The sequence below is a fragment of the Pollachius pollachius genome (genome assembly GCF_949987615.1).
Source record: "Pollachius pollachius genome assembly, chromosome: 16".
Taxonomy (NCBI): Eukaryota; Metazoa; Chordata; class Actinopteri; order Gadiformes; family Gadidae; genus Pollachius; species Pollachius pollachius.
Window position 1 is genome coordinate 15,349,367 of NC_136949.1, and position 137,500 is coordinate 15,486,866.

Below are 137,500 nucleotides of genomic sequence, written 5' to 3' on the forward strand. Positions count from 1 at the left end.
GACAGCTGGGCTCTGCCTCACTGGACTTTGTGTGCTTTTTGTGTGCTGCACACGCAATCACACACATGTAGATTGTGTGCATTTATGCACACCATAGAGAAGCAGTGTGGTTTCAGTCCAGCCCCTCTGTCTCCCGAAACAACAGGATGCCGCCACACAGCCGTGCTGTTCAGACTGGCCTCACACGGAAAGGTTCACATTAAGTATAGGGAAGTTCACACACAAATAAGCATCCCACAAAACCCTGCCCAAAACACACAATAAACCTCACAGAAATGTGACGGTGAAATAAAATGGTAAAATATCCTCTTTTAATCCAATATTATATTTATCATATGTATTATATTATATACATTTATGTTATTATGTTTATCTATATATCACATATGTTATTACATGCTATAAAAATAGCATGTTATTATGCCTTGCTACATTCAATGTACACCGCCACTGTAAATGAAAGTGTCCGATTGTGTTTGTCCCTTTCACACCAAGAAACTATTGGAGCGCAAGCTGGCTTGTTAATCTCAAATTCCTTGCCATTGTGTCTGCATGAATGTTGTGTGTGTATGTTTTTGTTTGTGTATGTTGTAATTTGGAAACAGCAATGTCCTCTCGCTGTCAGGGTTCAGGCAGTCGGAGTACTAGCCAGGAAGGTCAATGATAAATGATTACACTTTGATAACAATAGGTGAGTGTAGGCTTGAAACTAATTTGGTTTACTGTAAATACTTCTTTGGGTGAGTGCATTCAATGTTGGAGGTAATGCTGATAATGGCGGTTGGTCATCATACATTGTGGCTTTCAAGAAAACCTTTTGTCAACACGGATTCATTTGGTTTTGTGGAACTTGAGTTGTGGTTGTCGGAATGGATGAAGATTTGGCCTATTCCTCGCGTTTTTTGTCAGACTACTGAGTATATACCCCATAGGTTATGTCACCTTCTATTCTGAAGGGACATACAGTACTTCAACTGTTATGTGTGCCGCAATTTTGATTGTATTTGGTGGCAGCGATTCATAATTTCAGAAACAGGACAGAGTTTGGTAGCAATGATATCCAATATCTTTTCCTTTCCTTATTGTCATATTCATCATGACGTTTTCATTTTTCAGTTTTTCTGTCTGACTCATATTTTCTGATTCACACCGTTAAATGTTCACTCGAATGCAGAAGTCTGTGCAACAGATTTTTTGGTTTTGTTTTGACATTAGGGCTCCGTTCAGTACTTTAGTCACTTTCAGTTGAGTTAATGCACCTATGTCGATTGGCTCATTCAGTTCACCTGTGTATATTTAAGTTACCTGGTTTGTTTGTTTGCCGATGGATTAATGTCATGTATATAATGGACATTGACACACAGACAAAGACATGTGGACATAGACGCCAACTTGGCCTTTTGATCGCCACCATATCTGAGAGCCAGCGACTGGCATTATCTGTGGTTCTTCTGTATTAAAAGCATTGACATAGCCATCTCTTTACCAATTTCAATGAGTCCTGTTTATTCAAGGGTTATGTTCTTTATTATCTTTGTGTTTTTCGGTTGAGATATGTAAACATTGTGCATTTTATCCAGAGAAATCGCAGATGGCTCTGCTGATAGATTATCGGTCATGGAACCTCGATGGGCAGTGTTCAGCTTTTGAACAGCGATGTGGGTGTTAGAAAGTCAATCCCCATCAAAGATTGTCAGCCAAGGACAATTCTGGTTGATCAAATAAAAAATGTTTGTAATTTAAGGAGCAAACAATGATGCCAACGTGAACAAATTTGTGGCATTTTTTTTTTTGTGCTGCTGTTCCCTCTAGATCCAAAGGAGAAGGACTTTAATCTCTCCAGCTATGCCAGTTAGGGAAAATATGAAACAGGGAATAGAGAAAAGAGAGAAAAATCCTGGTCTTGACACATTTTCTATTGGAATTGACAGGGTCACCTGATGAATTGATCAAACTTACCAAAATCACAGTAAGCCACAATACCGGACAAAATGAAACATTGCAGAGAATTTGTGATTTTTTGCATTGTGCTATGAGAATGAGTCACAGCAAATACAGAGCAACACAGCCACAAAGGGAAGCCTTTCAATTTCCCTCTAACGTGAACTGTTCAAATGTAATATTGATTGCAACATGAGCCCTAACAGTTTTGTCTCCTTATATCGACAGAGGGGCTGTGCTTTGTTGTATAACGAAGCACAGCAAACCAAATATGGGAGATTCAGAAGAAATTGTGTTAAGATGAATAGATGTTTTTGCAGAGCCTGCTGATGTTGTCCTCCACAGCTCCTTGGCGGCAGGCTTTATCAATCTAAGTGTGTGCATTCAATCTCCCATTCGTTGTATATTTTGAGCTGTAACTCAAAAAGTTCAGTCATTCAAATCCTCATCAGTAATCACTTGAGTGTTATGTCTGACCATCCAGTTTTTCAGAGCCTTTTCCTTGTCCTTTTGAGTGTTCTGAGTACATGAATCTAATCTAATACAAACATGGGCATGTGATACTTTGTGATACAGGGTTATATAATCTTGTCTTTTTTTAAATCACTCCTAAAAGTAACTTATTATATGTTCAATATGGCAGAAAATTGATAAAAGGTATTGCATGAACATTTCCTACATCCAAACAACAGTAGGCCTATGAATCTAAATCTGTGAGGTGAACATTCAAATATGTATATTAACAAGAATGTTATATTTATACACTGTGTATACCATGTTTTTTAATATGTAGGCTAATAGTTTCCTGAATTAATTATTAGGGATGTCATAGATGAACTATACAATGGGGTTAGAGCCTACTAAAAGTGTCTGAGAAGCTCAACCCTTGCGGACCACCAACTAAATTGCTGCCCAACAGGAAATCAACACATCCACACACCTCACAGCCTGTGTGCCCTGGTCGTGACGTCCAAACACCTCCGAACATGCACTTTTTGTCAGGCGGACCGGTAAAATAAATAAAAGATAAATCTAGCAAGTTATTCACGTTTTTGGGGGAGTGGCTTATGTTTTGGTTTGACACTTTCAAAATGTCTGTCTGGTTTCCCCAAAATGCCTACCCCACTTTAAATTTCCTGAGAATCCTACTATAAGGGCGAGTCGCCTAAGGATACCCATTCGCTAGTTGACTTTTAAGGAATTTAAGAGTTTATTTATTTTATTTGTTGTATTAGGGTAAAACCGTTCATACAGTGGTAGGGAAAACAGGTTTAAATAGAGAATAGGAAGGGGATAAACCTCACCCTGAGTAAACCTTCTTCAACACCTGAATAAGATAGCCACATAAATACTTAGGTGCAAATATTAAGCTTCAATCTATATTGTTGATAAACAGATCAACTTACATAGAAATTATATCTAAACGTTGAAAAAAAATTGAAAAGCTGGAAAAGCTAACGGGGGATAAAAAGCACTATCAAATTTACATTTACCACCCATTTAAATTAGTCGTTTTTATAATCATTTAAATTAAATCTATATATTTTATATAACATATATGGTTTATTGTGGTTATACTTTGTGTTATCTATACTGAAGTTCAACCTTGGAAAAATAAAATGCCTTTATTCCTGTAGCATCCAGTAGATGCCGCCACCGACAAGGCTATAACCAGGCTGATTCTTTCTCAGATCCAAACAATTGAGTGTCTTATTCATCATTCCCTGCATAACACCAGAATAAATATTTTAATCTGACATTGATAGGCCCATCAATACCAATTATTTTCATCAACATAATACACTTTTTTTAGGCTTTGTTTTTGTCTTGGCAATTTCTGTGTTTTGGATATATTATCTTGAATCTGGTGTGAAAGTAACATTGTGTGTGTGAACACCACCAGGGCCCAATATCAATCAATCATTCAATCCAAGGCTGATCCATGATCTTAATTGAGGATAAATGGAACCCCATGCACGTCCATGCGACCGGTACGTATCTGTCCGCGGACGCAGAACACTTAAAAGTACGTCCGAGCCTTAAACCAAGAGCAAACGTCCCTTTCACAGAACGCACCACTACTCGACTCAATCAGAAGGCCTGCCATGCAGCAACCGCACCGTGTCACATTGATCCAATGGTCCCGTATGATCAATGGTTTGCTGCTACAACTTCAAGTCGGAAGAATCTTTGCTTTCAAATTTACGGTCAAATATCAGAAGGTATGAATCAATCACTATCACAATCCACGCCAGAGTATCTCGAAGGGCTCTGAATACACAAACAGCAGTAATGTGCAGCCAACCCATGTCCCATGTGTCGCCATTTCAAGCTCTTTATAGGCAGTCTATTCAATGATCTCCAGTGTAAAAGCATGCTAGTGTATGCAACCACCAAATCTTAGTCATTTGAAGTTTTAAAAGGTCAGGCCCTATTTGAGGTGCATTTACCGATGCACATAGAGAACATGAGTTAATGCTATAAAAGGAGCATCCTGGGTGACACGGGAATTATAGAACAGCCTCCGCAGGTCATGGCGCTAGCCGTGGTGCTGATCTGTCGGTTGATTCTATTTAGCAAAAGGTTTATGATAATCTCACATCAGCGGCTCAAACACACTGAAAGACATTCAGTCAGATGTATTCATTCATTGTGTTGATTGTTCCGATAATCCCCCGCTCACTGCCTGAGAAAACGCTTTACAGGAGAAAGCTCACTCACGCTGGGGGACACAGGATATCCCGTTTAAGTAATGGGATGACCCCCAAGGTGTCCCCAAACTACAGAAGAGAGACAAGAGAACCTTTGCGTCGTTTAAGATCCAAGACTTAGTAAAGAGTTGCATTTCAAAGATGGAGACCATTTAGAGCCCAGAAGGATTTCAAGACGGATGTCACATGAGCCGGTTTATAGTTTGCAACATTGAATCAATTACAACTATCAGCCAGTGCTAATGGTTTATTCAACAACTATGAGAACCAAATAAACCAATAAATCAACTTTCAAATTGAAAAGTGCAGCAATGAAAAGCCATCAACCAATCAGGCTCAGTCTTCCACAGGTCTGGTGAGGTCTGTCTTGACGGCGGGCTGTTCGTGGCGGCCGCGGAGCCGGGTCATGTGCACCAGGGGCTTGGGGACGTTGGTCTCGCTGTCCCTGGTGGTCTGGCAGGCGGTGTCTCTGGGGGGGAACGTCTGGGAGTCGTTGTCTCGTCTCATGTGGCTCAGGTGGGTCTGCGTGGAGTGGGTCACCCTGCTCTGCAGGTTGGCCTAGTGGAAGGGGGTTGGGGGGATACAGTGGGTTCCTGAAGCATTACATTTGTGAATAAAGGTTGAATAAGACACTAAAGGTACTCCAGTGTCAACACGGTTTTTACCTGCGTATTAAATTCAGAGGCAGCCGACTTTGTGCTGGACGGTGTAATTTAGCCTTTTCTTTTGCACTCCAACCCTACATCAAACCTTTAATACTTTGCAGATGTTATTACTACCAACAAACAGCCGATTTAGAAAAAGGGTTGGCGAGCGGCAAGTGAAAAGGGGATCTGCTCAGCAAGAGCACGGCAAAACAGCCCCTAAAAGTATGCTTTTATGAACGCTATTGTGACGCTATTGCTGCTGCAAGTGTGCAAAAACCAGAGGAGATAATGTTGAAAAAGAGCAAGGAGGTGGTTTTCGAAGCAGTGTTTTTTTGTAGCTATTTTGTAGTTATTTTCCGTTCACTTGGGATTTGTATGTGTTATAAAGACAGACGAACAGACGGACCAGTCGGAGGGCCAGCCGGCGCAGCTCCCACTCGTTCCACTGGTACGTGGTCGCCAGGTTGGCCTCCAGGAGGTGGGTGTCCGTCTGGGTGCCGCTGTCGCACCGGCAGACCGCCTTCACCTGCAGGGTGCCCCCTGGACCCTGGACCCGACCACACACACACACATGCACGCACGCACGCACGCACGCACGCACACACACACACAAGCACGTTGTGTTTATACAATAGCCTAAGTAGGCACAGACAAAAATACTGGTCCATCCATTTGATTCAAATTGCTCAATAAGGCAACAAAATCTTGCAAGTTATAGGGATATTGATTATAGGGGGCCATGGACACCCAGATATATGGCCCTGCTGGGACTTCTGGGTGCATGACGACCAGTCTCCACTACGCACGCCAAAATAACGTACTGCAGCAATCAGGGAACCTAACTGCCATGTAAACACAGAAGCCCGGTAACTGAGGACTAACCTCGGAGTAGGGCGTGGCTCACCTTGGTCTGGGGCGTGGCTAACCTCAGAGTAGGGCGTGGCTTACCTTAGTCTGGGGCCTGGCTAACCTCAGAGCAGGGCGTGGCTAACCTCAGAGCAAGGTGTGGCTAACCTCAGAGTAGGGCGTGGTTTACCATTGACTGGGGCGGGGCTAACCTCAGAGTAGGGCGTGGTTTACCTTAGTCTGGGGCATGGCTAACCTTAGAGTAGGACGTGGCTTACCTTAGTCTGGGGCGTGGCTAACCTTAGAGCAGGGTGTGGCTAACCTCAGAGCAGGGCGTAGCTAACCTCAGAGCAGGGCGTGGCTAACCTCAGAGCAGGGCGTGGCTAACCTCAGAGCAGGGCTGGGCTAACCTCAGAGCAGGGCGTGGCTAACCTCAGAGCAGGGCGTGGCTAACCTCAGAGCAGGGCGTGGCTAACCTCAGAGCAGGGCGTGGCTAACCTCAGAGCACGGCTGGGCTAACCTCAGAGTAGGGCGTGGCTAACCTCAGAGCAGGGCGGGGCTCACCTTGCTCAGGGCGGGGGCTAACCTCAAAGAAGGGCGTGGCTAACCTCAGAGTAGGGCGTGGCTAACCTCAGAGAAGGGCGTGGCTAACCTCAGAGCAGGGCGTGGCTCACCTCAGAGTAGGGTGTGGCTCACCTCAGAGTAGGGTGTGGCTCACCTCAGAGCAGGGCGTGGCTCACCTCAGAGCAGGGCGTGGCTCACCTCAGAGTAGGGTGTGGCTCACCTCCGAGTAGGGCGTGGTCCCGGTGAACTGCTGGTGCAGCTCGAGCAGCTGGATGAGCTCGGGGCACCTCCGCGCCTGCTCAGCCACGCGGGAGGTGAAGTCGTCTGGGCAGCTGGAGAACTGCTCCGCGGCCTCCCGGGAGCTGAACACGTAGTACTTGTCCTGGAGCCTCAGGACGCCGATGCTGGGATTACCTTTAATTAACATGTGTTGCATTGTTGTTTCTTATACAAACGGACGCACCAATATTTTAGTAATTATTATTGGATTCTCAACCATAATCCAATGCAATAGTACAATTGAGAACACATGGATTTGTGAATGCGTGAAGTCATTAAGGAGCAGGTAGGGGTTAAGGGGCATCTTGTGCATGGATGCCTACAGGGAGGCTGAGAAAATTGGGGTACAGCATAACCTGGGCTCCTGAGCCCAGCCCCCCTCTCAGTAGAGGGGTATGACCAGAGGGGTCTGGGCTCACCCGGGAGCAGCAAGCCGTCCCTGGCGGCCAGGCTGTAGCCACACATCCCTCGGTACTGCAGCGGCAGCTTGGAGAAGTCCCCAGTGGTCCCCGGGAACAGCCACTGCCGGCCCCGGACCTCCTTTACGTTAACACGCTCCTCTAAAGACAAGGAAGGTGGTCAATGGATAGCCCCCTTCCCAAAGTTCCTGCCTGCCATTGATAAAGGATCATCTTATCTTATAACAGGAACACGCTTGTAGAAATCATACCAACATAGGAACTTTAATATAACTTTGGATGAGCCTAACGGCCATCTAGAGAACGTTTTTGACATGATCGCCAACGAAAAAACCTCTGACAACCAAGAACTCATCAGGTATGACACACTGGTGCTGCTTTTACTTATTGTAAGCGCAAAATGTACATTGTGCGCTAAAAATGTTGTACACCATGACCGCAATTCTTTGTGCACACCACGAACAAACAGAAAATGTGAATGTTGAGTTCACAAGGATATACATGCCACAGCTCGGTGTGATGTACAGCGTGGGAAACCTACGGATCCAAGTGACCAGACGGACCGAACAACCTCTATCCCGGACTGAACCCTAGCTCGTATGACGCCCTGCTCTGCGTCCCACTCACCCGCCGACTCGGCCATCCGCTGCTCGTCGCTCCTGACCTCCGACCCCTCCAGCAGGAGGTCCAGCTGTGCGGGGGGGAACAGCTGGCCCTGGGCCAGCAGGAAGGGCTGCAGGCCCAGGGCCACCGCCTCCTGCACGTTGAGGAGCACCATCTCGTCCTGGAGCCCCGCCCACAGCTGGGACAGCACTGTGAAGTGGGGCTGGAGCACCGCACTCTAGGTTAGCTTCATGCACAGCTTATGGGAGTTGTGTGCTACACATTCGGCCATTTCAAGGCACCCATCAGCAACACTGTGAACTCCCACAAGCAGCGGATCGAGCGCGTTGCCTCGGGTTATCGGGTTAAGGAGTCGGGGAAACTAGCGTGAATATAGATGTTGTTGATCTTGTCGATGCAGGAAGGGGATCTTTACTATTGTTAAAGGGCCCTCTCGCGCCTTGACCTTTCCATGCAGTGAAGCAACCATTCAACCATAACAATAAAATAAGTTGTTATTGTAATAGCTTTATATACCACCTTCCCAACTTGTGTATAACACTTATGGTTTTGGTAATTTATTTCCCCCTTATTAAATATTATTAATCTTAATTAATTTGGCTGCTTTCTTTTCAAAATAATGAAGGAAGAAGGCAAGCTGGGAAATGCTCATTTGTCCAATGAATTTGTGATAACATGTGTGGTGGACGTCAATTTGTACCATTTAGGAGAGGAATTTCTCTGCTTTGAAATTTTCTAGAGTGGTTGTGTGTGTCCGTGCGTGTGTGTGAACACAGAAGCATGCATTTGTGTTTGTGGCGAGCCCCAAGAAAAGATATTTGCACCAAGGACCACACAGGAGGGAAGATCTCTGGTTTGTAGTCACGGTAACAGTGAGAGTAGAAGGAGGAGGAGGGGGTGGGGGGGGGGGGGGGGGAGATACGTACAAACACCACCGCGGTGGACACGGCCATCCTGGTCTGAACCGCTTCCTTCAGGTTCAGGAGGCGGGACTCCAGGTCGTTCTGCAGGATCTCCACCTGCCTGGCACACAGAGCCACGTCAGCCTGCAAGACAGACAGACAGAGCCACATCAGCCTGAAAGACAGACAGACAGAGCCACATCAGCCTGCAAGACAGACAGACAGACAGAGCCACGTCAGCCTGCAAGACAGACAGACAGAGTCACATCAGCCTGCAAGACAGACACACTGACTCACATCAGCCTGCAAGACAGACAGACAGTCAGGCATAAGACTGCAAGACCAAAAGACCAACATCAGCCTGCAAGACCAACAGCCAGTCAGACATCAGCCTGCATGACAGATACACAGACCCCCATCAGTCTGTAAGACTGACAGACAGACCGACAGACCAACATCAGCCTGCAAGACAGACCGACAGACCAACATCAGCCTGCAAGACCAATATACCTGTATCAGCATGCAAGAGAATACCTAACTTCCCTTGTAACTTAAGTATAAGTAACAAGGTCTCCCTCTCCTCTCCTCCGCCGCTAGACCCACCAGTATTACTTTGAGGAGGGCTTCGTGCTGTCGGACGTTGTACAGGGCCTGTCTGAGCAGGACGGGGGAACGGTCAGACTCCTCGGCCGGCTCCTGGCCGCCCGCCAGCATCTCCAGCAGCGCGGTGTACCTCCAGGCCAGGCCCTGCGTCTGGAGCAGTGAGGCCTCTATGGCTCCGCTGAGCTCAGGCAGCGCCTCGTTCAGGAGCATGGGCACTGTGGTGCACCAGGGGACAGGGTCAACAGCCTGCAGTTAGACACACTGGAACCAACCTGATTGGTCCATTCACACAAGGGTGCCAAAGTAGATATTTCTGCTGATTATTATTTACCATGATGCATTGCGCCGCCTGCACAAGATTCTTACACTGATTTACCCATGAATTGTAACCATTTTGAACCGTAGACCAAGGCTTAACTTAAAGTTCTGTTTCGTCCTCTATGGCGACACCTATGGCAATAAACGGTAATGGCGGGTGTGTTTTTCGACCAAACCACACCCAAGTGAGTTGAAGAGGGAGAATGTTGCATTAACTACCCATACCCTCTCTGATTGAAAAACCACGGCTGGGTGATGGAAAACTCTGGGATTTTGGGACACAACCGACCGTCCAACATCGAGTTCCTAACATTCCTAAAAACGTCCCAAGGGGGCCATAGGCTCCTTTGGGTTTGGAGTCCAATCCCTAACCCTTAGACCCTCATCCTCCATCTGAAATCTTTCTCATCTGATATCGGCGGTAACGATGAGTGAACTCACAGTCGTCAATGCCCTCCCCTCCCTTGTTCAGGAACTTGTTGAAGATTCGTATCCCCGTGACGACGGCGGTCAACTCGGCCAGCTGCTGCTCCTTGTCCTGACTGGAGAGGGACAGGAAGGACACCAGCTCCTCTTGAGGAAACACACTCTGCAGCGCCGCTGGGACAGGAAGTAGACACAGGAAGTACAGAGGTTTAGGGTGGAAGTAGACACAGACAGGAAGTAGCCACAGACAGGAAGAAGGGAGGTTTAGAGAGGAAGTAAGACAGATACAGACAGGAAGTAAAGAGGTTTAGAGAGGAAGTAGCCACAGACAGGAAGTGTGGGGGTTTAGAGTGGAAGTAGATCGATACAGACACACAGGTCCCCAGGTCATGCTGAGGTAACGTATTCTGCAGTGCTGCTTGGACAGGAAGTAGACACAGACAGGAAGTATGGGGGTTTCGAGAGGAAGTGGTCAGACACACTCTGAAAGATCCTGAGATCCTGGTGAGGAAACACATTCTCCAGCGCTGCTGAGACAGGAAGTAGACCTACAGACAGGAAGTAGATACATAGACAGGTAGTAGAGAGATACAGGCAGGAAGATCGCCACCTCCTGCTGAGGAAACGCATTCGGCAGCGCCGCTGGAACAGGAAGTGGACGGACACAGACTTCCTGTCGGTGTCTTCGGACGGTGTCCTTCCCAGGTGCATCCCGTTCCTTCAGAGACCCCTACCTGCGACCTCCCGGACGGTGTTGACATCGTTGGGCGAGCCCACCCCGGAGCTCAGCAGCAGGTAGCTGATGATCCTGCGGTAGCGCTCCTCCAGGTCCTCCTGCGTCCCGGCCTGCATGTCCATGATGTCCCGAAACACCGGGCCCAGCCGCGCGGCCAGCAGTCGCTGGTGCTCCTGGATGAACTCACCTGCCGGTCCGAAGGATTTGGTCGATTACCAGTACAACAGCCAAGGATTGGTTTACCAGGCCAATATGAGTATTGGTCAATCATCCAAAGACCCAACTGAAGAAAACACCATGTTTGTATGTGGAGGATAAACATTTAACAATTTGTAAACGTACAAATAAAGTTTGATTTAAACTAAATTGGACGCTCCTGTTACTATTTCTAGGACAAAATGATGCAGAATGTTGAATACACAAATACAGACTGAAACAGTGTGTGAATCGATCATGGGTTATAAATGTGATTTAATGAGAACAAGGCCCAACTCACGTCGAGATGTGTAGTTCATGTCAAAGTAAACCTGCATCTTTAATGTCTCGAGGGCTGGACTGCCTTCCTCGGTCAGTTTACCCACACACAACTGTGAAGAAAAAACATTTAAAATGGTCACATTAGAAAAATATGAAATTAATGGTAATTATTAAGTCGAAGTGTTGTTAAAGAGTGTTTACTGTTACTTTACCTCTACCAGCTGTCTCACGTCCTCTCTGGTGAGAGTCCGGTCGACGTTGAACCCGTTTTCCGGGTCCAGAACCACAGCCTTCACCTGCGGACAATTTATTCTCTACATTTATTCACAGGCAACTTACACCTGTAACGCATTACACAGTATAAACTCAGTATAAACTCACCATGAAGGCCACCAGCGTCTCGGACGCGGCCTGGCCCTTTGCGGCGCATTCCTCGCCGATCTCTCGGATGATGTTTTTAATCACGCTTTCTGCCTGAGCTCTGGACATCTCTATACTAATTAATTACACTATGGGCTGTCAATCATGAACGGGTCGATACTGAGGAGGTTTGAAACCAAGACAAACATCGACTTGTTGAGGGTTGTCAGGGTAACTGACCGCCTCCTGTCCACTAGATGGCGTCCTTGTCCACAATACAATACACAATACGGCTTAACAACCGTTCGTCAATCATAATACTTGTACATTGGATTGGACCCTGCACATTATGTATATTTTTGTTGGTCTATAATTTAGTTAGAAATACGTTGTAAAACTATATAGCCTATTCATCTTTGGAAAAACAAAACTAGAAAGGACATGTCAATATGTTGCCCAATTCAACTATACATGGTGAAAAATAAACTTTAAAAGTTAGGGTATCCTTCGCTGGTTTATAGGCTATTTATGTGCCTGTTAAAGAGCCAAAGCGTTTTAATATCCACTTCAACTCAAAGCATTTACAAAGTACATTTCCAGTTGGCACGAGTTCCACCAGTGGTTATTAGAGTGCATATTTGGGACGCCAGAGACTTCCACCAGGGTGTATGCGGGAATTGAAACCAGCTGCGGAGTCGGGGGCCATGCCCCCGACTGTGGTCAGACTATTGTAGCCAAGCTTCCCATACCCCCACTTCTCATATGAATACAATCATAAATGCAACACACATTTTAAAAGACAAAATATTTATTCTTAAAAAACAGACATGTGACTTGGTGCAAAACATCCATAGGCTCGTCACACATCATACGTTCAACAGAGTAGTAAGTTTATTCTCCGACCCTACGAGGTCAACCCGTCCCACCGATACAGTCCTCGTCTCCCCCACCCGACCTGAGCCGCAGAACCACATGACCGCCCTGCACATTTAAACAAGGGCAGTACACAATATCAAAACACACTTCAGACACAGAACCATCAAACATATATGTAAGCCGAAACCAAGCAGTACACACAAAGTTATAATGCTTATAAGCTTAGTTATAAGCTGAAATAAAATACTTACATAGTAAAACACACAAAAAGTTTAAAAACACAAAGCTGTAGTAAAACACTTGTAAATCAGCTGGTGTTTCTAATAGTTAAGGTAGTTTAGTTTTAGGCAAAGAATTTTCTAGTTTCAAGTAAAGTAAAAATGCATGCATTTTTGGCACAGAGGGAAAGGCTTTCACAAATGTAGAAAGAATACTGCTGAACAAGATGGAGGTAAAAGCTCAAAAGCAACATCACACAATTATAACAAAATACACAAAAGACACACATTGATCTCAAACCATGCAGTTAAAAACATCAAACAAGTCATTAAAAACACCTGGAACAAGTTGGCAGTTAATCTAAAAAATAAATCAGCGTTTCCCATCATATACTGTAATTCTCTGCATTTCACAAACTCGCTCGAAAAGACTTTGCATTTACATTGGCTCAGGTAGATGAACAACACGAGGAAAGTATAAAAGACGAGAAGTGTATTGCATCGTCAAGTCAGAGTGAAGTTTATAGTTCATTCAGTTATGTGCCGCCACGCGCAAGTCATGAGTCACCGATTAGTAGGGTTGACGTCTAACTACAAGATGTTTCATTGGATACCGGTCGTTATGACAATCAACCTCTTCATCACGGCCCATGTACTCATTTGTCTCATTCACCAACGTACACCAAATAAACATGCATCAAAAGAAATCGTTAATTTATTTAAATACGAATTTTGAATTAATTTAGTCTTAGAATATTATTTAATTTGACGTTAGTTAGTCTCTTAAAAGGCTTAGAGGATGGTGTGAGGCTGAATGGGGCCACCGTTAATCATTGAACGATATTCACCCAATAATCCCTGAAATGGATTTTAAAACCATGGCAGTCAAGGCTTGTTTGGTAGTAAAAGACAAGAGAAAAACATATTTGTCTAAATTCTACCGTGGGTTAGGGTTAACCGTTGGACATTACCCGCTTCTGAGAGATGTGGAATCATTCCTGAAGTAAGAGACTCATAAACACGCGTTACAACAAGTTATTGATGGACAAATTCCTCGGAATACTTCATCCAGAATAGGACACTCATTTATAAATAGATTCCCAGAGCAGAGGAGAGCACCATGGCACCAGAGTAGAAGAGGCTACAAATATAAAATAGATTTGTATATTAAATATTGTTTTTACAAACACATATTGCACGTGACGCGGGAGACACCTGAGGCCGGCTCAGAAGCACTTCCTGAAGACAATCTGGGGGCCGTGCTCCTCGTACTCCTCCCGGCTGATCCAGGCGCAGCCCCCCGGCGCCGGCATGCTAGCCAGCGCCGCGCCCCCACGCCATACCGAGGAGCCTCGGCCCGCCGGGCTGGAGACCCGCACCTGGCCCCCCGGCTCCATGCGGCCCAGCTCGTGCTGCAGCCGCTCGGGCAGGCCCGCCAGGAGCGTGTTCCCGCCTGCGGGGACGGACAGACAGACGGACGGACGCTGTGATTGGACAACGGATCGGATCTCCTGACACGCAGAGCCGTCATTTCAAATCACGGAATTGCGTTCCGTGGTGAACGAAGCGGGAAGAATGACGCTTTAACCGAGGTTGGATTCTGTGGACGGAGGCCACGCTTGTTTCAGGGCGGCAGCAAGCGCCACTGCTCAAACCGTACGAAGAACCTTTAGGCACTCATTCGAGGACCCCCAACAGGGATGTTAAATGAGGCCAATTCCCGGTTAAGATAACACGCTGCCAGCACGTTTGCGAGAGCGCCTGCAGGTTGAACTGGTGACCACGGCAGACTGGTGAAAAATGACCCAGGGCTGTACCTGATAGGACGATGTTTCCCAACAGTTCTCTCCGCAGGTCCACGTCCGTGCTGAGGACCGACTTGTAAAGGCTCTCGTGCATCCCATAATGATCCCGGCCAATCAGCTCAGGTCTGAAGAGAATCTCAGGTGCCCTGAAAGAACCACATGGGAGCAGGTGAGCTACAACCGGTTTAAGTAAAAGGTTTAAATAAAGTTAGGATACGTTGAATGAGAGAATTTGGCTGTTACAAATATCGTGATAATAGAAGATTTGCTTCCTATTATTAAGTCATTTGGCAGGTATTATTATTCATAGTGAATGGCAGCGGATTTAAGTTCCTAGGTGCTGGTAAGGGTTAGGCACATCTTGCTCAAGAAAGGCGACAGGAATGGATTGGGGATCAAACCAAGAACAATCCGGCTTGGAATGTTCCGTGTTCCGTAACCGTTACACTATCCCTTTGTTGACCACACAGCAGATATTTTGCAACATTTCAATATTGCAAATTAAAAAACAAACAAATCTACACCAACACGTTGCCACTCAGGAACTAAATGAAAACAATGAAATCGCTCAAGTAGCCAGTAGCGGATGATAGCGTAGAAATGTTTCAAACACCACAGAATAAAATGTATTCACAAACATTGAGGGCATGATGTCCCTTTAGTTGCCTCCCCCCCCCCCCACCTCACCTGAACCTCTCGGTGTCCAGACACACCACCTGTCCGTCGGGCAAGGTGTAGCTCATCTCCCGCCCTGCAGAGGGGCCCCCGGGGGCCAACTCCACCTCATAGTCCAGGGCCACGCGGCAGCACCGCTCCTTCATCTCTCTGACGATCTCCAACTCGGCGCTGGTCCGCATGCACACGCCCTGCTCCTGGAGGAGCTGGACACACACACACACACACACACACACACACACACACACTAAACGTCTACAGTCCTGGGACCTCATTATCAACCGTGTGTAGTAAAGGCTCTACATTCTCTCTTACTAATGAAATTTTGTATGTGCTTAAGTACAAAGAAATCTGTATTCATCAATCTTGAGAAATCGGATCAATCTGATGATAAATCGGTGCATAGGTATGGTTGATAAACGAGGCGCCTGGTCCTTCAAGGCCATACAACCAACCGATAAAACCGCCGTAAAACAATATCATGCTGCCGTCAACAATGTGTCCACTGCAGGAATGTGCTCCACACGTTGAGGATTTCATAACGCTCAATTTCACGTCAGACAGCCTTTGTTCATCGTGGCCGGAAAATCCCTTCCCCTAATGCTGATTGGTCGGATAATTTATTAATTCTTGGAAAGGGCCTTCAATAAGATCGAGGAAACAAACTGGTCTGCAGAGAGAAACAGAGTGAACTCTCAAGAGCAGGACACTCTCGTGGAGGCCAGCCGTCCCCAGCCAGATACAAAGGGCTGAGGAAGGGCTGTTCGAACGCAACGTTCAATGGCTCTGGCCGAGCTGCACGGATCAGAGGCCTCAGTCAGACTCACAGCCATCTCATGGCGGAAGAGGTACATATTCAGGGTGGACTGTGCAGATAACAACAGCTTCAGGCCGTATCCTCTCCCCCGGTTGTAACCGAAGAGGGGGGCTGTGTAATATTCATGAGCCTTCTGGCGGAGACTAGGCAGGGGGGTTAATGCTCTACCGGTAGCGGACCAATAACCCACTTGCAACTCAACCAAATAGGCCACACTTTGAAATACCTCACAACCACAGCAAGGAAACTTTTACGTTTTAGACTAATATAGAATGGACACAGACGATATAAGAATGGCCAGTGTTGAAAGGTTCCTTCACCAACTGGTGAATCAGGACGTTTAGCATCTTGTGCTTTCAAGGATCTCAAACACAGCTATAGACACAATGGCAACAACATAAATGATCATCACTATGTAGATCATATGGAGTTATCGTTTATACAGCTCCTGTTTGATTGAAGTAAGGGGAGTTGCCTAGCAACCATTCATCTTCTTCCCTGTATAAATACATTTTAATTACACCTAATTAAATAGACCAGCGATAATGACCACTGGGATAATTCAATGGCTAGCTCAACAATTTCCATATGAATATTGCCATAGATCTCAATGGCAAACAATACATAAATCTAAACCAAGAGGAACATTATCTGGACAGATACAGACCGAATACTCTGAGATTAAAATGTCAAAGCTGCAATAAATCTCTTAGGATCTGACCGCCAGATTGGATGTTATTTTTGAATCCCAGATGGGTAATAAAGACCACACAGCAGAGCTACAGGACAGTTAAAGTCCAAATAATAAAATAATGGATGGAAAAGTGGAATGAAAACTAGCAAAGAATCAACAGGTAAAATGGCCTCTATATACACAATGAGTAGTAGAAATAAAACACGAACGCCGACCCCAATGAGCAGACACCCGAGGCCAGCATGGGGGGGGTACCTTGGTGAGGTGCAGGGTGACGTCGAGTCCGGCCAGGGGGAAGCGCTGGACGGCGTGCGGGAGGCTGTAGCCCTCATACACTGGCACACTGTGGCTGGCGCCGTCCCCAGAGTCCAAAACCACGCCTGGGGAACCACAGGGCGCGTTACTGGAGCCCCTGATGCAGAGGTACCCCGGTCCTCAACCACCTAGTGGTAGCTTGGTCTCAAGCTATACGTTATAGTCTAATGTTTTAGGAAATATTAGACTCAATTAAACGGTTTATTGAAACATTCTATCTCAATGAAATATAACTCAAAGTAAACTCTTATGAAAATTTTTTTTTGTCTCATGCGTGCAATTGTTGGTTTGGCTTAGAATTGTTGGTTAACTCTTATTGTTCAGATAATTGAAACACAAACCTATTAATAACATTAGACAGTACTTTAGGTGATAACTAACAGAGTTAGTTAGAGTTAGAGAGAGTTAGTTAGTCAAATATTAGCTTTGGAATGTGTTGAAATATAATGTCTCCTAATGCACACTTGCTCAGGTGTAGCACAAAGGAGTGTGCGTTTTTGCTTGCGTGTATCTTCCTTTTCCTTTTAGGGAGGGAGTTTAAAGAGATGCCCCCACCTTGCACTTTAAAAGGCATTTTGGGGTTGAAACTTAGATGCCCCGCTCTCAAAAGGAGGACCCCCTTTTAGTCTGAACTGTTCCTAAGCGCTGTGTCGATAAAGTCCTCTGGCCGGCCGTACCTGTGCAGCGGCCGGCAGCGTACAGCGCCAGCACGGCCTGCATGGCCACGTAGACGTAGGGCACGCAGAAGCGGTCGAACATGACCTCCACCGCGCGCTGCCGGTTGTGCAGGGGGCTCATGGGGGCTTCTGTCAGCATCACTGGGTGGTCCTCCGGGTCGGCACACAGCTGCTGGAAGGCGTGGTGCCAGATCTGGAAACATATTACAAATGTTGGCCTGTTGTAGTGCACTTCAACCATTTGAACTCAATTAAAAATATGTTTTTTGTATGAGAATACTATTGCAAAATGTATTAAAAAATCCCTGTGCAAAAAACGTGTATATTTCTATATGCATTATTTATTAGCATACAAACATACACAAGACATCATCAATACAACATAATATTGACATAGCATACACAGCTGTAAGTGGCTCAGAGATTCTGAATTTACTCTTTAAGTATTGGGGAAGATTTAATCTTTCCTTCCATAACGTACATTTCTATTCTGATTCCTAGGGTTACTTTACACTAGGTGCAGATTTTTTCAAAACCAGATCACACAGCACTTTTTTTGTGATTGCTTCAATTTTGATCATATGCTTTGACTATCCACCTTAGACACAAGAGTCTGTTAAATTACACTTTAGGGTGCGTTAGGTACAGTAGCCCTAACTCACAGACCCACATTCACATCGGTGGTTTTTCGAGTAGCACCGGAAATTCGAGTGAGGCTAAACGCAACAGATTACATGTAATTGTTTCATTGTTTGGCAGGCAAAATTGCTCATACCTACAGCCTACTTAAAAAGTGAACAGGCATTTGACACACACACACACACACACACACACACACACACACACAGTTGAACCCACCAGTACCGTCCCAGTTCTACACACTGGTACCCGTCTCACTTTAACAAGCTGGTCCCGTCCCTGTTAAATACACACTAGTACCGTCCCAGTTCAACCCACTGGGATGGGTGCTACCCGTACCTTCTCCATGTCGTCCCAGTTGTGGATGACCCCGTTCTTCATAGGGTACCTCAGGGCCAGGACCCCCCTCATGTGCTGGGCGTCATGGCCGATGAAGCTCTCTCGCTCCGAGCTGCCGTTCATCATCTCCTGCAGAAGAACCAGAGAGCGCTGAACAACTGTAGACCTTCAACATCTGTAGCATGAACATCTGTTTAAGCCTTTTATGATCTGACCACGATGACCTGATCTGCTGACATTACCTCATACTTTGGCAGGCCAATGACGGTGGGGAAAATAATCGCCGGAAGTTCCTCATCGGCAAACCCGGCTTTCATCACCCCAGACCCTGTGTCCAGGACGATGGGGGTCTTAAAGTCTGAGATCTGAGGCGAAAACGCAGATACATCAATTTATGTAAGCGTCATGAGGAGTTGGACATCACCTTGTTTGACTCAACCTCAACATTTATCCCTCCATCAACTGGCTTCAGTTGATGGAGTTTGAAACAGACGTGCAATCGTTAACCAAAAAGCATTTGAAAACATTTAAGGGAACCCCAGCAGGTGGGAGAGCTGGGCTTCATAGAAAGCAATTAATCTATCCATGTGTGACATCACAAGTGGGAGTAATGGACTGATGAAGCTTAGCACTTGGAACAATCCACTTTGGAGGTGACACGGCCATCATCCAGACATCTCACTGGAAACTTGTGATGTAACCAGTGGATTGTTTTGGAACAGTTTTCAAATCACCCTCACAACTAAGGCGCCACACTGCCAGTACCTCGGAGTAATCCTCTTGCTTCACGGTCGGCTGGTGAGCCGGTAAGAAGGTTCTGCTGATCCTGGTGGACGCCGAGCGCTGAAACCCGTCTGCTACGTCCTCACAATCATCCGACCTCCCGCAAGGGTCGCACGCCATCAGCTCCCCTGGGGTCTCCTGAGGGGGAGAGGGGGGGTCGGAGGAGCAGAGACCCATGGGGGTCTGGTTCCCAAGGAGGGATTGTGAATTCTTCTGTGATGTTCCGTTGCATGCCGGCGCCATTGCAGCGTTGTCCATGTCTGTCGCGTCCTCCATGAAGAACCCTGGGAACTCACGGTCCCCTTGCGACCCCGGAGACTCCTCAGTGAGGGGGTTGTTGTTGTTGTGGTTGTTGTTGCTGTGGCCGCTGACGGCTGAACCAAGGAGGCCATCGCCCCCGGATAAGGGTCTGCGCTTCCGCTCTTTGGGTTTGGGTGGAGGTTTGGGTGGAGCTTCAGGTGGTGGATCACATGGCAATGGATCACATGGGGGTGGATCGCATAGGGGTGGATTAATCAAAGTTGGATCACATGGGGGTGGATCACACAGTGGTGGTGTTGGAGAAGGCTCTGATGTGGGCTCCACAGAACAGGGCCTCTCCTGTATCTCCATGGAGAATGCTGTGGCCTCCAGGGAGATTGCCCGGGGCTTAGGCACAGGAGGCAGCGTTGGCTCACCGCCGGGGTCAAACGCTCCATCCTCTGGTCCCATCTCGGGGATTAAGGAAGCTTCTGGTTTGCAGGTGAGGTCACTTCCTCCTGGTTCCATGTCCGTTTCCATCTCAGCCATCGCGCTCTGAGGCTCTAACCCCTCATCTGGAGGAAGTTCCTCACGATTATATTGGGAATTGCGGATGGTTGTAAGGTTTAGTGTTGGTAGCGGCTCTGAAGTTCCATCAACATCAGCAGTGAGAGGGTAGAGATCACAGTTCAAGGATTCTTCATCATGTTGTTCATCCGAATCTCCATGACACTGCTGTCCTGGAGTGTCATGAAGAGGCTCTTCTAAGTTCTGCTGAAGTGCCCTCTGGGAACGCCGCCGGCTCCCTGATAGAAGCTCATCGCAGAGATCCTGATCGTCCGGATCCAACGTTCCAAACGTCACGAGAGCCGAGCACTTGACCACCTTCCTGGTCCTGCTGCTCCCAGAGGCCAGCTCCTGTTTCAAACTCTTCTCCATCCTCTCCACCTCCATAGTCTCCTTCTGCAGCTTGTGACGAAAGGCCTGCCGCTCCTCACTCTTACCCAACGACCCGCTCCCCGCCGAGGGTTGCTGCTTCCCCCGGAGAGCCCCCCTCCTCTCCTCCTCCAGGGTCTCCACCTGCCGTCGGAGCTTGTGGATCTCCAAGTTCTCCTCCAGGATCAGCTCGTCCAGGATGTGGATGTTCCTGAGCTCGGGGAGCAGGTTCACCCGGTCTCCTGGCAAATCAAACCCTGAAGGAGTCCGGTCTTCAACACGGTAGCAGCTGTCCAGCAGAGACTCGGATCCAGAGGAAGGGGTCGGCGTTGGGCACCAGTCACGGGTCTCGCAGTCGGGGTAATCGAGGTCCTCATCCAGGCCGAGTACACCAGCTTCAGCCAGCTCACTAGCGCACATCTGAAAGTGCAAAAAGGGCAATGCATCCGACAATTCTCAAGTCAAATAATGAAATGCTAATTTTTCGATTTTTTTGCCGTATGAAAACAGTCAAAATACAGTTAAAACCATTAGAAAACATATTGATATGTTGATTGATAGATTATAGTTATATTTCAGATTTGGTCCATTTGTGTTTATGAACATACCGGACCATGCTGATCCTCATTTTCCCATAATTCCCAGTGGTGAGTCTCGGACCTCACGAGGTCCTCAAACATGGCTTCCTGTGAGAGGACATCCTCTTCTTCCTGTACATCAACACAGCATGCCAATCAAAAACACTTTTTTTTTAATATTAGTATAAGTTTTTTCTAGTTACTCTTGACAAAGCAAATGTCAAACCAACAGCCTTTGCAAAGTATGAAAAATGTGCCTAATTAAAGCTTGGGTAGTGCACAGGCTGACTATCTCAGGTATCCGGTAGGTAGGTAGGTAAGTAGGTAGGTAGGTCGATAGACCGGTTGGCTTACAACAGATCTGGGAGAGTAGATAATTATTATTTTTTGTCAGGGCATTTGATTTATTGATTGCTACCGGGATGTAAAGAAAATTAAAATAAACAAACAAAAAATAATGGCTTACCCTTTCCTGAACTAACCATCAAGGAAAAATGTTGGTTGACTTTTGAGCAAAGAATTATTATATCTGATTTTGTCCCGAGTTTTCTGCCGTCTAGTGGCCAGGGAGAAAGTATTGCCACTTTCAACAAACGAGGGATACGTTTTCATGATACGAGGGATAAATCGTACCGCCAGGATCCCATCAGCCCGCCCCAGGATCTCCTCCACGTTCCTCAGGTCCTGCTGAACCGTCACGTCCCAATCGATCATGGAGACGTCCTGGACAATGCCACTGGGCCTGGACCAACAAAACCAACCGCACGCAATGATTTCCTTGATTTCCATCAATTAAAGGTCAACTATACTATACTAGGTCATCTCATACACATCATGTATGACAGAATTCAATAGGTTTCCAACTCAAGAAGGAGTGGTGGTGGTGTACCCCTCATGAGCGTGGTTCTGGTCGTGGAGGTCGTACGAGTCCCAGATCAGCGTGGGGTTCCCCTCCGTTGTGCATTCAGACTTGTCCTTCCCATCCGTGATGGTGCTGGACAGGAGATGACGGATTGGGCTAAGTCCCGGATCCCGGTTGCCTGCTGCTGGTGGCCCGACGTCAGGCAGAGGACTGGCAGGTACCTCTGTCTGTGTGGGCTGGTCTCGGGAACCACTGGAATGATTTCTGCTGAGATCTGGAGCCTTCTGCTGTCCCGGGGGATTCTGGGTAATGGTGACGGTGTAGGAGTTCTCCAGATCGTCCACTGGTAGGCTGAGCCAAGGGTTCTGCGGCGGTGTGGCCGACCTTTGAACCTTTATCTGAAAGTTCAGAGAGTCGAGTTTGATTTTAGGGACGACCTGGATGCTAGCCCTTGATGAATTCCCCACGGAACCAAAGTCAAAGGCCTCCTTCAGGTCCTCTGCATCCAAAGCGGTAGACAAGTTCCCCGTGTGGGTCTGGGGCGGCACTCCAGAGGGTCTGAACGACTCCCTCATTCCGGTTCCACTGGAGAGGCCTTGCCACGCCTCCCTTCCGCCGCCACAACCAGCTGCTTCGAGGGGGCCGCAGCCGGCGCCATCGAAGCCAGAGTCAAAGGAGCTCAGGGAGGAGGGCTTCCCCTCAGTCTGAGGGGGCATGGCCAAAAGGACCTGCTGCTGGTGTCCAGAATCCTTCCCAATTCTCCAGGGGCCGGGACTGTTGGGGGTGCACCGGCAGTGAGAACTACTCACAACGGGATCGGATCGTGAACAAGGGGACAGAGAAGGGTTTCTTTCCGTTTGTTCCGGAGTTTTGTCGGGTTTCGCGGTATCAGGCGGTAGAGCATGAGGGGGGCTGACATGGCTGCTGCTCAGAAGGTCGTACTGCCATTGGATCGCTATCTGGAGGTCACTGAAGGCCAAGGTGTCCTGCGAGATGAGGAGCTTCCTGAGAGTCATGCACCTAGAGAGGTCGACAAAGCATAAAACCTTTCAGTTGAAAACATTGAGAAAGTTGGTCAGTGACACATAGTCGATCTAGTTCAAAATATGCAATAATTCAATTGTACTTTTATAGCCCTTCATCACATGTACCGTCTCCTAGGGCTTGACAGGCAATAAAACTGCACCCTGTGGATGCACTAGTAAGTATGTGACTCACACTTTAAACGACTGATCTGAATTTACCAGCCACATGCAACAACACTAGACCCCAAAGAATGAAGCCAGATTTCCCAACCACCAACTGCTCAAGTCCCTCATACTCATCATTATGGTCAACATCATCCCATCTGTGACGTAGGGGGCCAGACGACTCACCGCTGGGCCACCTGGCGGCCGGCCCTCTGGAGCCGGGGCTGGGGCAGGGTGTGAGCCAGCTGGGCCAGCACCAGCAGCTCCTGCAGAGCCGGGGGGGGGTTCCTCCGGAGGAAAGCAGCCAGCGCCTTCCTCCGGGGGTCCGGCACACGGCCTTGACGTTGGCCGGACAGGCAGGAAGAGGACTCCTCCTTCAGCCCCAGCAACAGCCCCTGGAGGAAGTTCTCCCGCAGGACCAGACCGTACCACCTGTTAGCCTGGAGGGAGGGGGGAAAGGGGGTTTAATGCTCCACTTCATAGCAAGGTAAAACATGGAAGACTGGTTCCAGACCAAGCTGCGATGACCCTGACCTGCTTCAGCTCCATTGCTAGCAGCGGCTAAATGCGTTTGGTTTCATTCCCAAGAGGCCTTCAACACCACAGTACAGGGGATCACCAGGGTGTTGGAGCCCAGCTGCAGATGTCTCCCCGAGCCTACCTTGCTGTAGCAGTGGTGGAAGTCGCACTGAGCGCCGAGCGTCTGGCGGAGGGACCCCACCGCGGAGAGCAGCTTGTCCTTCAGCGCCTCCATCTCCCCCGCCCAGGGCTCCCTGACCGGACCCCCCCCTCCGGGGACTGTCTCCTCCAGGGTGTGGAGGACGTCTTCTGAGCAGCGGACCAGGGCCTGCACAGGGAACAAAATATTTTAAAAAAAAATCTGAATTTGTAATTCACTGCATACTCTTTCATCTAAAGCGATTCATGAGGAGGTAGGGGTAAGGCCTCCTGGTCAGGGATAATATGGAGTAATAATAACAACAATACATCATATATATATATCATTTATCTAGAACCTAAAATAAAAGTTACAAAAGTAAATAGAAAGTAGTCCAAGTAGTCAAATCTAAAATAAAAAAAACAGTAAAACATACAGCTTGCAAGTAGCAAGTTCCTGGACGTGGGAATCGAGGGCTCAAACCCAGACACCCTAACGACCAGCCTGTTTTGACTCAGACACTAAGGTCCTCTCACCGGATTAAGTCCTAACTTCCCCAAACCAAGGCACTGCTAGCAGTAGATTCCCTCACCATGGCCGGAGTGTAGACAGACGCCTCAAACTCTGCCGCCGTCGCACGGGCCCTATCCTCGTCTTCAGCGACCTCCACCCTGTAGGGCTGAACCCTCTCCGTCAGGAGGACCTCCATCCGATCTCTAATCTGAGGACAGCCACATTGCACAAACAAGGATTTGTTTTTCTGGTAGGTTGCCGCAGTGGGGTATGAAAAGTCCAAAATACAAAACAGTAAACTGTAAATTAACAGTTTCTTTATTTAATATTATTAACAGTCGTGTTTTTTGCAGACTCGCTTGGTATCGGCTGTTATTCACCAAGCAGCCATCTTGGTTCTAAACGCTGGCTGAGCGACGAATACCACCTTCAGTTCCCCCACCCAATAATCTGAAACAATCTTTGTCTGTCAAGAGACACGAGTTTGTGATATGAACACTGTTCTTATTTTCATCTTCCCATTCGCAAACATCCGTACAGAATGGGTGAGGGAGCAAAACCAATATGCCAGAACAAATAAAACATGAGCTCAGACCTCCAGTCTGATGTCTTGCAGAACTGGAATTGTTACTCTCGATTTGATTCTATGCTTTGATTGTTCACATTGTACCCTCTGGATTAAAAAAAAAAAGCGTCTTCCGTTTGACTAGATGCAAGATCTTGAAGGTTTAGCAGCCGGCAGTGACAAAAGAGAGCAGACTGAGCGGTGGAGCACCCAGGTCAAAAGGCAGGTTGTAAAAAAAAAACACAAGGATCAACAGGAATGTGATCCCTCTGTACACAGTCCTGGTTAACTGGTTGATACTCGTAGTGGACTAGCGCGCTAGACAACAGTTTGGTCAACAGTTCAAATTGAGAACAGAAGAACCACTTATTATTAGCCGTACCCTCAGTGCTTCCTTGTGGAGCTGGAGGAGCCTGAGCTGGACATGGGCCTTGTAGAAGGCCTGTTGCCATAGCAACTCAATTTTGGCCACGGCGGAAGTTATTCTGTGAGCATGAGGGAAAAACTGTTAAAATCAAGAATTAAGAAACTTTAAAACTATATGATGAAAGTCCCCATTACATAGATGCATACATGATGAAATGAACATGACTGAATTAAATTGATCCAAATTAAATAACCCATTCAAATCGAGAATTTCATTTTGGGAAGTCAAATCAGCAGATTTACAGGGAGGTGAATATGCCACATTAACCAAACATATAAAATATCTACAGGCCTACATGTAACATGAGGAGCAAAATGTAATTTAGAGAGCAGCTTGTAAAGGTATTAGATATCCTACATCATTGAAGGTGGTAAAGTGTCCGCTACCTGCTGTAGTGGTGGAGCATGTCCTTGGCCGTGTCTGTGAACAGGGGGGTCCCGGCCATGGCCAGGTAGCAGGGATCCTGCTCAGGGAACCTCAGCTTGCTCCCCATCTGTTCGCAGTGGTTCTGGAGCTCGTCCAGACCCAACTCCCTTCAAAACCAATCAGAGACCAGAAACCAGTCACCCAAGGACCAGGGCAGGGGCGTGTCGAGATACGTTTAGGATTGGGGGGCCCAAGGGGGGCAAACAATGACACAGTGAGGGGGCATGGGCCCCAAAAGCCACAAAGCACATGATCATAGCGACCTAATGTTTGTTGGAAATGCAGAATAAAAACAGGACTGGTAACTCTGCAATATAAACATGACTGTGCTCCAGGCAGTGAACCAAGACGATGTTATCCCCACAAAGAATACAGAACCTGTGACCACAGTCTGGTTGCATATTGTCGGAATCAGGAAAACGGATAGCAGGCTAGCGGGTTTATCTGTATAATGCAATTTATTCCCAAGATAGCATCTTTATTTTACCGAGGCATTTGGGCCCCTTGCTACAAAACCACAGCATAAGATATGTTACACAACTGGATTGTGAGGATTTCACGTGATGCGCAATTTATACTTCAGCCATTCGTGGGGCATGGAAGCAAGCAGCAAAATCGCTAGCATCAACAATAAACATCCCTGATCCCTCCTACGATGGTTGAATCCCAAATATCCTGTAAATACCAAATACCCAAAATAACCATGAGTCACTTCATGCTAGCAATAATATGGTTCACTTTTTCCTTATCCACTCAAAGGCTAAAATAACAATCAACCGAATACCTTAAACATCTCTTACCCAACTCCTTATTGAAACCATCGTAACCAGCCAATAAAATAAGCATCAGCACATCAAACACATAGGTAGTGAAAACAACTGCAAGAGTGAATTGCTGCACCCTGACCTTCTGAGACGGAGGAACAGGTTCTGGTTGGTGGAGCAGAAGTCTGTGAGCAGGTGGAGGTCCTCTGGGATGGGGAGCCTGGAGATGGACTGGAGGGTGGAGATACAGGTGGGAAGACGCTGCACCACAGAGAGGAACTCCTGCAGGAACAGGTCTATCTCCTGTCACAAGAGAGAACGGCAGCCATTTAACGCTCAAGAGAACCAGAAGGTACCAGAAGGTGGGGTTATAGACTGGACAACGAGTGGACGCGCTACTGCCATCCAAGTTCTGTAACTCCCTAGACCTCGCTCTATAATACTTCCAGATGTTCTCCTAGGTGGGCATTGTACCCCACTTAACCAATATGTTGTAAGTAAGAGAAGCAGCTTAAAGTGGCCGAGGAAGCACTAGCACTAGGAAGAGCTTGAGATTTTTGTGATAGATGTGGGACTACAAATTCAAAGTTAACTTGCATGAAACTTCTCAATAGTTGGTTCAATTGCTTTATTGAAATAACCATTGTCTTTCTACATATTTTTCTCTGATAGACAGGATCTGTAAACTCTATTTACTACAGTGCTTAAATCTGGATAAACAGTTGCATCCTTGTGGTCGCTGCTTGTGGTAATGTATGATAATGTAATAGCTGTATCGTTTATGATGGCCCACTCCTCGTCTCCACGTCTTTAGAGCAGTATGCCCCCGCCACCACACTGAGTAATAGTTTATGGGTCCCCTTGCCACACAATCTATTCATTCAAGCTGTTGGACAAATTGTTATGTCAGAGAGAACAATGAGTCTTCACAGCCAGTAGCTCATGTTTAAAAGAGGCTCTGGGGGTTGCCTAACCTCCAGAACTAGAACGGCCTAGTGTGAGGCCGCCCAGCGTTGCATCAACCACGAGCCCTTCTGACTATGGACTCTTGGCAGGGCGACGCTATTGGGCGACGCTAGCGACGATAGTGGGCCAACATGGCCGTCCGCCCCCTGTTGAACATGACCAAATATAATCTAATGACCCCGTGAACACAGAAGCCCCTTTCACTTGCTAATGAGGTCAGCTGATTGCACGGCGCTCTTGCGCAAGCAGCGCCATGGTAACAGACAATGAAGGAGAGGTGCTCTGACGTGAATGTGTGTGCGAGTGTGAGAGCGTTTGTGTATGTGTATGATCATAAGATCTGGTGACTCTCTAAATATGAACATAGCTGCTCTTGCCAGGGGCCTGCACACTAAACCTGAACCTAGCGGGGGGAGCCTCCGCATCCCTTGGTTTGATTCACCTCATACATCCCAAACACTGCTAATACCCAGAGATAGAGAATAGAATGGAGGGTGGGCAGTTGTTTTATAGTGCTGGACGCACCTTGATGAAGGCCACCCAGCTCGGGTGATGGTACATGAAGTAGCCTCCTAAACAGGGCGGCAGCTGGCTCCGGTCGATGTAGTTGGAGAGTTCAGCAACGTCCTTCAGCAGAACTTTCTGAAAGCAAACAGAGGAAATCCACTGGGTCACAGCCAAGAGAAGGGGCGTCTGGATACGCAAAGAGTTTCTCTTCTTCTCTGGGCTTTGACTTTACCTTGAAGGCGGTGTTGTGGGGTTTTGAGGGAGCGATGCTTTTCTGCAACGTCTTCAAGACGTCTTTCTTAATCGGTAGGACGAGGTAGGCCGTGTTGACCGTGCTGGCAGTCTGGTGAACAGACAGACAAATTAACATTCCAGGAAAATTCCTCTGCGAGTGTGTGCGGGGAAATGTGGCCGTAGCAAACCCAGCGATCCTAGACATGTGCTGCTGGGCAGGCGCTGGGGAATGTGTGCACTTCAGAAACCAACACAATATAAGATCTGGTTTCTTATGGAGGGTTGTGTTTGGTAAAAAGCTCAACCACAATCATTTCCAACAGCTGTTATTTTTCTAATTAAACATAATTAAACGGTTTATGTACTTTCACAGTGGTTCTTGAATGCCACGAAAAATGTGACCCGACTCATGTGACATCATCACCCAGTTCACTACCCATTCTCCTGTTCGCCTAGGAAGGAATTCCAGTATGACCACAAACCCAGCAGAAAACTGCTTTCCCAGGGTGCTTTGCACTGCGGATCACCTAGCGCAGGTCATCAATCTGCATTAAAACGTTGCATAATATTCAGCATCACTCAGAATTGAGTGAGCTAGCCTTTCTCCTCCCTCCCTTCCTCCTCCCGTCGTTTTTCTTTGGCTTAGTGTGTATGGTTGTGTAAGGCAGGGCTGGAATCAGAAGCTTTGCATGTTCTGCCCTTTGCAATCAACACTGAAACCCTGCTGCCTGCCTATGGATGTTCAGGGAGGACCGCCCGGCCTAAGTCTGGAGATCTCGCTCCTGATTGGATAAAGTGGGACCGGGATACAACAATTTCCTTCTTGTTTATTGTACGGCGAAGGGACTTGGAGATCCAGGTTACTGACCCAACAACTCAATATAAGAGATGGTTGTTGGTATATAGAGCCATTTAACACCTTTTTGAAATATATATATCGCTTACAGTGCCTTTAACTGTTGGAACTGGATTGTATTTGCAGCAGATATGTTAACCCCATCACTTCACTCACTGGTTTACAGTAAGATCGATAGACAGATAACAACTTTATTAATCCCTCTTAGGAGAAATTTGTTTGTAACACAGAAATCCTTGGAAGTACTAACTTTAAAAACAGTGAAACTCGTCTCATTTTGTATATTATACATTTACACGCGTATCCTTTGTGAGAATAAAACATGTTCCAAATCATGACCAATCCTGCAACCAATCTACCAGATGGATTGTGGTCGTTTCCCATTATTCCTCTGTCCTTTCCATCTTAACTAGACCTAAAGCACATGACGGTGTTTGTACCTGAAGGAGGAGCAGTGTTTCCGCTACGAATCTTGCGGCAGAGAGAGGTGCCTGCCTCAAATCCGCCACGACGGAGACCAGGCTGTCTCGGTCCTGTTTTTTACTGTTGACAGAAGAGTTATTATAAATCACCCATGCATGGACATTGGTATGAAAATATTTGAACCACGCCCCCACCCTCCCTCTCTCCGCAGACAGAGACTTCTTTGTCTTGGACTTACTTATGCAGAATCAGAAAGTAGTTGATGAAGTCGACCACCTCGGCTTTATTGAGCTCCGTGGCGAGTTTGTCGTGACCGTCCGCTGGGAACACGACCAGGGGACAGCCATGTTGATCGAAAGCGCCTGTAAGTCGGACAGGGTGCACAACGAAAGAAGTTGCACCTGGTTTCATTTTACAAGCAGGAAACAACACAATAAACGGCACGTTAAAGTGAGCATCGTACCGGGGAAGAGCACTGCTCCCGAGTTTAGGACGTTTTCCGCGGGGAGAGGCGGGGACGGGACGGGGCCGAGGCGCTCTGCAGGGTTTCAGTGGGGGAATTAAGTGTTGATGTTGACAATATGCCACTCAAGAAACCATATGCAGCACATTCCTGCAAACATCCCATCAATGGCTGACGTTTTAACCGCTTTAGCACACGGCATTGCCTCGGACAAAGACAAGATGAGCAATGCATGTAAATAATACACATCAGACGCGGAGTACAAACACGCTGCACCTGACTCGATGATAAAAGTGTGTCCTACCTGTTGACCGTCGGCTCATCTTAAAGCTCCTTCACAGCCTTTTTGTGTGGATTGTTGCGGGGTTTGCACGGTGGGACGGTGTACTTTAACATAGTCCCGGCATACGGCGAGAGGTGGCGTTGCTTTGGCCCGGGGAACAGACGTGTTGGACCGCCTGACTTTCCTCCGCCATGTTGCTGAGCTCCCAGTGATACGCTCGCTCTGCGAGCAGGAGATGCTGAGCATGAATGTATAACCTCAGAGGGCGGGGAGACGCGCACACGCCGCGCGGGCACACACACACACACACACACACACACACACACACACACACACACACACACACACACACACACACACACACACTAGCGAGTGTTCTGGTTTGGGCACATAGCAGAGTGCTGTGTAAACCACTCGACTTGAGGAGCTTGAGGAGAGGAATTGTGAGATAATGCTATGTTATTAGCCTACTTTGTTTGTTGTTCCCTATTTTCTTCTCATTTGGATATTACATTTTCGGTTGTTACTTTTAAATGAGTCATCAATCAACTTAATGACTAATTCTACCGCTTGATTGAATCTAGCGATATAGCATTAATGCCATTTGTTAGATATTGCATTTCAATTAATTTGAAGTTTAATAAAAAAAAAACGTTGCATTTTACCACTTTACTGTCTTTATTAAAATCCCTCCCTATGGCTCTGTTTATTTGTATCTATGATTTTGATATAATCTATTGATCAACGGATTCACCAGTGGGGGTGTCGATACATCAGCGGCCTCTGGTGGGGAACCTGTGTACACCGACTTACGGAGTGTCCACTGGCAGTCAGCTAGGATCCACCTCTCTCTATGAAGTGACCATCTCAGTTTACTAGAAATTATTCCAGATCCGATCGCTTATTCTTTCATTCTCCAAGACATCAACGGCCATTGACATACATATTAAAACATTTCAATTTAACATATGCATGCCATAAATACCGCAAGCCTAACTATATTGGAGTGTTGGTCTACTAACATGCTGCTTTAATATAGATTACATATCACTGTATCACCCTGCAATTTATTTGAATATAGACAAAGCAGCTTAATCAAAGCAGCTGTGTGCAGTTCTCTTTCTAAAGACACATGTGTGACCGGTGGTTTACATTCATTACAGCAACAGCACAATATACAATCAAACATAATACTTTATTTTCATCAACATAATACAGATAGAGGTCAAGGGTGCAGGATGCGGACAGTGGGGGATCGAACCCAAGACCTTGTCTAACATAAATTCCACTTTTGTTTTCTTGTTAATAAGTATTTGTATAATGAGTCATATTTTGTAGGCTCTTATTTCAGAGGAAAAACATTCAAAGTTCATGAAAAGTTACCAAAAGAATTGACAATAATTTGAAAGCAATGTGTTAGCTTGTTGTCTGAACTTTGTAGTCGGCATTTTACAAAAACACAAAAGAAAAGTTCCCATTTTAATCCTGAAGTATTGGCTACAGTAGACCTCACTGGTCCCATTCGTACATTTAAATAATAGGCCTAAATTACAGACAAAGCATTGATGATACAATAAAACATTGTGTCCTATCATCAGTCCCATTTGGAGGTTTTCCTCCTCATGTACTTGTCCCCCTCGCTGTCTGTGGCCTCGTACAGTGTCTGGTCGTTGTCCTTCATGGCGTGCAGGTACCCCAGGTAACCCACACACAGGCTGATGCTCAGCAGGCCAAACACCATCACCGGTTTGTTCTGCAACACACATGGCACAACACACGTTAACACAAGATAGGCTGCATGTTGTGAGATATACAGGTTTTGATGGCAAATAAACTTTATGACAGAAAACAAATACACATTATTAGACACAGGTTATAATGAAAAATACACTTACATGTCAAGTCACATTTTACAATAACCTGTATTTGTTGTATGAGTGTAGTATGTTAGACATGGATCCCAACCAGTATGTGCCCTTTTCAGGATTTTAAATATAATCTTGAAAATGACTGTCTTATGTCTTATTTTGATCAACCAAATTCATTCCCTACAACTTTAAGATTGTGCATTTCTGTTTGGTATTGGTGTTAGCCCGAATACATGTTGAGAACCACTTGATGTTTCAGTGGGTCACTGGTCTCACTGGTTTGATGAAGAGTTCAGGGTTGAAGGCTCTGAAGAAGGTGGTGGTCCTGGCGGCTCTCAGCCCCGGACCCCGGAACCCTTCTTTCTTAGGGCCTTCAGACCCCCCACCGGAGTCCGCGGACGACATGTCCAAATGACGCTGATCTATCGATCAATCGATCTGGATTACCGATCAGTCATAGACGCGTTAAAAGCTTGGACATTGCATATGTATCTCCCATTACTTTGGTGCAGCCATGTTTCACGTTTCAAAGTCATCACAACCAACAACAGTGTTGCCAGATTGGGCCAAATTTCATGACTGAACTGTACCAAATCAACGACCACAGCAGCCACAGTGGCTGGAGTGGGGATTACAACAAGTACAACTTCACCGTCAAGTTAGATCCATCCTCAGGTTATATATATTTTTAATTGATGGGAAGATGACTGTGAGGTTTATTAATTTAAACGTTTTAACATCTGATATTGTCGTCCTTAAGGGGCAGATGACCAGAAAGAAATCTCTCCATTATTTATTACTGTTGTAACTAAGTAACTGCACTCATCAAACTTGAATGATTCTGCTCATTCGGTTACAACTCCACGACAAAACACAGTCGTGTTATCTCCTTCGACATCCTCGCCTATACACAGCGGTTGTTCTCGATCATTGTTCAGCTTGTGGAAAAGAGTACTTTGCATTAGGGTGACCATGGCGATGGTGTCACACCAGGTGTGACCTGACTTGTGTGGACGCAAACCTACCTACCCTCAACATTTGACAACACAATTAGCTGTAGGCGTCCACATACCAGCTTTCATACCAACAGAAAATACAAATCTCAAGTACACTTTGTAGCTTGTTTGTTATATTTCTTTAGTGCACTCGTGCACATCCCTTTAAAACCGTCGCTCTTGGATCTATTCAAATACCGTGTTGGGTTACAAAAGGCGTGGCGTGCCACTTCACCCAGCAGGTGAGACGACAGACGGACGGGATCTCCCGGGAGACGCGCACTTTATACGGTAAGTTAATAATACATTTTCTTTATATAGCACTTTTCTAAGACGCTTTACAGAGTGAACACAACAATAAAATCCTTTAATAAGAACGTATATTAGTAAAAAAAAAAATATATTAGAAAAGGGCGAAGGGGAGAGAAGGGAAGGAGGTCATGCATGGAAAGTTAACGTTAAGAGACTAGATGCTGTTATTGATGATAGTTTATATTCATTGGTAGGAAGACGGATCGTTTCGTCCCAACTTGGAGTGGTTTTAATGCGGTAGTCAAGCGCAAACACAAATGACTGTTGAGGGATGAAATGGAAATTTAAAACAAATATTGAAAAACAAATGTGTAGTTTTCCCCCTCTTCTAACTCCTGTTGACTGTTGCTTTCACGTAGTAACAATAATTGGTGTACCTACCAATAAGAGTAGATCCACTTATTGTTATTTCAAACTACAAAGGCCTGTATTGAATAATAAATGTAGGCCTAATTCATGCATACTACTTTGTTCATCTTTAGTCTTAAAGAGGGACGAGGAGCAGCGCAAACATGAACTGGGGCTTCCTGGAGAACGTTCTGAGCGGCGTGAACAAGTACTCCACCGTCATCGGTCGCATCTGGCTCTCCATCCTCTTCATCTTCCGCATCCTGGTGTACGTGGCGGCCGCCGAGCAGGTGTGGAAGGACGAGCAGAAGGACTTCACCTGCAACACCCGGCAGCCGGGCTGCGAGAACGTCTGCTACGACCACCTGTTCCCCATCTCCCAGACGCGCCTGTGGGCCCTGCAGCTCATCATGGTGTCTACTCCGTCCCTCCTGGTGGCCCTGCACGTCGCATACCGGGAGCACAAGGAGTCCAAGTGCGGTCACACGCTCTACGAGGACCGGGGCAGGATCGACGGGGGGCTGTTGGGCACCTACATCGCCAGCATCGTCCTCAAGACCTTCTTCGAGGTGGCCTCGCTGCTCGCCTTCTACTTCCTGTACAGCGGGTTTGAGGTGCCCCTGTTGTACCGCTGCGAGGAGAGCCCCTGCCCCAACATAGTGGATTGTTACATCGCCAGGGCCACGGAGAAAAAGATCTTCCTGTACATCATGGGATGTACGTCAGTCCTTTGCATTGTGCTGAATGTGGTCGAGCTTTTCTATATTCTATGGAAGCAGTGCTCCAAGTACTTTAACAAGCGGTATGTCTCCGTGGAGGAGAGGCAACACAGACGCCACCGCTTTATGGTTTCTAATTACAATCTGCCCGTTTCTAATGTCAGCAAACCCGCATCCCCGCAGGCTCCACCCGGGCCCAACAAGGGCCTCAGGCGATCAGAGCCGTCCTGTACACAAAGCCTCCCACATCTGATGAGACATTAAACTAAGTGTCCCACGATGTTGGATCCTAATCGTCAGCAAGCTGAAAGGACTGACCATGTGGGATCTAACAACATGCCATGTCACACAGTTGGCCTAAGCTAGGCACAACAGCCTTTTTCTGTATGAAATGCGAAATCATATTCTTGTATTTTAAACAAAGATTTCCTTGTGCCTGTAGGAAGTACATTACAACTAATATTACTATAGCTAATATATATGTAAACAGATATAAGGGAAGAGGAAAGTGTTCATAACAAAAAAGGTTTATTGTTATATTCAGACTGCTGGTGGCAACACAATCAAATAATTCAAGTTCAAACAATGTAAGATATAAGTAACATATTAAATCATCTGTGTGTTTTATTACTAGATCTATATTTATATTTTCCCATTGGGACAGTTTTAAACCAAACAGCTGATCAATCTTCTAAAGAGTTCATAAATACAAACATGCTATACAGTTGCCTTAAAAAAGAGAAAAAAGGAAAAGGACATTTTACATAAATACAAATCTTTTCAAGGTCTCCCACTCACTACATGTCAATAAAAAAAAAGGTTTTGTAGGGCACCAGTGCGCAGCAGTTTAAAATGTTTTTTCTACACCTGAGATTGTATTGTCAATAAAATAAATAAAAATATAAAAATCACAGAAAATTAGTCACTTTTTTCCAACATCACCGTGGGTCTCATATCTTGCAGCTGTTTCAACAGAAGGGCGGCCACAACAGAATATGCCCCGTCGACGACTATCCTGACCTTACCGAGTGCCTCAAAGTTCTGCCGGTTACTGAACACCACACAGGTGTCTTTGGTTTGCAAACTGGACTTCTTCCCGGGGGGCCGACCTCGGGGCCTTATGGAGTTCTGTTCTGGTGGTGTAGAGTGTTCCAGGAACTTCAGGAAGGACACCTCAAAACCCATGGGTTTAAAGGAGGGCAGAGTATCGCCGAGCTGCGTGCCGTCGTCTGGCGTCAGGGCAAGGTAAGCTGAGGAGTCGCAGGAATCAGTTTCTTCATCGGCGGCGCTGTGCACAATGCGATTCCTCCTCGTGGACCTCGATGTTGCTTTGGGTTTCACTGCGTTTCCGACCAGCTTGCGAGGTCGCCCCCTTTTGCGCTTGACCACGATAGGCTCTTCGGACACGGCCACCGAGTCGCTGTCCTCGTCGGACGGGCCGCCATCAAAGAATCCTCCTGACCTTTCTGCAGCCGCCCTTTTCCGCAAGCCGGGCTTGGCCGACAGGTATTCGCTGCCTCCCATGCCGGTGTCCGCCATGAGGTCATCGTCGGACAGGTCCGAGCTGTTGTCGGACTTGGAGTCGTCACTCCGGCTGGAGTGGTGTTTGAGTCGGGAGAACTTCTTGCAGAAGATGTAGTGGCTTCTCTGCTCCTCCAGGTAGCGCTCAGAAAGCCCGTGGCCCATGTAGTGCTTCATGATGCTGCGCTCCGACCTCATGACCGATTCGCAGCCTGCTAGCATGCATGGGTACTGCAAGGTGAACTTCTTGGTGCACAGCGCAGAGGCCTCGCCTTTGCTCTTTAAAGATGGCTTGCCATATTTAGTCCAGTTGTTCTTCTGCGTCTTCTCCGGTCGTTTTTTCTCACTTACTTTCTGAAGCTTCTTATTGCTCTGGATGTTCTCCTTCCCATTAATGGCTTTGACAATTGGGTAATGGGAATTATGGGAATTCTTGGAATTCTGTTTTGCACACTCTTCCGGTATCGTTTGATTCAGCACTTTCAATTGGTAGGTCTCGGGGTGCTTCTTCATCGTGTGTCGAAGCAGGTTATATTTTGTGGCATATGTTCGGTTGCAATCTTCCACATCACAACTGAACCCATTTAATGTTTCTTGTCTGGACAGCGTCACACCTCCGTGTAGTTCCTTGATGTGTCCGACGTACTTCCAGAAGGAGGTGAACATCGCCACACACCTCTGCTGGTCGCAGGCGAACTGGCCGAGGTTGATACGAGATAGGATCGCACCAGCCTTGTCCAGGCTGAACTCGTGGAGCTGGAGGTAGTGCTGCAGCAAGCTGGGAACCTCCTGGAAAACCCGACAACAGTCCTTCTCCTGGCATCGGAATTCAGGAACAAATTCGTTCTCAGAATCGGCCACCTCCTCATCATCTTCTTCTTCTTCAGAATCCCTTGACTCGTCCGCTGCTTCAGTTCCATCCTGCTCTTTTTTGACCACCAGCACAGAGAGAGCAGACTGGTGGATAGCCCGGTAATGGAGGATGAGATTGTGTTGAACTGTAAAAGCTGCGGCACATCCCTCGTGAACACAGCAATATGGTCGGTACGGATTAAAGACTGCATTCGATTTCTTCCCTTTTATCTTCTTTGCTACCTCTGGAATCGGCCTCTCGACTCTGCTGGCTGAAGTTGTTTTGGTAATTAGTGGTATATCCAAAGGTATAGTTATGCTAGCTTTAGGTGGTGATGGGGGCAATGGGGCCGGAGGAGTTGGTCCAGATCGCAAAAAAAGTCGGCCATAACGATCAGCAGAGTATCGAGTAGGTGTCGCGGGGACATGTTTGCGTCGTCCATCCGACAAATCAGAACCAGAAACAGTTTGGGCTGGCAACAGGCTGCTCCCTGTAGATGCCTGGGTGGCAGGATTTCTGTGGACTTGAGTGAAACGATTGTCATTGCTGGAGTTCTGCTGTATAACATTTTTGCCGCTACACTCTCGAAACAATGGTGATTGGCCTTGGAAGGGTTCTTTGGGGGTTATGCTTTCATTTTCAATGGCATTCTGGTCTGCTTTAGTTTGGGTCTGGTTTTGGGTACCGGGGAATTGAACGACAGTGGCTAAAGTGGGCTTTACGTGTAATTTGGAGATTTCATCGATCGACATCCGGTGAGCAGTCTGGTAGTGAACCCGGCGGTTGGAGTTACGTGTAAATGCTTTACTGCATTTATGACAGCCGAATGGTGCTAATTTAGCATTCCTTTGCTTTGCATTGTTAATCATCTCTAGCGTGTATTTGTGGACTCTAAACATGTGTTTCCAAAGCACATCAGAAGACATAGCCCTAAATGTGCAGTCTTCACTATGACAAGCAAATGGCTTGACGAATCCTGTATCAGGATCAACGTTTGTTAGCCCAGTCTCTTCCTCCTGATTCACAGAGGTTTGTATATTTCCATTCACCTCTCCGACCGTTTCGGGTCCCCCACATGCACTATGACCATCTATTCCCCATGGCCTACAAACTCCAGATAACCGCACTGTTTCGCTCTGTTCCACCATGTGGTTGAGGGTCGGGGAGCCAGTTTGCTGGGGTGAAGACCCTCTCAAACCAGTAAAACCCACACTACCTCTGGGACATCCACTGGGGACTGAAGAGGAAGTTCTAGATTTCTTTGGAGCGACCCGTCTTGATTCTGAAGAAGAGTGAAGAACACTAATGTTTGAAGGTCTCGAATTAGAACTAACACTAGCTCTATGGTTGACTGAATGAAATACGTTGCTTCTATGTGTGAAATCACCAGATAATATCTGCTCTCTTAATCGTTTCTTGACATCTTGTTCACTTTGCCACTTTGTCTCGCCATGATTAACACTGGATGGCGCCAAACTATGAAGCCCCATTGAGGTTTGCTGCTTCGCTTCAATTGAAATTATATCTGTTTGCTGATTAGTTGCCACATGATCAACAGGAAGACTTTGAGGATTAGGCCTGGCATTTTGGTTTTCTGACAGGATCTGCGAGAGTATGGGGTCGGGGTAAATGGGACTGCTATACTGAGGGAGGTTTGACTGAAGGTAAGGGCCAGGGTAAAACTGCTCCTCCTTAATGTGCACATCTCCTGTGTGCTGTATAACAGAGTTTTGTGGCATCCGCTCAACAGCGCCATAGGTACCTTGGAAGAAAGGCTGGGAAACTGATGGCTGGTCAAATAGATCAGCCATGTTTGCTTCAGCCATGATCTGTTTCAGAATATCATCCTCAGATCCCATCTCAGTTGAATCAGCATGGGTGAAGCCCGAAGCAGGGAAAGCATTTGGGTGTACTGTAGTGTTTTCCACAGATTGTGATAGCCCCTCCTGATGGAGTGCAGACTGATCGGGTAGCGGCTGTGAATTAAATGCATTCTCTGTTGTCTCAGAGTTGAGAAAATCCAAGAATGATGTAGGCAGATCTGCTGCTGGTTGAGCCTCAGGAAGTGGCTTGCACGTTAGACGCTTGGACAAGTGGCCACCTAAGGATTTGGAACAGTTAAATTGTCTACTGCACCTCGGACAACTGTATTTTCCAGCACCAACAATGGATGGCCATTTTGGCCTTTTTCTGGGTTTATTTTGAGTGTCTGCAAGGCTTTCAGAGGTTTCATCATTTAGATATTGGTTATTGCTACTGCATGAAGATGAGAATTTGTCCTGCATTTGCCTGTCATGCATTTCTTTTGCCTTTGTTATAGTCGGGGCTATATAATTTGAGACAGAACAATTATCGTTTAGTGATGTGAATGATTGAAGGGAATTCCCCACGTCACTACTATCAATGTACGATGCTGAAACTGAATGAGGGCGTTTCTGGATAAGAGGCGGGTCCATTGAGTGCCCCAATTGAAGCCCTCCACTGGTGAGATCCACCTGTGGTATCCTTTGCATAATTGATGGATAAACGTGGGCGGGAATCTGACCTTGTCCTTGATTCCTGTGCCATTGAGGGGTAGGTGCAACTTGAGACTGCATAGGTGTGCCTGTATCCCCTTGACTTGCCAACTGAGAAACAACAATAGGATTAAGGATATTCCTCATATTCAAGGGAGCATCATGATTTTGAACAGAGGTGAGTTGACTAGTGTAACATGAGCTTGGATCCATAGTAGGATAAGGCAGAGGTTGGTGGACAACTTGTTTCTGGATGGCACACATTTGGACAGCTTCAGTCTCTGAGGTTTGTGATGGAGGAACCAGTCTGGTACTCCCTACAGACCCATTGGCAAGCAGCATGCCCTGGGGATTCTTGACATTTTTCCTCGCAATTTTCCATTGATCATAAAACTCTGGGTGCGCAGCACGCATGTGCTTTGTGACACTTCTGTAGGAGCTGTAGTTCCTTGTACAGTTTCCAAATGCACAATGGTGTCGCTCTTGTGCTGAGGGAGTGGCTTGGTTTACAGGATAGGGTGCAGCATTTCCTGACCTGATTCCAGATGGTGGAAGAGGGGTCATTGATGGAGGAAGGGTTTGACACATTCCTAAAGGTATGCCATTGTCAGATGGATGCATGTTGGTGCATGTGGGCGGGAACTGTTGCGGATAGGTTACGTTGCAGTTGGAAGAGTACATCATCGACCCAGGGCTTTCATTAGGGGAGAACATCGGTGTCTGGTCTTCAAACTCATTTGCATGCCCACTGTGGAGTCCTGCATTCTGAGCTTCAAATGAAGGAGTATCTCGACTCTGCAGGGCGGCTCTCAAATGATCGAAAGATTGAGTTTCTGGACTTGCCATGGGTTTATTTGGATGGGAATTGAATTTGGAATTCACAGAGGACCGAATAGCAGAAATATCTAAATCCTGTGTTTGACAGATGGAGGAAGAAGGCATATCTTGGCATTCACTTTTGACCACGTATTGTCCAAAGTCCTGCAATGGCCTGCGAGGAGAGGCCAGTAGGCTTTCTATTGAGTTTAACGGTGGTGGCTGCCTACTACTGACATTAGCACAACTTAAGTCCTTTGATTCATGAGAAATCTCCAGTGAAGAGGAAGTCGAGTCGGACAGCATTCGCTCGATTAGCGAAGGGCCAGAATTTTGTGAATTTTGTTGTGAATTCTGTTCTGGGTTCTGCAGTAAATTCTGTTCTGGGTTCTGAAGTAAATTCTTTTGTGAATTCTGTTGTGTAATCTGCTGGTCCTCTTGCATTTTTTCAGTGGTGTGTTCTTCCTGGTGTAGCTCTAACTGGTTTTGAGAATGGAATAATTTTCGACAGTCTGGGACTTTACACGTGAAGGTTTTATAGTGCTGGGCCTCGTGGTCATAGAGCTTAAAGGCTTCGTTGAAGATTTTTCCACAGTTCGGAAACATGCATCTTGCCTTGAACACAACGTGGCTTTTCCTGTGAACGAGGAGTTCAGGGTTGGACTGAAAACTAGCTTTGCAGTTCAACTGGATGCAAATGTAGGGGTCGACGCCACAATGCACCTGCAAGTGGTCGTTGAGGTGGGCGACGTTGACAAACTGCCGGAGGCAGTACTGGCAAACGACCTTGTTGCTCTGCATCTCAAGGTAACGCTTGGCCTCCTCATTGTCCCCATGGGCCTTTACATGAGCAAACAGATTTTTTAGAAACTTGAAGCTCTTTTTGCAGCTTGACACAGGGCAGACATTTTCTTCATGGCTTTTCAGCTGAAATCCAGAGACATCGGTCCTGGCGGTGTGTGATGCTCCTCCGCTTGGTCCTTGCGAATCTCCATTTGTGTGAAGGTAATTTTCAGACTTGGCTTTTAATGCTGCTATCACTGGGGCTGCCGTTCTAGGATTAGCCAATTGTTTGTTGTTTTTCATCGCAGTTAGCCTCTCCTTAGAAGACTGCTTTACATGTGAAGCCACATGGGGAACCAAAGTGTCTTTTGAGGTAAACGTTTCAGCACATATCGGGCAGCTGTAGACGCCAGCTTTAAAATGAGTCTGTGCATGACGCACTATCCGGTGGCCCAGAAACTCCTTATCGCACAGCACGCAGTACTGCATGTATGCCTGAAAGTTCCGGAACCTGGCAGACACGAAGCCCTTCTGCCTCAGCTTTTTAATTTCTCTGTTTTTCTGCCGCCGGTCCGTGATTTCGTCCAGCTCATTGGTGGTGTCCACAAAGCAGGTGGTGAGGTCTCGGCGGTCCTCCTGACCTCGGTGCTCTTGCCCAACCCCCTCATCGGGACCCTCTGGGTCCTCGTTGTCGTTGAGCAGGTCGATGGAGGACACGATGGAGGCCTCCTCGCCCATCAGGGCCAGGCACTGTCGCTTCAGGGCTCGCCAGTCCCAGAACTCTGGGTCGAAGGGCCACTGGGTCTTGAAGACCAGTAGGAGCTCACAGCGCAAGGAGTTGGGAACGGGCATGTTCTCCTCCTCGAGCTTCTGGTCGGGCTCGTTGTACAAGCTCTCCACGGCGTAGTAGGCGTCCACGGTGGGCTCCAGGAGGAACTCGGTGAGCTGGCAGGCGCGCTTCACCTCCAGGTCGTTGGAAAGCAAACAGGAAAGGGTTTTGCAGATGGTGGCCTTGGAGTTTCCGTCACTCGACTTCAACTGCAGAGCCATGATGCACATTTCAATGCAGGTCGGCAGTCCAGCGCTGTCCATCTACGAGATAGAAGATACTAGTGTCAGTTCAATTGCCAAGATATTTCGTAAATAACAGAATATTACAGTTCCTTTCACTAAAAGCCCAGCCAAAATGACAAACTTTTCACAAAGCAAAGCCAACACATTTTACATAAAAATGTGCTTTAAAAGATATTGTAAACACTTAATTTTAACTATTAATTTATAACCGCAAATATTGGTGCAAACAAGGATTTTTTTTTACAGAACGTCCATTAAATCAGAAAAACGAATTAAAAGTATTGATCATAAAACATTGTTATTTACATCAGGGGTTTTCAAAGTATGAGAGAGTGAGCCCCCCCTCAGAGAACAAATATCAGCTGAGCCCCACCCCCTCCAATTTTTTTTTCTAAATCCCTGTGTTTTGAAAGATCTTTTAATTATTATACACATTTTAAACATCTCTGATCATATTTAAAACATCTCTGATCATATTTTACACATTTTAAACATCTCTGATCATGTTTTATTTAAACATTTTAAACATATTTTTGAAACATTCTAAACATCTTTGTGTGTTTTTAAACACATTTCTTAACACATTTTAACATCTTAATCTGTAAACTGCCAGTTTTGCCTCCTTTTTAGCTTACCTCAACTTTAGTGGGAGCAATGAGTTTGCATAGCTGTGTTCGAAATCGTTCCCTATCACGGATATAGTGCACTATATAGGGTGCTCGCCATTTTGTAGTGGTGTTTGAATTCTCAGTGGTAAATTTCACGCACTATAAAGTGGACTTAAAATACCCAAAATTTGGGTGAACATACGATGTTCCCTACATCTTACTCCCATATACCACAATGCAATGCGGTCGTGTTTTTCCGGAGGAGAAGAAGAAGCTGAATAATAACGAAAACGAATACATTTAATGATGGAGGTTCCGGCTTTCGTTTAGAAATGTCAACAATTTATTTGGGATTTAACATAGAAAATGTAACATTCAAAATCAATGAAAAAAACCTTGATCAAGGAAATGTAACATTCAACATCAATACAACCTCCAGCTTTCCTCGTGAGCGCCCGGTTTGTTTACATGATGTGGGCACATCTGTCTGCGTCAGACAAATACCCGGAGCATTAACTGACGCAAATGACGTTTAGAAATGTTCAGCGTAGTGTCCAAATTCTCGTTTGTTCGTTCCCTATATAGTGCACTATATCATGAACACTATATAGGGAATAGTGAGTGAGTGAATAGGGAACGATTCCGAACACAGCGCGGCTTCGTCTTTGTGTTTTTTCTGTTTCTGTTCTCACGTCGCGCCCCCACTGAAGAACTCTGGCGCCCCCCAGGGGAGGTGCGCCTGACAGTTTGAAAACCACTGGTTTACATCATTATTACTAAAGATGGAGACCATTTCAGGCCGCACTTTAGTAAATCGCCACCAGAGAGCATCATCACTCTCCCTTTTGATCCACACACATAAACGAATGCTGACCTCGGATTGGACCACTTTGATGAGGAATAGGATGTGGAACACTGTTTGGGAGAGCATGGACATCTTGCGGCATCTTTCCAGGAAGTCCTTCTCAGAGGACTCCATCCTCTTCAGCAACTTGCTCCAGAACAAGGTGAGCTCCCTGGTGGAGACAAAAACACTTCAGACAGCGAAACCCTTCTCAATGAGGAGGCCGGGTGGTGTGGTGGTCTGTAGGGCGGGGTATCGCCAGGTACCTCACAATTCAATTCAATTTGATTCTTTAGGTCTTGATTCGATGTCGATTCGATATTGATCCAATTGCTTCGATATCGATTCAATAATACGTGCAGATGACAAAAATACCTAAATATTATTTAGAATTAACCATTTCAAAATGAATTAACCATTTCATTGTGCTTTAACTAGCAAAAAGGGAATACACCATTGTATAGTATTGTTCCTGAGCTAAACTTGCAGCATAAAAGTAATAATCATAACATGGACTAATGTAAAAGGGCATGTACATTTAGGCATACTCGCTTCTAGATTATAATGACTGGGTATGCTTTTTTTTGGGGGAAATAATCGATTTAAAAAGAAAATCTGAATCTAAATTGAATCGAGGTCAAATAAATTGCAGTGCATTGATGAATCGATATTTTTACCTAGCACTAGTGGTCTGTGTGTTGGACCCCAAGTCGAAAAGTACTTGGTTGAACCCGAATTTCCACAGTGAGTGTACCTGTACCTGTAGACATCTTTGAGCAGGATGCCCTAAGCACTTCCTCTCAGGATTAGCTATTAAGTAGCCAGTTTTGCATAAGCATCTGCTAAATTAGTCAATAGTACATTGGTAAATAGAGAATTAGTATCAACAGACGTACTTTTAGTAGCAAGCATTGGATAGAAAAGCTAATGTAATTTAATAGGGTCTTCCCAGTGTTTCCAAATCTTGGGTTCGGGCCCCAGTTGGGGTCACCTGATTTCATATTAGAGCATATGAGCTAGACATATGTGATAGACAGGTGAAGATACCTTTCTGTATCCTATTTTTCTGTTTAGCGGCTTAAACAAAAGTATGTTTGTCTATATACAAAATACACTGCCTAATGAGTCGTAGCCAGCAGCAAACACTTGTGTGATGTGATGCCCATACTTTCACTGGGACATTGATATAACAGGCAGAGGTTTATTGGGTTAGAACAATGTGTGTAGAGCTAAGAATTATACAAAAAACGCAAAACGCTAAAATCTCGGGAGCAACTACATTTGCTATGCGGAGGCAGTAGCAGAGGAGGTTCTTACCAGGCGCAGTAGGTGTCTGCTTGGAGGAGCTGATGGGTGAGGAAGGCGGAGCAGAGGCTAAATGCTACCCTTTCGTCACCGTCCGACTCCAGGTTACAGATCATCTCCAGCGCATCCCGACAGTCCACCTTAGACAGCTGGGAACAAAACCAGCACAGCACCGGTGCGTCGTTAGCACAGGGAACTTGACTGTTAATTCCTGTGGTAATTTCTATTAAGGAACCTTGATTTGCAAGAAGTTGCTTCCTAGGTCTAAAGGTCATATCCTTTTTAAATCAATAGGGTGGATGCTGGATGAAATTATGGTAAAGCCTATTGTTGCTTTAGAATAACTGATACCTTCCTTATTTCGTCAATGAAAATTAGGAACTGTAGAATTAAAACTGACGGTCTTTGTTCTAAAAACAAAATCCTGGTTAAGTCACCAGTCATTGGTTTCCATTTTCATTATGTAGACTGTTCAACTGTTGAGATAGCCTGGCAACCGAGATTCTTATGGACATGTAAACAAAGAGTCCATGTCCTCAAACGCTTCCTCAAAGAAACTCCTCAGCAGAGTCAATAAGGTTGAATGGACATGGACACTAACAGGTAACTAAATCTCAGCCAAGGCTATCATTAGAGGATGTGAACCTGCCTCCGCCATGAGCTGGTGGTGCTCTGCAGTGGAGCACAGGCAGATGAGGTGCGTTTGTTTAAAGTGCCCCCTGCCCTCGAAGGCCGGGTGCTCCGCGCAGGCCTTGGCCAGCACCTCCGCCCCCTTCAGACGGCCCTCATCCTTCATCAGCTGCTTCAGCCTCATCTCCAGCAGCACCGGGCCCTCCAGCTCCAGGAACTCATCCACTGAAGACGCGTAGAAGAAGGAAGAGGGGGGGACTGGATGAGTCTTCAACACAATCACACAGACTGACCGATTTGTGTAACTTTAGCTCTGGAGTTGAAATGATACACATTTTGTTGAGAGGCCACCAAGTGCTTTTTGATCACCAAGAAAGCACTTGGTGTAAATGAGATTTTTTATTTCCGCAGAAAATAATGACACAATAAAAAATACATATTGTAGTATCCTCATGTATGGGTTCCTTTAGCTATGGGTTCCTTTACTACTTGTTTGATTGTTCTCAGCATCACTTGTAAGTCATTATAAATGGTATGGTAAATGGTATGGTAGATGAAGAAAGTCTGATATTTAGCTCAGTAAGTCATCCAATGATGCACGTCGACCGCAGGGCCGAACGAAGTGAGGACTTGACTCCGTCTCCGTCTCGTAGCCAATTAAATGTTCCGACAGGGCCGTGTTGCAAATATCTTGTGTCAACATTCAGACATAATAAGTAATAAAGGAGCAGGTAGGGTATGGAGAGGAACAATAGGCTCACCTTGTTCCTTCGGCTGGGTCTCCTGGGAGAGAACGCCCTGCAGTACCGGGCTGGCCCACACACCCTTCTGCTGGGTCAGGGAGTACAGCAGGCTCAGCTGGGGAATACCGCTCTCCTGGAGCCGCGAGTGGGCCCTCTGCACACACAAACAGACGCTTGGTTAAGTTCAACGATAACGTTGTTGACATTTGGGGCATTTAGCAGACACTTTTACCCAAAGTCACTTACAATAAGTACATTTTTCAGAAGAAAGAGAAACTACAGTATATATCAATGTCAGGTACATCAGGATAAATACTGAGTTCTGAAGGCTAACATGTGGTAAAGCCATCCCTCTACACCGAGGGCTAACATGGAGCCAGTTGCAAATAGCATGGTATAAGGTTATATCAAGCACTAACATCAGGCTAATCATTAAAGAAACTATGCTAACAAAGTCAAAACAAGTGCAAAAATCAAGCTCAATGCTAACATCACGACACACAACGGCCCAGTTTATGAGTTAAGAGAGGACAGCTGCAGGATGCAATGACCTGTGGGTTACCTGGACTGAAAACCTCACTTCCTCCCAGAAGCTGGCAGGAAGCTCCTCCCTTAGGGACAACAGCAGCTCAATGAAGCTCCTGCAAAATTAAACATCAAATAATTATAATTTATGTTTATAATTAAACATTATAAATACTGATATTTGATTTACACCGATCATTGAGGCATGGTTATATATTAATATCAATCATATTATCTGGTTGCAGTTAAAATCAAATATTTGGTTCATGGATCATTATAAAAGGAATAGTTTTGTTTTTCACATTTAAGACCAGACTTTGAACTCTTGTGACGGCAATTTCTGTTATTTATAGAGTAAATGATTAAATAAAGATAATAGTGTGTAGAGCATAGCACCGACGCACCAGTCACAAACCACGCCACTAAAATTGAATACCAAAGAATAATGTATGGTTATACTTGTGTAATACGTGTCAAGTGAGAAGACACACACTTGCAGCCCCATGACCCTGTCTTCTATGTGCCCGCGGGCTCCCGGCCTAACCCTGCGATCCTAACGAGAGCTGAGGCCCTTCCCCCCCGGGGTGCGGTACTCACAGGGCCAGCCGCTCCAGGACCAGAGAGACGCTGTCACACTGAGGGGAGAGGGCGGCCGAGGCCTGGCTGTAGGCCAGCAGGGCGGCCGTGTACACCTCCACCAGCGGCACCGGGTCCTGCTCCACCTTCCAGCAGCCGGCATACTCCACCAACGTCTGGGGGGAGGAGAACCAGAAGAGTCGTAGGATGAATCCCAAATCCCAAGGGGGATGTCGCCATTGCAACAGCAAGAGTAAGAACGGGGAAAAGGATCAAATGGCTGGCTGTTTTCTACAGTTTGACAGTTTTATCCAAATTGACTTGCAGTGAATTTCCATACAGGTCATAAAGGAGCAGTTAAGGGTTAGGCAATGAACCCAGACAAATGTCATCAAGCACCAGGTAGAGGAATGGAGTCATTTTGCTAAAAGGATGCCTACATGTTGCTCTGTGGCCATTGGGGATTTAACTCAGTATCCTGCCCATTTCAGGCATTTCAGCTTATGAATTGTCAGGATGAATTGATGTAAACCGACCATTTAGTCAAAGATATGCATTTTCTGTTTGCCATTCAAATGTTGACCCACAGGTAAATCTGTGCGTCAATAATCCAAAACAAATATTCCCAGCCCACAGTTCTTATCACATGTTTGAACCCCCTACAGGCAATATGCGGAACTGCAGTGACTGATCCAAACAAAGCTAAAGAAGCAGCTCTACCAGAACAGAGTAGTAGAGTGTAGAAGAGCACACACTCGCACTTAATATGTGTTGGTCTCACTTCCTGTTGCTTGACTTTTAAAAGTAAAATGCTTAAATTTTTCGTTTGTTTCGTTTTTTGATCTATTATGGTTAATGTTACAATTTCTTCCATTTTAATTTGAGGCACTTTCAACCAAATGTGACAATGTGTGACCTTAGATACATGTCCTTAAGGAGCAGGTATTACGGATTAGGCATCTACCTCAAGGATGCTTGCAGTAGCCTTCAGTCAGACATTGGGAATCAAACTAGGGACCACTACACTAACATGTCCTTCTTGTTCATGTGTATTTCATGGTGTTGTATTTAAATCACTGCTTGGTTGCTTCACAGTGAATGGTGATCTATAAGAGGAGTTTGTTAAGCTAGTCTATTGCAATTTTGTATCATTAACAGTTGCTAAAGAGAGCTTCTGTTGTGCTGCTCAAAACACACAGACTATGTTTCCTCAGAGAACCGACACCTCAATGGTTCTCCCCCGACGACACGGGACTAACACGAGCCTCAGGGGACAGCTCTAGAGGAACAAGTGTGAGATGGCCCGACTACAAGTGCCTAATTAGGGCTGCAGAATAACAGAAGTGTGTTTGTTCAACGGAAATCTTAAATTTGACAGCATCCAAACAAACCATAATCAATTCCAGCTTGTATTGCCTTTTATCGTTCAATAAAAAGAGCATACAGAGGCGTGATAGTCTAGTGGTTAGGGTGTGGATTCCCAGCCAAAAGTGTTGGATTTGAAACCTATTTCCGCAGTCAAACCTGTATGCACCCTTCAACAAGATGCTCTAATCCCTACCCTGTGTCTGTATCTAACCCGCACCAGTTCTAAGATTACTTGTCGCTGTATCCAATGTCTTACCCCTACCTACTCCTTGATGACCTGTCCCTGCATTCACTGTCTAACCCCTACCTACTCCTTAATGACCTGTCTTTGATTTCAGTGCCTAACCCAAACCTGCTCCAAAATGACCCATATCTGGAAAAACTCTCTGTATGTCACTTTGGATAAAAATGGTTGCTAAATGACTCAATTAAAAATAGATTCTAGACAGTCATTGTTCTGATTCAATTAAGTAAAGACGCTATGGAGATATTTGGATATCTTTTTTCAACCATACACCTGCTATAAGAAGCTGAACAAGATATTTCTCGTGGTGAGTTTACCAGCAGTTACAGAGACACCCTTTCAAAACCACGCCGGTCCCTGTGTTCATTCACTTCTCATGATTTCCAGATAGAGGCCACAGCAAAGCTTCTTAAATGAGTTACATTGTAATTGTAAATCCACAACAGAGATAAGAGTATTGACCAATCAACAAAAAGGCCACATAGGTTATTTGTACTCGCCATTATAAAGTTAATATGTTACCATCGAGGTACTTCCTTAAAAGGTGCAGTGTGTAAGATTTTTAAATACCCTTTGGCAGATGCAAGTAAATGAAGTAACAATTAAAACATGTCCAATTTAAAATAAAACGTGTGTGAACAGAGAGCACATCCCTAATAGAAGATCCTAAATAATGGCTATTAATCAGTCAAGGAAAAGGCTCATTTTGGATTCCTCTGTCCCTGAAATAGTACTAAAATGGTGCGTGTCTTTCCCTGCAATCAGATATTTTCAAGTCAATGGAAGTGGACCCTCTCCCTGTGTAGATATTAAAAGGCTCATTCTGAGGAAACGAAAATGCGTTTCTTAATTTCACGGGATTATACACTAATTAGAACATAGTTATGGATATTATATTCCATTTCTGCCGAGACCATTCCGCTAGATCCCACAAAAATAATTGAGTGGCATTTTGATAAAACGAAAATTAAAAGCAATAACATCATTAACAAAAAGCGTTTGTTAACACATACCATTTATGTGAACACATATTAGTCAATATCGTGTTCATTCAAAAAAATAAAATAATTGTATAATAAAAAAAATAAAAATAGGTTTATCATTGTCTTCAATGCTGATGGGAGGTTCGTCCTGTAATTCCACAAAACCAAAAGGTATGTCCTGTTCTCTCTCACACACCCCGTAGAGATAGACAATAAAACGACACAAACGTATTAGATTGTTGACCTTGTAAAATAGGTAGATTCAGAAATATTAATTAAAATAATAACTCGGAATAATAGCCTGCACCATAAAGCTATCAGGTCGGGTTGCTGAGCTAATAGACAGACAGATAACATTATAATCATAATAAGGTCTCCGTCCAGTCGGAAACAGTATTAAGCAGCTCTATTAAACATTGTAATAGCCGGTCAGTCCTTTACACACTGGTCATTCAACAACAAACGAGTGAAACCCGTCATATTTCAGTAAACATGCAGGAGTGTCTGCTAGCCCATGCTAGTAGCAAACAATCATACCCTTACGGAGAGGTCGGGTACGTTTGTTTTTCGTCGGCGTCCCCCTGTAGGGTGGAGAGAGAGGCTTCTCCCGTCTTCACGCCTTTACATAATATTCAACCCAACAATAGCATGGAACATAAATATCTATATTGCCAAATCCGTTGATATAGTTGTTAAATATGAAATACTACAGGAGCAAAATGTAAAATACCATGGATATACCTCTCGCTCACCCAAAACAACGCGTTACAAGCCTTAACCCCGCCCGCTGGTGCGGCACCATCACCCTGATCCACGCATCTCCCAGGATTAACCAGCTGTACAGAATGAAACATACCCGACAGAAGTCCTGGCAGTACTGAGAAGACGCCTCAACAGGGGAGTCCGTACTGTCTTTGAAGACCACGTCGTACAGCTCTTGAAAACGTCGTTTGAGGGTCCCGATCGTTGTATCGATACTGTTTGTTATACTACTGCTACTGCGCTCCGGGTCTATCTCCTCCTCGTCCGCCATCTTCACACCCGAGTCCGGCGCGTCCCACTGCGCGTCACACAATACGCAGTGGTCGCAGCAAAGGATGGGAAGATGCCCCCTTCTGGAAGAGCTTGCCTTACAACCAATGCATATATTTTTATTCCTAGAAAACAAAACAATTACGATGTAGCTTACGAAATTACTTTTAATTGTTGAGTTAATTGTTGCTGACCAGAAAAATACTGAGCTTCTTCTATTTTAAATACTAGGCTTAGGTCCCCTAGAGTGTTAATTCATTGTAACAGTATAATATTAGTTCCTAGTACAATACATTATCAATAATGATGCTAAATGATATAAGTATGTGATATAAGTTCCAAGGAAAAAAGTTGATAAAGGGGTACAAAATATAATTTATTAATCAAATAATTTGTCTCTCTGTGTCACGCTTCAAATAAAGCCGTACAATTCGAACAGGCTCTTCTGTGTACTATAATATGGTACACAATCAATTAATTTGACAGAATAAAGAAAAAAATATAAAAAAAGAAGACCAGAGAGACTTTAATTTATTGATGTTTTACATTTTATTTTTCAGTGTTCCTTCTCAAGGTTTCATCCCTCTGGGTATGAGGAGGTGTTTTCTGTCCTTCGGAGCGCTACGGGTAAGGGGTTGTCGTGTATTGGGATTTTGAAGCAGTCACTGTCACTGTTATTAAGGGCTATAAAAGGTTAACACAACTGACTTGATTTGTCTTTATAGTTATGTTATAACACAGAATCCCCAGTGTATTCAGTTTAGTTTAGTTTAGTTTAGTTTAGGCGTGGGCCTTCCTCCTGAGCAGTTTTCTGAAGGCCCGCTTGTAGTCGTCGTTGAAGCTGGTGTAGAGCAGGGGGTTGACCAGGGAGTTGGCGTAGCCAAGCCAGGCCAGGACGTCAGAAACTCGCGGGGAGGGCTGTGCAAGCCTCAGCCCCACCAGCAGCTCCTTCAGGAAGAACGGCAGCCAGCAGAGGACGAAGGCCCCCAGGATCAGACCCAGGATCCCTGCCGCCTTCCTCTCCCGCCGCGAAACGCCACCCTGTTGGCTCCGCCCCTCCGTAAGCGCCCCGTCCGAGACGGAGCGCACCCCGGCCCTCAGGGTGTCAACGGTCGTCAGCCCAGCGTCCGACACGCAGAATGCCCGCAGCGGCTGTGGCTGTGGCGGTTGTTGCCCCCGGCAGCGGTCCATGGAGCTCTGGCTCCCCAGGTTCCGGAGATTCCGGGAGGAGGAGCCCCTCTTCTGGTACAGCGTCCTTGCCGCGCGGTAGATGCTCCGGTACAGGATCAGGATGACCGCCATGGGCACATAGAACGCCCCCAGCGTGGAGTACACCGTGTAGCCCACGTGGTCGTGCCTGATCACACACTGCCCCTCGTCTCCGCCGTCGTCCACGGCGACCGCGGCACGCCCGCTCCCGCGTCTCCAGAACAGCGGCGGCAGGGAGATGAAGACGGAGATGAGCCACGCAGCCGCGATCATGAGGGCCACGCGGCGGGCCGACTTCCTGCGGGCGTACTCGGCGGTCGCCTTGGTGACGGCCCAGTAGCGGTCCAGGGCGATGGCGCAGAGGTGCAGGATGGAGCAGGTGCAGCAGGTCATGTCCACGCTGAGCCAGGCCTCGCACGCCGCGCCGCCCAGCCGCCAGGCGCCCGACGCCACATACAGCGCCGCCGGCGGCATCACCAGCACCGCCACCAGGAAGTCGGTGAAGGCCAGCGAGCAGATGAGGTAGTTGGCGGGCAGGTGCAGCTTCTTGGTGCTGCAGATGGCGGCCATGACGCCGCCGTTGAGGACGGCCGTGGCGAGGGCGAGCGGGGACAGGAAGGCCAAGGCGAACGCCGCCGGGCCCGTGGTGTCGCTGAGCTGGAGCAGCTGGTGTTGGGTGGAGGTGGGCGGGGCCGTGGTGTTGGAGGAGGTGTTCTGGAGGAGGATAAACATGGCGGTGCCTGTGGGGTCCGCCAGGTACTCCACCATCGCCATCTCCATGGCTCGGGAGGCTCAGTGCTCAGTCTGTCAGGAAGAGGGTCAGACGCGTGAGCCGTGGGGTTCAACCTGTGGGCCGCCGCCCATCAACAGCTCGCTGGGTCTGACCCCAGTTAAGAAACACGCCTCATCAGTTTGAATTGATCCTGAGCACATTTGAAGACTGAAAAGTGGTAACGTCATTGATGAGCATTACATGGATACAATGTTCATTATGTCATTAATGTAACTCTAAATTAAAGTTAGGGTTAGGCAATTTAGTTTAGAAGAATATTTTGTCATATTTCTGGAAATTCTCTTTACATCCCAACAGCAATCAATGAATCGATAATATGACCAAAAAAGGTATAGAAAACGGATAGAACGGGGGAAAAAGGTACATCGTTGATCCCCAAAAAACGTTGTAGACCCCCACTCCGCCCCCGGTGTGTTGTTCAGACAGGCCTGTAATAAGCCTGTTTAATCATTTCCTTCGGCCCGAAAGGAAATGATTGGATGGCTTACCTGTCTGTCTACCTGCCCGCCCATCTGCCTGCTCACGCTGTGCCTGTTCACTCATTGTGCTAAACTGACTCTTCCACAGCAGACCTACTGATAAAGAGAGGCAGGTGTTCTGGGGGAGAGGCTTTGGAGGGAGGCCTGAAGGGATGGGGTTAGGACTTTTAGATGGATCGGTGTTTGGATGCGTCCCAGGCAAAAGGTACCTCCTAAAGTGATGAAAAAGTTTCGAACCCCTCCATACCATATTTTTCAAAATGGTAATATGCACAGGCTCTACTGTTGCAGATAAAGCCTATAATTAAATATTACAATCATTCAGTAATAGTCTTACAGATCAATTAAAGCCTAGGGGAAATAACTTAGTAATCTCTGCAGTTTTTTTGTGTGTGCTCCCTTATCAACTTCCAATTAGTTATGTTTTTCTTGAAGGCACCCCTGAGGTATTATTTGTAGGCTACAAACATTATGCTGGGGTCATGTTGTGGTTTTGGTTAGCTTTGATCCATTACACATTACTTACATGGAGAAAAAGGAAGAAAACAAGCTCCATCATGCAGAACCGTTCTGGCCAGAGCAAACATGCCTGTCAATAGCTTCAATTTGCCAGGACTTTCAGTCAAGGGACAGACAGTCAAAGTGACTGATTAGAAGACATTCAGACTCTACAACCTTCCTAACTGCTTCTAGAAGTGCCTTGAGATGGTTAATTCAAATACAAAATGACGTTGCTTTTGTTCCCCTGCAACGCATTATATTATGACTGGAATGTTCAACAGTGACGATAAAATTATATCAGTCAGTCACTTGGAGGCGGTAGAGTTAACAAAATCAGGAGAAGGAAAAAGTAGGCTAATCATCTCTGCAATATATACATAATTTTTCTATATATTTCGTCATAATCATCTTTAGTGAATACTATATCGTTGTAATTATTCATAAATTAAAAAACGAATAATAAATGTCTTACTGTCGTTTACATCATGCTTCTCTGCTACTCGCACTGAACATATTTTTTAAGACGTCATTAATGAGCAGATCGTCTAGATGCCCACAGGCACACTGGGGACATGGGGGAGCCAACCCAGAATCTTTCAAGTGGGAATCTATTAGCCACTATTAATTCTATCTAAGTCGTTGCATGACGAGGCTTCTGTTCTGCTATTGGGACTCGGTCCTTGCTTTTCACAGGTTTGTAAAGACAGGAAATAAGAAACTTTGTTAAGTCCCAGATAAGTCATCAGTGAGCATCAGTACTTCAGTGCTCTCAGCCTCAGAGCTTCCTGTCTTCAAGAGGGTTTCTTATGTGGACGATATTCTGTTTAGAATTTAGTATATTTAGTTTTTTTACTTCTCTGTGACTTATTTATTTACGATGAATGTGAAAAGAAAATCTACAAAATCAAGCAGATACCTTATGCTTTATGACACTGTGTGTGTGTGTGTGTGTGTGTGTGTGTGTGTGTGTGTGTGTGTGTGTGTGTGTGTGCGCGCGCGTGCGTGCGTGTGTGTGTGTGCATGCTCGCGTATGTGTATGTAACTAGCAGATCGAATAGGATGCAGATGGTAGACAGTTGTCGACAATTATCATGACTGGAACAGGGCCCTATAACTCATCTTTATTGCTAACTTTGATCTGTTATGTATAAAGATACTAAATATGTAGCCTATATTTTATTAGCACCATCGAGGATGCCTGGAATCCTAACATTTTGCTCTCTAATGCACATTGACTCTGTTTGCTCTAGGTGTCTCTGAACCTATAGCTTTGTTACAAACCAGAGGTTAAACATAAAAGTTCTCCCCACGCAGTGTCACACATCTGAAGCCGGAAGCATTTCACACCGCCTCCACTCCTTTGGTTTATTAATATTAGTTTATGAATATTTACCGCGTGGTACATCCCTGATCGGAATATTAGAGCCCCGGGGTGCAGTAGCGTGGGAAGAATGGGTGCTTCAGGATCTTCTTTTTTATGTTATCAAATATTAACATTTGATAACTTATTTATATTGTATAAATCTATTTTAATGATCATTTTTTAATAATCTATCACTTATATGCCGATCTTAAATAGGACAAGAATATTCAGGTGATGCAAATTTAACTTTACGTAGTCAAGGTGACCAGATCGTCATAAGGTCATATCCAGAAAGTGCAATTTTAGATATTTTCAAGGGCTCAGATTAATCAAACAATAGGTTGGAGTGACACAAGAAGAACAGGGGTAAAGTTATTTGAGCACAAGTCTCTAGGCGTTTAAACCCATTTTTCTTATTTTTCCAGTTTTTTCAATGCATGTAGGCATTGTTGGGTTTAATTGGGGTGGACTGACTAGATTTCTGGTTAATTACAGTAATGGCCAACGACCTTGCCCATTCCGCAGCAATACGCTTTTAATTAAATAGAGAAATAACTTAATAATTACCCCTCCCCCCACCCACCGGCACTCTTTATAAGCAGCCCCTGTTGAAAAGGACTTAACATGGGTGGGTGCTGTTTCCCTCTGTCGTAACAGGCTGAATAAAAACATAAAATCTGGTGTGACGGGATCACGGCCTACTGTATGACTTTACCAGAGGGCAGGAGACCGGATGGGAACTATTCACCCCTTCATTTTCACTCCTCCAGCTGACACCATCACAATGACGAGGAAATTAGACATTGGGACGGCAACCCAACATGATTCAATGATTCAGATTTATTACTAATGGACTGCTTTTGAAACGGTATCACAACAACAGCATACACAAGGTAGCTTACCCAACATGGTACCGCCCTTGACCATGCACAATAATGTGCGTTTAAGGGGTGAGCCGGTAAACTCTTAATATGTCTTCAAAATGGTTTTCCCGAAGACTTTAAGAGGTAGAGATGCAATAAAAGCTGTCAGCTGTGACAACCATATGCCGCTTTATTTATTGGGGGTAATTCCCAATAGAGGACTGAAGGTTATAATAAAAGTCTAAATAATTGAATTAAAATACAGAGAGAGAGAGAGATAGCGAGAGAGAAGGTGCGGCCTTGGTTTTGCTGAGCTGTCAGTCCCGGGGGGGGGGGGCAGGGACAAGCTTTCACTTTCAGGACACGGCCCCAACCCACCACCCCGACGTGGAGAACAAATATATCGGACGGAAACAGAGAGACAGAAATAAATATAAAGAGAGAGAGACAGAGAGAATTAGAGAGAGATGGAAAGGGAGAATGAGAGAGAGAGAGAGAGAGAGAGAGAGAGAGAGAGAGAGAGAGAGAGAGAGAACTACAGACGGAGACAAGTAGAGAAAGAAAGAGATAGTTAAACCAAAAGAGGCAGGGAGAGAGACAGATACAGAGAGAGAGACTCCAGGATTCAAACAGGATGTGGAAATTGTCACAGGACGATCAAACATGTTCAGCTTGAAATTCTAGTTTGGCTTGTTCAAATCCTAGCCAAAAGGTTTTGGGTTGAAACCCCAATGTCCTGTGAGCATCCTTGAGCAAGATGCCCCCTAACCCCTACCCGCTGCTCAATGAGCTGGATCTGAACTCACTATGGTCACTATGCATGGGAGTGTTTGATAAATTAATAAACAGTAAAAAAGGGATTTTTGAATAATACATAGAATAATAATGGAACCGGGGAATGGGATGATGAGGAGTTAAGGAAGAGGAGATGAAGACAAACGTCGGGCAGTTAGCCCTGACAGCCGTCCGCTGACGCCACTAAACGCAGGCCGCAGAGCCCAACGAAACAAAGCCAAATGCCCTCCCTTCAGCGGAGGAAAGCACTCGCCTGGTGCCCTTCCACCTCCCTCTCATTGCCAATTATGTCCTATGTTATCGCCACTTTTGGTCTCTTAAGCAAGGAGGAGCTGTCACTTCTAAGGAGCCAGGCATTAGTGTTGACCTGGTGTGGTAGGCCCCCCCCCCCACATCCCCAGCCCATCCCCACATTAATATGAGGTAGAAAGATGGAGTAACAGAGGAGAGAGGAAAGGAAAGAGGTGGAGAGGAATTGGAGCAGAGAAGAGGTGAGTAAAGAGAGGGGGCGGATGAAAGGCAAGGCAGACCTAACCGGTGTCTCTGATCTTATCAGCCTTTCTCCTCTACGTCTGGTGTAAATGCCCTTTCAACGCCTTCTAAGCCACTCATACCTTAAGTTGTCTGACACATGGAGACAATGTTCTCATGCTTTGTCTGAAGGCTAAAGGTAGAAATGTGAACAACCTGTCATATTTTTCAAAAGATACATTAAGATCATTTTTGAGGTTATTTTTCCTTTTAAATGGATGCCATTTAACAATACATTTACATAATACTGTCACAAGAGATAGAAGAATACATATATAATCTACTCATTTCAATATGATACACTATTCATTGCGGAGCTCTCCATAGTGCAGGCTGGGGATAACGCCTCAATTTGGAGGAGCCCAGTAAAGGGTGGGGCAACCAACAAGGTGCCGTGTAGCGTGGACGTTGTTACAATGACATTAACAACAGTTCAAAGCCTCTACCTTTCGGTAGAGGCATCAGTGACTGAAAGGTCACTGATGTTCTTATGTTCAGCAGTCCATCTACTCACAAACCTAGCCCCTGTGTTGACATATTTGCTAGTGTAAAACATCTTGACAGCAAAACAACTTGCATGACCATGGCCTGAATGGATGGCCCCCCAGGGTCTTGAACCACGGCCTCTAAATTGAGTTGAACTTGAAGGTTATTTGATCACGTCCTGTCCAACAGTGTAACTGACAGTGGTAGGCTTCCATTGATGCTGGCAAAATAATTTGACCACTCCCGAGTTCACATCCAAAGGACTCGAACACAGTTCCTCTATCCTTCCACCAACATTTACGCCAGCGGCTTAGGCATTTAGTCCACTCAATATATATATATATATATATATATATAAATATATATAAAAGAGCAGGCCAAGGCTGCTCTTTTAAGTCTTTATTAGGGATCAGAAATGGCAGGGTCCTCATAATATGATATAAAAAGAGATGTTTTGAGTACCAATACGTTATGTGTCAGTAAATAGTGCAATTCTGTAAAACAATGAAATGCGATATGACGATTATTTTGAGTGATCTTTTGTGCCTTTTAACATTTTGTTCTGTGTTCAAAGGTCCTTTGAAGACATACTTGATTCAAATTGACGAACACAATAGATGTATCACGTCAGAAGCCAAGAAGGATGATACTAACATGAATCGACATCCCCCAGTCTATAACTTGGGATCTTCCAGACCTAGTCGCCTCATTGTCTGCCAGGGTGGACAGTGATGTATATGATGTCATCCGCTGGCCCAGTCCGTCATGTTGTTAAGTCGACTAGGAGGAAGAGAAGATTGTTAGGCTTGTTGAAAAAGGGGCAGCAGTCAACCCCACCACCTGATACACACTGTTGTGGATTTGACTGACGATAGTTTAATTGAATTATTATTAATGTATTGAATAATTAACTGATCTATCGCTAACGGGCAACTTAATGGTGTTAAACCTGCTAATTAGCTTACTAGTAATCGACATGAAAATATCAGTTTGTTAATTGATAACAGAGAGGCTGAGATGAAGACAGGAGAGAAATGGAAGGAGCGAGAGAGAGAGAGAGAGAGAGAGAGGAATAAAACAGCAAATCATAAAGAGACACACAAAGACAAAGAGGCATAAAGCAAATGTATCTTACCTCCTGTTAAATGTTCACAGCTGTAGTGAATAAATGTTCACTATACCACAACATTAAACACAGCATTATCTGCTGCTGGAAAACAACAGCAACGACAAAAATCAATAGACCACCTGAACGGACTTCCTTCCTACCATTTCTCATGTTGGATTACACCGGGTTTTAATGACACCAGTAAAGCCTCAGCCTCTGCTTGTCTCACTTCCACGGCTCCCCAGTGTGAGTCCATGTGTGTTTAGGGCAGACATGGCTCTTCTAAAAACACAACACGCTTTTTCTTTAAGGTTTCTTTGTTGCAAACATATCATATCCGTTTCTGAACACCTGTATTGATAAACTTATCAATATACCCTTCTGATATACTATATGGATAACCTTATCCATATGCCCCTCTGATCAACTATATTGATAACGTTATTAATATCACCTTCTGGTAGACTATATCTATAACCTTATCCTCTACTGGTCAACTATATTGATAGCCTTATCCCCCTCGGATCAATACAGTTGATGACTGTATCCTTCTGATCAAGGTTATTACTAACTGTATCCATATCTTATTCTAATCAGCTGTATAACTTTATCCTATTCTGATCAACTATATTGATTACCGTAATCCAAATCCCCTTCTGCTAATTGCCTGAAACTGAAATATAGCCCAGAGAATCTGTTCCCCAACAACAACTTCAAGGACAAGAGTGTAAGTTTGATCAAATACACTCTGGACTCCGTCCACATCTAGAAAGAGGAACTAGTGGCCCGAGGGTGGCTGGTCAATGCAGTAACCAGATGTCCCTGTTGTCCTGGAGCAGCATTTACCTCCTGGCTCCTCATCACAGCTCATCACTTCAGCTCAGCCTTGTTGTTGTATTGACGAGTCAGTTATTCAAGTCAAATCAACTTTATTAGTCCTTCACAGGGCTACAATTAGACACCATCTAACCCTTAGCCCTCTTAAGGAAAATGAAAGTCTCACTCTCCAGAGCCAGAGGGAAGGAACCTTGAGAAGGAACACAGCAGAGGGCTCCTTCCTTCGAGAGATGGTAAGGAGGATGATAGGTGCTGAACGGGAAGACATACAATGGAAGCACAAAACAGAAGAAACAATGTTTTTTTAAGCCATTGTCAAACGATTCTAAATGTCGATACTTGTCTCACTGTCTTGACCTGTGTCACGTTTTATACCTGTCTCACTGTTTATAACTCTCTCACATTATATACATGTCTCACTGTCTATAGCTGTCTCACTGTATATAGCTCTCCCACATCTGTCTCACAGTATACCTGTCTCACTGTTTATACCATTTCAATGTTTAAACCTGTCTCACACCCATTAGTTAAGCGTGTTATACCATTGTTTTCAACATTTATGGAACATTTATGCAAGGCATCTCACACACTCACACTTAGCATCGTGGCGTGCAATAAAAACATATAAAATGCTCAAATTGCACTGGGGTGGTTGGAGGATTTTGAAACAATAAAACATATGAATCAAATCAACTTTGGCTGCAAGAAGCAGACAATTACAGGAGATGTCTCGTTATAGAAACACATGCATCTATTATAAAAGATGTATATATATATATATATATATATATATATATATATATATATATATATATATATTTACATACATGTATACAAATGTATCTATGTATACGTATGTATGCATGCATGCCATCATTTACATATGCCTGATGCATTCAACAAGATTCATCCATTCAGAAAATAAATACAGTGAAGACATCAGCAGGTGGTGTTACTAAAAGCAGAAAGAAAGGCTTTTATCATGAGATCCGCAGAGAGGTGTATGCACACACACACTCCCACAAAATCAATAGTTAATTGTACCAATCTGTCTAAGGATTACTTTCGCCTATGTGTGGTTTTACATTGATACCGGCCGAGTCAATGGTAAACATTTAGCAGATTCAAAATATTGATTTATTCATTAGCGTTTGATAAAGTTAAACGAAAATAAATAAAAAATAATGACGTTGTAAAGTGTTGAATTGACTCAACAATAGGTATTCAATCAACAATGAAAAAGTGTGATGCTCGTAAACTAAGCCGTGCTCTTCTAGTCATGTCTCTGGGTTTTTACCCCTCTGAGTTCCCTGCAGCCTACTCGACGGGTCTTACCATGTGTTAATCCTCCCTGGTGTCCACGCTGTTCGTCCCTCGGTGCAAAGCCTTTAGCGCTATCAGAGACATAGAGAGGTGCAGGCGAATACTTTGACGGGGTTTCTGCAAATCCTTCCGCTTTGACGGTCCATCCTCAGGTGTCTTCTTCACACTATTTTATCATCATTATATTACAAATGAACCCTCATGGCGCCTGGACCACTTGTTTACGCTGCTTCATACTTCTGTGATTGGAAGAGAACAACTTTTTGCGCCACACTTTGGGAGCCCACCGCTGCGTCTCTTGTCGTGTCGGAAACGCTCTCCGCGCCTCCGTGCACTCACGCGGAAGCGCATGTATCTGTGCACGCACCCGTGAAAGAACATGCGCTCGTAATAACGCGGTGTTGACAGAATTGTTCAGCTGTTTCCATACAAACTGGCTCTGGTTTCCGTTTAAGATATATAGGTATAGAAGACTACCCAAACAGTGGTCAGAAGCTATTTTAAACATTTGTTCAGTTGCACAGTTCGCCCCTTTTATTGCCTCATAAGCCTTATAAACCCATAAGCTCATATGCAGGTGTTTAACAACACAGTTTATTTCCCTTATCGTCCATCTGTTTGGAATGGTAAGAATCAGCAAAACCTAGGGTGATTTAGTTTTTCAGATGTCCACAAAGTTCCCTAGCTGTTTATGAGGTCATCCTCTTCCTTCAGCATCCACCTACCAGTCTAGCTCCATCCATCACCGATCTGGGTCAACACTTTCCCTTGTGATGTATCTAGAGGGTCGATTTTGTAATGGATAATCAACATCAAACCTGTTAAAATAGGCAAAATAGCAAAAAATAGGAGCCCTTTAAGGATGTACTGCTTGACACACTATACATGTAGGCCTACTAACTACAAAAACATAAATTTGCTTGAAATTTCTGAAATATTCTGTCCGTCTCCATCTCAAGGTTTTTGGTCTCTCGGCTACGCAGGCTTCTGGAGAGTCTGGCGGACAGAAGGAGCATGCCTAGAGTAAATGTCGCCATCTGGAGCTCTTCCCGATAGGGAGGGGAGCAGGGGTATAGTTCAACTTTATCTTCTGATTGCTAACATGTATCACCTAAACAATGCAGGTAAATGTTAAGTAGGCCTACAGTGATCAGATTCTTCAGCTGAAGTAGATATATATTTTTCCAATGAGCCATTTGTTAATGACTAGGTGCTTTGTTGACAGCACTCAGTAAGTCTCTTCTAGAATCCCGAGGTATGTCATTCATTTTAAGGCCAAAGTATACTTCTCCGACTCCGTAATCACGGAGACCTCTCGAGCATTCGCAGTTCTCCGTCGGGATGTCGGATACGAAATGCAATTCGCCGCCTGATCGGTATTATATGTTGACCACTAACCATGTAAATATTGTTTAATAAACTTCCATAGCTTTTCAAATCTTTTTTTTTATTATTGGTTCCTAATGTAATGCAAAGTTAACATTGTACAAAGTAAATAAGGTGCAAAGTCAAACCGGAAAAAAGTGATTCCGGAAATGATTTTGTTAGAGGACCAATCACAGCCCTTGCCGTCTTCGTCCGTCTTCGTTGCGTCGACGGAGAGTTCAAAATTATTGGATGCGCATCGTAGAACTACGGAGAGGGTCTCTGACGACGGAGAGGGCTCTCCGTGTCTACAGACTTTACGGAGGAGTATAAACCAGCCTTTAGTCTCCATAGTACACGCACGAGGGCGAAAACAATTAGTGTGGACACATTTCTGTGTTGTCGTCAACGTTGTCTCCTTGCTTTATCCAAGTGCGTAAACAACCGCCGGTAAGCTCAGGCAGATGGTCGCCGTACGAGAGAGATAAGGGTCAAGGAGAAATTGCCATTAGTAACCCCTGTAAAAAGGCCAACTCAGACTTCTAAAAACATTAGCTTTACTGCATGGCTCCATACCATACACCAAGGATGTATGGTAGAACCGAATGTAACCTCCTTAATGTCTCCTGCAAATGTCCCAGAGGTCTTTCCTCTCCTCCTCTTCTGTTCTCATTCAGAAGAAAGGAGAGGAACGAACACCAGAGGGGAGTCAACAAGTTCACAATGGACGCTACCAGACCAAGAAATAACGATTACACTACTATACCAGAATATCATGGCAGTACTGTAGTGCATATTATACTGTATAGTTGATGCTATACCATGAGTGTACCAGGCTAAGAATGTACACTCTCTGTATATTAAGATGCTTTGAAACTAGAAGCATCCAACAGATTGCATACACACCAGTACCCTGGTAAACTTTGTAGATATTATTTAACTTTGTGTTTAACCATTGTGTGCTTCTGAACAAAAGTACCCATCCAAGTAAGCATGCATGTAACTTCTCAAATTTTCACGAAAAATACAAGGAGCAGATACTATGAGAATATGAGATGTTCTGGAAATGATAAACAGAATCAACTCAACTCATTTACATAGAGCAGAACGATAAATCATTTACCCTTGGAGAACAACATTTTAACAATCAATGAATCATCTGGTGTCATAAATGCATCATCAGCCACTGAACTACTACCACTAAGGAGCCGGTAGGGTTAGAACATCTTGCTCAGAGATGCCTAAACGAAGAGCACGGCCATAAAGTTCAATAGCGGTTAATAACGTCCGCTGATATTGAGTGACATGGCCCCATGACCTTCAGCTGGGAGTCCAACACCCTCAACCAGCACTGTCCTGGACCACCAATTTGAATAACTTTAAGAATGGGTCCATAGTAAATGGCCACCAAAGGGCTAATTTAACATGGCAAATCAATTATTTATCATATGGTACATATTGACGTGTGGCATGTGATCAATTACAGCAGCTCTGGCTCAATACGATGACAGTCAGTATCATATAATTATTTTAGAGTTACATAGTATAATTCATAGTCTTTCGCAGCATTAAATATATCTACACATAAGAAGCATAATTATAAAGAGTAATAAGAAATATAATTGTAAAGAGTTTGTTAAATGATGTTCAACCAACAAACAATGGTTAGCTAGCTGGCTAATTAAAAATTAAAGAAATGTGGATGTAGAATGTTGCCAGATATTTTGGGTACATGAAAAAAGATAGTCTTTTGGATGAATGAAACATTATGTCACATAATATTTGTCTCTGAACCACCAGCAAGTTTGAAGTTCTGCCTCGGCTGTAACGATGAGGACCAGAACGTTTGTCCTCTTTATATGAACCCCTCACTCATTAAAGAATTTCCTCTGCGGGGGATTAATAAAGTGCTATCTATCTTATTCCTTTGAGTAATTGGCCTTTTAAGATGTATTAATCCTCTGTTTTCTCTCTCCCATTCCAGTACGATTTAGTTAATTAGATTCAAGTGTCGCTGTGCCACGTCCTTGCTAAAGGTTTCCTCTGGTGATTAACCTGCAGCCTCCTCAACCTCTACACCAAGCCCACCTCCTCCGTTCATACTGTCTGGAAAGTCTCTCAAGGACAAGATATTCTAGAAATTCAAATTGTATTTTATTAATTCAATATTTTAATATTCAATATCGACATCTAAACAAAACATTTTCTGAGGAAATAAAGCCTTCAAAAGGGCCTATACATTTGTGTTGGATCGTGAAGGGTTAAGTGAAAGAAGCCCCTTTGTCAGCCATCAGAATGCAGCTGACTCTGCGTTGGTTGAGAAGGACAAGGCTATGCAGCTCTGTGATGAGTGGTTCCCGCTGTGATTTCACAGAGGTCTCGTCCAGCACCCTACCTAAAATGATGGTCACACGCTAGACCTCGTCTTTACCCGTGGTGTTGACGTCTCAGACCTCGTTGTCTCACCGTACACCTCAGCTTTATCAGAACACGTTCTGCTCACTTTCAAGGTGGTGGTATCCCACCCCTGCGACGACCGCCAGGCTACAGCTGTCGTCATAACACCTCTGCATCCACAGCCTTGGCAGATACCCCATTCAATTGATAAAATTGAAAGATAAACAGAGTTACCCAATCAAATTGCTCCCCTCTGTAAGGGGCTCTGTTGCTAGTCTCTCTGATGACTTCAACACTGCCTTATCTACATCCAGCAGCTCTGCTGCTCTGCTGGTCATTGAAATGTGAATGACAAAAAGACCAGCACCCAACTTAACCTGAAGTCTTGCATCTTGCATGGCATAACAGCCTCCTCCTCTACAAAACTGCATTTGCTACTTCCAGACGCACTTTCTTCTCCAGTGTCATCAATGTTAAAAACCATTAGAAAATAAATTGTTGCTTTACATACACTCTCTCTTTTGAACGTCCTACAAAAGCGTCACCACGTTTCCACCTTGAAGCAACCTTCCTGCAGCTCAGCACAATCTCTGTGGATGAATTGCAAAACGAACACAGGCATCTAAACCCACAACATTATGCTGGATCTGCTCCCTGCAAAGGTTCTCAAATAACTCTTTCAAACTGTGGGACCTGCTATGCTCATCGTCATGAAGCTTCTCTTGTCTACTAGAACAGATCCCTCTAGTTTTAAGAATGCTGTGATAAAATTGCTACTCAAGAAGCCTGGCCTGGAACCTGAAGTAGGAAGTAACTATCAGACACTCAAATCTACATCCCTAGTAAATCAAAGAACTCCACCCAGATCAAGAAGGTTGAATCTTACCTGACTGCAAGATGGATATCCAATAAGTACTTGGATAGCAGGTTAACACAGGGAGCTGATAGTCATTGGCCCAAAGCAACACAGAACACAATTCGAAAATGTGCACTGTTTTGCTTTCCCGCAAAGTTCCCATGTGAAATATCGAGGTATCTTGTGTAACCTTATGTGAGGAACGTTGGTGTCCTTCGTCTTTTGAACATGTAAAAAGAAGAACGACATTCTTTCATCTGAGAAACATTGCTAAAATCAGACCAATGTTATCCACAGCAGATGCAGAGACGCTGTTTCAAAAGCTGGTCCTCCAGTTTTTCAAGATGCTGCGTGAGCCCATTCGAGGGGGGTTTCAGGTGCACGATCCAGTTCAATCAAACTAAATCCAATTACAACAATAATAGGATCTCTTGTCCTTCTAATTGTAACTACAATATGTTTTATAATATCCTTGCTTTTATATATTGTCTAGACTGGATTAATGCAATTCACCTATCTCTGGTTTACCAAACTCTACCACGAAAAGCCTCCAGTTTGTGCTAAATGCTGCAGCTAGACTTCTAACTTGAATGAAAAAAAATTCTTATCTCTTCCTATTCTCGCTTATCTACACTTAATCCCAATAACTGCCAGATCAAATTTAAAGGTGCTTCTGCTTCGGATTAGCCTCACCCTGCCTGAAGGACCTTATTATTCCTCAAAGTCCTTCTATGCCCCTCTGGAGTTGGGGAGTTGGCCTTCTTTGAGTACCAGATGCTTAGAAGAAATCAGCAGGAAACAGAGCATTCTTATATCGAGCACCCTTTCTATGGAATAGACTGCCACCTGTGATCAGGGAAGCTGACTGCCGCAGTATTCAAAGCAAAGCTGAAAACCTACCTTTTTACTCTTTTGTTTGGCACCAAGGGGCAGTGTTGTGCCTGAACGCGTTCACTGAACGAAAGTTCATGAACTCGTTCATATTTTGGGCGAACGTGAACTGAACGTACTGTATTACTGCCTGATGAACGTTACTGTGAACTCGTTCATTCTGGTGTCAGTGAACGGCACGCTCACTCGGTTTAACTTCGTTCAATGGGGGGGTTATTTCTCTATCAACACGGCGGATGCGCGCGCAGATCGCCGTGTTGTTTGACCGGTTGCCATGGTAATCTCCGTGCGGTTCATTTGCAGTTGAGGTGTTCCCAGCTTACTGTTACATTAAACTGTAATCAGAAAAGGTGGTTATATGCTATAGACCCTATAGTATCTGTCATATAAAGGCTGGGACGAATTTCATATTATAAATATGTTCACTTTATTTTGAAAGTATAGACCAGCGCAATTCCCATTGAAACGAATGGCGCGGTGATTATTCTTCAAAACGAGAGCTGTTAAATTGTGGAAAATGAATTAAACTGTAATCAGACAAAGCGGTTATATGCTATAGACCCTAGAGTATTTGTGGTATAAAGGCTCAGACGAATTTCGAATTATAAATATGTACAATCCATAACGTTAGCTCTCAGGCTCATAGCTCAGCGGAGTAGAATACCTCCTAGAATCATTGCTTGTTGGCCGGAAACGGAAAGGGGGACTGTTCACGTTTGGTTGTAGTCTTTTTGCTCGGTTCTCCGTCTCATCAGTAGGGCTAGAACAGAGCGAAAAGACTACAATCAAACGTGAACACCCCCCCTTTCCGTTTCCGCCAACGAGCAATGAGTCTTCCAACAGAAATCAATGGGATTTACAAAATGCGCTAAATGTGCAATAAAACACGATAGAAACTGTATTTCGCTACGATACTTGATTCAACCACTCTATATCATCCTAGACAAACCACAAAGGGGGCTCAATGTTCAAAATACCGGAAAAAATGAAAAGCTCACAGCAACATATTGAAAAAAAGAACTATGAACTAGTTCATTTCTTGGAACTGTGAACTTAGTTCAAAATTTTGAATTATGAACGTTTAACTGAACTAGTTCATTTTAAAATTTGTGAACTGAACTTTGAACTAGTTCACGAAGAAAGTGAACTTTCCCAACACTGCCAAGGGGTACCCTCAGCTTTTGTTTGCAGAGATTGCTGCTGCTGATGGGCACTGGATTAGATGATGCCTACATGTGTCTGTGCTCCCGGCTCCTTTTTATTCATATTGCCATCTGTTTCAGCATGTTGTGGTGACTGTGACTGGATTGCTTGGTAGTTGTGTTCATTGTCAATATTTATGCCATGCTTATTAAGGGAGTTTTATCTTGCCCTCAGGGGAGCAGAGGGCAAGATAAAACGATATGTCCCGCTATATCGCAAAAAACATGGCCACAGACGTTCACGGATGGCCCGACATCGACCAGCCGGTGTTCCACGGCCTTAAAGGGTGTAGTTCATGTTTTCTAAAGACCTGAGGTTGTTTATTATCTTGCGGCGATTAAGGGGAAGAAAGCAACGAGAGCAGCCTGGACTATACAAACTGGTAGGCCGATCTATACATAATATATCTGGGTGAAAGATCCCACTTGTGATGTCACTAGAGGGTAGAGAGAGGCGCTTGATGACTAATCAACCTTCCATATGAGTAAAACAATAGGGGCCCTTTAAGTGAGTCTCAATGGTGAAACAAACAAACTGGTCCAACCTAGAATAATTTTACCTATTCATGTTGCCTATGTCAGCAGGTGAGAGGTACATAATGACAAACATGCATGTGGGTACATGTTTGTTTTTCTTTTAAGAGTATGCCCGTTTGGAATGTAGGAGCCCGAAAGGTTGAGCCCGAAAGGTTTGCTTTGAGAACACCCTTAAATTAATGGAATAACAAATTCATTCCTGTCCATTATGCTGTGGTGCTTGGGTGAATTCAAGGTAACAAGAATTCATAACGCGGACAGCACATTCTTTTATTGCCAACGTCGTAACTTTTATCTTTGTTTTTGCCAATGACAGGCTCTGATTATATTATATCATCATGGAAAGGATCCCTACAGAGAAATCACTTGTTTCTTAACATTTCCCTTGATCATGGTCTGTTTGTTTTATTGTTTGTGTCCAACCAAGAATCACTCAACGAGAGGTTGAGTTAATTTGTTGCAGGAAGAGAACAGTGGAAACGTGAGGGAGTGCTGGAGAGAGGAGAGTTTGATGTGTTGGACTGGGTTCAAAATGACAGCCGTGTCCCACCATTTCCTTTTCATCTGGCCGCTGATTCATCTCCAACGTAGAGGATGATGCAGCCCTGAACAAAGGGCCTCATGCATCATTCAGAATCAATAGCACAATGTACTTTATTGTGAAAGTTAACTAAGTTTAACACGTACAAAGAATTTGTAATCGTATTTGGTGCTCAACTATAGTAATAAACATAAAGAAACATAAACACAAAACACAAAGAATAATTAATGTTGCCTGCAGGTACTGTAGTTAAAGAAACTGAAACATTTACCATAAAAAACCTAATTGAACAGCTGTTCAGGTTTAGCAGGAATGTGCAAATGATGGACCACAGCCTCACTGTTCCACTGCTTTTTTTTCCTCACCACAAGTTTACAGAGATTTATTTTGCCTGTAAGCAGGGATGAGCTGGACCTTGATGTGAAGAAGGTTGATTTGAGAAATGTGGAACCAGGTCTGCATAGAACCTGGTCTAGATCCCATCCCTCCCAATGCATCATCTAGTTATTCAACCAAATGTGCTTATTTTTTTCTGCAAATGTATCAGCTTCCACTTTTAATTATCGGTGTCCACTATTACTCTTGAGACTTGACTTGGAATTCAATTAAAAGACTTGAGCCTCGACCTAGGAGACAAAGACTTAGCTTTACCCTGACTTGGAATGTTATCATCAGCCAGTACGAATAAAACAAACTACAGGGGAGAATAGAGAGGAATACAGCTGTAGGATCATGGTCATGTCATTGCAACAGCCACTGTGTAAAAACAAATACCTCCACCTTAAGTCTTGCCGGAAAGCTGTTTGTCACGAGCCAACCTAAAGAGTATTATGCAACATCTCAGTGAAGTACAAAACAGAAGATGAAGAAAAATTCAGTCTAAAGCCAAAAAGTAGTTGAGTAGCCTAGATCCAGTGAATGAAGGTTAGAGAGAAACATTGCCAGTAATTGTGTGCGAAGACCACATTTCTGGAGGCTCACTGTGTGCACAAATTACAGGGCACCTTTGACCAGAATGTCCTGTAATTCCACAGATGTGAGTAGGATGAGAAATAGATCCGCAGGGGTAATATCTCGGATGTTCATGACGTGTGCTCTGGCCTAAGATCTCAAACAAATCACAATATTTGCAAAATACAATGCACATTCAGGGAGAACCCAGGATATTCTGCAGCCGGGGTATACACTGATATAATTCAGGGTAGGCATAGGGTCCAAAGGCATTCCGTGGATATGAATACCGTCAAACTATACATTTCCCTGTTTTCATTAGAAAAATCTGCTAACCTTAATTAAAGAACATGTCTTATAGTCGTTACAATGTGTTACACCTTGCCAGGTATTTTAACAAGCTACCATGCTAGGTCAAAACTTTACTTAAGGAAACTCAACAAGATGGTCGTCAAAAGGATTTAGAGCAAGTAGCAAGTAGCTCTAATGCACCCACCTAAAAGGTGTGCGTTAGATATAACCTTGGCCGCGAGGAGTTCTCCTCTCACCCCTACATCTTCATCCACCTGAAACTTGCAACCTTTTGTTTTTCCTTTGTCACCATCTAGAGGAGAAATATGTAGGCCTAAAGGACATGCGAACGACGTGCTACGATGTGTTACAGTTCATGCGAGAGCACAGGTTTTGATATGTTTGGCCTACATATTTTGTCAGCATACATAAATGCAATGCATATAGAAAACGTTTCATATCTGCTTAACGTTGTTGCAGTGTAGGCCTCATTTTTTTGTTGTTGAGAATTCTATGGAACCAGCTCGGTATATGTATTCATCCTAGTTTTCCCTAACTTGATATTAATGGCTATCCAGACACAAAAGTCCCTGAAAAGGCCAACAGAGGGCGCTGAAGAACCAGAATCTAGCCACTAGTGGTCGACTCAGACTCATTATTATGTTAACTGTTTATGGATTACTGTTTAACGTTTTAATCCACGACTACATTTTTTAATGCATTCTTGGTTGGGGCACTCTTGTGATTTGAATCTCAAAATGTTGACTTTGTTTACATTCTTGAACCATTATGTGTGTTGTCATTGTAAGCTTATTATTCGCATCACCATGTATTTTTTAAAGTGTTTTGCCTTGAGAAGAGGGTTTTTTATAACTGGCAATTATGGGAGCATCGATGCAGGTGGCGGGAGTTGACCTGATAAGTTCTCTAAAGCGGTTTACATTTTGTGTATTTTTAGCACTAAAGGCCTACTTAGGCTTTGAGAAATGCTTGGTACTTTCCAAAATTGTTCAGATTAGATCAACTTTGATTAAATTCCATGGGATATGTTGTTGTAATGAGATATTTTGCTGTGGAACCTGTTCTGTTAGAATACTTGATAAGGCCGAATGTCTCTCGCCTTTCAACTTCCTGAAAATGGACTAACAATCTCAGAAGTTAACATAGACATTTTAAGTAGGATTCACATTTTATTTCTTTAGTTTTTATTTAATTGTGTGAGAGAGTAAAACGATTAACAAACAAACAAACCAACACAATTCAAGCTAATTTGTCCAAACCGGAGGGGTTGATAAAAAACTGAGATGGGCTTCAACATGATCCCAAAACCACACAAATAAACAAAGTGAACCAGAGATACGGTTACAAAATTGTATATATCGGGTCAAATAACAAATAAAATGGAGGTTATTTGATTCCTTTCTCCAGTCTCTTTAGTGTGTTAAACATGGTGAATAATCACTAACCCTAACCCATTCAAACGTTGGTTTCTGTGTTTCTCTGACATGCGTCAAGAAGGAGGCTTAAATGGAAGAGAAAGGACTTTAACCTCAAAGAACTGTTAATCTATAATCTCTTTGAACGCTCCCTCACACATACACACATGCAAGCACAAACACGCGCACTCGCAAACACATACAGCCATGCACGCAGGCATACGCACGGACTCGGAGGCACGCGTAGACACGTACGGGTGTGCATACAGGTGTATGCTCTCTAGGAGACTCAGGAAAAGGCACCAAAATCCAAAGGGCACTCTCCTCTGCTCCCCGAAGGACTGCTGGTCCTACGGGAGAGACAAGGTAACAGGAAGTGGGTTTAGTGAAAGAGGATTACAGGGTGAGTGGGGGAACAGGGTTAATCTGTTTTGGGATTATAATCTGATATCCCTCCTTGGCATGAAGCGAAACTCTACTGCGCATTCTGTCTCCAATAGCCTTCATGAACACCATTTCTTTACATCAATAAAGAAATGACTGGCAGGACTATAGCCAACAGCTGCTGATCTTCTGTTTACTTAGTTACTCACTGTTACTAGTACGTTTGTTGGAAGACCTGTGTGAAACACGTTTGATCAGTTAAAGGTCTCGTATAACCGGATTATGAGGAATTAAATAGCCTACGTGGAACAAAGAAGACAATTGAAAGAATATGTTGCAACATTCTGAAATGTTAGCAAACAATGGACATTCTTTTCTTTTGGAAGCTGGTAGAGTTTGTTGTGGTTGTGGAGGTGGTGGGGCTGGAGGTGGTGGTGGCTAGGTCTATAGTGGGCCGATCTCGTATCAACAAATAAAAAGGAACTGGTTACAAAATAATCTCAGAGATTTGGTTTTTTTGAGTATTGTTCAGGTATTGATGCTCTCTCTCTTTCCATCTTGACCTATGGTCCTGGAATTATAAACATACTGAAGGCAAGGCAAGCCATGCACGCATGCTTCTATTTCGGCAGTTATACGATTTAGAATACACCATCAAACTGTTGTTGTTACATATATTCGAAGTTCATGAATATTTTACGAAGTTCTAGAATAATAACATTATTAAGATATAAGAATATAATAAAATATAATATTGATTTGAATCTTTTACGTCCTGTAAGTCTGTGTATCTTATCTTATCATGAACCATTCTCTTAGCTCCAATCATCATGAACCACTTTAGTATGGCTGGCATCTGGTGTAATTATAGTGATAATGAAGGAGTGATTCCCCTTTGTTTCGATTTGTTCACTTCAACATACCTTCTAGCGTCCATCCCTAATTGGCTATTGACACAGGGTCTCTGTTCTGATTGGGTGCGTCTGGAGACTGTCCCAGCCTCCCCCCGTGCGGCCTGCCGGCCCCTGGCTGGGTCTCCCCAGAGTCTGGGCAGGGTGGAGCTGGAGGAGGGGGTCCAATCACGTTCCCTCTGGTTCTCCTTCTGACAGAAGACGGAGCGGGCGGTGCTGAAGGCCACCATTGGAACGATCTCCTCGCTGTCGTTGTTGTCAGCGGCCGACACCACCGTCCTGGGGGAGCTCGGCCTTGATGAGGCCGCCGTTCTGGGCGAGCTCGGTCGGGACAACCCCACCGTCTGGGGGGAGCTGGGGTACCGGTGGTGCACAGAGGGACACGATGGCGGTAGGCGTACCCTGGAGACTGGCGGTGCTGTCACGGGCGGGGTGCACTGAATAAACCCGGTCTCATGCAGGGGGGCTGCTGCGCGGTGGCCACGCGGAGGCACTGCGTCCAGCTGACGGAGGTGCTGGCGCCTCCTGGTGGGGGAACCGGCCACGTTGCGCAGGTGGATTATCTTCTGGGCCTGCTGGTACAGAGTGGAGGACGTCACTCTCTCTGGATCCACGTCGTCGTCCAGGTCTTCCTCTGGTTCCGGTTTGGTGGCCTTAGTAGATTTGGCTGAATTCTGACTCACGGTGGCACGGTTTGGAAGCACGCTGACATTCTGCCCGGAAGCTCTCAACCGCTGGGACAGCCTGGTCCTCGGGAACGTGACGGGTCTTCCGGGGTTCTGACCGGTGCTCTGGAAGGAGTCATCCATCAGAACCTCTGGTGGGGGGGGCGGTAGGCTGTCCACGTCCAGGTCGTCCTTGCTGTCTGGCCAGCTGTTGTTGTTGTTGTTGCCATTGCTGATCTTGTCTGCAGTTCCTATGTCTGGCAGAATTAGGGCACCGCTCCTCCTGGGCCTCTTGATGTGAGGCGGGATGTTGGCCAGTTGCTGACCCGGCCGCCCGTCCACCCCTTGGCTGAACGTGTTGATCAGCCGCCTCACAGAGTTGCGTCCTGGGGGACGGGGGACGTACCCTGCCACTGGTAGTCCATCAGAGAGCTGAAAGGCACCCCTATCTGCACCGGAGCCACTTAGAGAGCGCTGTCGCTGTCCCCTGGACGTGTTACAGTAAGGCTCAGTGGGTCCACCGTCTCCCCTGCCCCTTCTCCTGTTCCTCATCCGCAGGTCCAAGTCTCTTTGGCTCTGTTGAAGCTCCTTGATTGGCTCAGAACCGCCGGCGGATGCACGGCGTTTTGGTTGGGTGGAGCTCACCGCGGTCAGGGGTCGCCTGTGCTGAGGGTGTTCAGAGGCCACGTTGGCAAGCGGTCGGCTGGGATCCGGGGGCGAAGAGTTGGACCTCTTCCTCACTGGCCTGCCATACCCCTCCTCTTCATTTTCCTCCTCCTCCTCCTCCTCCTCCTCCTCCTCCTCTTCTTCTTCCATTTCTTCATCTTCAAGGCCCCCGTGGTTTTGGAAGGGATTGGGCGGACTGTCGAGCAAGGCCCGGACGTTGCCCATAGACCCACAGCTCCCCGAGCCGCCGCTGCCGCCACGGTGTCGGCAGCGGTGCCTCTCCGACCCTGCCATGGACTCGTTCTCGCCGCCGATGCCGCTGTCCTCGCTGGTCGTGGTGATGTCGTCACCGTGGAAACCCTTCACGGTCGCCTGCTCCACGTGCAGCAACACCTGCACCAGCCGCCCCTCCGCTGCCCGCTTGGTGCGCAGCTTGTCTGACAGCAGCCTGGAGAGGGAGGCGAAGTAATCCACCTCCTCCTCCAGGGTGGCGTTCCCCAAGGCCTGGAAGGAGCTTCCCACCAGCTTCATCTGCTCCGTGGAGTGCTGGAGCAGCTGCTGCAGGAGGTCCGGAGGTGGGTCAGGGACGTGGGTCATGTCGGCAGGCGTGACGTATGGGCCGGCGGTCTTACCGGTCGCGGGCCAGGCCATATAGTCACCGTGTTCCCTCATCATCAGCTCGCCCTCCTCGGCCATCTCCTCCAGGGCCTGGTTGATCTCCTCAAAGCGATGCACCAGGATGCCCATCATGGGTTGCAGGGAGAGGTGTGTCTGGGCGGCCTGGTCCAGCAGGCCCAGCAGGGTGTTGAACTTGGCGATGTTGGGGTTGAGGTAGGCGTAGGCCGCCTGGTGGGCTCGCACCATGTGCGGAGGCAGGTCCACTTTCATACCACAGGACGCCTTCCTCTGCTTCTCTGTCCGTGGTCTCTTCTCTGCGCCTTTAGGCCTTCTTTTCTTCTCCGTCTTCAGCGGCGTGGAATCTGTTACAATCTCCTTACACACGATTTCTCCCGGTGGTGGCGAGTCCATCTCTGCAACACTCTCTGTGGTCTCCACGGTCGCAACATCAGGGTCGGCTGAGGGAGGTGGATCTTCTTCTTTGGAATCCTCTGGTGTCGAGAGTAGCACATCTTGTCTGTGGGGTAGTTCAACCTCTTCACTATGCGTGTCCGTCTTTAAGCATGTCTTCTTCTCTGCTTTTTCCACATCCTCTACAGCCTGAATAGCCGGTTTAGCCTCAGGGCCTGGGAGTAGCTTTCCCTTGGAGGGAGAACTGCCCATTCTCACTTCCTAATGACTCAGAACAGGAAAACTTGAAAAAGCTTATGCTCCCGATCACCCAAACGTGTTAGCTTATCTAGTTAGGTCAGCCGAGCTCCACAGACCAACACAATATTTCACAAACAATGTTCACTCACCGGCCGGTCTCCTGCCGAGTGTGACTTGTGAGGACCCCAAAAATGGGTGTTTAGCCCCTTTTGTATATTGTCGTTGGCCCCTGCGAGCCGGGCTGGTTTCTAGAGGCTGCCCGATGTTCTGGCTTTGTCGATGCAGAACCCTCGGCCGGGAGCTCACAGGATAAGACGGATAGAAGACACACACAGATGCTCACGCTAAGTCCATCAGCACCCGTGCATTCACACACACACACACACACACACACACACACACACTCACACACACACACACACACACACACACACACACACACACACACTCTTTAAGCTCATTACTGTATTTAAAGCTTGTTTACCAGGTGCCTCTTTTAGCTTAACTCCATTACAATGGTTTCCAGGCAACAAGTTCACTTATGACAGAAGCAATCCACACTTCTTTTCTTCATTGATGAGTAACTTACTGGGATCCAACAAAGTCAGCTGAAACCATGTCAATTGTTTTATGGCTACTACTATTGAGTCCCTAAGTGGCTGTTATTGAAGTCGATGAAATGGTATCACAAAACAAAAGGGATGCAAAAGCTTAGTCAAAGTGTTAAAATAATAAATCATGGCTCTGGGGGGGGGGGGGGGATGGTCTGTTCCACTGATATATTAAAAACAAATGCATTTCATCTTTTTTTTTTCAAAATCTATATCAGACTTCCTTTGGTCGGATTCTATATCGTGCCTTACCTAAAATTGCCCCCTGCAATTAAATAAATAAAATAAAGTTTCCGTTTACCGTGAACTTACACAACCTCCTGCCATCTGTTGTCATCTGGGTGACCGGACCGGTTTTGTTTACGATTGGCAGAAGCGTCACAGGATGACGCTACATAATTCTACAGCAGAACCATAATTATGTCATAAATCAATGTCATTGACCAGAAGACCCCTTGCAGCCACGCTGCAACTAGTTGAGTTAGTTCTCGATAAAGTAACGAGTGATGGGCCACTGCAGGGCCGGCCCTGACCCATTTGTTGCCCTAGGCGAGATTTCAGATGATCCCCCTTGCATCTCAGCTCAAGGGCGTACTCTAGGTGGCCTTTCACACGTGAACTCCGGATAAACCCCGGAGACGATCCTGCGTTACCCTTTCACCCATGCAACTAACAACCGGAGAGAAGCTGCATCATAAGGGAGTGTAGCGGCTACACTGTGTAGCAATGCCTGTGCTAAATCCCACCTAGGTGGCTGCCACAATCCATCTAGGTGACCTTCATTGGACTCCTCAAGAAAAAGGACGGGTGTAGAAAGACGGTTTATGTAAAGGTATGTTGATAATGATACATGGCCTGGTGCTCCATGTTGCCTTCTAGGAGAACTTCCTGAGTTTGTATGCTGATGAGTGGTTTAACCTGTGCACACTGATTACTCTTTATGAATCCTCACCCAGCCCAAGAGACTAACCAGACTCTGCCAGGTGATGCTGCATACACTTGCCATCATCATTGTGCCTTTTGAACATCAATTGATGGTATAAATGTCAAGGAAAACACAAACGCCAATTGCTTCCAATATTCCAGCCAATTCCACCATAAATCATTGTACTCACACAGAAACTGCACAGCTTTATGTCTTGAGATTGTATTTATTTGAGCAACTAAATTAACCAAACAAAATAAAAACAGTATGAACAGAGTTAGTTGTTGAGAAAAGTCGAGAATATCAATTAAGATCCAAACCTTGTACAACCGGCCAGGGTTTCCTTCCACAGAATTACTATATATGAATGACATTATATCGCCAATTAATGGAACTCTTGCAGTGTGACATCTGGTGGTGCACGCGCGAGTGTTGGTGCGATTCAACGTACAATGTAGCTGTCGTTTTATCCTTGGTTTATTTTAGGAATTGTATTGCCACCCTGTCGTCCACTGCCGCTATTGTTACTCCGCTAAAAGCTAGTCTTTCTACCTGTTCAAATTCACTGTTGATCATTTGTATTCTTCAACTGCTCTCATGTCATGTGGTGTCCAACAGAGCTCAGTCCTTGGCCCTCTTTGGTTTAGTTTGTAACTGTAGCCCCTTCACCCCTGTATCATTAGGGGTATAATCATACACGTATTTGTACCAAACCGTCACGGTACAGGCACTTCGGTGTGGTTACAGAGGTTGACCGCGGTGCAAAGTAAACAATGTACAAAGTAATTAAGGTGCAAAGTCAAACCGGAGAAGTGATTCCGGAAATGATTTTGTTAGAGGACCAATCACAGCCGCTGCCGCCTCCATTGCATTGACCAATAGGTCTATGGCGTAGACGGATGGTTAAAAAATATTGGATGCACACATAAGCTACGGAGAGGGTCTCCAACAGGCTCTCCGGCTACGTAGAGGGCTCTCCGTGTCTACGTACAGCACTTTAACATGCACATGCATTTGAAAAGGCACCATCCAGGTGTTACTATCATGGTTGCTCTGAAAAAAAAGCAGCTGTGCAAACCCAGCTCAGGACACTATTTCAACAACCCCTGTCTGGGAATTCAGAAATACCATAACCAAGTTTATTGGTGTTTTCATTGCTGCTGATCTATGGCCATTCTCCGTTGTTGACAAACAAGCAGTTTATTAAAATATTCCCCTTAAAGGTCCCATGGCATGCCTACCTGTGATGTCATGAGGGGCCGATTTCCAAAACGGCTTGTAGCGGTTAAACACACCACATCTGGCATGCCTTGGGACCTTTAACTATGACCAAACCGTCCTGTACAGTACAGTTACTTCAAAACCAAGGTACATACCGAACCGTGACACCCCTGTAATGCAGATTATTCCCAGTTGTATGTCTCATTGAGTCCTGAAGACCTGCTGCCTTTCTGCCATTAAGGACAGGATAGCATCCACCTTGAAAGCCAGTGTATATCAAGATATTTACATACACAAAAAATAGATAAAGAAGGTCTGTGCACACTGATTACTCAATGTGTAACAGGTGTGCAGCCTCACCCAGCCCCAGACCATGAGGACCCTGATCAAGACCATTAAGACCTTTTTTGTTTGCACAGGTTGACAACGCTGGAATAGACTCAGCATGAATCTGGTGATGGACGAACAAACTTCCATGACCGTGCGTCAAAAGGCTGAGGAGTTATGATTCTTTAAAGTTTTCATTTGATGGCTGTATCGCCCCCTATTGTCCAATTTTGAAGTTTTGAAGTTCACCCTGATTAACTTGACATATGCTTCTCTAAGTACACAAAGTTTGGTGATGATTGTCTCAAGTTAACCCGATCTTTTGGCATCTAACATTGATTGGGCTAATTTGGTGGTCCAGCCACCATTTTGTTACAGGTTCTGGGTTCCCTAGGAACATTTGCTCAACATGAGGAGGGACACATGTCTACAGGATTTCATGACTAAAAGGCAAGGCAAGGCAACTTTATTTATATAGCACTTTTCATACACAAGGCAAACTCAAAGTGCTTCATATATAAACATTGTCATACAATAAAATTAAATAAAATTAAATAATAGAAAAGAAAACATATGCAAGAAATGAGTAAAATAGATGGAAATAAAGGCAAAGTTAAAAAAGCATTTTGCAATGTGTTTAAGATCAGGTCAACATTCTCTATGGTACTCCAACCCGACCTAAAGGAACTTGGTCCTTTCTCTGGGCCTTTCTCTGGGCCAGAGAACCCAGATTCTGGGACTCCAACCCAGACAGAACTCGGGTCTCTCGACCTTATCCTTTCTCAGATCATGTATATCTCTGGTAAAAATAGAAAGTAAAGGTCAAGTTAAAAATGCCTTTTTTTTTTTAAAGTGCATTGTATTTAAGATTTGGCAGAAAGCTAAAGCAAACATGAAAATCTTCAGTCTTGTTTAAAAAGTGGTCAGAGTTGGGGCAAGTTGTAAATCCTCAGGGAGTTTAATCAAGCTATTTGTTGCATAGTAACTAAATCCTGCTTTCCCATGTTTCGTGTTTACTCTGGGGATAACTAACAGATTGGTCTCAGAAGATCTTAGTGGTCTAGAAGGCTTATGTAGTGGAAGCATATCAGTTAAATATTTTGGCTCTAAATCCATGTAGGGATTTATAGGTTAGCAACATGATTTTCAAATCAATTCTCTGACCTACAGGAAGCCAATGTAACGATTTAAGAATTGGTGTAATATGTTCAAATTTGTTGGTCTTTGTTAGAACTCTAGCAGAAGCATTCTGAACAAGCTGAAGTTTCCTTAAGAGTTTTTTTTGGGAGACCTGTAAGGAGACCATTACAGTAATCAAGCTTACTAGTGATAAAGGCATGTACAAGTTTTTGTAAGTCTTCGGTTGACATGAGCCCTCTAAGTCTTGCTACATTTTTAAGGTGATAATATGCAGATTTTGTAAGTGATTTGATGTGACTGTCGAAATGTAAATCTGAATCCATGATAACCCCTAGATTTCTGGCTTTGATTGAGGTTTTTAGGGACAGAGAGTGAAGGTGTTGGGTTACCTTAAGCCTTTCCGTTTTAGTACCAAATAAAACTATCTCAGTTTTGTCCTCATTTAGTTGAAGGAAATTTTGGCACATCCAGTCTTTGACTTGCTCAATGCACTGGCACAGCAGATCTATGGGCCGATAGTCATTTGGTGATAGCGATACATAGATTTGCGTGTCATCAGCATAGCAATGATGGTTAATATTGTTATCTTGCATGATTTGCCCTAGTGGGAGCATGTAGATGTTGAATAAAGAGGGTCCTAAGATCGAACCTTGTGGGACTCCACATGTTACGTTGGTTGATTCCGATACAAAGTCGCCAATGGAAACAAAGTAGTTCCTATTTTGTAGGTAGGACCTAAAGCCAATTTAAGACTGTGCCTGAAAGCCCCACCTAGTTTTCTAACCTGGTCAAAAGTATTGTATGGTCTACAATGTCGAATGCAGCACTGAGGTCTAGTAGCATTAGTATTGAGGTTTTGCCAGAGTCTGTGTTAAGACGGATGTCGTTTACAACTTTATTGAGGGCGGTCTCAGTGCTGTGCAGGGGTCGAAATCCTGATTGGAAGGTGTCATAGCAACCAGTTGATGCCAGGAAGTGATTAAGTTGCTGGAGGACAACTTTCTCAATGATTTTACTTATGAAGGGTAGATTTGATATTGGTCTGCAGTTGTTAATAATAGAGGCATCTAGGCTCCGCTTTTTCAAAAGGGGTTTAATAACTGCAGTTTTCAAAGCTTTTGGGAAATTGCCTGACTGGAGAGAGTTGTTAACTCTCTGCAATATGTCTATTGGTAGGCAGTCGAAAAAATTCTTAAAGAGGTTGGTAGGTATAGTATCAAGGCAACAGGTGGATGGCTTTAGATGTGTCACAGTTTCCACAAGAGTTTTAGAGTTTTTTGGGTTTTCCAATATGATTGTGGCTAGTTTCTGGTTGGTATCACTAACCATCACATCTGGGAAGTAGCATGTTTTGATCTTCTTACCGGTTGTATCCTTGATGGTTGAGTCTCCTATAATCAGAGTGTCTGGTTCTTGTTCCATCTCTGTCTGCACCGTCCGTCCGGACACATTTCTGGGCTCAGGGGTGCACGGGTGGCCGACGCATGCGCAGCTCGCCTCCATGGCGACTGGTTCTTGTTCCGTCTCTGTCCGCACCGTCCGTCCGGATGCATCTCGGGGTTAAGGGGTGCATGGGTGGCAGGCGCGTTTGTGGACTCTTGAAGAGTCATAAAAAGTGCCAAAATGTATTGTTGAATCAAGCGATGGAGGACGACGGAAACAAACGATATATTGTTAAGTATTATGATTATGACATAAAATAAAATAAAGTAGATCTGAACAATGAATTAAGTAGTTTTTTCCAATGCTTAGCGGAGCTTCGGGAAACATGACTCTCTGCTGCCTCTGTGTCCTATCACAGTTACAGTATACTCAGCGGTCGAGTTGTAAAGAAAAGGAACGGCAAGGCCAATTCCTTTGTTTTTGTTGTTCGCTAAAGACATTTGGGTTTAAGATCAAAATATGAGTATGAGACCAGAAGAGTCCAGAATTTCAGTTTTAATTTGCTGGTATTTACATTTGGATGTATTAAACAACTAAGGATATATCACTGTTTTTATTAGACAACAGCATTTTTAGTTGAGCAAAAGTAAAGGAACAAAAAATCTTAAGGTAAATAACTTTAATATTTGGTGGCATAACCCTTGCTTGCAGTAACTGCCTCAAGCCTGCGACCCATGGACATCACTGTCTCATTCTTCTTGTTGGCCGTGTGCTTTGGCTCATTGTCCTGTTGCATGATAAACCTCCTCCCGATGAGGTTGGATGCATTTCTACGTAAATTGGCAGACAAAATGTTTCTGTATACTTAAGAATTAATTCTGCTGCTACCATCATCAGTTACATTGTCAAGAAATATTAATGAGCATGTTCCAGAAGCAGCCATGCACGCCCAAGCAATGACATTACCTCCTCCATGCTTCACAGATGAGCTTGTATGCTTCGGCTCAAGAGCAGTTCCTTTCATTCTCCGCACTTGGCCTTCCCATCATTTTGCTAGAGATTAATCTTGGTCTCATCAGTAAATAAGATTGTGTTCCAGAAGTTTTTTGGCTCACCTCTTTACTTCTTTGCAAATTCCAATCTGGTCTTCCAATTCTTACTGCTGATGAGTGGTTTGCCTCTTGTGGTATGGCCTCTATATTTATTCTCTTGCAGTCTTCTTCTAACAGTGGATTGTGATACCTTCACCCCAGCACTCTGGAGGTCGTTTGTGATGTCACTTGCTGATGTTTTTGGTGTTTTCTTTACAGCCCTCACAATATTTCTGCCATCAACTACTGTTGTTTTCCTTGGTCGACCTATTCAATGTCTGTTGCTCAGGTCACCAGTAGTTTCCATGTTTTTCAGGACATTCCAAATTGTTCTGGTTGCAATGCCTTATGTTTGTCCAATGGCTCTGATTGATTTTCCTTCTTTTCTCAGCTTCAAAATGGCTTCATTTTCTCCTATAGACAGCTCTCTGGTCTTCATGTTGGTTTACCGTGGACTCTTTACAGGTTGAAAAAAGGCAAAAAACTTAGACTAGTCATGCAGAGCTATTTAATCTTTGATAAATCAACCTCAGAGGCAACACCTGGGCAACAAGAAACACCGGTCAGTCACATGTTCCTTTACTTTTGTTCACATAAAAAATGCTGTGGTCTAATACAAACTGTGATATATCCTAAATTGTTTAATACATCTAAATGTAAATACCAGCAAATAAATGCTGAAATTCTGAACTCTTGTCTCATACTCATCTTTTGATCTTAAACCCAAATGTCTTTAGTAACAACAAAAACAAAGAAATTGGCCCTGCCGTTCCAATACTTTAGGAGGTGCTACAGATAAATGTATACAGGGTGTGTGATGGGGCCCAATCTTCATTGTTGGTTACAAGTGTAACCAAGCCAAACATTCCTAATAAGGTGTCCAGCACTGAATGTGCAGGCATAACAACAAGTAACAGTTGTTACATCTTGTACCTCTAAGCTCTTATTACATATCATGATAATGTTATGATTTAGTACGGTACGTTTTTTTACATATTGTACCTTTAATCTCTTATTACATATAATGGAAATGTTATGATTTAGTAAGGTACATTTGTTACGTATTGTACCTTTGATCTCTGACATATCATGGTAATGTACATGTAACTGAACCCAGAATTCTATGTCTAACAATTTAACAATACAATTTTCAGCTGTATAGATACATAGATAGAAAGAGAAACAACCCAACTCTACTACTGCTTTCTCTTTTCCCTAGTTTACACGTCTCTTCTAAAGATGCCTACATGCTTCTGAGCCCCCTGTGGGTAGTAGATGAGCCCCAGCGTGCAAAACAGGGTGAATGTGTGACATGCCCTGTGAAGTGTTCATACATCAGTGGATCAGATGGGGATACACTGCTGTTAAAACTGAAAAACAGACATATATATTTTCTTTCTCTGCTTTCAAAACTACACTTCTAGAATCAGTCATAAAAAAGTTCTATAGCCCAGTATCTTTTAGACATTAGGCAGTGTCTCATCTCTGATCCAGAAGTCCTGGAGATGAAACGTGGCCAATCATGACGTTGTCACGGATACGAGGTAAACCATCAGGGTTCAGCACGCTCGTGTTCACCGTCACCTCTGGGCCCCAGGCCTCTTCCACAGCTTAACCCCCCAGCAACATGGATCTCCAGGTCCGAGCTTCATGCATACAGCCAACCTAAACACACACAGGCACACACACACACACACACACACACACACACACAAAAACCTGTCTCAGTCATACCTTGACAACACATTCATAAAACTACACTAAACACATGAAGTTTGGACAATGTGTAGGCACCTCTTGTGGTCCCTGCTATAGCTCAGATTGAGCACAATGAGCAGGATGGTCACATGGCGCCAGACCTAGACATTCACCTTGCCACCCGGATGTGTTTGGTGGGCGGCCAACGTGAAAATGGGAAATCTGTGTTGGAGACAAAGAGACTGGATGCAGGAAATAAGTAATCTGAGTTAAGAATCAGGGCATTGGGTATAATGAGATGAAACTCAGCCGACTGCCAAATGATGGCAGAGTTTTATACAGGGATGAGGAAGTAGTTAATGCAAAAACAAACATAATTATACTTACACAACAGTGCAAAAAACCTACCCACTTGAAGACCAAACCATCGGAAGTGCTAATAAGTAGGCAAACAATGAGACTTATGGACAGATAACGGATAGATGGCGGTACCAGCTGCTCCTAATGTTGTCCCAGTGCAGGACACTCACATCAATTCAGAGTAGAGATCTGTCTCACTGTAGTCCACTCTGCAGTACAGAGTCCATGTCTGAAATTAAACATAAACATGAAAGAAACAAGGCAAAATCATAGCAAATAAGAAATAAATAAACAATCATTATACATACAGAGACACACACACACACACACACACACACATATATATATAAGTAACTTTTTTTATTTGAATTTTAAATAAAAATAATACCAAGGGTCAGAAGTTTTACCAGAATTTTGATCTTACAAATTCATGACAGAGGGACTTGGTGTCTTTATTCATGCTTGAATGAATGATATGAACAAGCCTCAAGCCACTGGGTAGCAGCAGTGCTCAAACTAATCAACCCAGTAGAAGTAGGCCTACAACGCGAGTGTAATGCTCATGGAGGAGGAGAGATGGAGAAGTTTCAGAGAGGGGAAACGTCAGAGGGGGGTTAAAGTACTACCCTTTGCCACATCCTATCTCTGTGAGATGGGCTTTTCCACTGTTGCTGCATTCAAAACAAAGTACAGGTCCCAGCTTAACATTGAGCAAGAGTTAAGAGCAGTATCAAGTTTGAAGCCCAGATTTGAAAGGATGTGCAGTGCAAAAAGGGCTCACTGCAGCCACTAAAATAGACAGCAAATTGTATAATTGTGTATAGTGTATATTGTGTATTAAAAATTGAATGTGTTCATATAAAACAGACAAATAAATTTGAAAGAATTGTGAAGGTTAATTGTGTTATATAAAAATTACTCAAACTGATGTAGCTGCCAGTTTCAAATGTTTCAGGGTTGAAGGCTTTTTTATTGTCTTGTGTTATGTTCAGGGAAAGTACATGCAAATTGTATATGTAAATTTTAAATATTGTTGCAAATGTTGCACACAAAAAAGAAATGTTTATAAGTCATATATTTTTCAAAGGGAATAAGCTGATGAAGCTGACAAGTGACCAATGTTTACTGTTTAAAAATATTTTTAATTAAATGCAAACCCCAGTGAATCATTTGCTCTTGTTTCTCTGTTTTGAGATTCACAAAGACTTAGCAGTCTTGTTTAAACATTACAAATTGCGTTAATAAACTGAACTTGGAAATTGTATAAGTTGTTGCAGATGTTATCTCAGCTAATTGTATTAATCTATTTTGATAATAAGGTGATTGTATGCAGGATGCTGGTGCCAGCAACTCATACAGTGGTTTTATACAGATAAATAAATAAATATTAGCAGGTTCTCAAAAGTAAAAAATGTAAAAAATGTCTGTCTCCTAGGGGGGGGGAACGACAGAAAATAATTGAGAACCACCTCTTTAAGTGATTATAAGTTACTAATCATTCATTTGGTTTGTTTAGTAAGGCTTACATCAAGCCTCGATAAGCTGTTTAGCGTTTCTGAACCTCCTCCAAAGCACAATTTCTTTAGGAATTGTGTAATTTTCTTATTTTGTGTAATATGATTTAATTGATTTATTATAATATGAATGTCTTAGACAGATAATTTTGGCTCTTGTTTTTGCCATTATTTTAAACAAAATAACAAACAAAATAATTGTGTAGAAAATGTATACAGAAAGAAAAGTTCTAAAACAATCAATATTGAATTGTTTAATTAATAATATTAAGAGATTTTACATTACTTTTATTAGTGCTGGGTCTCAGGAGGATAAATAGATTCAATGGACATAGTGCAAAGCATTTAAAAGAAGGCTACTTTTGGAAGAACAAGTAGAATACTGGAATGCCGCCATGCAAGGTTTCAGATGTCTGAAATGGATGTTTACAAGAAAAGTATATGTCAGCAGAGGAATAGCTAATGCATTAACTGCCAACATCAATACCAACTCTAACCCAATACTTAACTATGTCTCACTTTATACCTGAACTCAATGCCTTAATTTACATTTACATTTAGGGCATTTAGCAGACGCTTTTATCCAAAGCGACTTACAATAAGTGCATTTGTTACAATAAGTACATTTGTCATAAGAAGTGAAACAATATATCGCTGTCGGTACAGTAAAGATGTTCATAGAACCAAGTGCAAGTATTACAATCACTAGGCTAACCCATTCCCCGTGTAAAGCAAAGATAGCAGCTATTGTAGATGCTACACAATTAATCCATGTCCTGCCTTCTTCATCGTCTTTTTAACAACATCATTGACTTTGGTTTGAGGAGATCTTTAAATTCCCCTATTCTGGTGTCCAGGATCAGATTTATCCCATTTGCATCCTCATTGTTTTCCTCGGATGGTTTGACCTGCCTGACCCCGGCCATGCTCGATGGAACGTCAACCGTCTCCCCATAGTTTTTAAGGACTTCAAACATGGCCGTTTGAACTACAAGCCTCGGGTTGACCACCATCTTGGAGGAGCGGAAGTCGTTCTCCCTGATGGGCTCCCGGTAGACCTGCTCCAGAAGGTCTCGGCCTGGCATGCCCTGGTAGCCTTTGGGCATGGCCCTTGCAGAGGGGAACAGGTGGGTCTCCACCCTGAACACCGCGGCCTGCGGGTGCTGAGCCTGCAGCTCCTCCACCAGCGCCCGCAGAGAGCTGTGCTTGTACGGCACCAAGAGCTGGTCCACGTCAGCCAGGAGCACGTAGCGTGACGTGTACATGCTCCTGTAGATGCACTTGTTCATGACGCTCAACTGCCCGTTGAGGTGGATGTCCCCCTGGATCCCCGGCCTCAGTCTCCAGGGGATGACCTCCAGGAAGCCCTCCTGGGCATAGTGGTCCAGGACACCCTGGAAGTCCGCGCTGCAGCTGGTGAGATAGAGCACCACCTTCTACCCCCCACAGCAGGTACAGCTCCATGCTCTGCAGGAACTGGAGAGCGTTGCTGTGGTTGCCGGAGACCATGGCCATGCAGACCGTGAGGAAGACAGGGAAGTGGTCCTCTCGGCTCTCCTGGCTGTGGACAGTCAGAACGAGCGGTGGGGAGGGGAAGGCGGCTGCGCAGGTGGGCTTGCCAGGGTGGGGTGCTCCGCACGCAGCAGAGCAGCTCCCCGAGCCAACGGCCGCCGTCGGAGCAGCAAAGCACACAGTCCACGGCGGCCGGGCCGCGGCCGGTCCACATGGCCGCGGCCCGGCCGCGGCCATGTGGACCATGGCCAGGACCCTCACCGCCCCAGCCTGCCGGTGCTCCCTGTACGCCGTCATCACCGCATGCTTGGAGCCCGGGAACTCCGTGGGGAGGCCCGTCTGGGTCGGCCCCTGGCAGGGGTCAGAGGAGTCGGAGTGTACGGAGGCGCCGGTCAACACGACGAGGGTGCACAAGGAGAGGAAGGCGGCGGTAAGCTGCATGCTGCCTCCTCCAGGCTCCTGAGGAGCGGACAGAGAGCGGGAACAAGAGGCTGGTATTCATAAGGATCACGTATAGTACAGTATATAGTACATCTTTGTATCTGATCATTGTGATTTAGGCTACAACGCTCAGTCAATCTATTTTTCTCCCCCCTCTGCTGCCTAACTTCCACGCAAAGAAGAAAACAAAACTTGAGGCACTTTCTGGAACTTCCAAGTTGTCTTGTTGAAAAAAAAAAATCTATGTTGCTTGTAATGAGATGCGGGTAGGATAGAGAGAGCGGGAGAGTAAAAGCCGAGTAAAAGCAGGGTTTTTGACTGATGCACCAAGATTATTGACTGATGAACTCTGTGGGATGGCGAGGCCATCCAACAACAGTGAGACATCCTCAAACTCTCTCCGGTCCCGCTTCGAGCCGATAATTATCAGCTCTGTCTTCCCAGTGTTAAGCTGAAGGAAGTTTTGTGACATCCAGCCCTTCACCGCAGCCAGACAGGACTCAACCCTCTGGATCTGGGCCGAGTTCCCTGAATCTACAGGAATGAAGAGCTGGGTGTCATCCGCGTAGCAGTGGAAACTAATTCCAAAGCTGCGGATAACGTCGCCCAAGGTAAGCATATAGATTACAAAAAGTAATGGACCAAGGACGACGCGACCCTTGTGGTACGCCAAAGCATAGTTTGCAGTGTTTTGATTCTGAACCCTCATGGAGCACGAATTGGGTTCTATCTGTGAGGTACGATTCAAGCCAACCAAGAGCCGTACCCCCGAAACCAACATAGTGCTCAAGACGGTGAAGAAGAGTGCTATGGTTGATCGTGTCGAACGCAGCACTCAGGTCCAGCAGCACAAGCATTGAGCTTGTATTTTTATCCAAGGCAAGAAGGATGTCATTTACAACTCTTGTAACAGCAGTTTCAGTTGAGTGGAAATTCCTGAACCCTGACTGGAAAGGTTCGAAGAGATTGTTCCTCGTCAGATATCGACGATTTGCTTTGCTACAATCCTTTCCTGTACCTTGGACAGGAAGGGCAGGTTCGATATAGGCCGATAGTTCCTGACTAATTCAGGGTCTAGGCCAGGCTTTTTGAGTAGCGGTTTTATCACCACAGCCTTGAAATTGGAGGGAACAATTCCTGTTGAAAGCAAGAGATTCATAAGCGAGAGGATTGCAGGCCCCACAGTGGGAAGAAGTTCTTTGAGAACCTTGGAAGGGAGAGGATCCAACATACAAGTTGTTGGTTTCGATGCCTTTAACACCTTTTCAAGTTCCACCAGAGGAATTGCCTTGAACTCCAAGAGAGTTGCGTCAGAGTTCCCCATCCTGCCCCGCAGGATGTGTAGGACAAGCTGCACGGCAAGCACCAATTTCCTCTCTAATCGATTGAATCTTATTCTCAAAGAAATCCATGAATTCACCTGCCATGATGGAAGAACCTACTGTCTCAGTCTGATTCTGAGTCAGACTCTTCACCATGTCAAAAAGAAACTTGGGATTGTTTCTATTCAAGTTGATGATACGGGAAAAGTAGGCGTTCCTGGCAGTAGTCAGCGCACCCTTATAGGGGAGCAGACTATTGTGCCACGCAAGATGAAAGACCTCAAGTTTAGTCGAGCGCCATTTGCGTTCAAGGATTCTGCAGCTTCGCTTCAGGGTGCGCGTTTCTGCATTAAACCAGGGAGCTGGTTTTTTCAATGATCTTTTTTTAATTACGAGCGGAGCAACTGAATCAATGGCAGCAGGCAGGGCAGCGTTGAGGTCATCAGTAAGGCACTCCACAGAACCCCTATAGTTACAAAGAGGAGCAAGTGAATGGGGTAACTCATCTGACATGGCTGTAATGGTTGCAGGTGTGATGCGGCGACAGCTGAAAGTAGCCTGCTGATCGTTGCAGGGGCAGGATACCACCACCTGGTAAGTGAGCAAAAAATGGTCTGATAAAGCTGAGGTGTAGGGAGAGACCACTAGCTGTGAAATGTCTACACCGCGGGTCAAAACGAGGTCCAGTGTGTTTCCACCGATGTGGGTTGGGTGCTGGACAAGCTGTTTGAAGCCAAGCGTATCTGTAATGGACAGAAAAGCCCTTGCGAGGGCATCAGACGGGTTATTCACATGAATGTTGAAATCCCCAATGAGCAAAACATTGTCTGAATATGTAGCCAGATCAGCTGCAAAATCAGAAAACTCATCAACAAAAAGTGAATACGGTCCTGGGGGACGGTATACTACAACTAAAACGAAAGAGTCTGGAACTTGTTTCGCTTGTCGGGGAGCTGAGGAGCAGAACGCAAGCACCTCAAAGGATCTGAATATATATCTATTCTTTGGCTTTAAATTAAGCTTAGAATTAGATATCAGGGCTACTCCACCACCTATCTTAATTTCTCTAGATACTTGAGCGCTGACGTAATTGGGGGGAGTAGCTTCGTTTAGGGCTAAAAATCAGGTTTTAACCAGGTTTCACAAAGGCCTATTATGTCGATCTTATTATCAACAATAAGATCATGGACCAAGAGCGCCTTAGATGAAAGCGACCTTACCTGTTGCGCGCAGGTTTGCTAAACTCCTGCAACCCAGCGTGCTGTGAGTGGATGAGTCACGCCTGGCTAAGACATCTATCTATGTTTTTTGACATAATTGAGGCGCCTAACCCAGTAGGGTGTAGGCTGTCTCTCATGAGCACACCAGGGCGGCCCCACAAGGAGGGCTAGTTATCTATGAAACCAAAGCCCTGCTCTGAACTATATCGTGCCAGCCAGCGATTTAGAGACAATAATCTACTATAGCGCTCATCATTACCCTTATTGGGTAGAGGGCCAGAGAGGATTAATCGATGCCGACACATCTTTCTGGTGAAGTCACAAAGCCTAGCTATGTTGCTTTTTGTGACCTCAGTTCGTCTCGTCCTAGCATCGTTGGTGCCGACATGAACTACAATGTTGTCGAAACTAGTGTCGGTGTTTGCCAGCACCCTAAGATTAGCTTCAATGTCGGGAGCCCTGGCCCCGGGTAGGCAAATCATTTTTGCTGGTGAGTGCAGTCTAACTTTACGTGTAACAGAGTCGCCTATGACTAGCGTTTTTACCCCCGAAAAAGACTTGCGAGGCAGGCTACTGACAGCAGCCTGCCTCGCAAGTGGTGCTGCCGACAGGATTGCCTTGACGGAGTCACTGCTAACGATAGCGTTAGCTGTACGAGTCCGCCTGGCGGGTCTCTTCTCTGTACTTTCTGGAGCATCTGTCTTCTTTATGCTCGCTACCCTTTCATCCTCTAACTGATATATACGTTTCTCTAACAGAGCTATCTTATCCATGAGAAAGGCGGAACAAGAGCAACCAGAATCCATGCTTACCGTGGTTGATGCAGACGGAGCTCCAACAAGGAAACAGCGAATACAATACAGAGTATGCAGAACAGGTCGCAGATATAAATACCGGAAAATAGATACAAACCGAGATAGCAGGTCGACGCTAAGCGTCCTGCTAACCAAACCAAACAAACCAAGCCGGCTACCCGGAAGTTGCATCTGCGGCGTCACACGGCCGCCTCGGCGCCTTTAGCCACATACGCCGGTCCTCATCGCTGGATGGCAGAGGATGAAGATTGAGGGTTGCCCCACAACATTCTGCCCTGGTTTTCCCGTGTACAACACAGTATTGTTGCAAGGACACCCGTCTTTTATTCCTGTTGTTATGGCAGCCCCGCACGGAACAAATAATGCTGGTCATCTTGACTAAAATTGCTAATGTATTGTTCCACTGTACGACAACGGACAGAGTTACTCAACCGTAAGATAGAACACAAAACGGAACCAATATGGCGCCCCCCTTGATTACGCGCGGAATAAGGTGAATAGAGTGGCGAAGTCACACCCTTTCCGTTGGAGCCCATGGGACCTATGAGATCAAAAAATATGAATGCCTTTATATGCCCTGGATTACATAGAGTTGGATGTCTCGAGACCGGTCTTGGTCTCGAGACCGGTCTCGAGACCACTTTTACGTGGTCTCGGTCTTGTCACAGTCTCGACCGTCTTTGGTCTTGGTCTTGGTCTTGTCTTGGTCTCGGATCCCTCGGGCTTGTCTTGGTCTTATTGTCTTGGTCTATCAGAATTCAGATATCCGCAACTACATTCCTATCCACAATTGTAATTTCAGATATCCCCAAAGAATTTCCTCCTAGGAGAAATGATGTCACTTTTGCCATTCATGTCTACGAGGTTTCTCATTACAGATATCTACAATTCAATTGCGGATATCCACTATATGAATTACGGATATCTGCAACTGAATTATATATATCTGTAATTCCAGTTTGAGATATCTACAACGTAATTTCGCCTAGTCAAAACTTAATTTACGATATCTGAAAAGGGACATGAAGATATCTTGAATTGAATTAAACTGGAATTATGACTAGTCAGAATCAAATTGTAGATATCTCAAACTCAAAGTGCTTTAGTGGAAAACTGGACAAACCGTATTGTTTTAGCACTACCAAAGATCCTTTATCAAACATTTTTGGTGCACAGGTTAGTTTATAGTGGAAACTAACCTTTGCACCAAATACGGCAAAAAAAAAAACGGCAAAGCGGTGCAACAGGCTGGCCGAGTGCTGAGACCGCTGAGACAACAACCTTTAGTTAACTCTGTCAGGATTCTCGTATGGACTGTTGTTTTTGTCTCCCCCTACCTGTTGTTTCTCTGTTCACCTGTCTCTCATTGGGTATTGATTGGTGGAGTATTTAAACACTGCCCTTTCTGTTCAGTTTGTCAGATCGTCACGGTATGTACTGTTTGCTACCTGACTGCCACGTGAGTGAGACTAGCGTGAAGATCTTTAAAGAGAAGCTTTAGTTTACTGTTCTTCCCGGCTTTGAACCCTGCCTGTTTTGGACTAAGTCTTCTGCCTATCGGTTTTGGGATCTCTTGCCCGTATCTGTCCGTCTGTATCTGCCTGCCTGCCTGCCTGTTTACGAACCCTGCCTGTACCTGGAACCTGATTTGCCTGCTGGACTGTTTGGGAATAAATCCTTTTTGATCTGCATTTGATTCCCGCTCTGAGTCGTGACAAACTCGCTAAAAACATAGCAGCAAGCCCCTAAAAGGTTTCTCTCTCACAGCCTATGCTTTAGCATGAGGTCTGCCTGCTGAGAGACAGTAAACAAATAATTAAACAAAGTACACATTATTGAGGCACGTTCTTGCCTTTGTGTAGATACGGTTTGCAGGCTGATGTTGTTGATGGATCTTTTATGTTGTTGCCCACACACGGGTTTGCAGCAGATGTCAAAGTACCAATTTACATCCGCCACAATCAATCATAGATCATAGATCCGATTTTTTTAAATTTGTTAATATTGGTTTATAGTGCTTGTGCCAGTAGCGGCTCGTCCATAGATGGCGCTGGGGCTCCACCCTCCTGCCGACCTGCCTGCTTTTATTTTTTATTTAATATGATAATAATCTTTCTCATTTTGAAAAAGATATCTGTGTTAATGACTTAACACAGATATCTATAGATATCTGTGTTAGATATATATAGAATTTGTTTAGAACTCTCCAGAATGATAGCATATCATTCATTGTTATGCAACGGCGGCGCCCATGTTGGGTGCGGCTACTTTGGCTCACATAGTTTTTGCCAAACTAGGAAATAAGGCATGAATACTGCATCAGAACAAGATAAATCTTTAACAAAAGTAAAGGGGAACCAGGGCCGGTGCTGGCCTACGCGAGCGGGGGGGTGGGCAACTTTTTATATATTAGGTAAAGAAATCTAATTTGCCAAAATTGAGTGATAGGTTCTACAATTAAGAAAAAACAACGGTGGGCCTCTTCATAACTAATTTAAATATTTTTGTTTTTTTTACAAACCTTAATTTTTGGTGCCCCCCCAGTTACTTGGTGCCCTACGCACTCTGCGTATAGGGAGCGGCGGGCCTGAGCGGAACATCGCTATCCACATCTACGACCGTCAGTTCGTGTTGACACTTCATGGTTTCAGCGGTTGGGTCAGTAAACACTGAAGCGCTAACCGCTCTACACAACCTCGGACTGCTACGGCAGTTGGTCTCAGCGGAGGTACCCACCAGCACAGACCGCCCCAGGGAGCGCCGGAGGCGGTGTGACAGGAAACAGAAGCACGGCTGTCGTGGTGGTATAGCAGCGAAGCTAAAGGCTAACCCTTTCAGATCGCCGCTTCCATCCATCCTGCTCGCCAACGTACGTTCTCTAGAGAAAAAATTGGACTACCTGAAGCTGGATTTATCCACCAAACGGGAAATCAGAGACTGCTGTGTTTTCATTTTTACAGAGACATGGCTAAACTCATTGGTCACGGACGCTGCCATAAACCTGGAAGGGCTTACTGCACTTAGAGCAGACAGAAGCTGCGCTCCACGGACATTGAGTTTATAATTATTAAATGCAGACCATTCTATCTCCCAAGAGAATTCTCAATAGTAATCATCCCAGCAGTTTACATACCGTGCAAATACCAAGGAAGCCCTGTCGGTTCTTTATAATGCTATCAGCAACCTGCAAACCATTCACCCGGAGGGAGTTTTCATCGTGGCAGGGGACTTTAATCAGGCCCACATGAAGACTCTCCTCCCACATTTTTACCAGCCTGTGGACTTTGCCACCAGGGGAGAGAACACATTGGACTTGGTATATTCTAACGTAAAGAAGGCTTTCAGAGCAGCCCGCCACCCCCACCGTGGCTCCTCAGACCACCTCTCTGTTATGCTGATTCCATTATACATACCGCTGCTCATCAGAGGTAAGCTCACAATAAAACAAGGTAAAGTGTGGCCTGAAGGTGCTATGTCGGCACTGCAGGACTGCTTTAAGAGGACGGACTGGGACATGTTCAAAGAGGCTGCAACTGACAGTGAACATACAGATGTGGAGGAGTATGCTTCAACCGTGTGTGCGTACATCCTAAAGTGTGCAGAGGATGTCGCTGTTACAAAGACTGTCATAACCAGGGCCAATGACAAACCATGGATGACCCGAGAGGTACGAGCAGCGCTGAGGGAGCGTGATGTCGCCTTCAGATCTGGTGACACTGGGGCTCTAAAAGAAGCAAGAGCCAACCTGCATCGCACCATCAAGGCAGCAAAGAGCACCCAAGGCCAGCAGATCCATGTTTGTTTTAGGACCCGGGCAACAACATGGCAGAGCATCCAGTCCATCACAGGTTACAAGGCTGAACCCTCCCCCTGTCAGCTTCCTCAACAAACTGAATCAGTTCTTTGGACGGTTTGAGGATTTAAACACCACGCTCGCAATAAAAGCTATCCCTCACCCCGACGAGCTGGCACTCAGGCTTCAAACAGTGAATGTGCGGAGGACCCTGAGAAAAGTCAACGCACGGAAGGCAGCAGGCCCCGATAACATTCCAGCACGGGTCGAATGTGCTGAGCAGCTGTCCTACGTCCTCACCGACATCTTTAACACCTCGCTGATTCAGGCTGTTGTCCCATTATGTTTCAAGGCTGCCACCATCATACCAGTGCCTAAGAAATCCAACATCACTAACCTGAAAGACCTCCGCCCCGTAGCACTGACTTCCATCATTATGAAGTGCTTCGAGAGGCTGGTGAAGGACCACATCACCTCCAAGCTCCCACCATCACTCGACCCATTCCAGCTTGCATACCAACCGAATCGCTCTACAGAGGATGCCATCTCCTCTGCCTTCCACCTGGGCCTGGAGCACCTGGAGGATAAAATCACCCACGTGCGGATGCTGTTTCTGGACTTCAGCTCAGCGTTCAACACGATCATCCCCCAGAATCCAGGTGTGCAAACTGAGTCACTTGGGCCTCGGCAGCCCCTTGTGCAACTGGCTACTAGATTTTCTAACCAACAGAACCCAGTCTGTGTGTGTGAACAATAACATCTCCAGCGCCATCTCCCTGAACACCGGTTCCCCCTAGGGCTGTGTTCTCAGCCCCCTGCTGTTCACCCTGATGACCCACGGCTGTCGTCCCAGATTCAGCTCCAACCACTTCTTGAAGTATGCGGACGAAACAACTGTTGTGGGCCTCATCCAGGATGACAATGAACTGGCCTACAGGGACGAGGTGAAACGTGGTGTACTGGTGCAAAGTCAACAACCTGATCCTCAATGTTGAAAACTCAAAGGAGATCATTGTCGACTTCTGAAAATCTCGGCCTAGTCATACACCACTCCACATCAATGACTGCGGTGGAAGTCGTCAGCAGCACTAAGTTCCTGGGGGTGCAAATGACCGACAAGCTAACCTGGTCCCTCAACACCATCTCCCTTGCGAAGAAGGCACATTGGGCAGAAGCGCTGCCTGACCAGAGCCCAACGCATCTCCTCTGACTCCACCCACCCTCACCATGGACTGTTTTCCATGCTGAACTCTGGCAGGAGGTTCCGCAGCATCCACAGTAGGACATCTAGGTTCAGTGACAGTTTCTTCCCCCTGGCCATTAGACTGTTGAACACCCACGGCCAAACAATAAACCATCTACGTCTGAAAATGTCGCCCCTAGAACGGCTTCTCTATGGGTTCCAGGAGGGCTCGCCCCAACGCGCTTTAGTCATACGTAACTGCGCAAAGAGAGGGAAGGAGCATCTTCGATGAAATCACATACTACTTTCCAGTTCGCGACTGTACCGTGCAATTCCGTTGTTTCTTTGAAAGAAGTTCCTTTTAGTCTGCGATCAAATTCCGACAAATTGGCATTAAAACAATTAGGACCTCCGAGACCAAATGTAATAATTAAACAGGTTTCTACAAAGCGGAGGATGTCATACACCCGAGTGAACCCTAACCCTAACAAATAGGTACGACAGAAAAAGCTGTCTAGCAGGCTGTGAAGAAGCTAACGCGGTGTTCTGCTCACTCTGCCTCCTCTTCCACCCTTTCGGCCTCACGGCTGACAGCACTACGCGGGTATTTCTATGTAGGCCTACCACTGTGATAACTTATTTTACTTTTGTAAGCCAATGCTTTCAAGGTCAGTCAATAAATACTTGACTCAATATGCTGCCCCTGTCTTTATGTTGTTGCCGGACATGTTTTCTCCTGTTTAGCTATTTTACATCTTACAACATCTTATTCATGTAGATAATTCATTGTGGATTGCAACATTTTTGTTTTTGGAATTGGCATCTAGTGCACACAAGAAGGATCTCTGTATGAATGAATCATCTAACAACAATTTGATAATGCTTAATGGACCTATTGAATGGGTCACCTTAATCATTATCACAAAAATAGCCCCATTTGCGATTTCTTTCAGGAGCCGACACTGGCTCGGGCACACTTGTGGTTGGTGGAGCGGGGGGGGATCATACACGCCTCGTATGTGAGAACTTTACATGATATGAACATATCCACTGTTGGGGTAGTTACTCAAAAAAAGTAATTAGTTAGGGGATACCGGGGATAGTTGTGACACCACCAATTCCACCAATCAGGGATAAGATATGAGCCATGTGACCATTTCAGTCTCCTCCTCCTTCCTTTACGATCACTCATGGAAATGTTCCACTAGTTGGCGCCATTTTCCCAGGAGTTAGGAGAGAAATCCAAATTTCAAGGTAAGAGAGTAAGTTTTTTTAATGTTTTTTTTTCCAGTACTTTAACCGCTGTAGATAAAGTTGTATGAGTTATATCAGGTCAAACTATAGTTTCTCTAGTAAAGAATGGTGTATCTCTCCCTTGCTAATGTCAAAGCACCATGCCAATACAGCTAGTTTAGCAATGGATGACAGGGCGGGGTAGGTTGTAACGCATGTTTTGTATCCCCTTACATACAAAGTTGATACCAGTGAAGATGTTGAAGATGTTGCCCTGTTCTCAAATAAAAACAAATGTTCAGCTCTCTCTCAAGAGAAACAAATACACACACACAAAGTATAAACGATATGCTTTTTATATATTGTTCATAACATTAATATGATCTTTATTCTCTATGTGAAGAATGGATTGTGTGTTATACGATTCTATTTTTTCTGTATACCTACAGTAACTGAATGTAGCCTACCATTTTTCATATAGGCATAGGCCTATATGAATAGATGGCATCCAGCCTGCCTTTGCCAATGTATCACACACATGCACACACACGCAGACCCACACACACACATGCACACATACACACACAGGATGCATGTCTTCATTTACAATACAGTTTAAGAATATTTTGTTTGGTGAATCTATTTTCAAACCCTGTTGTTTATACTTATCATTAAATCGGCATATCAAATGGAGTCCCATTGGTTTTTTTTGCATTGTCCACCTGTTACAACCTACCATAGTAGGTGTTACAACCTACCCCGGTAGTGGGGCAGGTTGTAACAAAGTTATACATTGTATTTGTCATAATCTCACAAATTCCGTGATATAGTTGAGGAGATTTAAGTGTTTGCCACTTGTAGTAGACAAATGTGGGTACTTTACCTAAAAGGTCCAGAACTGTAGCTTTAAAAAAATATATAGTTTTAGGTGCTGAAGAAAAATGTGTTACAACCATAACCGGTCTCCCCTACTTATTACTACTTACTTCCGTAAATTGTAATGAGATTACTTTACTAGTTACTGCATTTGAAAAGTAACTTCAATACTTTTCATTTACTTTCCTGTTTCTTAATTTAGATGTAGATACATCTTAGCCCTATCATCACTTAGTGTTTATTGTATAAATCTATACAAAATAGCATATAAAACCATATGAAAGGCAAGGCAAGGGAACTTTATTTATATAGCACTTTTCATACACAAGGCAGACTCAAAGTGCTTCACATATAAACATTGTCATACGATAAAATTAATTAAAAATCATGGAAAATATATAATATATCGCATTAGGCTCATGTGTATGGCTGTGTCGTACGTGTATGTCTGTGTCGTGTATGTTGCATGTACTTCACATCGGGCTGTTTAGTACCATGGAACAATAAACCATACAAGAAAACATTTCAATTAACATATTACATTTTAAACCTAGTATTGGGAGTATGCTACATACCTTTTCAAATTCCAATGAGAGTAAAGATTAATAATTCTCTTCACGGAATGAATTAGCCTAACACAAGAAAAAAAGGACAACTGAAACATTTGGGCTATATTACACAAAGACAACGGCGAGCGCTAGCATACAACGAAACAAACCACGAGGTTAGCTATGTGAATAATCTTTAAAGCTCTCAAAACATCAATATTCTCGATAAAACACGACTAAATGTAAGTGCACCCATAATGAAATACATGTACAAGTCATCATGTGTACCAAAACTAAAGTAAGAACAGGTCAATTTCAAGTTTACATTGCACCGCTCTGGATACGCACCTCCCAATCAAGCGGAACGCAGACTGAAAAAGGAACGCGAAAATCTAACACATAGCCACCACTATCCAAAAGGGGGCGCACCTTCACAACAAACACATCTCCCAATATCTATAAATTACCACAAACAATACAAGATTTTGGTGAAATAAAACTCCCCTAACCACAAAATATAAAATCCATTATTTAACCCAGTACAGTTGCACTGCTGAATTATTAATAATTATTATTAATAATTTAATATTTATATTTTTTTTAATCACTATCTACTGTGGTGCTCTCTGAAATGCAATGCACAAAATGCAATTTGTCCTTATCTCAATTTTTAGAACTTAATATATTTTTTATTATTACTATTTATTGTGCTGCTCTCTCTCTCTCTCTATCTCTTTCTCTCTCTTTGTATTAATACTGTACTTGACTTGGGAAGCCCTGCACAAGAATTCCTATGTGTGTGGACTGTCTGGTTTATGCACAAATGGCGAATAAAAAACCTTTGAACCTTTTGAACCTTTGAAAAGTAATATTATTACTGTACCCCCTGAACCTAACCAATGAAGTTGCACGTCATTATTACGTCAGACATAATTGCAATCCACTCTTGAAAGACAAGAGGTTGGGGGTCAGTTCTACTCATATACGAAGAGCTTATCTAGTGTTACGAGAGTGGCATATGTGTGTGCGTGAGAATGTCTGTGTGTGTGTGAGTGACGTCAGCGAATGAGTCGACGAATGAGTGAACGAGTGAGTGTCAGTCTAGGACAGGGGTGTCAAACATACGGCCCGCGGGCCGGAGATGATTTGATCAGGCCCGCGACTTGTATAGCATAAATTTCCGAGATATTACACAGCACCTGAATAATCTTAACAGTATCTTAATTCAGTATAACGCATACAGCATACGCGCATTCAAGTTAAAACTGTCACTCTATCTAGCGGTGACACTGCCCATTTCCCATGTCTAACCGCTGTGCGTGCGACCAGACGTAATGCTGATATGGATCAATACAAAGACAAGATAACAGGATTGCTGCAGGAGATCAAGCAGAGGTTTAAGGTCTTCAGTGAACTAGAGAAGGAATTTGCCATTTTTCGCTCACCATTTACAGTCAAGCCTTCTGACATGCCAGCTGACATCCAACTCAAGATAATTGACTTGCAGTGTGACACCAATATGAAGGAGAAATTTGCGTCGGTGGGCTTGGGCACATTTTATCATCTCTTGCCAGGGTACCCCAAATTAACATCCCTGGCTGCAAAGGTTTTATCCATTTTTGGGACTACCTATCTTTGTGAACAGGTGTTCTCTGTAATGAACCTAAATAAAACAAAGCACTGCTCAAGGTTAACAAACACACACTTGAATGACATTGTGAAATGTGCTGCTACTCAGGATTTGACACCTGATATTGATGCACTTGTAAAGGCTAAAAGATGTCAAGTTTCAGGAGCCAGCAGCAAATAGACTGCAGTGAGAAAAAAAAAGAAGTTAATCAGCAAGTAGGCCTGTGCCTAATTCTTGTGATGCTCTTTCAGAAATGTTTGCACTCTGATGAATACAGATCTTATAAGTTTACTCAGGTTTCATGCTAAACGACAATGAATATTGTGCAGCATATCATTCTCAGCTTCAGTAGCCTACAAAACAGTTTGATCTGATGTAGCCTAATCTCATAGCTCATGCACTGCTATAACTTTTATGTTTGTTTATTTTATTTATATATGCACATTAACATTTTCAAGGCAGTATGGTAGCTTTCTTCATAGCTCCCACTTGAGTTTGTTTAGTGTGGTGAGTTGGTTCAGGTGTTCAGATGTAAAAATTTATTCACTCAACTCTATAAAAATAAACCAGTTGTTAATGAATGTGAAATGCATTTTATTTCAATTCCATTGGCCTATCTGTGAATAAATGTGTTGTGCTAATATAGATCCTTGTGATCCGTGATTATGTAGGCTACAAATGTAGGCTGAATGATAAAGCATAGTACTGAAAAACAAAGCTAATGATTTGGAGTTGACGTAGGTTATTTTGCTATTATTTTACCATTATTTTACTGGTCCGGCCCACTTGAGATCAGATGGGCTGTATGTGGCCCCTGAACCAAAATGAGTTTGACACCCCTGGTCTAGGAGGAACTAAATGAGTCCGGTTGTGTTTTTGGAGCATACGTGTACTGTTTAATAAAGTACCAAACGCCAAGAATCCGTGCCCGTGTCTTCCGACCTATGAACCGACCCGTGAACAGACCCGTGAACAGACCCACTGCCGGTCATAGTGAAGGGCGTTACCCCCGAAAGGGCATCGGCCCTAGAGGGAACGTCTCCCCTGTGCTCCCCGACTACGGTCTGAGAGCCAAGGAACAGGAAAGGTGTAACACTAGTCTAAATAATCAATAACTGGGAAACAAGTTGAGTGAACATAAAATTGTTGTGGTGCCTGTGTAACGGGTGTTGAACTGCGTTGTGTTCTGGCGAATGCGTTGGAAGGGTGGAAGGACGGCTGGACAACAATGGAGGGTTTCTCATTTATTGGAATCTGGATGAGCCAAAGAAAATCATGTCACCGCATGTAAACCGTCATAGCCAGGACCACATTCCCGCCTCCACTCAGATAGCCAACCGCATTCTGACAATATATAATAACATAAAAATAAACAAGATAGCATAATGAATGCAATTTGACTGCACTCCAACAAACATAAACATAACCAGCATATATAATATACACAACACATAAAACATTCATACCTGGATGAGCCAAAGAAAATCATGTCACCGCATGTAAACCGCATGTAAACCGTCATAGCCAGGACCACATTCCCGCCTAGCAAACAAACAAACGGATACTCTGACGCAGATATATACAATAAACTCTCAAAAGTTACATTTGCAAAGCGTTAGCTGTTATAACGGTGCTGTAGCATGTTCACATATAACATTCACATAATCTTCAAAACGATTTATATGCTTAAAATGTGACGACAAATACATCAACATACCTCCACTCGCCAACCGCATTTTGAGCTTGGCGCTGCATATACGTCACTAAAACACGAACTTTTCTTAAAGCGACAGTACAGGTATTGAAAACACATTTGTAAAGTTATGTTATTATAAATAAACAACTTTGGATATTTCTAAGTAGATGTCTTTATTTTACCAGCCTTCATGGTTCTCCCGTTACACTTGTTCTGTTGTTCTCAAGTCTAGATTCATCTGATCTAGTAATCAACACTGCCACCTAGTGGTCATAACATATAACATATATACAGAACATACATATCATTACATCCTCCTTTCTCTGAGGTTAAAAGTCAAATAATAGTAGGCCCAAGGCTATATCAAGACTAGACCTGGAAGCTACACCTAAACCTATTAAACACAGTAAGGGCTACCACACCTAAAGCTTTTCTTACAGGTAAACAAGGTTAACAATTAATCCCTTCTTTCAGATAACAGGTTTTAGAAAGTAACCTTAATTGACTGTACTGTACTCTTTCAGGTAACAGTGGTAATGAACATTAAAACCTCTTCTTTCAGGTAACACTAGTAAGTAACGGTAGGTAATAAAGTAAGTAACAGATATGCAACAGTAGCAATAAACAGGATATCCTCTTATTTCAGGAAACCAAGGTAATAAACAGTATTATTATTATTTATTTATTTTTCAATGTTACCATAACCTTTACTTTAAGACTATTCTCAGGTTAAGCAACACTCACAGTAAACCACACATACCCTCACAAGTCCATCATCACTCTTGATCTTCTAGCTCTGCTAGACTTACGGCAGACAGGTGTCCCTGTCTCTGATGTTGGTGTCATATATACAGAACATACATATCATTACAACATTGACATAGGGGTTGGAACAGATTACAAAAGGGACCTTGAACATAGCTTAAACACATATTTACTTCTTACTAATCAGAATTTGGTGACATTTCAACATAACTAAAACATGTTGTTTCACCCTGGTTACACCTGAACAATATGGCAGCTTAATCGTCTACTTTAACCGTTAAAGTAGTAAGCGATCATAAATGCTAACGGCACCGACAATCCAAAACACAGATGGAATCGCCCGGGGCGAAAAATTTCGAATTATAAATATGTACAATGCATCCTTTAAATACGTCCATGCAACAGATGGCCAATGTGAATAATAGATAGCTCGCTCACTAAGCCCATTTGTTTTTTCCCCATTAAACCTGTTGATTTCTGTCTCTCATTGACTAAAATTCAACGAGAGCGTCCTAGACTCAGTCCTAGAACAGCATACGATTGGCTGGCTCTCGTGAGTCGTGACGTCTCTCAGTCAGTCCCTCCTCACCACTCACACAGTGAGTGAACGAACTGTCAGCGATTCAGCGACTAGTGGGTCTGGGAGGAGTCGACTTTGAGAACGAACGAGGCGAACGAGACGAACGAGGCGAACAAGAGAGAGGAACCAGTTCAGTTCGTTCGTCTTAACGATTCGTTCATTCGAACTGATTGGTTCGCGAACGATTCAACACTAGTTCCTGGTAGCAAAGTCCCGCTCGCAGAACTGCGATACAGGATATGAGTCGAGGGTCGTAGGGTGGTGGATATACGGCTGTACTTACCCATCTGATGGCGGTAAAGGGTGAGTGAATGTCTTTGTGGTGCTTGTCATTTGCGTTTTCATAGCCTGATAAATGTATTGATGTATAGGCGGACTTGCTTGCGTTTCCATCCACTTCCAAAACAAACTATTATGGTGTGTTCCCAAGGGCGTAACCATGGTTTAGACATTGGGGGGGTCCAATTTTTTATTATTATTTGTTAAGTGCATTGCCTACAATTCTATATTTATATATGAAAATGTGGACATTTAGAACATAGTTTCGAGGACTACATTGACCATTTGAATTCACATCTAAAGGAATAGTGTAATCATGTAATGTCTGCCCCGCCCCCCCCCCCCCACACACACACACACACACACATACACACACACACTTTGTTTTGGTTAGTTGCTTACTGACCTTAAACACACCTACCAATTACAATTATGCTCTTCCAGTAGTACTGTAGCAAAAAGGATAGCTTCCAATGGAAAAATACCACAAACCCAAAGCATGTTTTTTTAATGTTATTTTAATTAGGACAACTACTGATGTACTTTTGTGATGTACAGACTTTAACAAAAAAATTTGCTGAGGACTTTTAATTCCAGGGACTTGCACAAAGCATGAAACTTAAAATCTTGATTTTTACTATAAAAAGCAAGTCTGATTATTTACACTGAAAATTATTTACATTGACTGGAACACAGAAGAGAAATGAACATGGGATGTCTATGTAGGTGTAAAAGTGCTACAGCCAAAGGAAAGGCAGCATAGGACTGAGATGGAAAAGTATTAACTAAATAAATGACCCAAAAACCTGGAGGCGTTCATTATTAAGCTCAACTAAGCTCTGACAGATCTGTTTCCTGTCCAAAGCATCCAACTTTTCCTGATGAACATGGCAAATGGCAACGTTGTTCAGCCGGGTCTGCGTCATCATGGTTCTCAGCCATGTCTTCAGCCGTCTCAAGGCGCTGAAACTTCGCTCTGCCTCTGCTGAGGAGGCAGGAACAACCATCAGCAGTCTCAAAAGGATCTCGACTTGCTTGAAAAGATGTCGCACCTCTGGCACCATTTCCCGGAAAGTGTCTGCTACCTCTGAGGAAGTTGTACAAGTGTAGTTGGCCTGGAACATTTTCAGCTGCACTTCTAAAGCCATGGCATCCAACTCTGGGTATTCATCCACAACTGCATCAATGTTCCCAGAGATGAGTACATCCTCTAATTTTTGCAGTCTTTGAAGCCCGTCCTGGCTGAAGCGCTCATTGCATTGCACCACAGCAGTGTCCAAGGTATTGTAGTACTGCATTCTGTAGTACGCTTGGGCAGTGGAGTGAGAATGTGATGTGGCTGGACCAGTGAAGCGCTTCGGAGGCTGCCGCACATGAGGCATCTTGATTGGCTGCAGATTAAGAGATGTGACAATCTGAGAACCTCTGGAGTACAGCCAGTCAAAGTGCACTTCAGATCTTTTGGCCTGGAGGCCTCTTTTCACATGGTCTACAGCAGCCAGCATCCCTGATGTAGTTTGGCTTCTCTGCTGCAGAGAAATGTTCAGCTCCTCCATGACAGCCATGACATCTTCTGCCAGAATGATGCCGAGAATGGTATTGCCCCTCAAAAAGCTTTTGTGAAGGCCACTGGCTCTTGCAGACATTTCCATCGTGGTGGATTGAGACATCTCTTCTGTGGCTGTGAGCACAGATTCATATTGTGAGAGGACAGAGCGCATGGCTGGCGTTCGGACTGTCCATCTGGTGGGGCAGAGAGGCTTCAAAGATGTATGCGTAGCTGTTCGATCTGACTTTGCTACAGCTGTGAAGATAGCCTTGAACTTCCCAGACTGATTGAATAAAACGCCCAACTCATGCACTAACTGCATTGCATCTCTTATAACGGGGGCGGATACACAGGCAGCTTGGGTGATCAAATTGACACAGTGTGGCCCACAATGAACATATACTGCAAGAGGCTGCTCTTTCTTGATATGAGCCTGCACACCTTGCATCCTGCCAGACATATTGGCTGCCCCATCGTAGGTTTGACCTCGTAGCTGTGAAAGTGGGAGATTTAGGCGAATCAAAACATCTTTAGCTACACTAGCTATGTTTTCTCCAGTTGTGGATGTGACCTGATACAGGCCTATGAATTCCTCTCTGGGCTGCAAGTTTTTGTCAACAAAGCGCAGACAGAAGGACTCTTGCTCAACTCCTGCTGCATCCTGTGTCCCATCAATTATAAGGGAAAACTGAACCACTGGCAATGAGTGGATTTCCTGTGTTATTTCGCGTACAATTGTGTTGCTGACAATTTGAAGGACCTCATTCTGAATTTTGGGGCTGGTGAAATTGTTGTGCCGCTGAAGCCAGCTTGAAAGTTCTTCATCACCCTCTGCCTTGTACTTAATTAACTGGTGGAAGTTGCCCTCTTTGTTGTCATGCCCCCTTAAAGCATTGCCCTGTCTGGCCAAGCACATCACCCCCCCCACAATCTTCAAGAAACTATTCCTGGCCACCTGCTGCTGCTTTTGCAACTGAGAGGAAAGTTGAGTACTGACAGGCTGTTTTTGGTGCAAATATGTTGTCACCGCTGCTGAATGGCAATCGCTGTCTTCATGTTCAGAGAACCTTTGGAGAGCTTTTTTCCAATTACTGAAACCAGTGTTGATAAAAGCACCATCAGCCTTACTGGCTAAAGCGGATTTCTGTTCTCCAAAATATTTGGAACAATAAAAACAAAGCACACCTTTCAGTGAGGGACTGTAGTGAAGCCATTTGTACTGCCTAAACCAACTGTCCTGAAATTTGAGCGTTTTATTTTTCAGGGACTGAGTTTCGATAAAGCGGGTATTGGGCTGGTGTGGGCAGGTACCAAGCTCCTCCTTATGCTGATCTAAACCACTGCCTCCTCTGCCTGGCTCTGTCTCTCTTTCCCTGTCAGTCTCCTGAAATATAACGTGTAGCGTTGGAATTACCTGTATATTTTCACTTATCATACACAAGATGCAGGTACCTGTAATGCCTTACTTAGCTTCATACTTAAAATGACTGTCTTTGTGCAATACTAAATTGCATTATATTTCACATTCATTCCTCACCTGATCATCTGCATGTCCAGAGCATACCCCTGTCTGGCCACTGCTTTCAGCCTGCCTCTCTGCCTCCCTGTCTGTCTGTGCTGCCTGCATTGTGACCACATGTCATTATGTTATCAGAAGAACAGTGGCTGACCTTCGTGATCATTTTGGTCTATATACTCTGCTTGTATTAGAAGTAGGCTACTTTTATGTATTGCTGACATGTAGGCCCAGTTTATAAACAATGTTGTAAGGCTGTCTAGTCTCACATTCAAAATTCTCACCTTATCACCTGCATGTCCAGTAGGGCTTTGACTTTTGCCCAAAAATCATATTCGAATTTCGTTTGTTTATTAATATTAATATTCGAATATATTCGAATATTTATTAATAATATTTTGACCATTAAATGCCTTCAGTAATACCTGGGCTGAATCCGAATACTTAGTACATACTATTTATGTTCAGTGTCTATGTCTACTACTTGACGGTCTACAGCTATGCGTAGAACGCCTAGAATGGTCTTCTACAGCTATGCGTAGAACGCCTCTTGCGTGTTCCAACGGTTTATTATGTTTCTAATAAATCCCTGTCTAATCAATACTTCATTCACTGCCTCTTCCGTGGTCGTTACAATATTATGAATAGACTGCATCGGGTTCTCCGACGTCTCTCCCTCTTGGCCTGCCCATAAAAGGTTCGAATATTAAGGGCTGCCTAATATTCGTTCGAATTTTGATTTATTTTTTTGATATTCGAATTATATTCGAATCACGAAGTTCGAAGTCAAAGCCCTAATGTCCAGAGCATGTCCCTGTCTGGCCACTGCTTTCAGCATGCCTGTCTCTCTCCCTGTCTCTCTGTGGTGCCTGCATTGTGACCCCACGTCATTTTATCAGAAAAAACAGCGACTCATATTTTAATTAGGCTACTCGTTTTATTTACTCACACATTTAGCTCGGTATCAAGCTACTAATTGTCTGGAGAAAAAAAAAACGTGTACGCTCGGCTGCTGGTCCAGTTTTATCCGCTTTTTAAGTAACCTTAAATTGTCCGTTACCTCCTCTCCAACACGTTAAATAACGTTACTTACATTCAAATGACTCACCTGATCACCTGCATGTTCAGAGCACGTCCCTGTCTGGCCACTGCTTTCAGCATGCCTGTCTAGGCTGTCTCTCTCCTTCTCTCTCTGTGCTGCCTGCATCGTAACCATGTCATTTTATCAAAAGAACAGCGACTGACCTTCATGAGCTATATTTAATATTCTGCTTTTACGAGGCTACTCGTTTTATTTGCTTACTCAAAGCTCGGTATCAAGTTACTTACTGTCTGAAAAAAACTCCGTATGCTTGGCTGTTGGTCCAGTTTCTTCTGCTTTTTACGTACCGGTAACCTCAAATCCTCCATTACTCTTTACTTTCTTGGCTCTCACTGAAGAAAGAGTGTGGGGTAACCATGACAACGCAGAAAGTCGCGAGGTGGTTTCAAACTAAATCGCACAAGTGTACAATTAGGAGGGGGGATTCTTAACAAACGGAAATAAATTGAAAATAAATAAGACATAACAAGAGACCGATCCATTGACAGGGTTCATAAAAAGAGAACATGTCATATATTTTACATTTTATCCTGCTGTATATTGGGGGGGACAGGTTAGTATTTTCTCAACATTGGGGGGGACACGACCCCCCCAAAGAATGCGTGGTTACGCCGTTGTGTGTTCCTGAATCCTCGGACGTGTTGAGAAAAATAGTCTGCCTAGTTACTTGAACAGATAAACTGAGACGGAGAGGAGATAAAATTGTCGGCACGAGGGCCTCGGATTTATTTAGTAAGGTGAAAAAGGTTATACTGAGCTATAGAGCGTAAGAGATTGATCGAGCGAAAATGTCTAAGTCCCTAACAGCGCTGAGGTTGTCCGGAGCTTCGCCTCTGTAGAGGTTCTGCTTCAAATTAGCGTAATGTCCTTCTGGGTGTATCAGTCTTATGTGTTTTCTTCTAGCGAATTGTGTGTTGCCAGTTGTGTGTGTCAAGGCTGGTGTGGGGGTTTCTCGAGAGCACCTGCCTGGCCTTGAGCACCTCGGACTGTGGCCGAGTGTTATCAGCAGATAGATTCGAATGAGTGTGTGCATTGTTTGAGCATCTGACGGCCCCTATCGTTGGGACATGTGGTCTTCACCATGGGCCTTAATGTGTGCCTATATCTGTACTGTATTTGTGGTGTGTTTGTTAGGTTATTTTGGCCATCAGACGCCAGCCTTCCGGGTCGGAAGTCGGGAATCTCCCAGCTTTCTTGTTGCATTTCTCTGAGGAATTCTGAGAGTAGACCTAGGGCCTCTACGAATTGTCAAATCTCCTAACCTTTACGCCTCCTTTCTTTAACCTTTGTGGAAAAGGTCATCGGGTCAAGGGGGGATGAAAAGGTCCTTCCTTTTGAACACAGGAAAAGACAGCACTGTTTAAAATGAATTCGACTCCACTTTTCCTAACCAACGTCATTGCGTGACGCTAGAGACCTCTAGCGTCTCTAGCGTGGAACTACAGTTTTCCGAAGTTGAACTACAACAAGTGCTCTTTCGATCCATGCGTTATTGTCGTATTGATTTCAATCAGGTTGTCGCCAACAGAATCACTTTGGTCGGACTTGGCCAACGGGAATATTTTAGGCCACTTGAATCCCCCTTCACATGTGAAAAAAAGAGGCTCAATTTATGTTGATGTTGAAATTAACTGCCCCCGGTAGTCTTTTTTAAATGTGAAGTCTGCATTTTTTTTTGTTACGGTGTATATTGTGTGCTTAATAACCAGAAATAAATGAATTAATTTCGATTCAAATAATAAGTTTCTGGAATTGGTATCCATTATATCAATTGTATTTTCTTCTCTTCTCTACTTCGGCTTTCCCGCGTCTCTCATGCGTCTTCTCGTAGAGTCGGCAGTGTTGGGAAAGTTCACTTTCTTCGTGAACTAGTTCAAAGTTCAGTTCACAAATTTTAAAATGAACTAGTTCAGTTAAACGTTCATAATTCAAAATTTTGAACTAAGTTCACAGTTCCAAGAAATGAACTAGTTCATAGTTCTTTTTTTCAATATGTTGCTGTGAGCTTTTCATTTTTTCCGGTATTTTGAACATTGAGCCCCCTTTGTGGTTTGTCTAGGATGATATAGAGTGGTCGAATCAAGTATCGTAGCGAAATACAGTTTCTATCGTGTTTTATTGCACATTTAGCGCATTTTGTAAATCCCATTGATTTCTGTTGGAAGACTCATTGGGTGTGAGCAATGAGTCTTCCAACAGAAATCAACGGATTTACAAAATGCCAAATAAAATACGACAAACTGTATTTCGCTACCATACTTGATGAAAAAAAAGATGAGGATGTCTGCATTGCCTGGGGAGAGTGTAGACTCTAAACTCTCCCCAGGCAATGCAGACATCCTGAATTTAATTCAGGATTATTTACTATCGATGTTAAAAAGAAGAAGGAATAATGCCTTAGGTTGCAATTCTTTTAAATATTGACTATGTTTAAAGGAAATAGGATTATTGCCTAATTTTTCACTTTATTTAGTTTTTACACATTTGAAGAATTATTTAAAGTCACATTTGTCTTGTTATCTTTTTTATTGTTGTTGATCCGAAAATGATCCGACCCGTGACTCAAAAACCGTGACACGATCCGAACCGTGAGTTTTGTGATCCGTTGCACCCCTAATATTTATAATTCGAAATTTGCCTTTATACCACAAATACTCTAGGGTCTATAGCATATAACCGCTTTGTCTGATTACAGTTTAATTCATTTTCCACAATTTAACAGCTCTCGTTTTGAAGAATAATCACCGCGCCATTCGTTTCAATGGGAATTGCGCTGGTCTATACTTTCAAAATAAAGTGAACATATTTATAATATGAAATTCGTCCCAGCCTTTATATGACAGATACTATAGGGTCTATAGCATATAACCACCTTTTCTGATTACAGTTTAATGTAACAGTAAGCTGGGAACACCTCAACTGCAAATGAACCGCACGGAGATTACCATGGCAACCGGTCAAACAACACGGCGATCTGCGCGCGCATCCGCCGTGTTGATAGAGAAATAACCCCCCCATTGAACGAAGTTAAACCGAGTGAGCGTGCCGTTCACTGACACCAGAATGAACGAGTTCACAGTAACGTTCATCAGGCAGTAATACAGTACGTTCAGTTCACGTTCGCCCAAAATATGAACGAGTTCATGAACTTTCGTTCAGTGAACGCGTTCAGGCACAACACTGAGAGTCGGTACACTTCGCCAGTGGCTTTAAATATTGCCGCCGTAATTGTTTATGGGATACCACTATCTCATTTCCTTTCGTAAAGGTCGCTCAGGAGTAACCTATGCTAAAGGAGGGTTAAAGGAAGCATCGAGGCTCCTATCCTAAGCATTTTTAGAATTCGAACCACCTTTCCTGCAAGCACTTCCAGGTCATCTCGTTAGGAAAGGAAATTTCCTGTGCAAAAATTAGAATTCGTAGAGACCTCCAGACCGGGATTTATTTTCTTTGTATTTGTACCACGTTGGTCATTTTAATATCGATTTTAAATGCTCTTACACACTTGATTACATGCTACTTCATTCTAGTCACCAATTTATGCATTGCACGATCTTGCTGTGCGTGCAATACAATGTTAAGTTGTGTTGTTTGTTTTCGGGATGGTTTGCTAAAGAGGCTAATGTAGCTAACAATAAACAACCACTAGCCAATTTCATGACACAATCACAAAGACGAACGGGAGCGAATGCTCCGAGACCGGAAATGACGTCGGCAACTCGGAAGACTGGCGTCCGAGGATTCAGGAACACCATTACTCCCTCCAGTAACACCGAGCACAACCCTTCTGGTGTTAAGTCTACCTGCGGTTTGTTTGCAGTTTCATCAGACAGAATTGTCACATGTAATTTAAGGTTTCCAAATACGTATATGTTATTGCAATACACTGAAATGCACCAAAACTTGCAACATTCATTTAGCCAGTGGTTCTCAATTATTTTCTCTCATTCCTCCCCCTAGGAGACAGACATTTCCCCCCCTGGATTAAAATACTTTTGAGAATGTGCCAATATTTTTTTTTTTATCTGTACAAAACCACTGTGAGTTGCTAGCACCAGCATTCTGCATAAAATCACCTTATCAAAATAGATTAATACCATTTGCTGAGATAACATCTGCAACAACTTAAGATACACTCTCCTCGTCCTGCCGCTTGTCCCCCCTGCCTCCCTCACCTCAACTTATCCCAAGAAGACCAAGAGGGTACAATTAAGGATCTGACATAGAACACATTAAAGGTTTCAGTACAGTCCATTCGTTGTGTAACCAAGTTATTTTGCCAATATCTTAAAGGAAGAGGTGAAAAAATATATGTTCTGCATTAGCCCTCAGGGAAATAAGACCTTGAACAAGCACAAACAATTGTTCTTTGGCCAGCTGTTACGCATATGCGTGTAGAGGTAACTAACTAGCATTTTTATTCCGAACACTTTGATAAAGGTTTGTCAGACATCCCCTGTAGGTCAAAGTAGCCTACTACTGTGATCAATTATAACCATCAGTCAGTCAGTAAAAATTCTAAATGGTTTGAATAAATCAAGCCACAGTGAGGCCAATAATGCTTGTTGTTTATTTGTATGGAGAGCTTTTTCATAAGCAGCAGGGTTCCTTCAATAGCTATGACAGGCAGGAACAGTCAACAGTGCAACACCCACCCAGTGGTCAAGACGGCGCATGTGCTCCTGAACTAAACTTATCATGATGCAGCCATGAAATCTATCGGATCTATTGAATTAACCAAGGCTTCACACATGTGTCCTCATGAAATAAACACAAAGATACCTTGTTGCTTAGCCTCGTCTGGTTTCCTAGGCTAACTATCATTTTATGATGCAGTAGGCATACAGTAAATTTGTTACACCTACCTGTACCTTTAACGTAGTATCACACTGTATTCAGTTGAACTTTCATAGCAGAGGCTAGATGGTGGTTAAAACTACATCAAACAAGATTTACAGGGACTTGATTACTGCCAAGAAGGGTTGGTACTGCATTAGTCAGTTTATTTTAATTGCATTAAATAAGAATATATATTCTGAAAGGGCTTTTTCAAACGCGCCATCAAATCTCCCTGAAACCAATTGGCCAGGGTGGCTATAGCAAGAGAGCGGCCCCAGGTAGACACATCAAAGGTCAAATAGGTAGCCAACACAAAATATAACTAGCATTCGTCCATCCATCCATCCATCCCCCCAATGTAAGTTCTTCCACCCCAACTAAAACTTGTAGTTAATTGATTTTTATTGGCAAGTTAAACGTTCAATACACAATGCTATAAAAGTTTCTGGACATATTATTGGATGCAATGTAATTAAATAGCTCAGCTATTTTCAATATATGGCCAAAAGCACAGAGCGCTCAAATGTCAGTTCATGGCCGGGTTCTTCGGGCTTTGAGTTGACGTGAATTGTCTGTAATTTGCATTCTCTAGATCGGATGGTTTTAACTATTCCAGAACTTCTCTTCATTGAAACGGTGAAAAATATTCACTGCTGTAGGCTACGTGTCGGACTCTCAGGCCTACACGACATGTCATTTGCTTTGTTGAACCGAATCCATCAACCTTCATCAGTCATTCATTGTATTTGAATTTATGAGACAAGGCCTGATGTCCCCTTTTGACATATTTATAACACCATGTTATTTTTCCTTTATTGTTTTGCAGTGACTAACCTGTCCAACTCGACGGTGACCAGATGTTTCCATCTCTTATGTGGCGTGATATTTACACTGGGGGTATTATTGACTTTGTATATTGCATTCATAAAGTCAACTCAGAATAGTAACTGCATGCCCCTCCCCAGTTACTCACGTCATCAACAAAATCCAGGCCACAAAGTCGCAAGGAAACCCCTCGTTCTGATATGGTTCTGGCCGGAAGACCTCAAGTTTGACTGGGACGACTGCAAGAAACACCTCAACATCGATGGCTGCCGTCTCACTGATGACCGCTCCCTATACCTCAAAGCAGAGGAAGTGATTGTTTTTCATGATGCCATCAAAGGCGATCTGTCCAACCTGCCCCAACTACCGAGGCCGGGCTTCCAGCGTTGGATATGGCTGAACCTGCAACCACCGGCCAACACGCGCAGAATAGAAGGCGCTGACAATCTTTTTAACCTCAGCCTGAACTTTCGCAAGGATGCCGATATTCAGGTGCGCTGGGAACTTACCTACAATAAGATCCTTGGCGGGGCGCCTTCACTGCCCAAGAAGGAGCATGTGGTGTGTTACATTAAGGGTGACAAGGTTGCAGACAACAGTACGGGGCACAGCTATTACAAAGAACTCGCCAAGCACATCGATATCAAGGTCTTCGGTGGGTCCTCCACTGCTTGGTTACCTAACAACTATTTTGACGCCGTCAGTAGCTGCAAATTCCAACTTGCCTTTGAGGATTTAATTTACAGAGACTATATTACAGAGAAACTGAACGGACCACTGGCAGTTGGGACTGTACCTGTGGTGCTTGGTCCCCCAAGGATAAACTATGAGGACTTTGTGCCGGGCGACTCATTGGTCCACGTTAATGATTTCCCTAACGCCAAATCCCTGGCGGCCTTCCTGAAGAGGCTTGACGCGGACGACACCGCATACAGGCGCTACTTTCAGTGGCGTCAATATTTTTCCGCACACCACCACCCTGTTACAGATAACCATAAGTATCTGAAGGCCATCTGCACCGCGTGCGACTTTTCAGTGAGGAAAAGGGACTACAGAGTCATTCGTTATCTGCACAAGTGGTATTTTCGTTAGTTTTGTTCAACTTGTCTTGTGAGACTATCCTGATCATACGGGCTCTCATTTTGTTGCATACTGCAGATGGCTTTTTGAAACCCTACAAATATTTTTTTTTTATCAGCCCAGGGGCTGCTAGGGGGAGGGATTTCTGGTACATGACAAACGAGTTCTGCAGAATGCAGAATTTCAAGACTTAGACTCTGTAACAAGCGGTGGAGGAATCAAAAATATATTAATGTGGGCTAAAGGTATGGAAGCATTTTATCAATTTGTTTTGTTTGGCTTCGCTAACCATATTGTGGCGTGTTAATTGTGTGGTGTGTTAATTGTGTGTTGTTCCATTGTTGTGTGATCGGGACCATTAGTGATAGTGTTGTTCCTTATGAAACAAAAGTATATTGCAATACACTAGAATTTATATTGCAATACATTGGGAAATATATTTCAATATATGAGAAACTTACATATATTTGAAAATATATAGCAATACATGGATGGACAACATATTGCTATGTATTGATTAATATATTTTAGAATGTATTGCTGTGCAAACAAACCTGTATTACACTATTGCATGTGATGTTTATTGTAACAAAGTATTTTTTTTATGAGTTAAGCAAGCTTCAGGCTCCAAATCACATTTAGAATGACATTCATAATATTTTACATTATAAAGCCATATGGATAGACTATATATGGCTATGTATTGATTCATATATGGTAAAATGTAAGTGGCAGAGTATTTTAAAATAAATCATTACAGCAAAAAGTACAAGAGTCCACTTTTTTATTTCTCCACATGACATTTCATAATCAACATGGCATTTCAGTCCTCCACACTGGAACGTGGAGGAATACATGCATAAAGGTTGGCATAATGTGGCAAATCAACTAACATACATTTCCTATTGAATTTCATCACATGAAAAACCTGTTTCCTGCCTTGTAACACTCTTTTCAAGCTAACCACATTTTCTAAATTTGCAACTGAACTGTGTGATTTGTCATACCGTCTTCCAACAGCAAAACATTTTCTGTTATCAAGTCTCTCTACCACAATGTAATAATACACAGTGATTATGTGTCCATTGTCCAACAAAACAGTGAAGCTGTTCCTTTTCTTTACTCTAGTGAATTGCTCTGAGTAATACAGTTCTCCTTTGACCAAAATCCTGCTGAATATTTTCACAACTGTATCCGTGGTGACTGAAAATGTCTCTCTCATAGCCAGCATCTCTTCGTTAGTAAGTTTTCGCACAAAGTGTAGACCAAGGGTCACAACTTGATCTGCTACTCTTTCAAACTGTTTCAGCTTTTTTTCACCAGTCAAGTTGTTATACAGCTGTATACATTTAGGCACAGCATTTCTAAGTGCATTGTTTTTCAAAAGAGGCAACACTTGTCTATATGTGAATTGTTTCATTATTTGTAGGGGAACACACTGCGTGCCATGAAACATCTTCAGTATCTCGCCATTAAAAGACTCAAAAATATATCCTGAATGTGCCCACAAAGGTCCCCAATTTCTCACAGAGTCTGGCAAATGAAGACATAAATGTACATTAAATGACACATTTGCCTTTCCATACAGTGTTTCAAACTGTTTGACAAACTCAACAACTAGCTTTTCACATCTTTTTAACCCCTCTGATGTGACCGTGTCCTTACATAGCAAATACATGAAGGTGACAAGGATTAACCAGTGCTGGTAAAATGCATGGGGGAGTATTCCCTTTAGCACAAAGATGCTATAAAACAGTAACCAGTTCTGCCATTCACTGGCTTTCCAAAACTTCCTTTGCTGAAAAGAGCGGGGCACTCTTGTGATATTGCAAGGTGGTTTAATTCTCATGAGTTGTTGGTCGAGCTCAGGAATACGATTACCGATATAGTATGGCTCCCCATGGTGTTCACTATCCAGCCACATGCTTGTCATTTGCCTAACAACTCCAAGATGTATATTATGCATATGGTCAGGAGGCATTCCTGATATGATGTCAAAGTGTGGGATGTTGACAAGACATGTCACCCCTTTAATGCCTCTCACAGATTGGGTGGTGTGCACAGCCTCCCTTGCATCAGTTAGGGTTGTAGCATGATCTCTTTTTGGAACATCTTTGTATGGATATACCCTAACGGTTCCATTTCCCTTTGGAACTTGTTCACCTGGATGTAGGCAGAGGCTGCACCCATAATGGCCATTAAATTGGGTCATATTTTGCATAATGGGCCTGGCAACTGAATCACACATCATAACAGCTGCTATCACTCTACAGTTATTCACAGTGTTGTTTCTGTGTAACTTGAAGCCAACAGTTGACAATGACTGACACTCTTTTGTGAATGGTTTCAAAAATGTATTAACATTTGGCTTTTTAGCACCAAACCATAGGCCAAAAAGTAAAACATTCTCTTTACGGACATGATAAGGAAGCTCATTTACCATCCCTTGCAATGGCCAAATTGCATACTGAGATGATTTGAATACTGGAACTCCATCACAATTTAATGTTAAGGAGAATGCATTTGGACTATCTAGTGGGCCACCATCTTTGTTCAGATTATGATACATTTCACCACAACATATGTCATCATAGCTTTCTGAATTACATGTGCCATTTCCTGAATTAAGACAACAACATGCAATATCTTCTCTTTGAAGAAGATGTTCCAGTTGTGTTTGGATGGGCAAGTACAGGAAGAAATTGCCATTCTTCTGTGAGCTGTTTCTATCCCATGTAGAGTTACAGACAGAACACTGCCCTTCAGTGACTTGGTCACCAATGTAATATTCACAGTTAGGACAGTATATGTGACATTCTAGGTGACCTTGTATTGGTTTAAGCTCTTTTAGGAACAGATGCTTTGAAGTTAAATCATTTTCTGGACAGTGGATATTAATCAAATCTAAAAGATCAGACAGGGCCACACCAGTAAGTGAGTGTCTCAAAGCATATGAAAGTATAAGTAAAAAACTCTGAGCTTTTCTCAGTTGTGAGCCTGTGTAAAGTGGCTCATCATTTACTGGAGGAAGCCTTTCATTAACGTCTACTCCCAAATATGATTCTTCATTTACTGACTTGTCCGTGCTGTCTTCCATGGGAAATTCTTCTCCACTGCCAATGGATTCAGAGTCAGTAAAAGACTGCCATAGTGGTTCAAACACACCAAGGTCAACACTGTCCTCAAAACTGAAGATTGATGACTCTGTTGTTTGGCTCAAATTTGGTGGTAGCTCTTCTGATTCAGGGTCTGTGTGCAGCCTCTGTAAGGGGAAAATACAAGTCCAAGGAAAAGTTAACAAACTCTAGGAAGTTTGTGGCATTGGTGTATACAGGGTAAAAATAAGGCTTAGGCTCATCAGGTTAGGTGAAAAAAGAAAGCAAACAAGTGTAAGTTTGAAGACAACAAAATCATATGCAAGATCATTGGCCAGTTAAAATTCCTTACTGTAATGTCATCACTATCATGTGCATCTTCAGACCTGTTGTCAGAGGACTCCTGATCCAAGTTCTGCTGTGTAGGAACAGAGAGGTCTTAGAGGAAGTACTATCAGTGAAACAGTCAAACACAGAACAGTAGATTAGTAGTAGTTATCAGTAGATTACTTACAGTAATCCCACCACCATCGTGTCTGTCTTCTGAGCCATTGTCAGAGTCGAGGTCAGAGGACTCTTGATCCAGTTTCTGCTGTGTGAGAATAGAGAACAGTTTAAGACAAAGCATAATGGTATACATGGCTGATTATTTTGATTCTGTGTTATGTGAAATATATGTTATAATTCAACACTATTTAGCAATAACAGGGGTTCCAAGGGACTCTCTTACAAGAGGAGGAAGCAAAATGTTCAATGTCAAATGTCTGCAAAGTGAACAGAACGGTTCAAAACAATATTCTAGTCATCCAATATCCCAGGCAAAAGTAAATAATACTTACTGTAATGTCATCACTATCATGTGCATCTTCAGACCTGTTGTCAGAGGACTCCTGATCCAAGTTCTGCTGTGTAGGAACGGAGAGGTCTTAGAGGAAGTACTATCAGTGAAACAGTCAAACACAGAACAGTTAGTAGTAGTTATTAGTAGATTACTTACAGTAATCCCACCACCATCGTGTCTGTCTTCTGAGCCATTGTCAGAGTCGAGGTCAGAGGACTCCTGATCCAGTTTAAGAAAAAGCATATGAATGGTATACATGGTTATACTGTATATTCACATACATCCATGTTGGATGCATTGCATTATAATTACCTGAAGTAAGCTGTAATTCATATCAATATTTAATACATCATAGCAAAAAAATAATACTCTCTTAAAAAAGGGCCAAATGCCAACCGCCTGCAAAGTGGATGGCAATGATAAGTTTTTGCCACCAAATCTCTCAAATGGAGGGCTTTCCGATTATCCCACTAAACATTGGGTCTGACACAAGACTTTGCTCAACATTCTAAATAGATACTAATCAAGAAAGATTATTATTTCAGTTATCTGATTAAATTGTGGCCATTTAGTGCAGCATATTGTCACTAAAATACACACAAAAGGTCATGTTCATGACTCACCATTCCCTGTTTGACAGATGCATGTTGATGGCCTCAACCAGCTTCCTAGAATAAGAATGGAAAAAAAATCTATTGTCAGAGGCTGTTCTGAGCGTATAACATGTATGGCAACCCCCCCGCGCGCGCACACACACGCACGCACGCACGCACGCACACTTGACGTGAAAATGAAAGTGGCTAAGTTTGCTAGCCAGTGTGCTGCATCATGCTAGCTACGTTTAGCTAAGTCACAAGCTTGTAAAATCAAACAAACCACAGAACTACAACAGTAGCCTAAATACAGAACAACTATTTAATAATGTAAGTTAACTAGACTAGGTTGGAGTAAAACACAAACCTCCTTTTCCAGTATCTCCTTGTTCTTGATGGAATCTCATATTCTGAATCTGGGGCAATGTATTTCCTTCTCCTTCCGTCCATATCGATACCTCTCTTCAAGCGATGAGAAGAACGGAACCCTCCACAGCATCAAAAAAGACCGCAGCAGTGACGACTCACATGGTTTCCAGAAGGTAATATCCCATCCATTTTCTCTATGTTTTGTATAGCGATTGTAAGGCAATGACACAGATGCTAAAACGCTACGTTAACCAACATAATTTTACAACACTACCCAGAACCCTACGGTATAAAAGCAACGTCTCTGATTGGGCGAGCTAGTTGTTACCAGACACCCGAACAGGCGCGAACAGAGCCATATAAAAAATCGGGCGCGAAGAACGACAAGCCACCCAGCAGCATTAACGGAGTCTACCAGTACTGTTCTCTGCATGTGGTCGCGGTTAGAAGAGAAAATGAAGTTTGCTCTTGTGAGCTGGTCGAAGGGGAATGATAAAGGCGCCCTTAGCATAGTGCCCATAAATTGGGTCATAGAATTTGATCCTGAAAACACGGAAAAAGAGTATCTTGTCGAGTGCCGCAGCATCGGTGTGAAAAAGCCTACTAATGGGTGGCCAGTTGAATCAGCACACATTTTGCAGTTAGCAGGCAAGTATTTGTGCTTATAATGTCTTTATACTTAATTAGTCATACAATAATAATGATGGCACCTGGTGAGGTTTTTGCATCATTTTCCAAGTAATGTTTACTGGCCAAGTAAAGTTAGCTTTTGGACAGTGAATGAAGCGGGACTAGGCCGAAAGTCATCTTGCTTAATTTGAATTTTTAGCCAGCTAGCTAACATTAGCTAATGAAGCAAGTCATATCCTTTACTAAATTTGAATTTTTAGAAGGCTAGCTAACGGCCATTAGCCTAGTCATGCGTCTCGTTTCATATGAATTTTGAATTGGCATTGAAACATGAATTATACACGTTGTTAAACATCAATTAAACCTAAATTGAAAAAGCAGCATGTGATATGCAGTTCATGGACTACAGGAGTAGTGTGTGGGGCTCAACAAACTGCACATTGTGCAGTGCCTTAATTAATGAGGTTCTAGCCATGTGGTTAGTAGGGCTAGATAATTTTTAATGGGGGGAGATGAGCATTCTCAGAATCCTTCTGGGTTGTACTGCAACGAGAGGGCGCAAGTGATGAATCAAAACCATTCAAAAACAAAACAAACTAAAGGAAAAATATAATAAAGTAATATTTATTTAACTTACAGTAACTTAGCTGAAACTTAAGTGTATAATTTCTTAATAATTAATCAGGTACTGGTCATGATATCGTAGTATGTGTAGTGTCTGCTGTACTGTGTACTGGCACAGTTTGTAGCACAGCAGCAGGACGTAGTATGCATATTTGGAAATGGCAAGTGACTTAAACCAACAGGGCTACAGATTGAAACACACTGGAATTCTCCTTTAACATTTGTAATGAACAGACTAACCTTATTTAAAAAACACAGTAGTAGGCAACTTCTTTTGCATGCTCTGGTCATGCCAAACTTAAATTTGAATGTTAGCAGTGAAAGTTTTGGGATACTACCCATTTCAGCCATACCCATCAAAACCCATTGTTTTCAGAACCATTTCATTTGATTGAAATACAGTACATTACAAAACTATGGATAGCCAATGGGATGGAGGAAGTTGGGACAGGCATGTTAAATCACATCTACAGGTTATAAGCTTTTTGTAGTTTTTGCTGTTTAACCTGTTTCCCTTAATGGATCACCTGTTCATCACAAGCTGATTAAATGTTGGTGGTGATCCGTAACACCGTCTGGAATTTGAGTGTCAATGACAAATATTGCCCTGGCAGAGGTCTGCAATCTCTGAGTGCTTTTCTAGTCTGTAGATGTGATTTTAACATGCATTGACAACTTCCTCCATCCATGGATTATCCATAGATTTCTAATCTATTTCAATGGAATAAAATTTCTCTGAAAACTCTTCAATGGGCATGGCTGAAATGGGTAGTACATCCCATTTTCACAATTTACATTCAAATTCACATTTGGCAAGGCCAGAGCATGCAAAAAAGTTGGCTTTGTTTAGAAGAGACACATAGTTTCATAGGAATTAAATTCTTTCCTGCTACTATTTTTTACTAACAGATAAGGAGTCTACACTCAAGGTTGCAGAGCGAAATCTCTTGGAAGAGAATCAACCGAAGGGCAAAAAGAGAAAGAGGTTGCCCAATAAACTACCCTAACACCCAAGAAGAAACTGTAGTTGCAAAAAAGGTAAGGGGTTCTTTTCATGGCAGCTGTTAATGTATTTTTACATCTCTGATTTTTGTACTTGGGTTGTGAGCCAGCCTAACATAAACAATAGAAAATAAAAAGTATTTGCTGTAATAATTTTGGGACTAGCGGCATGGTGGTGTAGTGTACTGTCACCTCACAGCAAGATGGTTCTGAGTTCAAACCCACTGGCCGGCATGGGCCTTTTTGTGTGGAGTTTGCTATTTTCTCTGCGTACTCTGGCTTCCTCCCACATGCCAATGTATGTTGGGTTAACTGGTAAATTGCCCATAGGTGTTCGTGGTAGTGGGGGGGGGGGGTGTGGACTATATGAATTTAAACATTTTAGCCATGGGACATATTAACCTTAATGATTCATTGTGATCCATTCATGGTTTCATTTTCCTAATGTTTCATACATAATTGATTTGATCATTTTTACCCAACAGAAACTCAACTACAAACAAATGGCTGCAAGACGATCTGAATTAGAGATTCTCTCCCAAGATGAACCTAACCTCAGCCCAGTGGACGCTACTTCTGAGGAACTTGAGGACGAAATCAGGGCTCTCAGGGCAGAAATTCAAAGACTACGGGACCAGCAGAAAGCAGGATCTTCTGCAGATCTTGAGACCCAAGTCAAGGCTTTAACTAAGGAGAACACAAGGCTACGCAAAATGGCAATAAAAGGTTACTTATCTCTTTTAGATTAAAATAGGCATTCTTTTAGATTGTATAAATAATTGTCTCCTAATTTTTGGTATTATTTTTAAAGATATAGGCCTACCTGTGTCTACATTTTAGGGGAAATCTACAGATATAGTATATAGGGTTTCCAGTAGGAACAAAAATTGACCTTGGACTAAACACTTAGAGCTGAATTCTCCCATGTGCTTAAGTCCAAAAAAGTGCTTCGCGCCGTGCTTTTCAGCCTGCACACATTTTGCAAATGAGTGAAGTCCGTTGCTAGAACGCACAACTGGCCTTATGGCACATGAGTGACAGACTAAAGTCATTGGTATAATTAACAAATGGCTGAAAAGCGTGCAGCTAATTCACATGGGAGAATTCCACCCTTAAAGGGATTGTCTGGACTGAATCAACCTGTAGCCCTGTTGTTTCATGTTAAGTGCTGTCGATAGGTACGAGAACGACAGAATTTCATGCACGGTAGACCAAATAGCGAAATGGCAGCCAACGCTAACTGATCAGGACATGCGAGTTTGGTTTTGATATGCCCGCATCTGTTAGCGTAGCTGCTGCTTTGCTACCTCGGTCTACGTTGTACCTATTGTTGTCATTCTGATACCTATCGACAGCACTCTGAAGCCTGAAACAACAGGGCTACGGGTTGATTCACTCTGGATAATCCCTTTAATGCTTTTAGAAATGCCTTCAGAAGCCCTCCTCAACACATTTTGCCATTTGCGAGTTGTGTTTTTTTTTTAACATGTTATGTATTTGCAACTTGTTTGGTGTCCTGTTGTAGTAAATTCAGTGGGCCATATTTTCCAGAAATTCCATCAGTCTTATCAGCTGTGAAGACCCTCATTGCAGACAAGATGAACGAAAGCTCAAGCTATGAAGGTGACGGTGAAAGTGAATGTGAGACCAGAGTTGCTCTACCATCATCTCCTCAACCCACATCTCCCAAATCACCATCAGTAAGTACATTTTTGTAATAATCGATTAAAAACACTCTGTCATTGGTAATTTTTTTTTTTAAAGATGTCAATTAAAAACTGTTCTGTTTTTTGTTCCTGTTTGTCTTTCCTTCTCACAATTGATTAGGTGCAACTAGGGAATGATGACATCAGGGTGGCTGCCCATTGTTGGGAGACGGCAAAGGCACAACCAACAGCAAAGGGCATGGCCCGCACCCTCCTGCTGGGCCTGTTCAGCATCGAAGTCTTACTTAAGTCCAATCTGACTGGAGGGGTCAACAAGGTTGACCCCTCTGCAGAGAGACGTCAGCCTCTGGACCCCAAGAAGCTAAAAGCTTTACTTGGTAAGACTAAAAATATATATTTTTAGTGGATTAATATTATGCTAGAAAAATATTACCAGTATTGGGATCCACCTCATCTTTCCTTTTGCAACAATCAGAGGATAACATTTGTCTTTCTTATGTTATCTTTTACAGATGCAGTTACTAAGAAACATCCAGGTGTGAAGATCGCCGATATCCGAACGGCCATAAATAAGAGAATCTGTGAATTGAGGCATCAAGAGAAGAAGTCCACAGGCAGTTGAAGCACAGGCAGTGGACCTTAGCATGTGCACTTTTGTTTGCTGTCCTTTGATTGTCCCTCAGGACTATTCTGTTGTTGCACTTATTCTTTTTTCTTTTTATTGAAGGACGGGTGTTCTTTGTAAATGTTTTTCTTTACAGTTTTTGTTCATTTAGTTGTTTAAAAAAAATAAACCTTATTCAGTTAAGGAAGTACTGTATATTGATGTATTATTCAATATTCCCAAATGTAAGACAGAAATTGTACATTAGATTATCTGAAGATTCTCATTCATCAGGTAATGGTAGTCAAAACTAAGTTGTATACAAAGAAAATGTCAGTTGCATTCAATTTAAAACACTACATTAGATAATTTCATACGTACCATGTATACAATATACTGTACAATACATACAACTATATATATATATATATACACATATAATCAATATATTTTTCAACATAGTTAAGATATATGTTCCCATATATATCTCATTATATTATCTTGTATATTGAGGTATATCTCATATGTCTCATATAATTTTATCATATATTTACATATATTTAGAATGCCTCTTCTAATATATAATCTCATACAATATGGGACATATTTCAATATATTTAATAATATATTAAATAGTATAATAATGTATTTAATCAATATATGAAAACGGCAATAATTGCAGTATTTTAATATACTGTGTAATATATCACTTGCATATATAATATATCATTATATAATATATCCTAAGATATATTACCATTTAAAATTCACAATATATGAATGGGCTTTAAATATATTGTTACATAATATATTGAGAAATATATTTTTGTTGCGTAAGGGGTGTGTGTGTGTTGGTCAGGTGTCCCGTGTTTCTGTTATGTTCGTTGTTAAAATAAAGAACCAACTCTCGCAGTCGTGCGGTGTAAGGGGCGCGAGAGTGGTGCTAAGCGGTTGAAACCTGTCTCCCGTCTCATTCTTCCGTCTCTCCCTGACCGGCGCCACATTGGTGTCAGAAGCGGGATTGGCCTGCGCACATGGATGAAGGATTGGGATTGACGGTCGAGCCCATGGAAGCCCCAACCGACGCCGACGCACCCTGCGTTGTGGGAGCGCAGCGGCCCACGGACAGAGAGATTGCAGCGTTCAACCGCCCCCTGGTGGCAAGGACGGCGGTGAAGCTGCCGAAGTTCTCCGGGGCAACGCAGCTTGAGCCGTATCTTGCTCAGTTCCGGCTTGTTGAGTGGCACAACGGCTGGGGTGCCGGGGAGGCGGTCGTCCACCTAGCCCTGGCGCTGGAGGGGACGGCGGTGCAGGCGCTCCTGGACCTGGCCCCAGAGGACCAACGGGACCTCCGGGCCTTGATCCGGGCGTTGGAGAGGCGTTTCGGGCAGCGGGCGGCCGTGAACGACAGCCGGGAGCTGCTTACCAGCCGCCGCCGCCGGGAGGGGGAACGGTTGGGGGCCTACGCAGCGGATGTACTGCAATACGCCCAGCGGGGCTACGCCGACTTCCCTGCTGCGGCTAAGGAGGAACTAGCCCTTCAGTCGTTCCTCCAAGGGCTTGCCCCGCCGCGGCTGGGACGGCACGTCCGCCTCACCGGGCCCTCGAACCTCGAGGTGGCTCTTGAGGTGGCGGAACGGGCGGAGCGGGAGTTTTCCAACCAACCCAGCCTGCAGCTGTCCACGGAGGATGATTGCCAGGACCAGTCTGGTCCGGCCAAGCACTGCTGCCGTCGCTGTGGTGCCCGGGTGGACGCGGCTGGGCCGGCCCTCTCCCGTGGCACAATGACCGTGGCGTTCCAGTCCGGGCAGGACAAGGGCCTAAGGGCCTTCCAAATTATTTGGAAGCCAACTATGATATGACAGCCAACTAAAGCAAAATCTTGCCTACCGAAAAATTATTGAGAAAAATAATATATATCAGAATTAATAAATGCATTCAAATAGATTTGTTTAACTTCTTCACTCATTATTTAAACCCTTTTACTCTATCTTTCTTATTAATGGTATTTCCCTTTTTTACAACTGAAAAAAAATGCATTGGAAAAAACAAGAAGTGTTTAATATAGGACATTTTTCGCCCCCTAGTGTCGAAAGAGCACCTACACGAAAGTAGCTGAAGCCATTGGGCGACTCGCGTCTAGACCAGGGGTCGGCAACCATAGGCACGCGTGCCACCACTGGCACGGGGCAGCATAATCATTGGCACACTTAAAAAAAATATAATAATACTTTTTATTTTTATTTTATTATTATTAAAAAAAAAATCACTGCACAATGCGGCAGCTTAATGTCATAATGCAGCTTAATTTTTTATATATTATTGCTTAAGGCACACTCATTACCGAGAAAATGTCAAACTGGCACTGCATGTTGAAAAGGTTGCTGACCCCTTGTCTAGACTCTAGCATGACGCCGTAAGCTGACCAAGCGGCCTGTAATGAGAAGGACGAGAACATATCTATCAAGCCAATTTTATTAGTTTGGATTGTTTTATTTTTTTACTGAACATCTCTCGTTTGTAAATGAGTCCTGTCAATATTCCTATATTCATCCCTGGCTTTCCTTTATTCCTAAAATACATCTACTACTGTCTCTTAATTAAATTGCCATGTTATCAAAGTCATCAACAATTATTTTATCTATCTGCAAGTATGAAGAGATCGAAAGGTTTTACACAGGACGTCACTGAGCACTCATTGTCATGCCATGCTACCTGTCTTTACTTTGTACTATAGGCCTATATATTTTCACTTTTAATGTTTCTGTTGTTGGTACTAGGGCTGGATGTAAGCATTTTTGCTAAACGTTGCCATGTTAACATCTTGTATGTTTTTACTGATGTTGATGGTTGCTCAGTCCCTAAACATAAATAAACTTAGCTCATTTGAAAACCTACATTTTTTTGCACCGAAAGTAAACTGTACACCCTGATAACAAAAAATAATGGAAAGGCTATTAATGGGCCTGTGAATGGCTCCCTGAAACCGGAGCCGTGGCTTGTCCTCAGGTGCCTTTTGGGCCCTAGGGACTGCAGTGTCTGTTGTGCATTAATTGCATAGACATCGGATGAATGCTTGTTTTTTTTAAACAAGAAAACGCCCCATCCCTATGTGTTGTGTTATGCTCTTTGTGATCAGTATATACTAGTTGATCCCTCTGACATGTTTAGTTGATGCCTGTCTGTCGTGAGCACTAGTGCGTCTCTTAGTTAAGTTGTATTTTCAATAAGTTATTTTAGAGATTTCCATTGCTCTCCAACTACTCTCTCTGTGTAAACCGTTTCTAGTTTCCATGTTGGTTTATGCAAAATAAACCATAAACCCATTAGAGGCAGGCCATGTTTGCTTTTCTAAATACCTGACTAAGCAGTCTTTTGTTGTGCCTTTAGTGCACATACATCTATTAATGTTTGTTTTCTTTAAACAAGGTACCAACCCATTCCAATGTGAGCATGTGTTGTCCTTTTTTTGATAAGTTATGTGCTAGTTAATCACTCTGTCTTGCCTTGTTGGTTGGTGGGCCTAAGGTACTAGTGTGCATCGTAGGTGTCTTAGTTCAATTATTTCCCTTTAGTTATTATTCAGGGACTCTTTCTCTCTCTTACACATTGTCTGTCTGAATCTCTCTCTCTCTCTATGCCTCGTTTTCTTATTATTACTAGCCGAAGACTTGTGCTGCATACCACCTAACAAGCTGGAATTAGGCCTATGTCAAGCTTACAATGTGATATTATGAAGGCTTCATGTTAAATAAATTTCAGATCACTTTATTTTAAAGGGATATATGAGAACAACCTCTTGCATCGTTTTTGTATTCTTCATCAACACAAGCTAGGGGGAACCATTGTTAAGATCAATAACTTCACCAAAGAGTCTGGCTTAAAAATAATAATCAAGGAGACAATCTCTGTAAATAGGCATGCCAATGGCTGAACTATTAATTTACCATACGATGAACCCATGACGCTGGTCGTATAGGCTAGCATCATGCTGATAGCAGGCTTTGGGACTGTGGGCCTACAGTAGGCTACAGTGCCGTATAGCAGGCATATATATTATGAACGCTACATCAAATTGCTACTGCCGAAATGTCAACAGACAACACTATACTACACAAATCTCATCCTCGATCTCTCGCGAGAATGACCGGAACAGGGGGGCAAACTGAGCGGCTTCAGCGAGGACGGGATGGGGAGCTCCAGCAGGCTGTCCGGAAACCTCGCGGGGCTCAATTGTCTGAGAACAGTCTGCATGGCGGAGAGGACCAGCGCCGCGGGGGTCTTCCCCACCAGGTACTGAAAGGTGCCCTCGCCGAGAGCCTTGGACCAGAAGTCCGGCTCCTTGCCGAGAACGCCTTTCGTTTTGAAGTGACACCCGGCGGGCATGAACATCAACAAGTTGTCTAGAGTTCGTCTTCTTTCCGCCGGTGTCACATTGCTGGGCTCCCTGAAGCGTGCCAGCAACACGTCTAGCGGGGTCCTGCCCTGGTGGTCTTCCACGCACGGGGACGCGCCGTTGCCAAGGAGCATAGTGACAGCCTCGGGGCGCTCGAGTTCACACGCCAAGTGAAGTGGCGTTTTGCCGTCATCCGCGTGCAGACATGCCCCCTGGCGCGTGTACGAAGGGATGCTCGGCTTGGTGCGATGCACTTCCTGCAGGATAAGACCCAGGATGTACCGCCTGTCGTAGCGCACAGTCATCGCCAGATGTGGGGCTGACGAGGGGCAGCAGCAGAACCGCTCCCCAGGCCGAGAGAGCGCCTCGTCGGTGTAGTGGCTCAGCAAGTAACGGGCGTACGCCTGATGGTCGTGCACTATGGCGTACAGCAGCGCCTCGGACGGGTTGTAAGTTCTCTGGGTGTCGTCGACCTCCTGGTAAAACGTCTCCATGGTCCGCATGTCCTCCAACATCCACACCGGTTTGAGGTCCCGCACGGCCTGGTAGAATAGTAGCGAGAAGTACTTCCGTGGCTTGTTGTCATTGATCTGCATCCCGGGGATGTTGGTGGACAACGCCATTGCTGTGCCCAGCGACCCGCCTCTGGAGTTGTCCTTAAAACTTTCCGAAATAAATTAGTGGTGGGCTATAACGACATGTTAACTCGAATAACTGCTATTTTAACGATTGCACACGCAGGGCGAGTACATGGAAAGCTCACACACCCTTTATAAACTCATTCGAGCATACATTCCTGCAAACACATACACACATTGAACTGCATTGTAAACAGGTCGTTCCTCTGCAGTATCACGAAAGGGCGCATGCGCCAGCAGTTGCAAAGTCATGGTCCCCTTTTACCGATAGGGGCGTTAGGGAGACCACAACCTGTCTAAAGACTATTAAGTGAAGGAACTCAGTGTAGTTGTAAGATTATCATAATTTCCATTCCATTCCATACAGGGTGACCCAGGCCAGGTGAGGCTGCTTGAACCAGCCTTCATCCACACTACACATCCCACAGTGTGGTTTTCCATGTTTTAAATGTCTTAAGTCGACTGTTGATTCAATTATAATTTACACATTTGAGGACAGGCACTTTTAAAGTCAATTTATTTATCCAATGTTAACATCACAACAGTGCCCTGTAACACTTAAATATAAATCTGAATATGGGTTTTCCCAAAATAATAAAAAGCTATTAATAAATAGGAAAGACAGTTTTAAAGAAATGTTCCAGAAGGTAAATGTTAACAAACCAGTATTTTTTGTTTAAAGGAACCTACAAAACTCCTGTTTGTCCGGACCAGGGAGCGAGCTGAGTCTGTGGGGGGGTCTTTGTGGTCCCAATCCATCTTGTGCCTTATCTGGACGCGTTGGCGACATTGTTCGCTGAATGAATGTCAGAGATCATAATCCCTTGTCTATTATGCTCTTTTGTAGATTATGCCTGTGTTCTTATTGTTGCACTGTATAATGCAGTTTGTGTGGTAAGCGTTACCTAACCTAGGTTTATAGATATATATTTCTATCTGTCTGTAGATATGTATCTATCTATCCATCCATCCAGCAGCCGGCAGTGTTGTCAACTTTTGTCAGCTATTATCATGTCTTCGGTGAACACAGCTTGCACATGAACAACATTTGGCGGCTATGGCGGCTACAGCAGTGCTTTCATTAAAATTCTGGAGGAAATTACTGAAATCGAATTAAAAAAGCATTTATCACCAGATGGTTAAATATTTAATGGCTATAATGCCATAGAAAGTGTTTCTCCATATCCACGCCAGAAATAGCACACAATAAAACTAAAAGCTTCAATAATGTTGATTTTATGGAAATCTCATTTCACAGCAAACCTGTGGGATGCAAGGGAGCTGGCGGGGATTGAGGATGAACTAGGATTTAATTTATTTATTATAATTTCAAAATACTTCATTTTTATTCACCGATATTAAAGGAGCAGGCAACCTAAAACCGGACTGAAGTAGGGGGAACACTACTGCTTTAAATTAAACATGAATATTGAGATGATGCAAATAAAACTTAATGTAATTACATTTACTAGATCCATAATGCCGGTAAAGTGGGATGAATACTTGATTATGGCATTGCTTGTGTTTCTATCTAGCTGGTCTCATCACAAAAACTAACTTAATACTAACTAACTAACCAGATTCTTCATCTGTGAACTCTGAGTCTGGAGGATCACAGAGCGCCGGCCTGGCCCATTCCACAGCAACTCGTTTTGAATTAAACTGATAATTAACTCATCCAGAAAGTGCACATAGGCCTACTTTGTGGTGTTTCCCCCAGTGGACCGTTGTTAGTTCCCGTCTGCTGCAGAAGGGTCACATTTGTAAACCTCTGATTCGCACCCTCTATTTGTGGATTCAGACATTGGTTTCAAGGAGTGAAAACATTGTTGGAGCTGAGATGAGAATATCCAGGAGCCAGAATTCTAAATCCTAAATAAAGGAGTTTGCTTTCCATGGCACCGTTTCAAATTGAATCTGTAACACGTATTAGAAACATGTTGGTTTGGCATCAAATAGCGTTTGATTATGCTTCAAGTGAAGATTCTTTACCCTTATAAGTCTTTTGTCTGTTCAGGCCTATTTTCTAAAGTTTTTAAATAAAGTAATACAATTAGTTTTTCTTAAAATGAATTTTAAGAAAATTTTAAAGCAATTTTAATTGATGAGCATAACGCCTACACTGATTATACAATATACATGACAATCTTGTTAACATCAAACTTGTTTGCAATCTTGCTTTTTTCAGCGTCCAACCCTGCTCCAACTTTCAGTGTCGTCTGCAGTGTTTCATTTCTTTGGGCACCTTTTTATCTTTGCATTTTGCACTCATAAAGTCCAATTCAAATGTAAATTGCCCCCACCTCCCCAGTAAGGCACTTCACCAACAAAAGGCAGATGAGGTCATCAAAGTCATGTGTCAGAGGAGCTCAGTAAAGACACGTAGGAGGGGAATCCACCTAGGCGCCCACCTCCCCTCCTCTGGCTTGACTATCGTCTTGTGCTCCCACTGAAACCGAAACACTTTCCTACAAAGAGGTAGCAGTTTGTAGCAAGCAGTAGAGGTTGGCGGATCGATAACAAAATATTGCCACCGTTAATGTTGACAGGCGTTGAATGTGGTTTACATTTTAAGAAGCATACCTACCTCTCATAAAGTACTAGCGTATTGTATCATCTTACACACAGAAAACACAGAGAAAAAATCTTGTTCAAAGGATGTGCAATTCAAAGGAGACAAGAGACTGAAATTGATCGTTTGAATGTTCAGAGTCTGATTCATGAAGCTGTTGTATTTAATTTAAAAACAGGAGCATTCCTTTTCTGTTGTCCAAAGTTCATATGCCGGTTTTATATCAGCTAATGTCATATTTTTTGTCGCATTTCCTTCTGTATCAGCTAAATGAGTATGTTGGAGCTTGTGTGGCTGATGGCTGGTTTAAGCAGCCTTACCTGGCCAAGCCAGTCCAAACCTGTCTGTTTGGACTCTGGAGCTGGGTGAGGCTGCACACCTTAAACATTGAGTGATCAGTGTGCACAGGTTAAACACTCAGGGACAGCTCTTGCATGGAAGTGCAGCACCATTGACATGTTAATTTACTTAAACAGCATAGCCGATTGAACCCCACCACCCTGTGTCCTTTGTCTGGAGGGGCCCAGAAAAGCCCCCTACATTTACATTTACATTTAGGGCATTTAGCAGACGCTTTTATCCAAAGCGACTTACAATAAGTGCATTTGTTACAATAAGTACATTTGTCATAAGAAGTGAAACAATATATCGCTGTCGGTACAGTAAAGATGTTCATAGAACCACGTGCAAGCATTACAATCGCTAGGCTAACCCATTCCCCGTATAAAGCAATGATAGCAGCTACTGTAGATGCTACACAATTAAGTACCTTGAATAAGTGCAATGTACAAGTGCCAGGACGTACAACATTCAATGGTGTCTGTGCATTGGTTTCTATGCAGAGTCGAGGTGAACTCTGAACAGGTGAGTTTTGAGTCTTTTGCGACCTTTGCTTGCTCTTAGCAATGGCGGTACCAGACGCCAGCTGAGGTAGTTGAGCGGAGGGATCGAGCTGGGGTGTGTGGCTTTACTAATGCTTGGAGGTAGGCAGGAGCAGTTCCATTGACTGCCTTGTATGCCAGTACCATCATCCCTATCATCTAGGGGTGATGATGAAGAATTGTCATCATCACCCCTAGTGTGTGGCAGCCATCGTTTAGCACCAGCTTTGATTATCATATGACGTGATTATCATATGACCAAGAATCGTGCAGCCCTGCAGTGACGTATATTTTACTCTAATCAAAAAGTTATCTCGATCAATTGCCCCCATGTAGAAGTCTGGTGGTATTGGTTGTACTGTGTACCGGTGGCTGGTACATAGAGGGATGTAGTAGTGCCTTTTTTTTTGGGGGGGGGGGGGGGGGGGGGGGGGGATTATTGTCCACTGATAATTGTGTTCATGTTGGCACATTCATTTACAATAATGAAAATAATATTTTTGTTATTTTCCTTTATCTGTCCTGTGTTTTAACAAACATTTAGTGGAAAGCAAATTGCTTGCTATATCCATGCTTCAGTTGGGAATCAAACTCAGGTCTCACAGGTGGCATCACCTTATAATGATTGCTATCATTGGCATATCATTCAGTGGTCATGAAAAATGTATTCAGGTTTTGATGATGTATTTCCCTCTGAATAATAGGAAATATCAATTGATATCGGCGATTCTGGTATGATTACTTTGTAACGGATTGAAACAATGCTTTGCAGTATCGCCCACTGCTAGTTGGTATGGATTTCTATAGTAACTCCTGCCATGGGGGATGCAATGTATTCTAAAAATGACAACCTGTGTTTTTATAGTAATTTATGGTCCAAAATTACGTGAAAATGCATTGTTTTTAGTCTAATAACATAAAATTGTCTTGGAGATCCACCAACCCTATTTCCCCACTTGCTGCAAAGTGATCATAATTGTAATAGCTGCATTAGGGCTTTATGTGGTCCGACACAGAAGTCCATCTGGGGCTAAATTTGGTCCAAATCAGAGCAGCTAAATACAGCCCAAATTGAGCAACTATTTTTGGGATTCATAAAGGCCATGACGGGCCGACCAGATCCAGCCCAACAACAACTATAATGGACGTCTGGTGCGTATATATTGAAATAGATCTATTGTTCACATAAACAAGCTTATATTAAATCAACATCTCCAACACAACACATCTCATCAAGATAATGTTTGCAACTTAGAGGTTTTATCTACATCAATAAATTATATCTACAATGCATTTAACTAAGTGGTGGGAATAGTAGAACAGGTTGACCAAACCTAAAGCGACGTAGCAGATGTGTGACAGGGCAACGACCAGATACCTTTTATACCTTTCATTATTTGTGTTCATCAAAAAGGTTTTATCAAATATCTATAGTTCATAAATCACCTCTCTGACAACCTCATCAGCAAATCAGGCAGCCCTACGTGGGGTCCAGACCCAGAGGTGGAGAAACACTGTGTGAGGTCAGGTCAGTTTTCAGTCCTGACCTGACCTCACATTACCTGTTGATGCTACGATTGGTAAACATGGGCTTTGGTTTGATATTTCATATGGAACCTGGCACACACACTCACAATCCCACACACACACGCACAGACATGACCACACTCGCACATAAAAAACACACACACATACACTCTCACAAACTTTCACAGAGCGAGTAAATGTGTGTGTGTGTTGAGATGAATCACAGCAACAGCAGTTAAAAATACTCAATACAAATTGGACAAAAAAAAATTGTTTCATATTTTTATATTTTTAGTAGCAAAAACAACCGTTTGAACCACACAAACATGTTCTTTTTTTTTTTTACAACTCCCAAATAGGAAATGACCCCCGTCTGCAGTCACAACTGCTTCCTGTCTGTGCCACAGGAGGTCAAGGTCATAATGTCCAGTCAAACATAGTTTTTTGGAAGTAAGATACAAAAACAGCAGTAATACAGAGACTCGTCGACCAGAGGGGGCGCTGCGGCAAGAGCGTGGTCCACTTTGTCCCGCTGGTCTTCTGGGAACATGCTCATTTAACATCGGACAAAATACTAATGACATGGACAACACAACAACTCAAACGTTGTGCATAGGGCTGCAACTAATGATTATTTTGGACGTTGGTTTGTTTTTGTCTGTATATTGTCATTAATAATAGAAAATGCCCATCACAAGTTACCAGGGTCCAACATGATGTATTAAATGTGCTTGTTTTATCTGACAGGCAGCCGAGAAAAACTAAAGTACTAATATCATAAAGATCCATGAACCAAATATTGGAATTTCAGAAGCATTCAGCAGCACATGTTGTATTTTTTCTTGATAAATGACACTCGTACTGATAAATAATCAAAACTAGATTAGATACATTTTCTGACGATGGACTAATGGAGGAAGAGACTAACCCAGGTTGCAGCCCTAGTTGTAGAGAGAGGGCGAGTTCAACTCCTGTGTTGAATAACCGCCTTACAGGAATATGTTCCCATGCATTTATAGTTCGGAGTGGAGGCTTCCAGAATGATTTCTGCCAACAGATTCTGTGTTCTTTATAAAGTGAAGGTGACATCTCATACAAATGAAAGTGATGCAAACCTCGCTAAAGCAGTCAGTCATACATGAACCGGAAGGTGTACCAGGAGTAGAGATGAAGTGGGAGCGTCTACCCAAATGTGTGATGGGGTCACTTCCTGTGTGGACTGTACCAACCGATAGGGGTGGATCTGCTCTATGGGTGGACACTCCCACTTGGGAAGTCACTTCAGGATATATTTTGAAATGGCTCATGATGGTTGATCAACAACACACCATCCATAAAAAACATCCAAAACCGCGGGGACTGACGCACACCACACAGACTGGATGTCTAACTTAGCGTTGCATGTTGGGAAACCTGTGGCGCCATCAAATATCACAGCAGTAACACCATGAGGAATTTGAACTGACGGTTGACTGAATGAAACCAGGCTGCTTCCTGAATATGAACACGCAGATATGGTCGTGAAAAATAAGATGTAAAAAAACAACAAATGAAAAGGTCCCCCTGTCGACCGCTTGGCGGTTCTCAGAGACCTATGGCTTTGGAGGAGGTGTGGGGGTCGTCCTGCATACACATTTTCAACATTTCAAAATGGATATTACACAGGGCCACTCGATAAACCCTCAAATATATATACTCTTTATCCAAAGTAAATATATTCACAAACACTTTTTTCAACGATAATCTTTGTTGTCACACATAAACGACTCGTAGTATCACACCAAAGCACACACACTGCGACACGACGCCGGCCCGGTGACCTCCGCGTGACCTCTGGACGTACGACGGAATGATTCAGATTCAACTGATTTTATATTTTCATAGTCTCTAGATTTCTCTCGAGAGGAGGGAGGGGGGGGGGGGGGGGGGGGGGGGGGGCGGGGTGGGATGACGTGTGCTTTGACCGTTCAAATGAAAAAATAACAAACTTTATCTGCATCACATATATTCAATTTACACAGCGTATAGCAGTAGTCCATCATGGTGTCGTTTCAGAAAGCCGTGGCGCTGCTCTCTGGGCTCGTTCCCATGGTGATGTCCGTTCTTTAAACACGACTTCTGTACAAATGACCTCGAGTGAGCAGCCCGGATGTGGTAACGATTTGGCCAAAGACCTGCCCCCGCCCCCCCCCCCTTTGTCATGTCACATCTGCCACCGTGTACGGCGGCAGATGTGCAACCAGGCACGTTGTTCGTAGCACACAGCACTAGTTGTGTCACTCGTAGCTCCTTTCCCACAGCATGAAGCCCATAGCACATCGCTCGCAAACATGTCGCTTGTCGCACGTAGCTCGTAGCCTAGCGTGGCTCGATGGCAACGCGGGACAAACATCCATGTGTTGGTTGCATGCGTTAACGGGATGAGGAGGTGCCGACGGGCCGAGGGTTGTGTTCCAGGGTCACCGCTGTGAGGGGCGGAGGGCCTAGACGGTGCTCTCCATGACCCAGTCGTTGCTGTCTATGGTGCCCTTGCTGCCCCCCGTGTCTCCGCTGGCCTCCTCGTCGCACTGCAGCAGCATCCCGTTCACCGACAGGCTCCTCTTAGTCCAGATGCTGCTGAGCCGCCGCGGGTAGCTGCTAGCCGGCGCACTGCTAGCGTTTGTGTTAGCGTTAGCGGCCGCCACGTCCCCCATGTCAAAGGACTGGCTCCTCTTGGGGGGCCGGGGGTCCAGCATCAGCAGCCGGCTGAGCCGCGAGTCTAGGGTCCGGCCCAGCAGGGGGTCCCTGTCCGTGGGGGGCTTCCCGTCGGCTGCGGGCCCCGGTGACACCGCGGGCACCGGGCTGCTCGCAGTGGGCGCCCCCCGGCCCAGGGCCCCTCGGCCCTGCACCCCCGCCCCCCGCAGCTCCAGGGAGGAGAAGGCCCCCAGCAGGTGGTCCAGGTTGGGCCGGGCCCGGGTGGGCGCCGCCCTCCAGATGCTGGCCAGCGTGCTGTTAGGGCTGCGGGGGCCGCCGCCGGCCGCCCCGTGGGGCGGCGGGCCGCCCGAGGAGGAGGCGGCCGAGGAGGAGGAGGAGGAGGAGGAGGTGGTCAGGCT

General features: G+C 44.2%; 11 protein-coding genes across 11 annotated transcripts in view; 2 read left to right on the forward strand and 9 right to left on the reverse strand.

Annotated features, from left to right (window-relative positions):
- Positions 1 to 4,988: 4,988 nt before the first annotated feature.
- Positions 4,989 to 11,982, reverse strand: cfap206 (cilia and flagella associated protein 206; the record flags this gene model as incomplete). The annotated part of the gene is made up of 12 exons (XM_079754021.1): positions 4,989 to 5,210; positions 5,706 to 5,846; positions 6,930 to 7,123; positions 7,408 to 7,548; positions 8,035 to 8,233; positions 8,958 to 9,077; positions 9,537 to 9,751; positions 10,296 to 10,454; positions 11,015 to 11,203; positions 11,513 to 11,603; positions 11,706 to 11,789; positions 11,875 to 11,982. The coding sequence occupies 12 exons, from the start codon at positions 11,980 to 11,982 to the stop codon at positions 4,989 to 4,991; spliced, it is 1,863 nt and encodes a 620-aa protein (XP_079610147.1).
- Positions 11,983 to 12,748: 766 nt separating this feature from the next.
- On the reverse strand, positions 12,749 to 30,785 carry LOC307087712 (uncharacterized protein). Its single transcript, XM_079753345.1, has 23 exons — positions 30,604 to 30,785; positions 30,300 to 30,374; positions 30,075 to 30,198; positions 29,854 to 29,956; positions 28,556 to 28,666; positions 28,342 to 28,458; positions 26,993 to 27,153; positions 26,047 to 26,193; positions 25,616 to 25,718; positions 24,748 to 24,876; positions 24,159 to 24,344; positions 23,684 to 23,937; positions 22,335 to 23,327; positions 22,079 to 22,187; positions 21,476 to 21,577; positions 19,674 to 21,287; positions 19,151 to 19,273; positions 18,909 to 19,037; positions 17,931 to 18,123; positions 17,194 to 17,318; positions 15,440 to 15,633; positions 14,765 to 14,898; positions 12,749 to 14,400 (listed from the first exon to the last, which is right to left on the reverse strand). The coding sequence occupies exons 1-23, from the start codon at positions 30,620 to 30,622 to the stop codon at positions 14,174 to 14,176; spliced, it is 5,472 nt and encodes a 1,823-aa protein (XP_079609471.1). The 5' UTR covers positions 30,623 to 30,785; the 3' UTR covers positions 12,749 to 14,173.
- Positions 30,786 to 31,758: 973 nt separating this feature from the next.
- Positions 31,759 to 32,979, reverse strand: smim8 (small integral membrane protein 8). The gene is made up of 2 exons (XM_079753974.1): positions 32,727 to 32,979; positions 31,759 to 32,335 (listed from the first exon to the last, which is right to left on the reverse strand). The coding sequence occupies exons 1-2, from the start codon at positions 32,853 to 32,855 to the stop codon at positions 32,177 to 32,179; spliced, it is 288 nt and encodes a 95-aa protein (XP_079610100.1). The 5' UTR covers positions 32,856 to 32,979; the 3' UTR covers positions 31,759 to 32,176.
- Positions 32,980 to 33,625: 646 nt separating this feature from the next.
- gjb7 (gap junction protein beta 7) lies at positions 33,626 to 35,105 on the forward strand. Its single transcript, XM_079753308.1, has 2 exons — positions 33,626 to 33,736; positions 34,240 to 35,105. The coding sequence occupies exon 2, from the start codon at positions 34,270 to 34,272 to the stop codon at positions 35,086 to 35,088; it is 819 nt and encodes a 272-aa protein (XP_079609434.1). The 5' UTR covers positions 33,626 to 33,736; positions 34,240 to 34,269; the 3' UTR covers positions 35,089 to 35,105.
- A 634-nt stretch (positions 35,106 to 35,739) lies between these two features.
- On the reverse strand, positions 35,740 to 51,246 carry znf292b (zinc finger protein 292b; the record flags this gene model as incomplete). Its single annotated transcript, XM_079753307.1, has 8 exons — positions 35,740 to 42,405; positions 43,870 to 44,011; positions 45,157 to 45,293; positions 45,794 to 45,999; positions 46,536 to 46,671; positions 47,080 to 47,158; positions 47,640 to 47,794; positions 51,070 to 51,246. The coding sequence occupies 8 exons, from the start codon at positions 51,244 to 51,246 to the stop codon at positions 35,743 to 35,745; spliced, it is 7,695 nt and encodes a 2,564-aa protein (XP_079609433.1). The 3' UTR covers positions 35,740 to 35,742.
- A 779-nt stretch (positions 51,247 to 52,025) lies between these two features.
- htr1e (5-hydroxytryptamine receptor 1E) lies at positions 52,026 to 53,228 on the reverse strand (the record flags this gene model as incomplete). The annotated part of the gene is made up of 1 exon (XM_079753816.1): positions 52,026 to 53,228. The coding sequence occupies one exon, from the start codon at positions 53,226 to 53,228 to the stop codon at positions 52,026 to 52,028; it is 1,203 nt and encodes a 400-aa protein (XP_079609942.1).
- An 18,604-nt stretch (positions 53,229 to 71,832) lies between these two features.
- On the reverse strand, positions 71,833 to 76,099 carry pcare2 (photoreceptor cilium actin regulator 2). The gene is made up of 2 exons (XM_079753683.1): positions 73,308 to 76,099; positions 71,833 to 72,350 (listed from the first exon to the last, which is right to left on the reverse strand). The coding sequence occupies exons 1-2, from the start codon at positions 75,905 to 75,907 to the stop codon at positions 72,290 to 72,292; spliced, it is 2,661 nt and encodes an 886-aa protein (XP_079609809.1). The 5' UTR covers positions 75,908 to 76,099; the 3' UTR covers positions 71,833 to 72,289.
- A 2,805-nt stretch (positions 76,100 to 78,904) lies between these two features.
- On the reverse strand, positions 78,905 to 91,493 carry LOC307087969 (uncharacterized protein). Its single transcript, XM_079753684.1, has 5 exons — positions 91,473 to 91,493; positions 84,388 to 88,136; positions 82,618 to 84,258; positions 81,484 to 81,716; positions 78,905 to 79,778 (listed from the first exon to the last, which is right to left on the reverse strand). The coding sequence occupies exon 2, from the start codon at positions 88,116 to 88,118 to the stop codon at positions 87,399 to 87,401; it is 720 nt and encodes a 239-aa protein (XP_079609810.1). The 5' UTR covers positions 88,119 to 88,136; positions 91,473 to 91,493; the 3' UTR covers positions 78,905 to 79,778; positions 81,484 to 81,716; positions 82,618 to 84,258; positions 84,388 to 87,398.
- A 12,374-nt stretch (positions 91,494 to 103,867) lies between these two features.
- On the forward strand, positions 103,868 to 115,721 carry LOC307087894 (4-galactosyl-N-acetylglucosaminide 3-alpha-L-fucosyltransferase 9-like). The gene is made up of 2 exons (XM_079753575.1): positions 103,868 to 104,082; positions 113,891 to 115,721. Exons 1-2 carry the CDS (start codon positions 104,070 to 104,072, stop codon positions 114,979 to 114,981), a joined length of 1,104 nt encoding a protein of 367 aa, XP_079609701.1. The 5' UTR covers positions 103,868 to 104,069; the 3' UTR covers positions 114,982 to 115,721.
- A 12,461-nt stretch (positions 115,722 to 128,182) lies between these two features.
- Positions 128,183 to 129,620, reverse strand: LOC307087784 (ankyrin repeat domain-containing protein 9). Its single transcript, XM_079753429.1, has one exon. It carries the CDS (start codon positions 129,411 to 129,413, stop codon positions 128,505 to 128,507), a length of 909 nt encoding a protein of 302 aa, XP_079609555.1. The 5' UTR covers positions 129,414 to 129,620; the 3' UTR covers positions 128,183 to 128,504.
- A 7,271-nt stretch (positions 129,621 to 136,891) lies between these two features.
- The window catches only part of lrfn2b (leucine rich repeat and fibronectin type III domain containing 2b), a gene marked incomplete at both ends in the record, with an annotated part of 9,534 nt that continues 8,925 nt past the window's right edge, over positions 136,892 to 137,500 (reverse strand). The window contains one exon of the mRNA XM_079753253.1: positions 136,892 to 137,500. This exon is cut by the window's right edge and continues 535 nt beyond it. Within this exon, the coding sequence (XP_079609379.1) occupies positions 136,892 to 137,500 (609 nt within the window).

Excerpts from the sequence above, each read along its gene's own strand:
- smim8 (XM_079753974.1), bottom strand. The coding sequence starts at position 32,855 with ATGTCGTCCGCGGACTCCGGTGGGGGGTCTGAAGGCCCTAAGAAAGAA. Across the intron at positions 32,336-32,726 it reads CTGAACTCTTCATCAAACCA|AACAAACCGGTGATGGTGTT; the intron begins GTGAGACCAGTG and ends TGTGTGTTGCAG.
- LOC307087969 (XM_079753684.1), bottom strand. The coding sequence starts at position 88,118 with ATGCAGCTTACCGCCGCCTTCCTCTCCTTGTGCACCCTCGTCGTGTTG.
- LOC307087784 (XM_079753429.1), bottom strand. The coding sequence starts at position 129,413 with ATGGCGTTGTCCACCAACATCCCCGGGATGCAGATCAATGACAACAAG.
- LOC307087712 (XM_079753345.1), bottom strand. Across the intron at positions 29,957-30,074 it reads TACTTTCTGATTCTGCATAA|TAAAAAACAGGACCGAGACA; the intron begins GTAAGTCCAAGA and ends TTCTGTCAACAG. Across the intron at positions 21,578-22,078 it reads GGGCTGATGGGATCCTGGCG|GAAGAAGAGGATGTCCTCTC; the intron begins GTACGATTTATC and ends GTTGATGTACAG.
- pcare2 (XM_079753683.1), bottom strand. The coding sequence starts at position 75,907 with ATGGGCAGTTCTCCCTCCAAGGGAAAGCTACTCCCAGGCCCTGAGGCT. Across the intron at positions 72,351-73,307 it reads TTAGGGATGGACGCTAGAAG|GACCAGCAGTCCTTCGGGGA; the intron begins GTATGTTGAAGT and ends TCTCTCCCGTAG.
- gjb7 (XM_079753308.1), top strand. The coding sequence starts at position 34,270 with ATGAACTGGGGCTTCCTGGAGAACGTTCTGAGCGGCGTGAACAAGTAC.